This window comes from Haliotis rufescens, unplaced genomic scaffold, assembly GCF_023055435.1.
Source record: "Haliotis rufescens isolate VD_foot unplaced genomic scaffold, xgHalRufe1.0.p SCAF_9, whole genome shotgun sequence".
Classification (NCBI taxonomy): Eukaryota; Metazoa; Mollusca; class Gastropoda; order Lepetellida; family Haliotidae; genus Haliotis; species Haliotis rufescens.
Window position 1 is genome coordinate 39,770,768 of NW_025964383.1, and position 144,179 is coordinate 39,914,946.

Sequence of the window (144,179 nt, forward strand, 5' to 3'; positions counted from 1 at the left end):
TACGGCAATTATATGACTGCACGTGTGATTCAAGCGATAGATGCGGCAAGCATTCCTCGATGTCTGACGAGAACCTACCAGATTGGTACTGTAATTGCGCCGTGAGAAAGTTTACTCCAAACTTACCGCAGTGTACGATTGAGGCACTGGTCGCTGCCACCATCCACACGAAGAATGCTGCCATGTTGATTCTGTGAGCCTTCAGCAACAGTGAGAAGGAGCTGGTCTGTGACCCCTTTGTGGGTATAATGCTGGCGGGTTTAAATTTGAGCTAAATACCATGCGCTTTACAGCGATTGACTCTCCATCATACGGTAGAGACTGGAGGAGTTATCGTTCTTTGGTAGATGAGCCCAGACATGTGAAATGTCAAAGAAGCGCTCGGAAAAGATCTTCCTGTTTCTATCTGATGTGTGTCATCGCTGTGAGTGACATCATCACTGAGGACTGGAATGAAGTATGACTGTGTGTCTTTTGCGTCTCACCCTCACAGCAATGTATGACAAATGTACGAAAATATTGTAGACGAATAAGATATGACAGACGGCTGAGGGAGAGGAGATATGACAGATGGACCGGTGTGTTGTGTGTGTGTGTTGTGTGTGTGTGTGTGTGTGTGTGGGGGGGGGGATTTAACAGATGAACGAGGTGTGGGAGATGAGACTTGAGAGACGGACGGGGGTAGGGGAAGGGGGTGGTGGAGATTTGAGAGACGGACGGGGGTGGGGGCGAGAGGTTGTTGACATTTGAGAGACGGAGGTGGGGGTAGGGGTAGGGGAGATTTGAGAGGGATGATGGGTGAAAGGGTGGATTTGAGAGTCTGGCAGGGAGGAAATGGAGATATGACGGAGGTGTGTGTGTGTGTGGGGGGGGGGGGGGGGGGGGGGGGATTGGGGGATATTTGAGAACGGGCGTGGGGAGGGAGGGGAGATCTGACAGACGGATGAGGGTTGGGAGGGGAGATTTGAGATGAGAGAGGGGTGGGGTGGAGGTGGGGATGTAATGGGGATATGAAATACGGATGGGGGAGGGAATGAAATATGACAGACGGGGGGGATGAGACATGACAGACGGAGGGGGGGGGAGGTTAATGAGATATGACAGACGGGGGGAGGAGGTGCGGGGGGGGGGGGGGGGAGAATGGAAATATGACAGACAGTGGGGGGCAGAAATTAAGATATGACAGACGAATGGAAGTAGTTTAGTGCAGTATTGTAGTGAGGGAGGATATACTTGAATGACAACACCCTTCCTGCTGCTCCGTCTATTCGTGACAAAGTATAGACGCATTACAAACAAGCAAGCGTAAACAACGTTCAGGCCGCTCTTGATAAATGCCAACCATTCGCCCTGTGGTTCCATTATCTCAGAGTTAGAAATCGGGGGGATTGACACATACACTATATAGTTGTTACGCACGGCTCTCTTCCCTCTGTAGACGCCCCTTGTGTTCAGTGAAACCCTGTCAATCCGGACGATGCTAGAACAAATGTCCGGATTTTGTTTTTGTTTTGTTTCTTCTTCCACGCCGCACTCAGCAACATTACAGCAATATGATGGCGGTCTGTAAATAATCGGGTTTGGACCAGACAAACTAGTGATTGATATCATGAGCATCGATCCGCGAAATTGGGATACGATGACATGCATCAACCAAGTCAGCGAGCCTGACCACCCGATCCGTTATTTAGTCGCCTCTTACGACAGGCATGCGTTGCTCAAGACCAATTCTAACCCGGAGTGAGTGGGTGATTGTGTTTCAGCAATATTCCAGCAATATCACGACGGGGGACACCAGAAATGGCTGACATCGCATGTTGTACTTGCACTGTATATGACAGTGATAAAGTTCAGTTCAGCCACACACACACACACACACACACACACACACTCACACACACACACACACTCAAACACACGTGCACGTCGCCATGTTACTGCATTAATCCTGGACGCGACGTAAAACCCCATTTCACCTCACTACCTCACTTCCAGACATACGCCGTGATATTGCTGGGACCGTGATAACTTTTGACGTAAAACAACATTCACTCACTGACTAAATATTACCCCAAGACCCCATAAAACATTTGCTAAATTGTGAAAAAATTATAAGCAGGTTTCCATAAACACTCACAAATAGTTGCTGCCAAATACAATCGGGCTCCGAGATATCATGCAGCAATCTAACTTTGAACAGTTTTAGAACTGAAAAAAACCCAATCTATCCCAAGAATATACCAAAAATAAAAAAACAACTTATTTCCTGGCATCTCATTTGAATTTCCACAATTTAGAAGATGAATAACAGAAATTCTTGAGCAAAACTAAAACACGCACCTGTTACGTTGTGAATATATATTGTTAATAATGTGCTATCAATGTGAAAATAATAGATTATGTCATGTTCACACAAATCTATATTGGGAAACAAACGTTAATTATCTAAAATACTTACTTTAATTCAAAACACAGCTACAAATACATGATATGAACACGATAAGAAATCGAAGTCAAGAAAACCGATTCGGACGGGAGAGCAACCACTTTCTCATCAGAACAAGTGTGCCGTGTGCAAACGACCCGAGCAAAGCGCGTTTCTTCGGCAGGGTGCAGTCCCTCGTAGGATCAGCTGTTTACAAGTATTCATCTTTGCCAGCAGGTATGATTTTACACGCGGTAGTATTATTACAGACCACACCAACCCAGAGTGACGTATGCATTCAGCTAGGCTTATTAGATTGAGAATATTGTTCGTTAGACGATGCGAGGGCGGCCATTTTGTCTAGTTGATTTTATCACAGCAGTAGAGCGCTCGCCCAAACTGAAGCCGCGCATATTCATTGAATTAGAATATATATGCTAGGGTATGTTTGCACGGACGTGTTTTCAACATATTTAGCCTATTTAAGTCTTTTCGGCCGTTATCTAGAGCAGGAGAGTGGATTATGTTCTGTGTCAAAGGTCAATATGTTTGTCGGTAGCGTGGTCTGTGAACACCATTGTCTGCCTGTGGAAGCCATGTGAGATTTTACGAACACTTCATCTAGATTTAGTGCCATTTATTTATCAGTTGTTCGTTTAAGTGAATAACAGGTCTCCTGCATCTCACAGAAATATTCATTAACATGATAAAATCTATCATATTTATTAAAGAAATGCCTATATAACATAACATTGGGGCTGATGGGATCTGCACATAAAAAAGAAGGAGTGTGGGAAGCAAAGAAAAGAACGTTGTTGATAGAGACAGGATATATAATTATATATGTAATATCATGCAATTTCAGCTTGAAGAATGATGTTTAATCATAATGATAAATAAAATCTCACCCTCGTGTCATTTGATATCAAATATATCGACACTCGTTGATAAAAGTGGAAAAATTACTCTGCAAGCTTTGGAGTTTTTCCACTTGTATCAACTTGTGTGTTGATATATTTGATATCAAAAGACACTCAGGTGAGATTCTCCATATCTTTCCATTTTTACCCCTATTAAAGTACAAGTATTAAAACAGCTACCCAATCTTGTGTGGAGGCAGGTTAGAATAGGTTCATAGAACACTCAAGGATTTGTCCAGGATTCTAACTAATTACATATTTTGTCAAAACTGTTATTTTACAAAAGTTAATATTTTCATAAATTTAGCTGTTTTGAGATTGCTTTGTATGCAGTAATATAAAACACAGCATAAAATACTGTTCTTATTTATTTGTCTCTTTAAGCATGTTAAGTGAATACAGGTTACTTCTACAAAGACATAAAAATAGTTATCAGTTATATATGTTAATACATTGTAACATGAATTGAGAAATGTTCAGTTCCAAAGTGGGAATTTTTAAAGACATTTGCAGCAGACATTGGGTCATGTATCCACCTCTAAGCAAGTCCAGATAAATTCCTGTCTCTATGTCTTGTAGTGAGAAGCAACTGCATGAATTTGGATTGGATGGTCAGACTTGGTGACTAGGTGGATTGCATATCATCATACTCTGATGGTGTAGGACATTGTCATATCAACTGCCAATCTCATTAAAATCAGATCTTAGTTTTCTCTACTGCTAAACAAAGATCTGAGGACATCCCATAACAGGTCACGTCAGAATGACGTGTAAATAATCGAGTCTTGACCAGACAATCCAGTGACTGATATTGTGAGCATCGATAAATGACATTAGGGTAAGCTCACATGTAATCAATCAGATCTTAGTTTTCTCTACTGCTAAACAAAGATCTGAGGACATCCCATAACAGGTCACGTCAGAATGACGTGTAAATAATCGAGTCTTGACCAGACAATCCAGTGACTGATATTGTGAGCATCGATAAATGACATTAGGGTAAGCTGACACGCAATCAACCAAGTCACCAAGATGCATTAAGTTGTCTTACAACCAGCATAGTTTGCTGAGGTCCTAGTAGGCTCCTATTCTAATCCTGAATCCCCACAGGGTACATATCAAAGGAAATCTTGATACCGATAATAAGGACTCAAGTGTGATTTCTAGATCAAATTCAGGTGGAATTCGGGGGCAGAGTAGCTCCCATTTCCCTCCCATGGTTACTGTTGGAGCCCACTAATGACTGGTTGTTGGTTTGTTTTATGCCGCACTCAGCAATATTCCAGCTGCATGACGGCGGTCTGTAAATAATTAAGTCTGGACCAGACAATCCAGTGATTGATATCATAAGTATCGATCCACGCAATTGGGATCAATGACATGCTTCAACCAAGCCTGACCACCCGATCCCGTTAGTCGCCTCTTACGACAAGCATAGTCGCCTTTTACGGCAAGCATGGGTTTCTGACTAATGAGGATTGTGTGGTAATAATGTGTGACCTGGCTGATATGTGTCTCCTTGCATCCTGGCGATGTAGATAGTTGTGTCAACCACAGGTTTGCCAGTCCAAGAGTTGATTGAGTGTCTCCCTGGTCTGGAGGATAGAGCATCTCTCCCCGGAGAGCGGAATGTCAGTGGTCCGACCCCTGGATGTGTCATACCAAAAGACGTTTAAAGATGGCACTTGTTTTTACCCTGTCTGGCGCTCAGTATTATGCAATACAACAAGGACTGTTCAATTTAAAGTCAGTATAATGTGTCTGAGAAGAATATTCATGTTAAACTGTGGCGTGGTGTCATGGTGAGCTAGCTCTTTAAAAGCGGCACAAGACCCGACTAGTACAAGCAGCCACACACATCTACATGCACGTCACTATAGCAGTGCAATAATCTATAATGGGATGTTAACCCGCAATTCAAAGCTAAAGCTGGAATTTTGTTGACTTTGTTGACTCACTCAGTGTTCTATATCTTCCAGGCAGCTGTGACAAGCGATCCTCTTCACCATGAGCTTGGATGACAAAAGCACCCAAACAGCTGCGGCGGACTGGATCTTCTCTGAGGGCTCTGTCTGCAACTTCATCATCAAACGCCGACCAAAGACATATGGAAACAAGACATTCATCCAACCAAAGCCCACCACACCAAGTCCCATACGGGAACACAAGATCTTCAAGACCAAGAACCTTCGTCAGGAACAGGAAAAGAAAAAAGATGACAAAACCTTGCATTTGTCAGTGACACTCAAAAGTAATCCTGTTAAAAGTTCATCAAATAACAATGGCAGCCCGTCTGGGTACCAGATGAACTACAGTTCTGAGAAGACCAATGCGTCTTCCCAGGTGGACAGTGCTGAGCTGACTGAGAAGGTGGATCAGGGCACATCCACAACCAAGCCCAAACCCACCAGGCCTCACTGGTCAACTGAGCCTGGGTACCCAAAGATGCCAGTCCCACTGGCTGGCAACCCAAACCCATTCACACCTATCATCAAGAAGGTCAACCGAGTTGCTGACTTCATAAATGATAACACAAGTATTACTACATCTGGGACTCATCCGGTTACAGGACCGTCCAAAGCCCCAGGACATGCTGCTGGAAGTGTTTCTCCACAGTCAGATGCTGCTGCTGCAGATGATGTTTCAGATCCTCCTGAAGAACCTGCAGAGGTTCAAGATGAAGAACAGGAACAGGAACAGGATGATGTTGAGGAGGAAGAAGCTCAGCCTACCCCTGAAGCCAGTCCTCCAAAACGACGTGGGCGACCAAGGAGAAAGAAGGGTGTGGGTTCTAAGAAAAAATCAAAGAGCAGAAAAGATGATTCCGATGAAGAAACCAATGACCAGACTCCTGGTCGCAAAACATTGCCCAAAGTTCTGAAATGTAAAATCTGTTCAAGGAAGTTCTCCACGAAGAAGAATCTGAAAAATCATTCCAATGTTCACCTTGATAAGAAGCCATTCAGATGTGATGCCTGTGGTGCTGAATTTACTTTGAAGCGAACGTTGGTGATCCATACTCGACGTCACACTGGCTACAAACCCTTCAAGTGCAACAGCTGCGAGAAGTCCTTCACAAGGTCCACAGACCTCACCAAGCATGTGCGTATCCACACGGGAGAGAAGCCTTTTGAATGTGAAATATGTCAGAAGAAATTCACCTTAAACAGTCACTTGAGAGCTCACAATTTTATCCACAATGGCAATAAGCCGTACAAGTGTGAGCAGTGTGGTGAGACATTCATCTACCCTAGCCATCTGAGCAGGCACATGATAAGCCACACAGACAACCGCCCCTTTAAATGCAAGCAGTGCAGCAAGAGTTTCAACAGAATGGATTCTCTGAAGAAGCACATGTGGACTCATGAAACCGACCGACCACATACATGTAAACACTGTAAGAACACTTTCACCCGCCCGGAGTATCTGAAGTCTCACATGCGTGTACACACACGGGAACAGATGTGTCAGTGTTCGTACTGCAGTAAGGAGTTTACCTGTGTGAGCAGCCTGAAGCGCCATCTACTGTCACACACCGAGGAGAAAGTGTATCAGTGTTCCGTGTGCTCGCAGGAGTTCACTCGGCTGTATGACTGGACCAAACACTCCATCATACACACAGGAGTCAAACCGTTTGAGTGCACGGTCTGTGGCAAGGGTTTCACTGTGAAGGGAGCCCTCACTATACACTACAGAGCTCATTTTAAGCCCAGGAAAATTGACGAAGTTCGACATTAGAATGGTCTTACATTATTGTGTGAGAATATAAGAATTTCTTGAATGATGTTGATAACATATTTGCAGGGGTTGATAAATAGACCTTACATCTCCACATATACCAGTAAGTATGAAGCAACAAGTTATTGGCTTGTGAAATATGAAGTTCACAAAAATAGAAACAGAAAATAGAATTCAAAAACAGTAAAGGTGTTTAAAGGTAACTGTCATTGAAGTTTGTTTCTTTTTCTGGAACTCTATAAATTATTCTGTTGGACAGATTGTTTTATGTCACTGGTTGTGTTGAAGCCTGCATATGTGTTGTGTGTATGGTAGATCTGCATAAAGATCATCTCTGTGTGACACTGTCCTCGGCAATGGTTGATGTTGGAACTTTGCTTATATTCTGCTTCATCAGAAGCAATGTGATCATACTGATGCAACAATATTTTGTTTGGACATTTATTTTTGTGCATATTTGATGTCTCATTCTTTTTGGTTTCATATTTCTCAGGTGCGAGAAACGGCAAAACCATTCATATGAAATATCTCTGAGCGTGTGATTCATTTGGGTGCTTTTGACCCAACTTACAACTAAATCAATTCGCCAGGTTGAACTATGTTGTGTCCGAGCCGAGAATTCAAGGCGACGAAAGCCGAGATGTCATTTGACTTACATTACACGCGAACGCACGAAACGATGGAAATAATAACTTAGATGTAAGTTTGATTACTTTTAGATATATTTTTGTTGATTTTATTTATCACTTTGTATAATATATTTAAAGATTTGCTTAAAATAGTCTTTATTTTGCTCTTTGACATGTTCGATGCGGACCCGTTGTCGAAATGTGTGTCCGAGAATTTTATTTTCAATAACATCGCGGGAAATAGTGAATAATTTTTTAATTTATTGATAAAAAATGATAAATTAGAATGGAATACGTATTTCAGACATTGTGAAATGTGACAGATTTAATAAATGAATGATATTACAGGTAGATCTAGGTCCATAAAAATATATACTATTTTGACGTGACGTGAGATAAACACATATTGATGATTTGAGATTTGCCGAGCGCGCTCCCCCGCCTCGGCCTTGGTTAAACGGCTCATCGTCTATAACACCCACCAATTATTTGGACCCCATTGGTAGCGTTGTAGTGAGGGACCGCTGTACTAGTGAACCTGTCAGTTTTTCCAAGTACTTGGACAAAGTCGGTGAAGTGCACATACAATGCCTATACATACCCTGTTTGCTGGTGTCAGCAATCTGTGAGAGATTGACTGATTCCCGGCTACTCTTTTTTTCTTTTTTTTTTCAAAATGAAACAAGCACAATTCCCATGAATGTAGTTTTTGTAGACAACTATTTTTGTCTTTCTTGAGGTGAGTTTGGAGTTGACTGAATTTTGAGAGATATCATTTCATTCCTGCAGTTTATATATGGATAGGAATATTTTATAGTTAAAAAGGCAATCTCATTGTGTTAATCAGATGAAGATGATATTTACGGAGCGGGAAAATCCCTAACTTTCAGTGTATGCTCCACAGTGGTGTAACAGAGGGGGACATGTTTTCATATTGTTTTTGGTTTTGTTCTACTGCCAGTCAAGTTATAAACAACATGGGTAGAAGTTTTACAATCCGATTGAATCATGCTCTCATGTGAGTTTCAAAATGTTTTCTTTTGATTCATCCATTCATATATATATGTCAGGCAGATATATATATATATATAAATGATATATACACCTTTGCATATATATATGTACTGTATATATATATATATCTATCTACATCTAAATATCTATCAATATATATATATATATCTATCAATATATATATATATATATGCCTTTGCATATATATATATGTGTATATATATATAGATATAAACACCTTTGCATATATATATATATATATACACAAAAATGAGGTAAATGTTCACTCAGTGTACATGTGTATATATATATATATATATATATATATATATATATATATATATATATATTATTATTGTCTGCCTGACCGATATAACAAAACTTAAGGGTTCTTGTACAGAGGTGCAACTGTAGATTTTGATTATGGATATGATATTATATGTTTGTTTGCAGCCTTAAGTTTATGAGTCATATCGAATTGGGATAACAAGATTAGTGTGCTGATCGCACACACGCTATGGGTTTGTGCAAACATTTGGCATTTATTAATAATTCTAGTCACAAAGAGGCTTCGATTTGTCGTGGGTATTCAAAGTCTGTCAAGACCATTAAAGTATTTATGAATATGCATTCAATGTTGTTGTGTGTATGTAATACATGTACTAAGTAAACATCTCCTGGAGGCCGCCTCAGTGGTGTACAGTAGTGGAGAGAGCAGGTCTGCCCGGAGAGCAGGATCGTGATGGTTTGATGTCCGTCATACCAAAAGACGTTAAAAGATGGTACTTGCTGTTACCCTGCCTGGTGCTGGTCATTGTGGTGATAAACATGATAAAACAAGGGCTGGTCCGCTTGGAGTAAGTGGAATGTGTCTGAGTGGGGTATGCCTGTTTAACTGCAACATGGTATTTACATGGGTTAGTATTCTAAAACCAGACTTGTACAAGCAGCCACACACATGCGCATACACATTGCTATATAGGTGAAATAATCTTGAAAGTAACGTTAAACCAATTTCACCTGTACTGCTATTGAATATTATATCTTTTGTTCATGTTTAAAAAGAATTTATGCAAGTGCATGAATTAATATATGCTTAATATATGTAAAGAGTATTAGTGAATTAATACTGTCATAAGGAGAATCTCATTAAGGAGATATGAGGTCATTTGCTTAGTTGGATAATGACACTTTATGTTTATGCAGAGCCTGGTGTCTTTGATGGAATTAATGGCAAATGAGTGCTCACCTTCTTCCTAATTGAACCAGTTTGAATGTGGATTGGTGGGTTAAAATGTATGAGCTGGCTTCTGGTGTGTACATTAACCATTGATAGTTATTAAATGTTACCATGATATAGCTGTTATATTGCTGGCTGCGGTGTAAGGCTCAGTCACTGGAATACATCAGATGACACATAAATTTTCTAAATACTGATTTGATTAAGGAGTTCTTTTTGAGGTGTTATGAATGCAAATCAAATGTTTGCTTTTCATAAGGGCGTGTTTTATTTTTTTGTGATTTTATTAGGTATACTGACATTGTATTTGCCATATTAAGCGCGATGCTCCAACGAGCACCCCCTGACCAACTCTAGACCAATAAGTAACCTTTATAATTGCCCCGAATATTTACATGGCAGTTAATATTTTCTTCTGTATATTACACATCTTTTTACAGAAGAAGGAGCTTAGAACGGGTATATAATTGCCTCCAAAGTGATTTACTTCCATCAACGTTTGATCACTACTGCACAGTCTCCGAAAACAAATTTAACTGGTTGTGTATGGTTTCAATAAGTGCCCCATCCTTTGTAAATTTTCAATGAGCCTTGGGCACTTGGGCACAGTGAATACGATACTATGACCTAAGACAACCCTGAAATAATGAAACTGTATGCCATATCTATACAGGAACTAACATGTTTTTATGCGTAGGTAGGGGTGTCTTATAGAAGGAAAGACATAGAACTTCATTATTTTGATTAGAACTTTTGATATTTTTTTATCAGGTTTTTGATGTTTAACTTAGGCAGGTTAGGAAGCTGATTAAAAACTGAAACGATTTTGCTTTTGATGTCTGTTTTTGATACCGTAGTTACCCGTCCAGAATTATTTGCTTTGTCATTTCTCTCATACATACAGTCTGAGGCAGTGTTAACTTGAGAGCTACTTGAAACAAAGAGTATTCATATTTCTTGATGCTTGTCAGCACTATGTTAAGAATTGTTTTTAGGTGTTTGTTGATTTTCTTTATATTGTACACAGGCCTGTCATTATGCAGTTGGAATGAAAGATAATTGTTGGCTGGAACATACTCTGGTCATGTAATAATAAATAAACTGAAAAAAATACCACTTTACAATTTTTTTCTTTTGTGAGTGGGTTATATAAGTACATTGGATTTTGTTTCTGGTGCCTACCAATATGAGTTTTAAATCAAAGACACTGGCATATGGGACATTAGTACAGACCAATTGTTTCACTATTATTCTTTGGTTTGTTTGGTTGAAGTTTAATACTCCTCAGGTGTCTTTGTTAGCTGTTTAACACTGCACTCAGTACAATTCGAGCTATATGGTGGCGGTCTGTAGATAATCAAGTCTGTACCAGACAATGTAGTGACATTATGAGCATCGATCTAGGCAGTTGCGATACGATGACAGTGAGCCTGACCACAAGATCCATTTAGTTGCCTCTTATGAGAAGCACGGGCTGCTGAAGACCAGATCTTCACGGTTGATTCAAACCCACGATATTTTAATCCAGGCAGTACTAAGGGACGCAACTCTGCACAGCTAATTGCGGTGCTTTAGACAACTGGCCGCACCATGGCGAAATTTAGTTACTGAGGATCAATTATAGTTGCACGTACGTAGTGTATAAATATCAGGTGAATCTGGGACTCGACCCTAGGACTTTCAAATCCTGTGATTTACCAGTGTTGTATTTGACATGGCCTATTTCAAACATAACCATGACACACATTCACCACGGACGTATTTGCGAGGAAAACCTTCCACCTACGTTTACATAAATACAGCTGATATGTTTTGAGTACATCAGTCCCTCATATACATGTATTTGAAAGATGACAACACAATAATAAGACACGCGTTCTCTTTATAATGGATAAGCAGACAAAGACTACGACAATCTCATTAAAATCAGATCTTAGTTTTCGCTACCGCTGAACAAAGATCTGAGGACATCTCATTACGGGTTACGTCAGAACGACCTTTTGCAAACTTTGACCGATCAATGAAATGACTGACAAGAAATCGACATTAGCCAATCAGAAGGCAGCTTACTCGAGCTTTACGACACTAGTTTCAAACTGGCGACTACGCTTCGAAACATATTTTTGACGTATTCTCGATTAAAGTCGTAAAACTCATAAAAAGGTCATTCTAGAATTTCTTACATATGGCCTAGATTGTATGGATATAATCATAAAACCCATACCTGTCGTTCGGAATACCCTCTGTTAAATATTTCGAGATTGCATGATTAGAAAACACATTCTGTGTGTCACTTTCATGATCTGGTAAGCGACGCTATGATTTTAATGCGATTGAGACTACGACAAGTTACGAGGGGCGTTCAATAAGTTTTGCAACTTGGACATTTGTGTTTACACAAACAATGTCAACTTGTTGCAGGTGTGACACTAGTCATATGATCAGGTTGACACGTGTCATAACAAGTTCCAGACACAACAATAAGTTAGATGGGATGGCTTCATTCACCTAAGGGTGGTCACAATCATGGATTCCCTCAAACACGAACAACACGCTGTAATCAAGTTCCTTACATGCTCCGGTTCACAAGTCGAGAACTGCACAGGATGCCATATGTGAATGTGGATTCTAACAGTTAAATCACCCACCTACAGCCCCCTGTGACTATTTCCTGTTCCGGCAAATGAAATCTGCCCTACGCGGAAGACCCTTCCAGGATGACGAGGACATAAAGGCTGCCACAGAGGCGTGGTTAGAGGGCCAATCTGCGGATTTCTGTAAAAGCTTGAAGGACAAATAGAATAAGTCTATTGAGGTGAATGGAGATTATATTAAAAAATAAAAGTGCAAAAGATATTCTGCGACTTGGTCTTATATTGAAGTTGCAAAACGTATTGAACGCTCCTCGTAGGTGCAGAGGTGTAGTGGATTTGTTTTGTTCATCATTCACACGGAGTGGGCGGCAGGCAGCAGTGCTGAAGTGGACGCTTTCCCTCAGCCAAATGAAATCACCAACAGAGGAACATTTTATGATTCCTTCTGCCCAAGTTGTGTGGTTACCGATAAACCAAAAACACACAAAAGATGAGCTACCAGATCTCTTTATTCATATAGATAAGCGAACAACAACAAATATTGGAACAAGGCTTCGAACCCCAACTACCCCACATAAATATATTTTAAACTGGCGGGCAAAAGAAAGCATACACTTGAAAATTGGATTTGGCCCTAAGATGACTAACGTTATCAAACTTTACTTGGCCGAAAACAGTCGCCAAAACACTGCCAACTTAAAGTCCAAAACACAACTATAATACCCCTGTTAAACAAATAACCATCTCTTGTTTGTTCCATGTTGCACGGCAGTTTATTTTCCAGTCCATTCAAATTTATTTATTAAGGTCAGCATAAAACTATGAACCAAATTTCACTAGGATATGAGTGATAAATAAAGCCCTTTGATCAATAAGATAACTTACTACCAATAAACGAATAATCAACTGCGGGAAAACAAAACAAGCTAGAGAGCCACAAAACTCAATCTGGTTAAACAGAGCAAAATTAAATACAATTATACAGTTCTGTTCTAAGTTTGGTTAAAAGTAATATGACCCTCTAAGAGAGGGTTAAAACAAAAAATAATACACACATAAAGGTAGGATAGTGAACAAAATGTTCAAGGGCATGGTGAGGTTCATCCAAAAATATGACCAGCATTAGGGGAGGGTCATTATTTTAAATACATAAGTGGATCCAAAACCTCTGACCGACCGTCTGAACCTGTGACGCCATAGGATACTTTTGTTAAAATGTGACGTCACTTTTCTACAATTCTTACATTGCGAACGTCTGTAGAATTGTGGTATTTCTCAAGTTTTGGATCAAACGTCGTTGAATTGTGTGTTTTGAGATAATGAACACAGGCGCATACTATATTTATGTTGTGATTTCTTACATTTATCGCCCGTTTACATAAAATAGTAAGGCAACATATGTTTAAGTAGTGAATTAAAGAAGTGCATTTTAATATTTTCAATATAGAGCAGGAGTAACCAATTAGCAATTACAACAAACAGCAGTAAACAATTTTAGAGATTTAGTTTATAATTATGTTGTTTTTATTTAATTGCCATAATATTAAAAGTCTGACAAGCATAGCAAGCATTATACAAAACTATATTACACATGGAATACCTGTTATTTAAAATTTTAACAATACATTTTCCAGTTCAATATGGAGATTTCACCAATAACCACTGAAGTTTTGCATAGGTTAATATTATATTTCTGTCAACGAAAAAATCACAGTTTCCGCAGAGAATGATAAACACGTACATCCCAACATTCCAACAGAATTGACGATTGTCAAAATCAGAACTTCCCAATGATTAATACAACATTTTAAAACAATAGTATACAATTAATGAATAAAATTAAATTATGAACTCAGAAAACACAAATAAAACCATGTGATGAAAACAAAACAAGCTGAATGGCAATGAACATAGGATAACTCAAGAACTTCAAGAAACCTTGAAACATTTTTCAAGAGGAGTAGATAACGGTTTCCATTATGAGTCGGTTTCCATTATGGTGGTAGCTGTTTCGTGTTGTTAATCTGCAAAGGAAGTTCAAAATATTAACATAATTCTGTGATAAGTTTGGCATGGAAGTAAATTAGCATAGTTTATTGATTATTTCGTTAAGGGGTTATCACAAAAACACACACAGATGGAGTAGATTGAACAATGGCCTCAACAACCTATGACCTATATTTTGGCATGTTTTGTGTTTCGGGCAAAAACTCGCAAAACTGTGTCAATATAAGACGAGAAGCTAGCCACATACTTTCAGCTTATTAATCGGTTAAACTTTCAAGCTATCTTTTTTCGTAATAGATTTCAGGATCGCTTTACACATTCCGGACATCGTATCCCGTTGATGTTTTTATGCATAACCTTAACAGCCATATAAATATCAATCTTAACTCTCACATATTTGTGTCCTCATATCAAACAGTCAGACAGTGTGAAGTCTCGCATTTGACAGAGTGTGTTTAGTCGTTTTCATTTGTTAATACTCCCAAAAAACCTCATACATATATTTATACACATATACTAACTTTTTGAAAAAGGATTGCAACAATTCTTAGAGCACATTTTATATGTTACAAGCTACGAGTATGACTACCCAAAAGGAATTGATATCTTAATTAAACTTCATTACCTATTTGGTTGAGCATCGACTCATTTTCACCAGGAGTATCTGAAAATACAATATTCACGAGCACGCTTAAAATAACTGAGGAATAGTTAAATATTTAATAGAGCAGTCATCACCGGGAACTGACTGATAACTGCAATTGTCTCAAGTTTGAGTATGAAGTAATACCCAAATCAGTAGATAAGTAAGAGAAATCATCCAAATGTGTTTACCTTCACTTTTAGACTCCCAATGACGGTATCTTATATCTGTGTTTTCTGAAATACAAATATCGTATGATCTAAACATATCAAATAGTCCTTTTTAGAAAACTATTATTACGGACTACTTATAAGACATTTTCAATGACGTATTTAATGTATCAACTAAAACAATAAAAAGATGCACTGTAGGCCATAACATGCACTCAAATGAAGCCATCTAGAAACATAACATATTTGAAGGAAACAGGGTCTGAATTGTCTTTATTTTAGAGAGTTATTAATGACTGATTATACATTTTATTTACTAAATTCATGAACAAAGATGGAATTACTTTTGTACAAGGAGGTAGTCATCACCAATGGTCAATTTCACCACTGTTCTCGTTATTGTGTCACCGTAAAAGGGTTGAATAATACAAATTATCATTGATTCGGCTCGTGCGAAAAAATGCAACTCCGACCCTTAACGCTGCCATAATGTGTGATGGAGGAATATTGTACAGAAGTAGAAAAGGCTGCGTATACTATTTTGGATGAATAGTTATAGTTATATGTCGTGAGAAAGCAACACATCCACTGACACATGCATAACAAATGAGCGTGTCAAACTCTTATATGTGCCCAAAACATGTTTAAGTGGAATTTGAAGCCCATTCACTTCCCGCAACATATTCCTAACAAGGCGTTTCGCTTGTCATCGAATCATTTGTCATCATAAATTGTTTCATGACATGACATCAAATAACGTGTAATATTTGAATCTGCAATATCAATAAACATGCCTCGCATCGAACCTAAACAAAACACACCCACAATATCCAAAACAATATATAATTGTCTATCTCTCTACAATAACAAGAGGCAGTGTGTTCCAGACATGTCTGCTATATCCAAATATTTGACTGAAAAGTGTTCTTATTTCATGATGATCTAATAGTATTTCATGTGAATGATTTAGTCGAAGTAATGAATTTTTATGACTTTATACTTACTATATTCGTCACTCCTGCTGTAAATGATTAAGGAATATGGGTTATATTCAAAATACGACCGTTTTATCAATAAAACAGTTTGCACACTAATCCATACAATACGTGACCCCAGGCATTTTAAAGAATGCATACAAACAACATGTAGGAAAACAATAAATTACCAGAGCATGTAGGACTACTTACAAATCATGGCAATTTGGTGAAAAAAACCTTTAAAACACCACCACCACCGCTACCACTACCAACACCACTACTACTACTCTTACTACTCTTACTACTACTACTACTACTACTGTTACTACTACTACTACTACTTAATGCGACGCGCCCCGTCAGCACTCAAATATTTCATAGGAAAGGTACATTTACCCTTACCTGGTTGTTCCACAGTTTCGTCTTAATAGGTATACACATATTCTGGAGGAAAGAATAGACGGAACAGTCACATTACAAGTATAGAACAAACATTTCTTTCATGACTATTTTTAATGATACACCAAGTTTTTGTTTGCACACAATACTACAATGTTCCATTAATTGGTATGTTGTTGTTCATTCTAAAACTTTATATTTTTTGCTTATATAAATATGTAACTTCATCCATCTTCAACATGACACAAATTGTCAAAAGTTAACTGGCAAAAGAAGAAAGCTAGAAGAGACAGAGGACATTTATATATGTAATGGGATATACTTCTGAACATTAAAAACTAATTTTAATATTTACTGATATATTTTTGTATGGGAATGGACTGCAGTGGTGAATTCAGGTAAAATAAAACTCACATAGACAGCTGAATTAACGAGACAGCAGAGATGGCTAGCGAAACGGTGGTGACTACCCGCGCCTCTTGTTCCCAATAAAATGTAGGTGTGCCTGTGTTTTCTGGAATGTGAACACAGTCAATAGTACAACATGGCCAAATATACAGGTAATTCTTTGGTAGTCATTGGGAAGGTGATAAGTAATTTGGTATTGGTTAACCGAGGAAGAAATCAACCCAAACCACACATCAGTACTATCATTGGCCTGACTCTAAAACCTGAAGACATGTACATACCTCTTTTGTACTGGAATCCAAAGCTCCTTCAGATCCGCACGATGAGATCTATTGCTTGGTCCAGCAAGTATCCCCAAATCAATACAATGAAGGAAGAACTCCCTTCATATTCAGAGAAAGGGTGTTTGCAAAGTTAAATTATATCAAACCTTTGATTTTTCAAATCTGTACACCACTTTCCCACACAACAAATTTAACGCATCAGTGATAAAAATTATGTCCGATGCAAATCCCTATTCTGACTTGTACCATTTCCCCCGTGTCTTTTGCAGGTAAACAATTGACTTGCCTTTGCATGTTTGTGACGCGTGCCACCAATGGGGCAGGATACGCGAACACCTGGTATCATCACTATTTGACAGTGATTCATAAACACATGCTCATAGTATAGACGGAATCGTACGGATTTTATTTATAAATATGGAAACGGTTGTGTAGCTTTTATTAACAAGTATTCCGTGTCAGTGTGTCACATCACACCTATCACCATATTGTAACCTTAGCTCGTTGTAATTAAAGTAATACATAAAATGTTTAGATAAGTCAAGTATGCTCTATTGACACGTGATTCATAAACTTGCTCATGAACTGGTCGGAATCGTACAATCGACTCTGCTGGTGGCAGGGATTTCTTATGATTATGGAAAGGGTTTTGTCGCTTTTATTTATGATTATTAAGTACAGACATTTGTCACAAAAGGCAGTCACCATGGATATATACTCAGCAACAAAAGTTCCTGTGACACGATATAAATAAGAACCTGATCAAAGTAGATGCACACATCTGGAAGAATTCATATATTCAAACAATTGACCAGTAAACAAGTTTACAGATTTAATGACGCATGTCCAGTACAGAAATGACGTTATGACAAGAGAAAGATGCAAGAACAGAATTGTCAATCCATACGTCAGTAGCATGTGTGTTCCCCTCCCGCTTCGCATCTCCATCGCTCTGAACGAATCATACGTCTGACACAGTATTGTGGGATGGCATCCCATATCTCCACAAGCCTGTCTCTCAGTTCCTGTACTGTAGTCGGAGTACGTGGTTAAGGTCGGAGACGGCGGTTCATTTCATTCCATATGTGTTCAATAGGAGAAAGATCCGGAGAGGGAGCAGGCCATGGGATCACATTCACGTCGTTCTGTCCAAGTGCTTGTTGAACAATCCGGGCTATATGGGGTTGGGAGTTGTCATGTTGAAAAATCATGCCAGGGCCATGTTGAATAAAAAACGGCACAATAAAAGGCTGGATGAACTCGTCACAGTAACGCTGCCCGTTTAATTTGCCATGGATCACTTGCTAACGAGTTCTGTCTCTCGGTGATTCCTCCCCACACCATTACAATGATCCTCCGTAACGGTCTTCCTTCACAATACAGCTTTGAGCGTAACGTTCACCGCGATGTCGGTGTACTTGAATTCGGCCATCGCCATGGGAGATGTGAAAACGAGACTTGTCGGTGCACAGAAACTGTCTCAACTGAATTGCCGTCCAACGCACTCGCTGTCTACACCACTGCAGACACAATCGGCTGTGATTGTTGGTCAGAATTGGGCGTTTGTTTGGTCTCTTCGCAACAATCCAGTAACGTCTAAGACGGTGACGTACAGTCTGTGCCGATATTCGACAAAGGCCAGGGATGATTCTCGCAGTGATGTTGCAGGCTGGAACCGATTTCGCAGATGGGTGGTTCGAATCCAACGATCTTGACGGACGCTCGTAACGGGTGGCTTGCCGCTCCTTGATCGGTCTCTGATAGTGTATGTTTGCTGCCACAGCTGCTATAACGTTAAAATGGTGTTTCTGTGCACGTTCAACCGCCTAGCAACTTCACGCTGCGACGTTCTTGACTGGAGCATACCAATTGCTCTCAAGCGGTCATTTTCAGATGGGCGTTGCATCTCCAAACTTCAAATAATAATTGAAATTTGATGTTTTCCCGTGTTGCAGTTGTCAAGGCAAGCAGAAACAACGCATACCGAATCTCCACAACACGCAGGCTTTAATATCCCGGTTTACATAATCAGTTGCGTGATTGCTGCTTGAAAGACACTTTTTGTAATCAGATCATGTTTTTCTGCTGAGGTTGCTTTTGTGCTACATGTTTTCATATTTATGTATCCGACGTGAACACCAGAAAGGTGTTTCTTGTATGCAACCTTTTGGAAAGGGGTGTCACAGGAATTTTTGTTACTGAGTATAGTTATACCAGTGCCTTCAAAGATTCCGGACAATATTACAGGTGAAAGCAAATGTCTTCTGAGAAAACAGTATACGAAATTTTGGCCTTCCTCATATATAACATCCATGTGAAATTTGTGAATAAAGGATTTAGGCAAGAAGAAGGCATCCCCATGGATAGTAAATGTTATCCCCTCCATGCTGATCTGATTGCTTAGGCATGCGAGTCAAAATTACCCAAGTCAAAACAAAACTAAGCTTCAGGTATTTCAGATTGCCGGTTCCTTTCCACTGGTTTATCAAACTGAGGTTGAGATAAAAGAGACCAGTTTCATATCTGTGCATACAGATTGAACGTGACAATAAAATACCCACAATACTGTATGGGGTACTCACATTTTGGTGGTGTTTAAATAAGAAAACGAACGACTTTATTGATAACATCTTGCATATCGCGACGTATCAATGTAGATTTTTACACCGTTATATAGATAGAGTGACGACAACTTAGTGGAGAGAGATAAATGTATGCTGCTTGTTATCTATTACCTGTTGTTAATCTGTTCTTATCACAACATATCATGCATATATACATACCTCTCTTCACTTGGTAGTGGTCACTCTAGCCGGATAACGGGATAAGAATCTCCATTGAAACGAAGCTATGTGCAATAAACTATAAGTTAAATGAGGGACTTTAACTTTACAATAGTCTACTGTCAAGCAGGCACTACTCCAGCAGCTCCTGCCTTGGATGTCTACATTTCTTTTTGAAGTACAATCGAGCATGCCCTTTCCACGAAAACTTCAAAGAACATCATGCGGCTTTTGCTAAAAGTTGTTTGATCAGGACCACAGCATTCAATGCCATAATAAAGCTATCAAAATGTTGTATGGTAGACACATGAAGGACATTTCCAAATTTTACGCTTCAGTGACAAAAATGATGTACAATGTTATTACCTATTTGACTTGTACCATGTCCATGTATGCCGACATTGTTTCAGGTCAACATTTGAATTGCATTTGCACGTGTTTGTAACACTTGGCAACGATGGGGAAGGATACGCCCACCTTTTTGCCAATACCTAGTATAATCACTAAGCGATAGTGATTCATAAACCCATGCTTATGATATGATCGGAATCGCCCAATGGACTCTGTTTGGAGTTCTTATCATTATGGAAAAGTGTTTGTTACATTTGTCAGATTGAAACACTGATAGGCTGAAACTGAAAATGGTTATGGCTTTCACGTTTGATTAACATGTTAACTGATGGCTTAAACTGACGCTGCCTACAACACACAAATGAGTGCTTCTCTGTGAACTGTCAACCTTGACGTAAATAGCTATTTTGATTATTTCAAATGACAAGTGTTCAAACTATACTGCATTATTAACCCTCATTCCACTAAAACAATTATGTGTGATATTCAGTGCACAATTACATTACCTTTATCTTCCTCGGTGCATATGGTGCATCCGGGTTTGCATCTCTGAACCTTGTCTTCCCAGACAGGTAAACAACTGGGACATGCCTTCTCACAGACATCACCGTAGTATCCATAGTTACATGCCACACAGTGTCCGCTGTTCTGTTGGCATGACTGTTGATGTTCTCTGCAAGTTAGGCTGCAGTTTGCTCCAAATCTGCCGCCAGTACAAGTCGACAAGCACAACCCTTGGTCATCACAAGCAAACCCCCTACATGTATCTTCACACGAATGCTGGCAGTGATTCCCATACCGATTAGTCTTGCATTCACTTGAACCGTTACTTTGACTTAGAGAGCAATGTTTATACCCATCTGCACAGGGGATGTTACACCATGGACCGTGGTATCCATCTATGCAACCTAAACTACACACGACCGCACCCGTAGCACCCACTTCACATCTGGACTGTTGACATGTTTCCGGGCAAACATACTGACAATACTTATCTGCAAATCCCGTTTTACATCCTTTAATACATAGTCCAGTGCTGTCACAGTCGTTGTGTAGACATTGTGGACATTCATTGGCAAATAGTGGAGTGATGATGACTGAAATATGAAATGTGAATCACTCATGTAATGACATGATAATGAATGCGTTATCCTTTATCTAAGCGGATAGTGGACTAGCACATTGAGAAATTTGCTTACCCAAAAGAAGACTGAAAAGGTATTCACTTTTCTTCTGTGACTTCTCTGTCCCACCTACAAATGATCTTATATGTCACGACACGGTAATGTAAGCATGGTTTACTCAATGGAAGTTTACGATGTGATCATTGCTTTTACTCGTTTGGTATATAATTTCCCTAATCTCACAGAAGTAGAAAGAACCATTTTTATTTGTTTTGCTGTCACTTTTACTCCACGTATATTTTGAAAAAAAAAGCCATACAAACCCATCAGTGTATTTGGCGTCTCCGTCGTTTCAAACGCAATAGTTCTGTTAATCACAAATCAGTTTATAGTTAGTTGTAACATTTTGATATTATAACTAACTGGACGATTACAAAACCATATGTGAGATTATGATATTGTTTAAAGAAGAACAAATACATGCAAACCAATTGCTATGTTGTCACTGGCTTTCAGATGTAAGTTCTTACACCTGAATGGATCAAATACTATGGAGGTACACACTAAAGACCGATTCGTTATGTATGCCTCACATGATATACCTGAGGAAAACGGGAACTTATATTAGTACAGTAAAACGGGCATTATGACTGCCCTGTAATTAGACTTGCTACAACATGTGATACCGACACTTGGAACAGACCTGGGTGCTTAAACCTCGTTATAACCTCGTTTCCCTTAATATATGTTAAAGTTTACAATAGAGATGTCATGCTTGATATACTGCGGTTTCGGAAATATTAAAATGACATCAAGAACAGAATCATTCGCAAAAGTACATATTGTAGTATGAAGTCATAAGGGTTGGCATATGCTTTAGTATAAGTCAACGAGATTTGTTAGTTGAAATTCAGCACTCTAGTACTCCTGAAAACATAACAATTTCCAAATGTCGATGTATTTCTTAATCTCAATTTTAGCCCACAGCCATGTTCATCGCTGATATCATTAACATGTAATGGACCGCCTCCGTGGTCTAGTGGTAGAGCGTTCGGGGTTCGATTCCCGGCCGCGTCATACAAAAACGTTAAAAGGTACTTGTTATTACCCTGTCTGGTATCTGGCATTAAAGGGGCTAAATCAAGGAGTGGTCGGCTCGGAGGCAGTATACTGTGTCTGAGTGGGGTATTCATGTTAAACAGCGGCATAGTATCTCAGCGTGCTAGGACTTTAAATCGGCATTAGTCCGGACTAGTACAAGCAGCCACACACACACACACACACACACACACACACACACACACACACACACACACACCACACACACACACACACACACACACACACACACACACACACACACACACACACGTGCATGTACGTCGCTATATAAGTGCAATAAATAAACCCCATTTCACCTCACCTTAACATATAATGAGCTTATAGCGTTACAGTGTAGTGACGTAGCTAAACAGGTAATCCCCAAACACATTCACATCAACCAAATTTTAGCACAGCCGTTACACACTTGACAGTAATTTTCATGCTGTTTTTTGGGAACTGTGTAGCCTTGTTGATTAAACTCGTCGTCGCTTCACATCGGCATGAAGTCATAATATTTATATCTTTACAGTAGTGTTTATATAAACTTTCTTATTTCCATAAATTTGACACACTTCTACAAGATTCCGTTCTTGTAATGTACATGTAATATTATTACATACATGCATACGCATGACGCACGCACACGCGCGCACACACACATACATACATATCCGCGTATGGTAATGCCACTTGCTTTCCCTTACCCACCACTGAGTCAAGCATTATACTTACCTAAAGGTAGACCGTATGATTGAAATCACATATACGGAATCTTGTACTTATTTATAACTTTTCCAGGGGGCGGTCGGGTAGCCTGGTGGTTAAAGCGTTCGCTCGTCACGCCGAAGACCCCGGTTCGATTCCCGACATGGGTACAATGTGTGAAGCCCATTTCTGGTGTCCCCCGCCGTGATATTGCTGGAATATTGCTAAAAGCGGCGTAAAACCATACTCACTCACTATAACTTTTCCAAGAGAGTAACCTCAAAAGAATACCAGAATAAATTTCGGCATAATATTAACTCATGATAACCAAATAGAACATGAAATGCCTGCTTTTAAACAGTTCTATATATCAGTCAACATGAAGGAGATCACTGACATTTCTGCAACACACTGAAGGGTTGATAAATTTAACAAATATTAATTTGAAGTAAATCAATTTGTAAACAGTTTCAAATAGTAACGACTCAGATCGGCCAGTATTATTTGTGTGGTTTTTTTTGCTTAAAACCGCAGCCATCCCTATCGATGTTATATGAACAAGACCTGTAAGTAATCATGTCGTTACTAGGCAACCATTGATTGATATTTTGCACATATATGAGCAAGTTTCCGAGCCTCACCACTGAAATTTGATTGCAAGCCAATTTGTCAGGAGTTACGAAGCTTCCCGGCTCACTTACATATGGTATTAACTTTTGTTTGCAAGTAGAGCGGTCTGTTTATGCAAATTTGAAAACCCTTATTAACTAGCAAAACATGTAATTATATGAAGTGAAATTGTTTTGCTCATATATTCATTTCTATACGATGATACGAGATAAGATGATAAACTTTTCGTTTTCTTTAAAAAAAGTCCTGGCTAAATGAATTTAAAAAAAAGGTCTTTATACGGAAACAACCTTTGTAATACTTTTTTTTAAAGTATATATAGAGATACATTGCCACTTATAATAAACGCATATGATGTGGTTTACACTCACCGCTCCTTTGTCGACAATAAAGCACCCTGAAATGTATACAAGGACGAGGTGTAAGAAACAAGCTAGCAGGTATTGAGTTCTATTATTTCAAACTATGCAAATCAAAAACTTTTAAAAACGTCGGATGTGTTTGTGTTTGATAAAGTTTAAACACATTCCGGTCTTGAACGACAATTAGTTGACATTATATTTCACTGCCACAGTGGTATCATACATGGATGCTATAAAATAATAAACTTGTACAGAAGTAAATTACAAATGATAATTCAACCTTGTCCTTCTGTGAAGTGTTAGTTGTTAGAGACGAGGTCACATGCATTGTAATTAATACGCCACTCGTGTGAAGACCGTCAGTCGTGTCATGATTTTAGGTGATCCATTCATGTAATATACACCATAAACAAAGTATAATTGTCCAGCGCACAACAATCCAGCTCAAATAGCTTATCGATTCGCTGATTTGTTTCATACTAAAATCGAAACAATTCGTAATGAACTTGAAACCATCCCTTAGTGGCTAAGCATTTGATCCTTTCAACACAGACCAAATCTTCTTCACTGGATACAATACCAACACATCAGTTGTTTCCGGTCGAGTATCAAGCGTTTTCAAGCGGGCCTCCACTGTTGAAGAAACCAAGGTTTGATGACCGCAATAACTCGAGGGCCCCCTCCATCCTGTCCTTTTTCTCCAAATGTCTAAAAAGGATGGTTGCCAAGAGACGGTTTGACCATCTCCACGAGAACTGTCTATTCGCTATATATCAGTCTGTGTACAAATCAAAAGCACAGAAAGAGCACTTATATGGGTCCATAATGACATCATATCAGCAATGGATCATCACGCTGTCTGTTCTCTTGAATCTATCAGAAGCCATATGGATCCTCAAAATACTCTAAGGATATGCTTGAATGTTTTAAGTCTCACACAATGACCAAGTTCAAGTTCACACGACAAACGTTAGGAAAACCTTCTTTCCTTGATCCACAGGACATTTGTCACTTAATATCCGGTTAATTGTAATTTTGATTGAGGATGTATCACATTAAATATGATGATATTGTAGCTTTTCACTGCAGTTAGCAATATCTCAGCTGTATGACATTATACTAGGCCCCAAAAGAAACTGTGCATATGATGTTATATAGATCTTAGATTGGTGGTTGTGACTGCCAGACCTGTAAGTATTATGTCGGAGAGTATTCAATTATTTTACTGTGAGTAGCTACGATGGAACATAACGGGCAGCATGCCATGGCACCTAAGTGTATCCTAGCACTGAAAACATTAATCATTTCTGAGTTTATATTATGGAACTGACTGAAATATGGGGATATGCCTCTCATTTATACACGTTATATCAGTAATATTGGTCGTTACTATACAGGCAGTTATTTCGTTTTGGGCTGGCATGTCTGAACGAAATCTTCGCGCATCGGCCTTTTGCATAGTATCTGGTAGGTAGGTATATTCAATGATATATGTAAATACATACAATACCACAAACTGAGATCCATGCAGGACTGTTTGCCGGTGAAAAACCATCTAATTCAGCACACACTATGAACACCTTCATACACGGCCACCACGGCAGCCAGAGCGCTTCACCACTAATGCATGCCTACCTCATTTTGTTTGTTTGTATGTTTCTTGTTTAATGCCGCACACAGCAATATGCCAGCTGTATCAATTCTAATCCGGTAGCTATTTCAAGAAAGTTATAGCTAAAAGAAATGTTTACAATTACTAGTGTAAGATAACGTACATGAAAACGACGGTTGGAAATATGAGGACCGGATATCCGAGAAGTAGAAGTAAATAAGTTTTTGTTGACTCTGAAACAAAGTAATATACATGTTGAAGCAACACGTGATGTCACCCTTTTCTTTACCAGCGTGAAATATACAGTACAATATGATGTATATGTGAGGTTTGCAGTTGAAGTTTGTAATCAGAATAGCTCTTCTATACCAAATACAAATTTGTAGCTTGGATTTATGTTTTTAGAACAACTCATATTTTCAAACATCAAGCATGTCCAGCGAACAATTTGTCCGAGTAATTTTGGGGAAAAAGTATAAATAAAAACGCCCAAATATCAAATCATCGGTCGCCAAGTACTGTAAGATCAATTTGAAAAGTATGGTTTGCAATATATATTTCAAGTTAATACCTGTAGCCTTGATTATGTGTTCTTCACAAAAATCTCCGTTGTAGTGGGCTGGACAGGTGAATGTGCAATACCCATTATGTTGGTTACATGTTCTGGCGAAGCAGTTCTTGCTACAGGAATGCTGACAACTTGAACCGTACCAGCCAGGTTTACACCCAACCAAACACTCTCTTGTTTTTTTGTCACAGAATGAGTGCTTATCCTCAAGAAGGGCACAGTGTGGAGGACAGTTGCTGTCACAATACTCTTCAGGTACAGATGGAGGACAGACACTCGATTGCCCGTCTATTGCTGAAAATGATTGGTATTCAGGGTTAACAGTATGTGAGTTGGCAAACGAGTAGATGCCATAATGAAAATAGTCTTTTGTGTACATGCATGTGTATGTACGATTTGATAAGTCAAATGAGGTGTGAAACATGCATACACCTGTTTTAACCACTGATTTTCAGTGATCCATGCATATTATTTTCATCACTATTTTGTTGACTTTACGCCCTATAGAATCTGTTTGGGCAGATAATCGAGACTGATTATTCTCTGGCGTTGCCTGTGTTGAATCCCAGAGTACTGACAGAGCCACATTGGAAGAGGATACTATTGTTTCTTCATAGGTCATTTATATGAATGGAGTCCTGGATGGGATATTGTTGCGTTGTCAAGCAGGTGACAAAATTACACAAAACATGACAACGCGACAATAATTCTGTCGCATTGTTGAGATTTGAATATTTTTGGTATTTAACAAAGGGTGATAATGTAACAACGCATGAGTACTTTGCTGAACAAAACTGAGAAATAAAATCAGGGCAAACCTGGGATTATGCGTCCCCTATGCGTTCAAGAAACCTGTGATCGTCACACCGAATATCTAAAGGTTGATGCATCATGTATAAACAAAATATTCGTATCGTATTTTACCTACACGTCTTTATCAAAAAGGATATAATCGATTTGACTGAGTGAGTGAGTTTAGTTAAATGTCGATCGCTCAACGCATTTCAAGGCAGTCAAGACGGTTACCACTTTGCTCAGGCTCACGAGCGCGTTTGGTGCTGACAAACCTAGAAACATAATCAGGGCCATTCCGGGGTTTGATCCCACAATCATAGGTATTTTGGGACGTGGGAACTTTGCACACTCTATTGCCCGAGACGACTGGGCACCCTTTCTACTTAATATCATTCAAGGGAACGAATACCTTGACTATGACGAAAGTTTTAAAATTACAATTATAATTGTATTTCGCATTTTGCAGACATGTGTTTCAAATATCAGACATAACGTGCAAGCAGTGGTGCTGAAAAACCGAGAAACAAAATCCGGGCGAACTGGGGATTCGAACCCACCATCTCAGGTTTCAAAGGGGACGCAACAACTGCCGGCACATTGCGCCGTTAACACGACTGGGCCAAAGCTGACCCCTCATCCTTACTTTTGTGACAATAAATGTGTTTGTAAATCCGAAAAGCTAAAATGGCCAAAAATACTAGTCCGGATTCTGATTAATGCAGCTACCATTATTGGAGACTCAGTGCGAACAGTGCTGTTGATATGGAAACGTGGGAAGTCAAAATATTTTAAAATAGCCAAATGAGCCAATTCAGCTAAAGGTAAATGCATACTCATAAATTACAAGCTGGAAAGATAATGATCTCACGCAGGAATATTCATTAACTGTAGAAGCTTTGCGGGAAACAAACGCTGCTTATTTGAGGTTAAGTCCAAATTGCTTCCATGGAAACACAAGACATTAAAGAAATTAAGAATTGAAAAATATGAAATGGCAATAGTTCAGCAGTGGTCATTGCACATGAATTGTTTTATGCAAAGATATTCATTAGTTTGAGAGTTATGGCCAGGAAACGAAGCCTATAGATGTTTAAGACTTAGTCCAAATTGTTTCGATGGAAACGTAACAAAATACAATTTTAAATTGAAATATTTTAAAACAGCAGAGGACACCTGTTAAGCTGATGAGCCATTCATAGGCCAAGTTTCGTTGAAATATGCTGAACGGTTTTCAAGTTATGGCCTGGAAACCAACCCTGCCATCGTTTATGTCCAAATTGTTACCATGGAAATTAAAAAGATATTTTTTGAAATATAGTAAATGGTAAAAGGCGAGAAAGAGATAATTGGTCAAAATGTCGCATTGTTTCATTGTCGCAATGTTATACAAAAATGTTTTCCCCATTAATTATAGGTATGGCCATTTCTCAGCTCAAAAGTATCCTCCGTTACATTATACGAAAGGAAAAACTGTTTATGTCATGCATAGAAATACTCACTGTGTAGTTCACAGACCAGTAGAAAAATGACCTGGTGGATGGTAAAGCCCATTCCGCATTGTGTCTGTAAAACAAAATAAGAATAAGTCAATGAGGACTTGAATCCTGCAAAAATAGTGACAAGGCATTGTAGCTCATCTGGATATATTCCACAGTCTAAAATATCACCATACTGTTTCTATAGTTACATAGCAGATGGATGTGAGGCCCATTTCTGGTGTCCACCGCCGTGATATTGCTGGAATATTGCGAAAAGCGGCGTAAAACCATACCCACTCACTCACTCACATAGCAGATGGATTGTCTCCTCTGGTCCATTGTCTTCTCTCAAGGGGGATATTCTAATGTTAAAGGTACACAAGGAGAAGTGTAGAGAAGCCTATTATGTACACAAAAAGGGAAGTGAACATATTGATCGGCGAAGTCAGTAATATTAACAAAAGAGTGAAGCCAGTAATCTAAACAAAAGGATTTTGACTGATTGGGATCTTTGAGGCGTTGATGGTACACCAGGGGTATGCAATAGCCTTGGCCTGGTTGATTGGTGGTTGGAGTCTTTTGATGTTTATGGCTTTCTGATTTTGAAGCCTTTGGGGTTGGTGGTGAGGGCTTTGACTTTATCTCAATGGATGCTTTGGCTTGGATGTGGTCTGATACAGCTGATTTAGAGTCATCTTTGGAGACTGGGCTTTGGTGTTCTTTAATTCGGGCTTTGAGGGGTCCAGTTATTTCTCCAATATACACCTGTCCAGAATTGCACGGAATGTGGTACACTGCTCCTGATGGTTCTAGTTTGTGGCTGGATGGTGGTTTCCTTTGGCTTTAATTGTGTTCTGAATGGTGTGACTTCTCTTGAAAACTACATGAATGTTTGCCTGTTTCTTTAAGAGTCTCTGGATTTTGTGGCTAACTGTTCCAAAGAAGGGGAGGCTGATCACAGACGATGCAAATTGTTGATGGGGGGATTTCTGAGATTTCTTGGTAATGTTCTGTATTGTCGGTTGTACTAGCTGCTCAGGGTAGTTTTTGTACTGTGTGCATACTTGTTTGAGGTGGCTTAGTTCAGGGGTAAGATGTTACTTTGTAGAACAAGTTAAGAAAGGAATTATCTCAAAATACAAGCAGGTAAACGAGTGCCAAAGCTAAAGCCACCTGCATCCTCGAACCGGCTTCCAAAATACCGAAATACAAAGGAACAAAGGAACAATTCGAAAATAGGGTATGTCCTAAAAGTCAATAAGCACTCATCTAAACAATCTTGCTTTAATTAGAGTGGAATTCAAATGGGCCTAAGTGCCACGGCAATGAACTGAATGCACTCGTAAAAAAACAGGTGATAAAACCGCATGTCATTCTTAGACTAACCTCAGCGAAAAAGACAAAATCATACTACCTTACCACACCCAATATAGAAAAGACAAAATAAAGACTTATGGCTGGCAACAAGGGAGGAGGACTATTTACCCTTGTCCACGACAGCTGTACCTCCAAAAATATCGAATCAAACGTAGGAAACCTTGAAACCCAAGTAATCTCCCTAAAACTGGCACATGGCAATGAATTGTGCATAGCCAACGTATACCACAGGGTTACCTGTGAAACAAACATGGAAGAGCCAACGAGACTAGCTCAAATAGTTGGCCAAAATGGGATAATCCTTGGTGACTTAAATGCCCACAGTCTTCTATGAGAAGACAGGAACGATGCATGCCCATACAGCAAAATGGTAGAGAAATGGGTTGAAGACGACGATGACAATCTCATAACTCTGAACAATGGCAGTTACACACCTTATGACCATGAATGGCAAGTCCATCATGACACTTAGGGAAGTGATCACCTTCATATACTCACCTACATAGGTCGTCCACCACAATTAGAGGAACAGCCCAATCCTCATCCCACATGGGACTATGCAAAGGTTGACCAGCTTAAATTCAGGAAGGAATGTATATCATTGAAATCCTCAGAAATGTTTGCCAAAATCTCAACTGAAAAATCAATTAAATAAAAAAAGACCATCAAACTGGCAAAACTCCAGTACCATGGTGGAACAGGGAAATAGTTAAAGCTAGGAGAGTGAGAGAGAAAGCCCTAAATAGGTAAAAAAGGGATAAATCAGCCTTCGTCCAAGTCCGAGCAGCGAGGAAAAAAGTTAGACAGCTCATAGACGATTCTAAATAAGCGTCATCTGCAGATCTCTCAATGATAAAACAAATGTTAAAACAGTCTGGAGCATGATACACGCGAACAGGGGTAAGCATAACCTTTAAAAAATTCCCAAGTTAGCCAACGCCCATACATCCACAGAGAAGCCCAACATTCTAGCTGAACACTTCTCAACTGTCAGCAGCAACAAAAAATGTAGCAAAGAATTCAAACAGGAAAAATTGCTTATGCTTAAGATATCAAAACAGCCGCAAAGCAAGCATCTAGTACACAATATACCATTTACTGTGATAGAGTTTGATGATGCGATACACCATAGAAAAGGCACAGCAACTGGTCTTGACACAACCAGTTACGAAGTATTGAAAAAACTGCCTGATCAAACCAAAAGCTTACTCACTGAGTTGTATGTATAACACGATATGGTCAAACATGCTGCAGTTGTCCCATTTCTAAAGCAAGGGAAAGACGAAGCCCTACCGAACTCTCATCGACCGATCTCACTCACTTCAAACATGTGCAAAGCTATGGAAGCCCTGGTTACAAAAAGGCTCATGCATCACCTTGAAACTGGCAACCACATCAAACCTGACCAAAGCGGCTTCAGGAAGGGACACTCATGTCTAGATCATATCCTAAGACTGGAAAAAAACCTCAATTAAAAAGACAATACCAATACAATACCAATACAGAGCAATATGGGTAAAGTACAGATATATTTCACAAATCCGAGAAAAAAAACTCCAGTCAGCCCTGGACGGAGTAGATCAATGGTGCAATAAATGGGGGTTTACCCTTTCAAGTGAAAAAAACTGTGGGAGTTCTATTCAAACGCAGGGGGAAAGATGCTATGATACCCCGTGTCTCCATAAAAGGCTAACCAATCAAATTCGAAAAATCCGCAATATTTCTTAGGGGTGATCCTTGATCAACACCTCACTTGGTGCAAACATATAGAATAAGTGGAAAACAGATGCCAAAAAGACCTGAACGTATTACAGGCAATTTCAGGCACATCTTGGGGCACATCAAGGGATACTCAGCTGGACCTCTACGAATCACTTATCAGATGAAAAATATACTATGGTTGTGAGGACTTTCACTCAGCATCAGAATACAATACGAAGCCCTAATGCTGGCCACAGGTGCAGCAACATGCACTTCACTAGAAGCACTACAAGTAGAAACAGGAGAACTCCCATTGCAACTAAGAAGAGAGCAGACAAAAACACCCGAGATGAAGCCCTAGCTCGGAAAAATCCCTCACATAAGCCATATGTGATATTAGAATGAGAACTCAACCAGAAAGTCACCACAAAGGGTTACACCCTCCCTGGATTAAAAAAAAACTGCCAAAGTTGACGCTGCTTTAACATTAGAAGTCACTAAAAAAGAAAACGCAACCCTACTACGATCACTAACTATCACTAAAATTCAATCTACCTGGGACAGCTGGGCCCATATATACACTGATGGATCCAAGAATTCTATCAACAACAGTGCTGGTTACGGGATGCATATCCACAGCTGCAAACCCCAAGCACATTTGGTTCGCCTGCCTTATGGTCAGTCAGTGTTCACTGCTGAATTAGCAGCAATTCATCATGCACTCAGACTCATACCGGAACTACCGGAAGCAAAGGCAGTCGTCCTATCAGACTCGCTAAGTGCACTTCAAGCCATCAGCGGCAGAAACGCAAACTCCAGGCCAAACACAGTCAATAATATTCTATACGAATATACAAAAATATAGGACCAAGGGCAACAGGTGGAGCTGTGTTGGATCCGCTCTCACATACACATTCATGGAAATAAAAAAAGCAGACACACTGGGGACAGCTAGGGGACACACTAGCTCTAGACAAAGCGGAGATACAGCCTATTCCCTTTAGTAAACTAGATATAAAAAGCAAAATCAAAGCCTCCATAGCCCAAAGATGGCAAGCCCAGTGGGACGCAAGTAGGATCGGCAGATGGCTATACAAAATTAAACCCAAGATCCACCAAAAGCCAAACTCATACTCAAATAAAAGGAATGTTGAAATTGCCATCTCACGCCTCAGACGCCAAAAGCACTATGACAAGGTTTGTCCATCTTGTTACTGGAACGTCAAGACCACGCCCAAGCCCGGGCTCGGTTAAAACAAGAATTGCAGTTAGATCCGCTATCTGTCGTAGATGTGCTAAAGCCAAGAGATGCAAGAGCCAAGGCAAAACTAACTCTATATCTGAGAGATTGGCAGCTACTTGAAAGTATATAAACAGAGCAACCAAAGATAAAAATGAAATTATATCAATATACGAAAACAGAAATCCTATCAATACAAAAACAGAAATTATGTGAATAGCAAACTCAAAATAGATATGTATACCCTACTCAAATACATGAGTCCCAAAGATCAATTACAATGACAGTACCCAACGGAGTGGTAGTACAATATCCAATGGCATTATAAAATATGATGACAGTGGTCAGTATCAAATACACAAATACAGTGGTGATAGCAAAAGTCAGTGATAATAATATGTATTCACCCAGCGGCGACAGTGGTCAAACTTCCGTGAGGGGCTAGGCATAGAATCAGGGAGGATGAGGATGAGATCCTCACATGAAAGCTGGTTTTAATGTGATGAAAATGCGTGAGAGATCCGTAAACACGTTCTTGTCCCCTCATATAGTCTAACCAGCTACTCGAAAGTTCCACATAGTGCCCTCACAACATAGAACATTCTGTATGTTTCTATAACATACTATCCTCGCCCGTGGTATACCGAACCGGAAGTTTACACACCACAATAGCATCTTAATATAGTAACCCCCTGACGACTGATCACTGTCCAAACACAATGCAATGAACGTCTACCGAATCTCAAAAGAAATAATGTGACAATTGTTAAACAATAAAATTAACTGTCATATAACAATGACCACGCGACCTCTCTGCTGTGTTACAGCTGTGCGTTCGTGTTTTGGGGCCATTTTGGGTTGAATAACTGAATGCATTAATTCATAAAGTCGGAATGAAACATGATATATATCAATAGCTTTCGGTCAAATAGCTTCAATATTTGGCATGTGACACCATCATTACATGCTAATCAATTTCGACTGGTGGTGCCACAGAAATGAAGCGTCAAATAAAATGCTACAAAGATTGTTGTTTGACTTAACAGATGTCCCTCCGTCGATGCAGAGAAATATGTTTTCGAACTGATTTGATTGATTCTTCTTTCAACACAAAGACAAAGCATCAATATAATATGGGAAATAACTTTGGTACTTTTTTATATATCCTTTTGAAAATCTATTACTGTAAACGTATGTTTTTTTGGTTGTTAAAGACAGAGTGACAGAGTGACAGGAAGTACTAATAACTAAGTTACAAAGTAAGCTACAGCCATAATACGTTCTCCTTTGAAGTTCTAATATAGTCAACCCCTTACTTTCTGAAACCACAGCTGACAAAATGAAAATCAGAAGTACTCAACACTAAGTTGAACTAAGCTACTACCATAGCGTTTCTTCTAATTAAATCAGGAAGTGTTTTCAGAAACATGAAGTTACATAGTGCCATCAACTGTGTTTTTTAAAAGTGGGATGGAACAATAGGACTTTCAGATCTATGGCTTACAGCAGTAAGAAAGTGTTTTCTGAAACCAGAAATAAGACAATTCAAACACTAAAAGCTTTGTTGCAAAACAAGATACAACCATGGGACTTTTAGGTTTAAAATATGAAAGTGATTTCCGAAACCGCAAATGACATAATACAAATCAAAGAACGAACGTTTAAACTGGTGATGAATTCCGTTATATTTTTGTTTGACCCCAACGGAAAATATGTGTTCCATTTTCATATGCTAAAAACCCAACTATGTTTAAATATAAAGAACTTTTTAATCATAAAAAAATAAATGTTATGAAGAAACTCTCTACATTCTGTAATGTCATTATGAAAACAGTAAAATCTTCCATGTAAACCATCTTCGGACACTGACTCGATTTGCAACAGGAAATGGCGCCCGATGGCGAACTAAGCTCTGAGCTTAGTTCTTTCATCGGACGATTTCGCCTCATCGGATCACGCCCGACACGTCGGACACTGACCTGATAGTCGACAAACACCAATCGGATTCATCGGAGTGTGATACGATACTCTTCGGTGGGTTACCGGAAGTAAAAAAACTTTGCTTCCGATGAGTGACCGATGAGCTAAACTTCTCTGTGGAATGGGGGTATTACGAGGAGTGCAAAAACACTGGACAACGATGAGTGCCGGACTTAGCCGAAAGGTGACGGAAGCCGGACAATTAAAGCGAGGGGGCGATGTGGTGTCAGGCCGTGACTAGACTGATTTTTCGACCCAGTCACACTCATCCCAGATCACCCATTGAATAACGATACACAAGGGAAAATACGCATACCAAAGTGAATTATCCGCCATGTTGTATAGTGTTTGCCGGTTACATATATTTCACACTCAGCTGCGATACAGCGGCATAAATAATGTGTGAAAACGAAAACTGCACTCCGAAAACTGTACTTGTTTGAAATGTAAACAAAGGAAAATTCAGATTTTACATTGTGAGGTATATTCTCCTATTTTGAGAATTCTATTCATGTTTATGGGAAGGATATCGTAGCAAGAATTAGGGAATTTAAATAAATACATCACACTGATTTTGTCCGTTCTGTGTCATGCACAACGATGGCGGTATTTATCTGCATATCTGACTAATTACTTTGGTTGCATTTGAAAACATAAAAGTACACAGATTGTCAAATTATTCCTGATTGCATACGCGACACATTTATATATACACTATCACTCTGTCAACAAAAATCCACAAGAAACTCGAGTACTGTTGTCAGTGAACTCGTCAAGTCGGTCACCGGTAGTGGTGTCATACCTTAACCTTGTTATACATATTTGGTACTTTATTTGAGGTGAAGGTCCTCTGTCTTGCCGTAATCCCACGCCCATATCTTAACGCTGCCGCCCACGAACCGATCTTCTTCCATGACACAATGATTGACGTAAAGTTCACCTCGACGTCGATACACTCGAATCCGTCCATCGCTGTGGCTGAGGTGAAAACGAGACTCGTTAGTGAATAGAACTTGTCCCCACTGCATGGCCGTCCAGCGTGGACGCTGTCTGCACCACTGAAGACTTACTTGACGGTGGTTTCCTTTCAAAATAGGACGTCTGGCGGGCCTTCTGGCGACAATCCCTGCACATCTGAGGCGACGACGTACGGTTTGTGAAGATATTCGTCGAAGGCCAGGAATGCTTCTTGCAGTCACTGTTGCTGGCTGGAATCGATTTCGTATGGTCCGATTATTGGTTACGCGTGACCTGCCACTCCGAGGATACAAGTTGTATACAAGTCAACTTTTGCATGGAATGCATGCTTTTCTGTAGTAGTTGCGTTTTTGTGACTTGACTCGATACATGTACTACAATACTGAAAGCCACTTGAAAGTTTACTTGTTTGAAAAATAAACTAATGTCACAGGAACTTTTGTTGTTGAGTATATTAGTTCTAAGAGGGGAGGAGTTATGCCCCTTTTCTTTCTGCGTGTGTATACTTCACTGGCGTCTTTTGACTTCATTTATTGCAAACTATTTTTCGTATCGAATGTTTTTACGTTATGCATCAGCATACAAATCAATTTGATATAATATTTATGTGGTTCGGATATGAAATAAATACGTACAACAAAAACTCGTACAACAATTAGCAGAGTTTTTGTTGTTGCTTTGGACCACTTTCATTTCCCTCTGGGAATCCCCACGTGACAATACAACTTTAATAAACAATGTTTAATGTCATCGGGGACGGGACTATTTGTTTGTGCTATTGTTCTACCCCAGAGGATCGCATCGTGTATTATCTTAACTGTATATGTTTTTGGCTTTAAAATTCCTGTCAAACATATATTATTTTCCGAGAAATAAATCTTTTTTCAACTATTTATTTCTGTGGGTCGTTTGTCCGCGTGCCAGTGGCCACAAACTCTCCTTCTTTTGTTTGGTACATATATTCTAAACACCATTGAATATAACCATGATTGAAGAAAAATGAAATAATGGTGACTAACCAAGCTATTAATTCGTATTGGTTATTTAATCAGGGCGTTTAATACCATTTTTTAGTTCTTCGTGTATGCATGTGCAGTTAAATCTGTTTAAATGTTTCCGTTTATCATTTTATTCATTGTCGGGAGGGGGCAATAATTTCAGAAGTAAACAAACACAACTTTTGCAATAAAATGTATTATCAAGGAGCCTATTTCATACAGACCAGAATAATCATTGTCATCTTCGAAATGTAGTTGACCTGTAAGGATTTTGTCATTGAAATTAAATATTGCCTATAGTTTGATAATTTATTGTGTATGAATAATTATTGATTTTGATTAAGATCTGTTGCTTATAATAGGCGCGTTTTCTGATCATATAATAAAGTCATATTTTAATAAACGTGTTGTCACCATAAAGACAATTAGAAATACAGGGTCAAGGAATTGAAGTGTAAGTCATTGTCAGTTTTGTCATGCAGTTGGAGTTAAAACGATCAGTGAACTGAAACCACCTCACACCATTTTCACACATTCCTATAACAGTCCGGGATAATAGGTTTCCTTGTAAACTGAACAACAACTCTCATCAACACAAATAAACGATGACTTCCGCAAGAGACGGACATGGTGTCATTTGACGATTTACAAATGAATGAATACAAGCTGCTCCGTTTCATTCCCCCGGGCTCATTAGTTTTTATCGGGCTACAACGACTTCGATGGTAAGTTCTGTACCACCGAAACATAAATTTTGTGTGTTATATCAAGTATCTTGTAAAGGGAAAGATTTATTGAATGCAGCTTATCAAGTATCTTTTTATGTGTTTTTTTAAAATGACGATGTTCTAATTTCTTAAAGGCTTAAATGCATAACATTTCCTTTGGGTCTACGAGATGAAGAAAAATATGCAGGTTATTTTAAGAAGTCTTTAGATCTTTCATTTCAGTTAAGGAGTAACCATATTTTGATATGTCTCTTTGCAGGTAATCATGACAGTGCTTATGTTATTATGGACAATTGTTTTGTTTCATTCAGTGCAAGGTAAGTATTTTGTAATTATGACATATATGACTTAGGCTTAAATAACTGTCTTGAGACCTGTACACATACTCTACAGTCGTATATGTATACTTATATCTAAAATACAATCACTATTTTTATGACAATTGTAGGTTATCGTTTAGAAAAAGTTATGATTGTATTGTGATTCTATGAGTTACCAAATGATCAAACGTTATATACAAAAATATTGCGGATGAATGCTTATATTGCACATGTAACCCCCCTATTATTGAGGGATATAGGAATAGTGCAAAGCTACCTTTACCTTCACTATTTTCACTGTCTCAATCTTTGAAACGTTTCATGTTGCAGCTGCACCGTGCAATGACAATCAGCACTGTTCCGACTGTGATCCAAAGACAGGACACTGCCTCGACCGGTGCGATGGTGGGTACTTTGACAGGAGATGCACTACTATGTGCAGTTCCGGCTGCAAAAATAACTTATGTGGGATCGAAACAAAGACAGGCGCTGAAAAATGTAGCGAAGGGTGTAAACCAGGGTATCGTGGATTGAAGTGCAATAGTCAGTGTATTCCTCCTAGAAGAACCTGTACGCAGTGTCAGGACGGATGTAACCAGGGGTATTGCAACATTGGCTTATTTTGTTTTTCTGGTTGCTATGACTCTTACTATGGTTCTGACTGCAAGTACTGTTCCAGGAGATGTAAGTCCTGCAACAGGATAACAGGAACTTGTGAGGAGTGTCAACAGCCGTATGTTGGTCCAACATGTGAACAATCATCCAAAAACTGCCTAAGACCCTATATCAATGGATGTACAGCAGGCTGTAAACCTGGATTTTATGGACCTCTTTGTGGCGATGAGTGCAGTGACAACTGTCTTTCCGACCATGCCATTTCTGCAAAGGAATGTTTGTCTGCTGATACACAACGTTCCTCCAACTGTACACCTCATTGTCATAGAAATACTGGTGATTGTATCTATGGTTGCAGGAAGGGTTGGTATGGTCCACAATGTACCTTCCATTGTAATCCACACTGTAGACATTCCACGACTAACACTACAGATTCATCCATGGAAGGATGCGTGTCTTCTCATTTGGATGAAGAATGCACACCCTGGTCAGAAAGTCTGCAATGTCAATCTAGGAACGGCTCTTGCTTGAATGGATGTATTAGTGGATTTTACGGAGAGATGTGTAATCACGCGTGTGAAACATGCCTTGGTTGTATGTGCGATCAGGACAATGGATCGTGTGTAAATGGATGCCAGATCAATTATAGTGGCGAGAGATGTGAATATAACTGTATACATAACTTTTCTGCAGAGAATGGCATGACAACAGAGGCTGGACCCGGCAACAACGACAAAGGTAAACAAATGATACTGTATGTGACCTCTTATTAATCATAGCTCACTTAGCGCTATGATCGCGATCGTAAGGTGTTATTGTAGAGTTTGCTGATGTACTGAAAAAAACATGTAGTAACATTTAAATGGCAAACGTTGTTCCACAACCATTCTTCCACCATTCTAGTGTAACTTATCTATGTGTTGCTTGCCACTGTATTGTTTGATATCCATATGCAGGGTTTCATACACATCAACAACATGTCAGTAACGTCGTGTTTCACTTGAATTAGTGAAATATATATTTTTATAATTGAACAGAAAGAAGCATGCCTGTTTTTCTGAATGAATATATTAGAGTTATAATACTTGCTGATATATAGTAGATCAGAAGGTGGAAACGCACTATCGGAAGCTACATGGGTAACAGTCATGTTGTAAGCACATTATTTAAACCAGTTATATTTACAATTTACTGAATATGTCAACCATTTATTACCTTGGCTTCGGAGTCAGAGAGACCCTTCTTGTTTACTGCAATTATTACTTCTAGAGGTCAAACTTTCACAAGCAGAAAATCACTTCCAAAACAATTGTATTCCTGTGACACTTGCTTTTGAGACATAAAACTTGGACAAATTACCAAATCTTTAGGTTGTTTCAGATAGTAATATATGTAATAGTTTAATCATATTTGTGACACGGCAGATGAAATATTGGCGTACACGCTCAATTCATAATTACGTAATATGTACGGCTGCCCTCTGCTGCACATTCTGGTAGCTACACAACTAATGCTTCAAGTGAAGGAATAGTCTCTTTCTCTGAAGATCATATCTGATGGTTTGTTACATTAAACATCTCAATGTTTTAAAAACTTTAATCTGGTTGATGTTCCCTACATTCATGTAATCCATGTTATGCAATGGTATATGTAACAGAAAATATATCCACTGTATGAGAATAATCATTTATGGAAGTTTAAACTGAATTCAAGCAACATTTTGGTTAATCTTTATAGCTCTAATTTGCAACGATTTATGATGAACAGAATTAAGCGACCCCCCCCCCCCCCCACCCCCAAATATGATAATTAGGATCAGATACCCCATTACGATCGAATCATCTTTTTACAATTCTTGTGGACAGTTGTGAGTTAGGGTTAGCTACCTCACCTATTTTAACAATCTGAGGTAAATCGAGTTTTTCGAGTTTTGCTAATGCTGTTTCCTGATGTGTTATTATAATATTCCCAAGAATGTTTGATCATTACTGATGAATAGAAACAATTGAATTTGGCGAACTCGACACCTATAACAGCCCAAGTATTAGTAAAGTCTCGAGGGAAATTATGCAAACACTGATTTATAATATTGTGGCTGGTTTAAGTTCTATATATTCTCAATGCGTTTTCTTGCAACAGAACGTTCGACCCAAGGCACCCTGATCATCATTGTATTATCGACCGCCATTGTGCTAATTCTCATCGGTATTGTGGTAATTATCTGCATATACTGTCGCAAAAGGTTAGTTTTATCAGTGATACTGTCTATCGTTTATAACAAAGAAAGTGTGCATATGTCTCTGTCAAGGAAAAGTAAATCTCAAACATATATTCATTCACTGAAGTATAAATACAGGTAAATTTTAAAGTTGAGTAATTGATGAGAATTATATTTATTTGTAGATGACCAGTACTCGACTTTATGCAACTATGGTTATTTCTTGTTGTCTGCAGAATGCTACGCACAAATTATGAGGGGCATCAGAGAAGCCATGCACTGACCGTAAGACACAACCGCCAGAATGCATTAATGAAACACAGTGATAGTGTGACAAATTCACGAGCGTCGGGTCCCATATATTGTGAGATCAAAGAAGAAGACATGGGCCCAGTCATAGTTTTTCTTTAAAAACTGTGGGGACAAAACGTTACCCTGAATATGCCGAAAGAATCCCTGAGACTGCTTAAATCCAATAATTCTTATGAGAAACATATAGAGAATCTCACCCGAGTGTCTATTGAAATGAAATATATCAACGAGTGTTGATATATTTGATATCAAAAGAGAAAAGAGTGAGATTTTATTTATCATCCAACATCATCCTCCAACTTGTTCAGTTTGAAGGTAGTAATCAGCAGTGTCTTAAGTGAAAATGTACTGCTAACAGCTTCAGTAGTAGAACCATAAGCGATGTCATTTGATTTTGACGTCAGGGTAACCAATGACGTCACAATGGTCTGCAAAGCATTGTGACGCAATTTCATTGCAGCGATATCTACAATGTAGATATTGCCTGATCTCTCCCAAGCGATATCTCCTGTGGGAGCCAGTTTTGTATGATAAATGATACTAAGCTTGTTGTTAATACAAAACCTGTAAACCAATGAATTGAGTGTATACATGTACAAATATTTTTTCACCCACTGAAAAACAAAGTAAGACAAAGTATATAACATTCTCTCCAATTATTTCTTATGTGTTTTCTCTTCAGTTATTTCGTTATTTCTTTTTTAATTGGTGTCCAGGATGGGATGATTGTGTCATTCATTCATCCAATTTATATCAAAGTGAAGTAACTGTTAGGTCAACGTATCGTAGGCCAAATGTATATGGACGAATGACAGGTGTCACTGCAATCTATTCTCCATACAGTCCTATAGACTCCCCTTGACCACATTTCGTTTATACCGGATAATTGTCGTAAAAGACGACTAACGGGATCGGGTGGTCAGGCTCGCTGACTTGGTTGATGCATGTCATCGATCCCAATTGCGTGGATCGATGCTCATGATATTAATCACTGGATTGTCTGGTCCAGACTCGATTATTTACAGACCGCCGTCATATACTGCAATATTGCTGAGTGCGGCGTTAAACAACAAACAAACAAACAAACAATCATACCGGATACATGTTGGGTGGTCCTATTCAAGTAAGGTTAAAAGTAATTATGATGTATTATTCAATTATGAAAGCTTCATTTTTCATGTCAATCATGCGATCACGTGAACTAGTCGTTTTATCGACCTCTGTAACATTTTATGCATATCCAAACTATACAGAATATATCAGTTACAGTGGTCTCTTGTTCATGTTACTAGAAAGAAGAAATATGACCACATATTGTCGAAATTCATTTATCTTATTAGGCAATGTATGGTTTAAGATCTATCTCATTCCTCTTTGCACTTCATTAATAAAAATTGTCAAAACTGAAAGCAATGTCATCTATAGTTTACTGAGAAAACAATATGTTCAGTGCTGGACTTCCTCATAGATAACATCCATATGCAATTCGGGAATAAGACAGTTAAGTAGGATTTAGGCATCTCCCTGGGCACCAGTCGTGCTCACCTCCTTGTTTGCCTGTTTCCATATGCATTTGAATTTCTGCTCGGATTGGCAAATTGAGAAGGAAGATTAACTTAAGCTTTAGGTATATCAATGATCTGATATCGTTCAATAATTGTCAAACAGCCGTTCCCCTTCGACTGATTTACTCACCTGAACTAAAAAAAAGTGACAATTGAAACAGCCACATCTATTTCATATGCCCCTCCCTCAACAGCAATGCCTAAATCTGTGTGGGAATCATTAGCTATAGCATCGGTATTCCAGCTTTAGTTGTATATGCATTATAATATTAATGTCCGCTGCAATATATTGCTATGCAATGTGATACTACATTGTTTGTATAGTGTCCATTTTTCCAATGCCTAAATATTGAATTTTACGCTATGATGGTATCATGTATTGTTGTATATATTTGCATTAAATTCATAAGTTGTGTATGTGCATATACCAAAATGTGGCCTATCACACCAGTTGCTGTACATTATTTTAAATTCAGTTAAAATTATGTTAATATACAATGCATTATTTACCGTTCTTTAGAGCAATTCATTTTCTAATACGTATTTTGACTTGACAACCATTTACTAAGGTCGAGAGTAGACGTCCATCGGCATAGTGGGACCTCACAAAATTGAGAAGTAGCATTTATGTTTTCTGGTTCTTATTGCAATGGCAGAAAGTATCTTATTAACACCAGACGTATTTATGCCTTTAAGGATATATAAGTGATCTAAAAAGATGAAGAACAATGCTTCATTGCTTTTGTTTTCTGAACAACCAAAGCTGGGACCATGCGATTGGACATTCACGTGTGCTAACCTGGATAATGTAGTAGGAAGGAATATGCTTGGAGTCAAACTGCGCTGCTTGCAGCGTAATCTTTAATTGTTATTGTTGTATCCTGTACAATTATATTCATCCTATTCAGTTGGTATTTTCTTTCGTTCGTTTGTTAATCGGCATTTTAGGGTATAAATGCTTATTCCATGTTTGGGCATACACTGGGTGGGTTTCATACTTCATCATTTTGTACTGTGTCCAAACAAAACGAAACCTAATTTGATAGAAACTTGTGGAGATATGTAAATATGATGTGTGGAACTTGTCATTACAATAAAGTGAATAAATCCCACCAGTTCTACTTTGTGATTGATGGGGCAGATATATATTTACAGATACTCAAACACAATATTAATGATTGGTATATTTCGTATCACTTGTGTTTACAGAAACTGATTCATATATGGATGTAGATACAGAGGCATTTGGCAAAGATGATGATTTTCACATACGGGGCCAATTCAGCTGCGACACATGTACTCGATGTATGAGAGGGTCCGAGGCGATGCTGCCTAAACTAGAATATCCGATCATAACGAGGAGTAACCTCCTGCATATATCCCATGTGATGGATTCAGGGTCAAGCAGATTTCGCCTGAATGTGCTCACTTTGCAATAGCAGGGGTGTCTTGTCGTTAATCAGCGAATTACTATTATCTGCCTGGTTTGTTTTCGGAATCGTCGATCACGCAGTGACATAAATAAAGTACCTTTCAAAGTGGCGTTAAACCCAACTCAATTGAAGCAATTTGATCACGAACTGCGTCACGCAACTTTTCTGTTCACCAAAAATATCACTACTATTAGATTGTATATATAATAGGCTTATAAAATTGGGGTAGGTTTGCCATTCGCGCAATTGGGTCAGATTGATCTTTCAGTTTTGGAGAGTTTACGTCTTGCAAAGCTATTCGCAACATTTAATTGTAAACAAGATTTCTTGTGCAGATGGCGTGATAGGAGAACAATGATCAAGTGACTGATTTGTGTGGAAGACTACTGAAATGTTGAAATAATGTAATTATTTTAGTGAAGCAGGTGATACGTGCCACCACACACGTTGCCGTAATAAAGCATCACAGCTACAGCCTGTGGTGGCTTTAACTAGTAATATAGATGCCAGATTACATCATCCCAAGGCCAACCAGGCCAGAACTATGTGTCTTCTTGTTGGTAGAGAGACATAACTTGATTCCTCGCGTGAAGTTCCAGCGACGGTTTATTTCGTTGCAATAGATGAACGTACACTTTGTTTTCAATTCTGATTACAGGGTGTTGAAACTAAAGGCGGGAGCAGATGGGCTCGACCGGAACACTTTTTCAGTTTCATTTTCTGTCATTTTGTTGTTCACACCACATGAATTAGGTCAAAGTGACACAGGACCGGCATGTTTTTATACTGAATGAAAGTAAACAAATTTTGTTTGGTACTTACTTATCAAGGAGACGTCAGGACGTCACAATGTGCTAGATGAAACCGTTCACAAGTACCAATATGTTTACATGAACTATATTATGTTATAATAGCAGGTTAGACGTACCAATCACTAGTTTCGCCGGAATACTTACATGATAGATGCATGTATCAACCAGATCCATAAATATAACTTCTTTGAGTGGCATTTAGAAGTTGGAATGATGACTAAGACAAAATTGTTATGGGTGAGCAACTTCTTTATTACAATTGGGCGACGTTTCGGTGTAGATTCATTTGCATGATAACGGTGTTAGAATCTACACCGAAGTTGCTCATCCATAACAATTTTGTCTTAGTCTCCATAAATATAGCTCTTGGGATTATGTTATGCTGTTCCTTGTTACTTCGTAAGGTTTTTGAAAAGGTTTTTGCATTCGTTTTTTTTTACCTAAAACATTATTCTGATTGCAAAATCTCTGGATATCTTACAAATATGTCAAATTGTTTTAGTCAGATTTCCAGTGATCTTTTCTGTAATGAGCAAAGTAAATGTTTAAAAAAATGAGCATCTTGTAATCATATTCAGCAGAGTGAGTGAGTGAGTATGGTTTTACGCCGCTTTTAGCAATATTCCAGCAATATCACGGCGGGGGACACCAGAAATGGGCTTCACACATTGAACCCATGTCGGAAATCGAACCTGGGTATTTGGCGTGACGAGCGAACGCTTTAACCACTAGGCTACCCGACCGCATTAAGAAACAATATTTGACCACAGTCATACAATCTGACCAGTCGCAAACATCTGAGACCTTCGTCACATGGTGACGTTTGATAATTGAAGCCTAACTGTCCAAAACCGTCATATATGATGTGCCCAGGTCATGTCAAATGTCAAGATCATTCCCACATTAAAGATTTGCGATTGTATTTACACTATGTATTAACAGTAGTTTTATGTTTGTAAAATCAGTATTTCTTAAACTTTGAAATATAATGACAGGTCATGACTGAGTTTGAAGGTCTATAAAAAAAACCCCATTCCCTAGCATTCATAATAAATTAAGCTTTTCAAGTGTTTTTTTCATATCGGACAGGCGGAAGAACATAAAAATGAATACGAAGAAAGAAAAAGACATCTTTTTAGAATACAACTCATAAGTTATCTGACTGACATTTGCTGTTGAATTATTTGTTAATTGTAAAACAGGCGTTAGTTAGCATTTTACTTATACTCATACTATCCAATAAATTACTTATTTCAACTGACTCACTTATGCCCCGCTAGATCTATCTCAGCAATTGAAACACAATTCTTTGGAGAACACCCTACTATCATCCATATCATAACCAATAAATGCCAACTTACCAACCAAAAAACAAACAACAACAGTTATCCCAACTACACCAAAAAAGAAGAAGAAAAGAAAACTACTAGCATACAGCAATCCGGAACTACAAGCATAATATAACACACAATTACTACTAACTTAAACACCTTTATTACAAACTTAATCATTAAACCGATCATTAAACCAAAACTATAAAGTAGGATTTAAGTAGCATTTATTTCTTTATTGATTGTGATGGTAAAAAATGACTCCATCATTTTTCAGGCCGATTAAAAATCGCTGTGTTACAGGCGCTTAGCGAAAGTTGGCCTCACCCTGAGTCAAACATAGTATATACATGCATTCTTTTCACCTCAGAGCAAAATCTGAAATCCTTCTGAATATAAATAGAATTACAGTCACAACATGGACGACGTACACACGTTTTATAATCATTCTACCCTACATATTTTGGTTAGTGTGTCTTATGTTGCTGTTGTCTTTGGATACTGGCGTGCTTTGTTTGTGAGGGATGGATTCCAGAAACAACCAAACACGGTGCATCTCTGATTTTAGGGCAAATCTACAAAAGGTAGTGCGGGTATAGAAAAATCCAGGAACGTCCGGGTGTACAGGCTCACTTGTAACTTGTAACCGGGTGATTAATTGAAGAGATGAAACTGGTGACCTACAGGGAACATGTCAATATGCATAATCGTGGTTTGAATAGCCAGACCCTTAGCGCTTTAACGTCAATGCGGACATATGAACATAGAGCCAAGGTATCATCATGTATGAAAATAAATTATTATGAACCAAATATTTTACATGAGAAAACCGATAAAATGACCGTTTGAAAAGTATTCATACACATATCCGAGATAACCGAAATGATACATAGGTTTCTAAAGTATGCAAACATTTGAAAATTTACAAATATTTCCCTGTCCACAAAAATACTCTTACTTCAAACCCTTGTACATTTTGTCAATAGTGAGACATTTTGGACCCTAGGACGATCAAAAGAAATAGATAATTTCTTACTGTATTTGCGTCTGTTTCAAAGATGTAAAGTCTGGCTTTTGGTTCTGTGGTAAAAAGATGAATATATTACAGGTTTAGACGTTTAAACTCGCAATATGTATAACTTTCATTTGGGAAAATATTATTGACAAATACTAGTTGATGAGGGGTATAACAGCAAGTGCCATCTTTTAACGTCTGTTGGTATGACGCCGCCAGGGGATTGAACCACCAAACTTTCGCACTCTTGAGAAATGCTCTATCCACTACAACAGTTTGGAGCGTGATGCAAGAAACCGTTCAACATAAACATCCATTTAATTCAGTTGATCACGCCACAAAGTCACTGCATATTATATATTTCCCCATATACGTCATGGTTTGTATTTTAACCAACTGCGGCTCTTTTCGTGCTCCCTCTACGTACATATAATTTCGTTAATGAATTGAATACATTTATACATGCGTTGCCTCTCGTCCTTTGCCTGCCTGTAAACATATACCCTGGTCAGAAGTCTGTTACTCTATCATGTATACTCTTTGGACATTGAGGTAAAAACAGTGACTGCTGATGGCGCTACATCTGTTTGAATGCAAATACATTACACATGTGGCATTATTTCATATGAATGAAAATTTTAAAATTTTATCAGTGCTGAATATTTTATAAGATGCTGTCGAATGAAGTTTTCTGATGCTTTACTTTGTGTGAAGGGAATAACATTTCAAAAGGTGTTATAATATTTTACAGTCATTAATTCAGAATATCACATGAGTGTTAATGAGTAAAATATTTTTATTTACTGGATATGTTTGTTCTTGACTTTCGAATTTTTCAAACATGCGTTGATCCGGGATACACAGCTTGTGTGTTACAAAACTGAAAGTGATGTCACTAAACCGACAGTGCATATTCATGTCAAATTAAATGTATGCTTACAGAAAGCGACAAGGAAATTGATAGAGACTCGTCCGCGTTGTGCTGAATAATATGAACCCAGTAGACACTTGCGAAAAGGATCTGTAGCTCACCTGATTTTTTCTTGAATACTAAAATATATCAGAAAGGTGAAACGAGGATGCAATCTTTTCACAACAGACATCCTCACCTGTTCATTAAATTACATGTTGGTACGTGCTGTCTATGACATTTCATTATGATATATAGCTGCCATGTTTAAAACCGGATCCGAAATGTGCAAGCAGATTTTTGTGGAGAGACCATTCATAGGTTCATATACACATAATGCCATCCTCATGAGTTCAGAGGTTTGTGACGAAATGTCACAAATGCAGTTAAACTAAAACAACGAGGGTAAGTTGAGGTCAAATACCGCAGCTGGATCATACGACATTCATATGCATATACTATTTACTGATGTTACATGTAAAATGGTTTTTATTACGGCAACCTTGCGTCCATGTCTAAAATGAGATCGGAATTACATGTGAGCAAATGTTACATGCACTGTTGCGGGGATTAACGTATACGTTTTATGGGCCATGTGGTTTCAGATGGGATGTCGACAACGTTGTCAACAGGCAACGGACAACCCGCGAAGACCTATGCTCTCTTTCGATTAGGTGAGCTAAAAAGAGAGACGCATTCTGACTGAACACATGGTCACCCGAATCATGCCTGACTTGGTCGAAAATGAATTTAATTTCATACTTTCACTCGCACTCGTGATTTATCAGTAAGCTAGTTTGCTGAAATCTACATAAATAATTTCCTGGGACATTCTTCGCGAAGAGCAGTAAATTCCCGTTTGCTCAAGCTGACAAATACCGAAAGAATCTATTTTATGAATCCTGACATGAAAACTTCCTTAGGTCAATGACTGAAGGAAGTTTAACATGGAACACAAACACATTCACTGTGTATGTTTATGCCGCACTAACAATATTCTGTTCAAATTGTTTGTTATTACATTACGATTGGAAGTAAATTTAGGTAAACACCCTATCTTTACCAGTTAGTTGTTTGAGTTCTACTGATCGATTTGTCACCAACGTACACAAGAATTACTTCAATTGTATTTTCGTTGATGCAGGTGTAAATCGGGGTGCACACAATGCAACTCTCTAATACACCAGCAACAAAAGTAGTCTGCTTGTGGGCGTGACCTAATATGTGTAGGCTTACGGATATATTGATTACTTAGATAGCAAAAACAAATGCTGTGGAATCACTTGCAATTTACTTATTCAGAACAAATACACAGTTGTAACAAAGTCATTTGAAACTTCAAAATGCTAACTTCACTTAAAAACAGGGACATAATGAAAATGACAAGATGGAAAAGGAAACAAGGAAGAGGTATTAGTATTTTGATTAAAATCATTTGCATAAGGAATCCTAGAATGGACATTATCGCGTTGTCGCATTGTCGCATTGTCGTCCTTACAAAAACATGCCAAACGTGTCAAAATTAACAAATTGCGACAATGCGACAACGGTTATACGCCTTTTCAAACTCCAGTTGAGTTTTCTTAGCTCTAATGGTACTAAAACCAAAGTAGCAATGACAATGTGTGTTGCTTTTCTCAAAATTATTTTTTTTGTCATCGTTGCTTTAGAAATTAGTTCATATATCGTTATTGTCTGTGTCGTTTTTAAAAACAAACAAACGTGTTTTCACAGCAATATACAAACACTTTGCATTTCTATTTAATTTAATTCCGATATCTGACATCTTTTCCAATCGATGAGGACACAGTTAGCCCTGTCATTTTAGACGACGCAATTCGCTGTGCATAGTTGCGCTCCTAGACGTACAAGAAAACTATGATCACTTCAGGCTGACACACTGTGAAATAACTGAATTGATATGATTTAAATACAGACATCGCAAAAACAGTATTGTGAATTTGTGAGTGAGTATTGTTTAACGCCGCTCTGAACACTATTTCAGTTATGTCACGGCGTGTTAGCTTGATGTATTCTAGACATATAACATTCGTTACATTTGACCACTTTCTAAATGGCATTGTGTATTCATAGCATTGTGTATTCATAGCTTTTCGGCCATGGGAGCCAATTTACACTGGTCAGAGGGGTACTCAAAGTACGTGATCTAGACTACCAGTTGTCGGACTTTCATTTTTGTGGAAGCCTCGGTGGCTGAGTGGGTTAGATCGCTGACTTTGTGTGCTGGCGACTAAGTAAGTGTAAGTGTAAATAAGTCTTTGTTTTCCGACACAATAGCAAACAGCACTCCCGCCACCCGACATGGCTTGCAAATAATCGCTGGCAAGCCACGACCAGACAACCCAGCGCACCACAGCGCATCCACCGACTCGATCGAAACCAAAAACGAGATTTTTATTTTGGATTACGTTTGCTCCATACGAGTGGGCAAAAGACGGTTATACAAAAACATGGTTATCATAGAGGGGTAGAAACCAACCATCGATCGAACCAGATGAACCATCTGTTTAGGAGTAGGGTCTTTGCCCATTATCATCTTCGTTTCGATGTCTTGGAATGTACACAGATAGGCATGGTCCCTGTCTGACTGTCATGTTTGTGGACTGAAGTTGTTTTGAAGGTGCTGCTACCTTTGTTGTTTATGGAAGGTTTTAGCCATCCTTTTCACAATGTTTCTGAGTTTGGCATACTTAACTATTTATGGCCACAACTCCGTCATTTTTGTTTAAAAAGAAAATACGATTTGGTACATGTGTAGTGAGAAGAGGTGATCAACATTTACGTTCCGTTTTTGCGATGTCTTAACTATTGACCTTGAATTGACTTTATACTTCATCCAGACTGTAAGTGAGAACTTACTAAGACAAATTTGTTTTGACCATGCCATTAAGTACTCTCTTATTGCAATATTCGGCCCTGTAAACATCTTTTCCTCTGAACTGAGAGAGCTAATCTTTCACAGGCATGTCTCTCCTTAATTATAGCATCATCATATTTAGTTTAAACTATTTACCACGAATTTCCGGTTTTAGTCCTCGGTAATTATGCAGAACATATTTGGATATCAATGCTGACAGCAACCTTTGTTAAGTGTCTGCCTTTGTTTAAATTTTAAACTGCCGACTACATATCCAGGCGAGCTACATGTTTTTATTACTCACGGCTAATATATTATTTTTATTATCGAAAAATAAAAGCGACGTAACTATTTTCAAAGAAATAAGAAACCATAAGAGTCCATTGTAAGATATCATAAGCATGTGTTTATGAAACACTATCAAATAGTGATGATACCAGGACTTCGCGAAAAGGTGAGCGTATTCTGCCCCGGCGGTGGCACCCATGAGTATGACGTGAAACGACATTTACTGACACTGACATATTTGCAAGGATGATCAGCTACTTACTATGTACAGTTGGATTGTGGAGATCGTAGTGCTTGGACAAACTATGTCTTCACTGTATTCTGTCCCGCGCTTCAGACGAGCCCCTTTCTACCCTATCACTTTATGTAATCAGGAGGCACACAGACGTATAACAAACATTTCGTCAGATGAAATCGTAACCCAAACCAGTCCTATATGTCCCCACCGTGCTGCGGTCATCACCGGGGTCCAACCGCCGTCGTCTCTGATGTTGATGTCCACTGTGTCATGTAAAAGGGCAAACTTGACAGTCTCGAAACGCCCAGACTTACAGGCCAGATGAAGAACGTCATCAGCAACAACTGAGAGATCACCTCCTTCACCCATAACATCGTCCCACACTTCTCTGTGCGATTCGAACAGAGTATCATTCGATCCTCGAACGGCTAAGGGACACTACTCCTTACAGCGAATGGTATGAAGGTCCAGTGCTCACAATATTCATTACTATTAGAATCAACTGTAACTTGAACTAATGAATGATGATATGTTCGTACAGGCAACTTTACACCATGCGAGATTTCCTCAATAGTGGTTCCTCTTTCAGCTACTTACATAACATGAAATGCAAAGTGTGGATTGGTTGGTCAAAATAGAAGCTTAGCATGAATATTACATGGGTGACATCTATTGAAAAACGCGTGTCTCGTCGGATAAACAACTCGACCGATCCCTCTTTCGCCTGGAGTTCGTTTCACAAAGCGTTCGTAGCCCTGCTACTGTGGTAAATAAAAAGAAAACCATTTCCATAACCATAAGAAAGCAGTCTTATGTACGATTCCGGCTATATCAAGGAACTATTACCAAATAGTGATGATACCACGTGTTTGAAGTCTATGTTAAAGTGTAGGAGTTACGATAGTCGTACTGTTACGGTCGCTTTGTGAAAGCTCGTACAGGCTCGATTTCTGACCATGGTGGAGACGTACCATAGCTGACTTTGCCGTTAGTCCTCACCCATTCCCTTCACTCACTCCTCCCCTCTGCCATGACATCTGTATATGAGAATATTTCTGAAAAGAACAAATGTGCAAACAACATTTGTAGTATAAAGTGGAATCTGTCTAAACCTGGCCCTGACTAATACGGATCTCTCTACCCAAAGTATTACGTTTATTTATACTTCAGTAAAAGCTTCTTCCCTCTCGACTCAGGACTTTCATTGTGTAACAATGGACCAATATATCATGCAATTGACGCTATCTTATCCGGACTAATGCCGTGTTTAGAACTTTTATAAACGATAATGCTTACATTCGTCAGCTATAAAGTTATAAACAATGGATTACGAGTTTTGTCAAGTGATTGTTATGTTACAATAATTTTGGTATAATGTTTTATAGATTTGGTCTTCGATCTTTTTCTGTTCAAACTGTGACAGCCAGGGACGCAAGCACTACTAAAATATCACTAATCCGGGTCACTGTTGTCACGTCAGATATACGCCTACGGTGTTTGTATTTGTTGGTGTTGTCACAGCAGATGTAAACAGTGAGTCAAAAGTTCAAACAGTGAGTTCCAAAATTAGATTTAACTTTTATCAACTATGATAAATCTTTTGAATGGTATGAACATGTGTTAAGTCGTAAACATGCTACATTTCAAAGAGTGAAAATCTCACAAGGACTTCGATATGTTCTTCTTTGTCAGTACAAATAATACCAGTGTTACTGTGGGGCGTGGGACAAGGCTTGACTGAAACGTGATTCAGGACAATCGTTTTAAACTTTGAAAAACGACTTCAATTTGACAACAACGTCTTTTCAATTACATTTGAATGGTTGAATAACACTTAAACGTTATTGTATGGCTATGATTCATCTCGGTGCAAGAGCGCACAACAAACTACTACAATGATATTCTTAACTGCATGTGTTTGTGACGTGTGCCACTGTGAGGCAGGATACTCTCACCTTTTTCAACAACGTGGTATCTTCGCTATTTTATAATGCTTCATAAGCACATGCTCATGTTAAAGTCGGAATCGTATCATCGACTCTTTAAGATTATGGAAATGGTTTTGTCGCTTTTATTATAAAAGAGTCACAAATTTACCACATAGTTTGATTTAAATTGTTTTAATATCACACTCCTTATATAATTACGTGACAGGGGTAGGTTTGTTAGTTGTTCACAGTCTGATTCAGAATGTACCTGAAAAGTCATGAAATGTAGACACCAAAGGCTGGAGCTGCTGGAACATTAGTCCACATGAAGGGAGGGTTGATATCATCCTCGCGTCATATAGGATTGTGGATAGTTTATGGTTATTCTGAATCTTTATGCATTTAATTTATTTTTAGCTCTTGATGGTAAATCAGTGGAATGGAACTGGCTATGTATTGAACGATTATTGAACGATAACAGGTCATCAATTTACCTGCAGCTGAAGTTAAACTTCATTGCCCTGATGATACGTCCCTGATGACCTCCATAATGTCATTGTCAAAGCCATATAGTTCATTTGTCACTTACCACTATTTTTCTGTTTGTGAAGTCATTGACCTATTTATTGATGAGAATTGACTTAAATACGTATGTCATAGCCTTTATGAAGGTAAAAGCGTTAACCTATTTTGATAAACATAGAACACAGAACTTTTACTTGTCCCTTCGCTAGTTGTTAGATATTAACATTGTGTGTAATTTTCATTATATCGTCCTTAAATTACTACATTATAAAACTGATATCTCTCAATAATCCAATGGCCTTTCCAGATTTCACCTGGTACGAAAATTAACCAGGACAATATTTTCGTACTCGAATTTTGAAATATATATACCATTGCCCAACGGCTGGCATGATATATATTTTTATTCATAATATATGACCGTCCCTATACAGAAACACCCGAGGGTAATACTCACTTCATAATATAAACTCGTTCTTACAATAATCAAGGTTTTAAGACGGAATGTTCATACACTGAAGCAACTTTGGATACCGCAAATGAATGCAACCACTCAAGCCATAGTTGTTGAAACACAGAAACACTGGACATGTACTAGAAGTGGACTTCACACTAAAACCTATGTGGAGAATCGAACATAGGCCTATTCGACCGCTCCTTCCTGTGTAAAGAATAACAAATGGGAAAAATAAAGCAAGGAAAAACGATGATAAATTATTATGAATTTGTCATTATTTTGTATTGTATGGTAGTAGTGTTTTCAGTTATTTTCATTGATCGATACGTCTTTCAAATAGCTCCTGTCGAAACAACAGGATAAAATGAATGATTTCGAACAACTATAAATATTCTAAAACCTAAAACGAGGAAATAATTCCAATCGGTGCTCAATCGTCTCAGTTAATGTGCTCTATCATATTCCTGTTCGACACCCCCTATTCTTCGGATTCTTTTGATGGCTCACAGACCCGAATATCAAAAGCTCTAAAGCGATTAAGGAGAGGAAATCCTTTCATGCTGCAGCCTGTTTGAGTCATAAACATCGTTTCATTTCACGCACAATGTGTTCAACATTCATGCAGGTTAAGCTTAAATTGAGAGGTTGGATGGCTGCGATTAAGCTTGCTAGTGTTGTATATCAATGTGTACATGTGTAAGGCTAAAAGCTAAATCTTTCCTTTTCTATTTTCGTGAAACGTAATGGTCAACATAGTGTCATACTATTAAACTGTTGCCTTTTTCAATTCTATCTCAAAGCCAGACAACTACTCAATAGTTATTTACCCACAAATGCATTAATAACACGCGGTGAACCAGGTAGTCACGCATGATGCAGTTAGCTGGGGGAGGGGGTAACTGGGGAGTTCCCCCCTATGTACACATGAAAAGTAAATCATTTGGCGATATGCTTTCGCGAAGATATCAGCGCTGCCAAACGCAAAAGTATTTGCATTCCTCTGTTGTTTAACGCCGCACTCAGCAATACTCCAGCTACATGACGGCGGTCTGTAAAGTAATCGAGTCTGAACCAGACAATCAAGTGATCGACATCATGAACATCGATCCACGCAATTGGGATCGATGACATATATCAACCAAGTCAGCGAGCCTGACCACCCGATCCCGTTAGTCGCCTTTTACAACAAGCATAGTCACCTTTTACGGAAAGTATGGGTTGCTGAAGACCTATTCTACCCCGAAATCTTCACAGGTCTTTGCTGACATTCGTTGTTCCCTTTTGACAAGAGGTGTATCAATGACAAGGATCACCTTGTTCAGAGCCAAAAACTTTATTCCTGGTCACCATAATTCCTTACAATACATCAGTGACGTAGGTCACGCCATAATGTCCCGCGATCATTAAAGGTCAACGCAGGTAAGAACAAATTATAAACAAAGGTGAAACGAATGTGTAAATAAGTTACAAACAAAGTGTTACTTTACAATAGAAAAACTAATGAGGCAAGGGAGTATGTAATGTGATATTAAGAAAATAATATTTGAAGACTTAACTTAATGAACACAAATTCAGTTCTATATTGATGGAACAATTGTGTCCTCAAGGAACTCGTCAAAGGATGCAGAGAACACAAGGCTTTCAAAGATTTCTCCTGCCTGACACAAATTGGACACTATTATCGGTAATTAATTTTAAAAGAAAATGGAACTAAATGAACACACACACACGCACGCACGCACGCACGCACGCACGCACGCACGCACGCACATTATATATATACAAGCAACATAATTTCCAACTGTTGGTCAACCACTTCCTTACAGACAATTTACAATGACAATGAAATGACCTAAATTGGCACATATGTTATTGTCAAACTTGTGTGTAAGCTCTTTCAACCATAAACACAAACTAACACTTTGCAAATAAACAACAAACATAAAATTGACTTCTTTAAACTGATGAGAATAACACTTCACATACTTATTTATTTTCATTAGCAGTGCTAATGAAATATATAACTAATCGATGCTAACCTGTCCCCATAACAGTGTACCGCCTGTTAGACATCTACCACAAATCATGTGCTTCAGATATGTCTCTCTGCTACTTCGGATTCATTCAAAGTGACAATAGATGTCTTCTCCAATCTACTATGAGGTCACTAAAAAGGGTCACAGTACACAGTTACCATCACTGTTAGAGGTGCTTCCTGGATGGAACAATAGTGTCCTCAGAGGCCCTTTAAAGGATGCAAAGCATAGTTGTTAAAAAGTTCGCTCGTCAAACTGAAGGGTCGGGTTCGATTCCCCATATGGGTACGACGCGTAAAACCCAATTCTGGTGTCCCCGCCGTGAATTTGCTGTAATATTGCTAAAAACGGTGTAAAACCATACACACTCATTCAAGGCACCATGAACGGCATTCAATATCCAACAGTGTCATAAAGGGTGTTGCCAAGATAATTATTTTCTCTTCTCCCCCAGAATCTATTGAATCAAATAATAAGAATTTCAGGAAATATATTTGCTACTAAAATGCAACGTTTCCCCTGATGTAGTTATTGCAATTATTTATTACTTATTACTAATGATTACGTAATTCACGTAATTTTACTTCTATGATTACTGACAAGATTAGATAAAATGACGTTTTACATGTTTTCATCCTGCGAATAACACGCGAATCTCGACAACGGATCGAGGTTCGGTGCGTGAGGTTACGAACATTTCACTAAAGGATTTGTTTCAAATGCACACTGGATTGAGTCGGGGTCCTAAAATGCTAATTCAGCTGGGTCTCGAGTCCGTTTATAGGAAACTGAAACGTTAATAGGTTTTTGGAATCCAAACAATAAGCAGCCTGTCTGTTTCACTGACGTCACCCACATGAAGTACCACAGCCAAACATCAATCGCAAGATTTACCTTTAGTCTCTCTCGAGTTGTCTCCCTTTATATAGACAGTCGTTACACACAGTTGCCTCACGCCCATGTCGGTAACATGCATTGCAACCTATCGATTTAAGTATGGCCACGGTCTATGAAGATGGCAGTATTTCGCCACGACGGCTCGTGAAGCTACGGATGCAGGATTGGCCTTGTTATTTCTGTAGATGTATTTAGATGTGTGTGTGTTCCACCCCGGAGCTGTAGCTGAAGTAGTTATTAATAATCTTACAGTGGAAGTTGGTTTGTTGTTTTACGCCGCACTCAGCAATATTCCAGCTATATGGCGGCTGTCTGTAAATAATCGAGTCTGGACCAGACAATCCAGTGATTAATATCATGTGCATCGATCGATGACATGTATCAATCAAGTCAGCGAGCCTGACCACCCGATCCTGTTAGTCGCCTTTTACGACAAGCATAGTCACCTTTTACGGAAAGCATGGGTTGCTGAAGACCTATTCTATCCCTGAATCTTCACGGGTCTACAGTGGAAGTAAAAGCGATGAAACCTTTTCTGTAATCCCAAATATTCACTACTAAAAGCAGAGTCCATTGTATGACTCCGACTGTATTGATCATAAGCATGTGTTTATGAATCGTTATCAAATAGTGATGATAGATACCAGGTGTTCGCAAATAGGTGAGCGTACCCTGCTCCACCAGTCACAAACATAAGCAACGGCATGTCAAGTGTTCACCTTAACATACACGGGAACATATCGTACAAAATAGGGAAGTGCCTTGGGAACGTAAGTCGCAGTCAGATGACAACACTTCGCAACAATTACGTCGACAAAGCGTTAATAAAATCATCATTATCACTGGATTATGTCTTTTAAACTCATGACTAATTCCGATTTTAGAGAGAAAATGAACCTCAAGCAAAATCAGACAAACATTTTGAGTCTCTTCCGTTGGTGAACCACGCATGTGACCAGGTAAAGAAAACGTAGATGCGACCTGGGGAATACGTCTCGAAGAGTTACCCCCCTTCATCAAGAGATGTATTATTGTCAGTTCTTATTGAATACAACATTTAATTGAATACTGCAACTTTCTTAAGTACTATATCGTTTCTGTACCTAACATCACCAATCCGTACTGTATCACGTGTAAGTTTTCATATAATAAAAGGTAATTATGTATTATTTTGTTATGGTTCTGGGAGTCTCGTCATAAACATGCTATGCTATTGACAGCATGCATTGAACGATGGGAATGGCTTTCCCTTTAGGGCAAGCAATATTCCAGCGCTCAAGCCTTTGGTGCCTTAATTTCACAATCGAGCAGGTTCTTTCGGCGAAGATTTCAAAGAGTATTCCATGCGACTCTTCCACAAAAATTGACTGGGTCACAACACTCAAGGCCGCAGTAAAAGTTTCATTTTTTTATGGTTGACATGTGGAGGACATTTCCAAACTTTCATAATCAGTAACAAAATGATGTGCGATGCAATTCCCCGATATGTTTTCAAGTGGACATTGACTTTCCTTTGCGTGTGTTTGTAACGCTCGCCACCTGCTGGTCACTCCTACACTCAAATTTTTGCGAACACGTGGTATCATCACTATTTGATAATTATTCGTAAAGAAATGTTTATTATATAGCCGTAATCGTACAAATGACTTTTTTTATGATTATGGAAATGTTTTTTGTCGCTTTTATGTACATGTTTAACATGGTGAGTAATGCTAACAACTATTCGGACCCCTGAACAGCTTTCTATGGATAAGGGTCTTTAGGATCTGGAGCCACTCCTACTGCTGATCTGCAAAGAGATGGTCCAGATGCTGCCATCTAACTGCAAGTACAACCGACTGGAGCTCACTGGGGTTGCGATCAGGAGATTAGCTGGCTGAGACAGTAAGTTGATGATCCCATTCATCATAACATCCATTGAATCATCAGTGATGATCGCATTCATCATAACATCCATTGAATCGTAACTGATGACCCAATTCATCATAACATCCATTGAATCATCAGTGATGATCCCATTCATCATAACATCCATTGAATCATCAGTGATGATCCCATTCATCATAAAATCCAGTCAATCATCATTGATGATCCCATTCATCATAACATCCCTTGAATCATCAGTGATGATCCCATTCATCATAACATCCATTGAATCATCAGTGATGATCCCATTCATCATAACATCCATTGAATCATCAGTGATGATCACATTCATCATAAAATCCAGTCAATCATCAGTGATGATCCCATTCATCATAACATCCCTTGAAGCATCAGTGATGATCCCATTCATCATAACATCCATTGAATCAACAGTGATGATCACATTCATCATAAAATCCAGTCAATCATCAGTGATAATCCCATTCATCATAAAATCCAGTCAATCATCAGTGATGATCACATTCATCATAAAATCCATTCAATCATCAGGTGTGTTGGTGGAGATTATACTGGCGGAAATGAAACCGACGATCAATCCTACGCACAAAGGAATGCACGTTTCACTGTGAAGGGAGCCCTCACTATACACTACAGAGCTCATTTTAAGCCCGGGAAAATTGACGAAGTTCGACATTAGAATGGTCTTACCATTATTGTGTGAGAATATAAGAATTTCTTGAATGACGTTGATAACATATTTGCAGGGCTTGATAAATAGACCTAACATCTCCACATATACCAGTAAGTGAATCAACAAGTTATTGGCTTGTGAAATATGAAATTCACAAAAATAGAAACAGCAAATAGAATTCAAAGACAGTAAAGGTGTTTAAAGGTAACTGTCATTGAAGTTTATTTCTTTTCTGGAACTCTATAAATTATTCTGTTGGACAGATTGTTTTATGTCACTGGTTGTGTTGAAGCCTGCATATGTGTTGTGTGTCTGGTAGATCTGCATAAAGATCATCTCTTTGTGACACTGCCCTCGGTAATGGTTGATGTTGGAACTTTGCTTATATTCTGCTTCATCAGAAGCAATGTGATCATACTGATGCAGCAATATTTTGTTGAGACATTTATTTTTGTGCATATTTGATGTCTCATTCTTTATGGTTTCATATTTCTCAGTTGAGAGAAACGGCAAAACCATTCATATGAAATATCTCTGAGCGTGTGATTCATTTGGGTGCTTTTGACCAAACTTACAACTAAATCAATTCGCCAGGTTTAACATGTTCAACTCAAGAACTACCAGTGAACCTGTCAGTTTTTCCAAGTACTTGGACAAAGTCAGTGAAGTGCACATTAAATGCCTTTGCATGCCCTGTGTGCTGGTGTCACCAATCTGTGAGAGATTGACTGATTCCTGGCTACTCTTGTTTTTTTTCAAAATGAAACAAGCACAATTCCCATGAATGTAGCTTTTGTAGACAACTATTTCTGTCTTTCTTGAGGTGAGTTTGGAGTTTGGACTTTGTTGACTGAATTTTGAGAGGTAACATTTCATTCCTGCAGTTAATATGGATGGGAATATTTTATGGTTAAAAAGGCAATCTTATTGTGTTAATCAGATGAAGATGATATTTACAGAGCGGGGAAATCCCTAACTTTCAGTGTATGCTCCACAGTGGTGTAACAGAGGGGGACATGTTTTCACATTGTTTTTGGTTTTGTTCTACTGCCAGTCAAGTTATAAACACCATGGGTAGAAGTTTTACAATCCGATTGAATCATGCTCTCATGTGAGTTTCAAAATGTTTTGTTTTGATTCATCCATTCATATATATATGTCAGGCAGATATATATATATATATATATATATATATATATATATATATATATAAATGATATATACACCTTTGAATATATATGTATGCATATATATCTATATCTATATATCTATCTACATCTATATATATATATATGTGTGTGTGTATATATAGATATATACGCATTTGCATATATACACACACAAAAATGAGGTAAATGTGCACTCGGTGTACATGTGTATATATGTTATTATTGTCTGCCTGACTGATATAACAAAACTTAAGGGTTCTTGTACAGAGGTGCAACTGTAGATTTTGATTATGGATATGATATGTTTATTTGCAGCATTAAGTTTATGATTCATATCGAATTGGGATGAAAATATTAGTGTGCTGATCACACACGCTATGGGTTTGTGCAAACATTTTGCATTTATTAATAATTCTAGTCACAAAGAGGCTTCGATTTGTCGTGGGTATTCAAAGTCTGTCAAGACCATTAAAGTATTTATGAAAATATGCATTCAATGTTGTTGTGTATATGTAATACATGTACTAAGTAAACATCTCCTGGAGGCCGCCTCAGTGGTGTACAGTAGTGGTGAGAGCAGGTCTGCCCGGAGAGCGGGTTGTTGATGGTTTGATGCCCGTCATACCAAAAGACGTTAAAAGATGGTACTTGCTGTTACCCTGCCTGGTGCTGGTCATTGTGGTGATAAAACAAGTGCTGGTCCGCTTGGAGTAAGTGGAATGTGACTGAGTGGGGTATGCCTGTTTAACTGCAACATGGTATTTACGTGGGTTAGTATCATAAAACCAGACTTGTACAAGCAGCCACACACATGCGCATACACATTGCTATATAAGTGAAATAATCTTGAAAGCAACGTTAAATCAATTTCACTTGTACTGCTATTGAATATTATATTTTTTGTTCATGTTTAAAAAGAATTTATGCAAGTGCATGAATTAATATATGCTTAATATATGTAAAGAGTATTAGTGAATTAATACTGTCATTAGGAGAATCTCATTAAGGAGATATGACGTCATTTGCTTAGTTCGATAATGACACTTTATGTTTATGCAGAGCCTGGTGTCTTTGATGGAATTAATGGCACATGAGTGCTCACCTTCTGCCTAATTGAACCAGTTTGAATGTGGATTGGTGGGTTAAAATGTATGAGCTGGCTTCTGGTGTGTACATTAACCATTGATAGTTATTTAAATGTTACCATGATATAGCTGTAATATTGCTGGCTGCGGTGTAAGACTCAGTCACTGGAATTCATCAGATGACACATAAATGTTCTAAATACTAATTTGATTAAGGAGTTCTTTTGGATACAACATTTAATTGAATACTGCAACTTTCTTAAGTACTATATCGTTTCTGTACCTAACATCACCAATCCGTACTGTATCACGTGTAAGTTTTCATATAATAAAAGGTAATTATGTATTATTTTGTTATGGTTCTGGGAGTCTCGTCATAAACATGCTATGCTATTGACAGCATGCATTGAACGATGGGAATGGCTTTCCCTTTAGGGCAAGCAATATTCCAGCGCTCAAGCCTTTGGTGCCTTAATTTCACAATCGAGCAGGTTCTTTCGGCGAAGATTTCAAAGAGTATTCCATGCGACTCTTCCACAAAAATTGACTGGGTCACAACACTCAAGGCCGCAGTAAAAGTTTCATTTTTTTATGGTTGACATGTGGAGGACATTTCCAAACTTTCATAATCAGTAACAAAATGATGTGCGATGCAATTCCCCGATATGTTTTCAAGTGGACATTGACTTTCCTTTGCGTGTGTTTGTAACGCTCGCCACCTGCTGGTCACTCCTACACTCAAATTTTTGCGAACACGTGGTATCATCACTATTTGATAATTATTCGTAAAGAAATGTTTATTATATAGCCGTAATCGTACAAATGACTTTTTTTTATGATTATGGAAATGTTTTTTGTCGCTTTTATGTACATATTTAACATGGTGAGTAATGCTAACAACTATTCGGACCCCTGAACAGCTTTCTATGGATAAGGGTCTTTAGGATCTGGAGCCACTCCTACTGCTGATCTGCAAAGAGATGGTCCAGATGCTGCCATCTAACTGCAAGTACAACCGACTGGAGCTCACTGGGGTTGCGATCAGGAGATTAGCTGGCTGAGACAGTAAGTTGATGATCCCATTCATCATAACATCCATTGAATCATCAGTGATGATCGCATTCATCATAACATCCATTGAATCGTCACTGATGACCCAATTCATCATAACATCCATTGAATCATCAGTGATGATCCCATTCATCATAACATCCATTGAATCATCAGTGATGATCCCATTCATCATAAAATCCAGTCAATCATCATTGATGATCCCATTCATCATAACATCCCTTGAATCATCAGTGATGATCCCATTCATCATAACATCCATTGAATCATCAGTGATGATCCCATTCATCATAACATCCATTGAATCATCAGTGATGATCACATTCATCATAAAATCCAGTCAATCATCAGTGATGATCCCATTCATCATAACATCCCTTGAAGCATCAGTGATGATCCCATTCATCATAACATCCATTGAATCAACAGTGATGATCACATTCATCATAAAATCCAGTCAATCATCAGTGATAATCCCATTCATCATAAAATCCAGTCAATCATCAGTGATGATCACATTCATCATAAAATCCATTCAATCATCAGGTGTGTTGGTGGAGATTATACTGGCGGAAATGAAACCGACGATCAATCCTACGCACAAAGGAATGCACGTTTCACTGTGAAGGGAGCCCTCACTATACACTACAGAGCTCATTTTAAGCCCGGGAAAATTGACGAAGTTCGACATTAGAATGGTCTTACCATTATTGTGTGAGAATATAAGAATTTCTTGAATGACGTTGATAACATATTTGCAGGGCTTGATAAATAGACCTAACATCTCCACATATACCAGTAAGTGAATCAACAAGTTATTGGCTTGTGAAATATGAAATTCACAAAAATAGAAACAGCAAATAGAATTCAAAGACAGTAAAGGTGTTTAAAGGTAACTGTCATTGAAGTTTATTTCTTTTCTGGAACTCTATAAATTATTCTGTTGGACAGATTGTTTTATGTCACTGGTTGTGTTGAAGCCTGCATATGTGTTGTGTGTCTGGTAGATCTGCATAAAGATCATCTCTTTGTGACACTGCCCTCGGTAATGGTTGATGTTGGAACTTTGCTTATATTCTGCTTCATCAGAAGCAATGTGATCATACTGATGCAGCAATATTTTGTTGAGACATTTATTTTTGTGCATATTTGATGTCTCATTCTTTATGGTTTCATATTTCTCAGTTGAGAGAAACGGCAAAACCATTCATATGAAATATCTCTGAGCGTGTGATTCATTTGGGTGCTTTTGACCAAACTTACAACTAAATCAATTCGCCAGGTTTAACATGTTCAACTCAAGAACTACCAGTGAACCTGTCAGTTTTTCCAAGTACTTGGACAAAGTCAGTGAAGTGCACATTAAATGCCTTTGCATGCCCTGTGTGCTGGTGTCACCAATCTGTGAGAGATTGACTGATTCCTGGCTACTCTTGTTTTTTTTCAAAATGAAACAAGCACAATTCCCATGAATGTAGTTTTTGTAGACAACTATTTCTGTCTTTCTTGAGGTGAGTTTGGAGTTTGGACTTTGTTGACTGAATTTTGAGAGGTAACATTTCATTCCTGCAGTTAATATGGATGGGAATATTTTATGGTTAAAAAGGCAATCTTATTGTGTTAATCAGATGAAGATGATATTTACAGAGCGGGGAAATCCCTAACTTTCAGTGTATGCTCCACAGTGGTGTAACAGAGGGGGACATGTTTTCACATTGTTTTTGGTTTTGTTCTACTGCCAGTCAAGTTATAAACACCATGGGTAGAAGTTTTACAATCCGATTGAATCATGCTCTCATGTGAGTTTCAAAATGTTTTGTTTTGATTCATCCATTCATATATATATGTCAGGCAGATATATATATATATATATATATATATATATATATATATATATATATATATATATATATATAAATGATATATACACCTTTGAATATATATGTATGCATATATATCTATATCTATATATCTATCTACATCTATATATATATATATGTGTGTGTGTATATATAGATATATACGCATTTGCATATATACACACACAAAAATGAGGTAAATGTGCACTCGGTGTACATGTGTATATATGTTATTATTGTCTGCCTGACTGATATAACAAAACTTAAGGGTTCTTGTACAGAGGTGCAACTGTAGATTTTGATTATGGATATGATATGTTTATTTGCAGCATTAAGTTTATGATTCATATCGAATTGGGATGAAAATATTAGTGTGCTGATCACACACGCTATGGGTTTGTGCAAACATTTGGCATTTATTAATAATTCTAGTCACAAAGAGGCTTCGATTTGTCGTGGGTATTCAAAGTCTGTCAAGACCATTAAAGTATTTATGAAAATATGCATTCAATGTTGTTGTGTATATGTAATACATGTACTAAGTAAACATCTCCTGGAGGCCGCCTCAGTGGTGTACAGTAGTGGTGAGAGCAGGTCTGCCCGGAGAGCGGGTTGTTGATGGTTTGATGCCCGTCATACCAAAAGACGTTAAAAGATGGTACTTGCTGTTACCCTGCCTGGTGCTGGTCATTGTGGTGATAAAACAAGTGCTGGTCCGCTTGGAGTAAGTGGAATGTGACTGAGTGGGGTATGCCTGTTTAACTGCAACATGGTATTTACGTGGGTTAGTATCATAAAACCAGACTTGTACAAGCAGCCACACACATGCGCATACACATTGCTATATAAGTGAAATAATCTTGAAAGCAACGTTAAACCAATTTCACTTGTACTGCTATTGAATATTATATTTTTTGTTCATGTTTAAAAAGAATTTATGCAAGTGCATGAATTAATATATGCTTAATATATGTAAAGAGTATTAGTGAATTAATACTGTCATTAGGAGAATCTCATTAAGGAGATATGACGTCATTTGCTTAGTTCGATAATGACACTTTATGTTTATGCAGAGCCTGGTGTCTTTGATGGAATTAATGGCACATGAGTGCTCACCTTCTGCCTAATTGAACCAGTTTGAATGTGGATTGGTGGGTTAAAATGTATGAGCTGGCTTCTGGTGTGTACATTAACCATTGATAGTTATTTAAATGTTACCATGATATAGCTGTAATATTGCTGGCTGCGGTGTAAGACTCAGTCACTGGAATTCATCAGATGACACATAAATGTTCTAAATACTGATTTGATTAAGGAGTTCTTTTTGAGGTGTTATGAATGCAAATCAAATGTTTGCTTTTCATAAGGGCGTGTTTTATTTTTTTGTGATTTTAATTGGTATACTGACATTTTATTTGCCATATTAAGCGCGATGCTCCAACGAGCACCCCCTGACCAACTCTAGACCAATAAGTAACCCTTAAAATTGCCCCGAATATTTACATGGCAGTTAATATTTTCTTCTGTACATTACACATCTTTTTACAGAAGAAGGAGCGTAGAACTGGTATATAATTGCCTCCAAAGTGTTTTACTTCCATCAACGTTTGATCACTGCTGCACAGTCTCCGAAAACAAATTTAACTGGTTGTGTATGGTTTCAATAAGTGCCCCATCCTTTGTAAATTTTCAATGAGCCTTGGGCACTTGGGCACAGTGAATACGATACTATGACCTAAGACAACCCTGAAATAATGAAACTGTATGCCATATCTATACAGGAACTAACGTGTTTTTATGCGTAGGTAGGGGTGTCTTATAGAAGGAAAGACATAGAACTTCATTATTTTGATCAGAACTTTTGATATTTTTTTATCAGGTTTTTGATGTTTAACTTAGGCATGTTAGGAAGCTGATTAAAAACTGAAACGATTTTGCTTTTGATGTCTGTTTATGATACCGTAGTTACCAGTCCAGATTTATTTGCTTTGTCATTTCTCCCATACATACAGTCTGAGGCAGTGTTAACTTGAGAGCTTCTTGAAACAAAGAGTATTCATATTTCTTGAGGCTTGTCAGCACTATGTTAAGAATTGTTTTAGGTGTTTGTTGATTTTCTTTATATTGTACACAGGCCTGTCATTATGCAGTTGGAATGAAAGATAATTGTTGGCTGGAACATACTCTGGTCATGTAATAATAAATAAACTAAAACTAAAAATACCACTTTACAATTTTTTTCTTTTGTGAGTGGGTTATATAAGTACATTGGATTTTGTTTCTGGTGCCTACCAATATGAGTATTAAATCAAAGACACTGGCATATGGGACATCAGTACAGACCAATTGTTTCACTATTATTCTTTGGTTTGTTTGGTTGAAGTTTAATACTCCTCAGGTGTCTTTGTTAGCTGTTTAACGCTGCACTCAGTACAATTCGAGCTATATGGTGGCGGTCTGTAGATAATCAAGTCTGTACCAGACAATGTAGTGACATTATGAGCATCGATCTAGGCAGTTGCGATACGATGACAGTGAGCCTGACCACAAGATCCATTTAGTTGCCTCTTATGAGAAGCACGGGCTGCTGAAGACCAGATCTTCACGGTTGATTCAAACCCACGATATTTTAATCCAGGCAGTACTAAGGGACGCAACTCTGCACAGCTAATTGCGGTGCTTTACACAACTGGCAGCACCATGGCGAAATTGAGTTACTGAGGATCAATTATAGTTGCACGTACGTAGTGTATAAATATCGGGTGAATCTGGGACTCGACCCTAGGACTTTCAAATCCTGTGATTTACCAGTGTTATATTTGACATGGCCTATTTCAAACATAACGATGACACACATTCACCACGGACGTATTTGCGAGGAAAACTGTCCACATACGTTTACATTAATACAGAGGATGTGTTTTGAGTACATCAGTCCCTCATATACATTTATTTGAAAGATGACGACACAATAATAAGACACGCGTTCTCTTTATAATGGATAAGCAGACAAAGACTACGACAATCTCATTAAAATCAGATCTTAGTTTTCGCTACCGCTGAACAAAGATCTGAGGACACTCATTACGGGTCACGTCAGAACGACCTTTTAATTCTCGATTAAAGTCGTAAAACTGATAAAATGGTCATTCTATAATTTCTTACATATGGCCTAGATTGTATTGATATAATCATAAAACCCATACTTGTCGTTCGGAATACCCTCTGTTAAATATTTCGAGATTGCATGGAAACACATTCCGTCTGTCACTTTCATGATCTGGTAAGCGACGCTATGATTTTAATGAGATTGAGACTACGACAACAAGTTACGAGGGGCGTTCAATAAGTTTTGCAACTTGGACATTTGTGTTTACACAAACAATGTCAACTTGTTGCAGGTGTTACACTAGTCATATGATCAGGTTGACACGTGTCATAACAAGTTCCAGACACAACAATAAGATGGGATGGCTTCATTAACCTAAGGGTGGTCACAATCATGGATTCCCTCAAACATGAACAACGCGCTGTAATCAAGTTCCTTACATGCTCCGGTTCACAAGTCGAGAACGGCACAGGCCGCCATATGTGAATGTGGATTCGAACAGTTAAATCACCCACCCTGCATCCCAGACTTAGCCCCCAGTGCCTATTTCCTGTTCCGGCAAATGAAATCTGCCCTACGTGGAAGACGTTTCCAGGATGACGAGGACATAAAGGCTGCCACAGAGGCGTGGTTAGAGGGCCAATCCGCGGATTTCTATAAAAGATTGAAGGACAAATAGAATAAGTGTATTGAGGTCAATGGAGATTATATTAAAAAATGAAAGTTCAAAAGATATTCTGTGACTTGGTCTTATATTGAAGTTGCAAAACGTATTGAACGCTCCTCGTAGGTGCAGAGGTGTAGTGGATTTGTTTTGTTCATCATTCATACGGAGACATACGGAGGCGGCAGGCAGCAGTGCTGAAGTGGACGCTTTCCCTCAGCCAAATGAAATCACCAAGAGAGGAACATATTATGATTCCTTCCCAAGTTGTGTGGTTACCGATAAACCAAAAACACACAAAAGATGAGATACCAGATCTCTTTATTCATGTAGAAAAGCGAACTACAACAAATATTGGAACAAGGCCTCGAACCACAACTACCCCATAGAAATACAAACTGGGCAAAATAAAGTATACACTTAAACATTGGATTTGGTCTAAAAATTTCAAACGTTATCAAACTTTACTTGGCAGAAAACAGTCGCCAAAACACTGCCAACTCAAGGTCTAAAACACAACTATAATACCCCTGTTAATTAATCACTATCGAATAACCATGTCTTGTTTGTTTCATATTGTTCGGCAGTTTATTTGCCTCTCCCGAAAACGATCCTATTTTAATTCACATTAAGGTCAGCATAAAACTATGAACTAATCTTCTCTAGGATATGAGTGAAAAATAAAGCTCTTTGATCAATAAAATAACTTACAAGTAAAAAACGAATAATTAACTGCGTGAAAACGAAACAAACAAGAGAGCCACAAAACTCAATTCTGGTTGCACAGAGATATAAACAACAAAATGAAATACAATAATACAGTTCTGTTCTAAGTTTGGTTAAAAATAATATGACCCTCTAAGAAAGGGTTAAAGCAATAAAATAATACACACATAAAGGTAGGATAGTGAACAAAATGTTCAAGGGCATGGTGAGGTTCATCCAAAAATATGACAAGAATTAGGGAGGGTCATTATTTTCAATACATTAGTAGACCAAAACACTCTGACCGATCCTTCATCCTCTGTAATAAATGACCTGTTCCTAACTGAGCTGATATAATTATAAAAAATGGACTCTAATACCGAAAATCAACGTCTAACAGGTCGAGGTATTTTACAAGTTTTGGCACCTATAGAAATATAAAGTGCGAATCAGTATAGCGGGGACACTAGCGGGATCCATTTCAGTTTCTAGGTTCTGGACCTTTGCGGCTTTTGGTCTTTTCCCTTATTTGAAACAGTTGCATTTGGCCGTAATATCTCCGAAATGATACATTGTGTTATTTTGTTGGCGTGTGTATGTCGTCATTAATAAAGTAGCTTACTACCAGCAAACGAAAAATTAACTGCCTGAAAGCAAAACAAACTATAGCTGGTCATCGGCTTAAGATATAGAGAGCCACATATAAACTCATTCTGATTATAAAGAAATATAAACACCAAAATGTTAAAGAATACTGCAGTTCTATTCTATGTTTGGTAAAATATAAATTTGCCTACACTGAACATAATCACCATAAGGTTGGTGTTTTACCAAATCACGAGCTTGTGAGGCATTGTGAATATTCGATGAAAGACGTAATAATTCAAAGCTTACAATAATGTTTAATCAATATGATAATTCATCTTAGTCGACATTTCACAATGTCGCTCAAGTCATTGAACATCATACCTTTGATTCTGAAAGTTTAATTCAGAATGTTCGTGTTCAATATGCAGCAGAAGTAACAGATTAGCAGTTGCTCTGCACTGTTACTATCTTCCTTTCCCCTTATAAACACACCACTGTAATCGCAGGGAATGGTGAAATTAACTTTGCAGCAGAATTAATGATGCCAAATCGTGGAAATCATAATCAGTAAACGAAACAGTGCAAACCATAGCGTACAATAAGTGAACAACATAAAATTATTAACTATACAATTCATTTGTAACAATATTTTTAATTAAAGATAACCAAAAATGACAATTTATATTTTGTCTACAAAAGGCGAAATACAATAAAAAAAATCACTTGTTTCGGATCACATTCTTACATAAACATATTTCAATTCCCCTCATTTCAACAATGCGACGAAATTACCGAAATGTTTGTACAGAAAGGATGTGCTTGAGTGCAAGGCCAAAACGTTCTGAACATGTGACGCCAGAGGATACTTGCGTTACAATGTGACGTCACTTTTCTACAATGCTGCCATTGCGAACGTCTATAGAATTGTGGTATTTCTCAAGTTTTGGATAAAACGTCGTTGAATTGTGTGTTTTGAGATAATGAACACAGGCGCATACCATATTTATGTTGTGATTTCTTACATTTATCGCCCGTTTACATAAAATAGTAAAATAGTAAGGCAGTAAAATCACAGTTTCCGCAGAGAATGAGATACACATGTCTACATTCCAACATTCCAACAGAATTGACGATGGTCAAAATCAGAACTTCCCCATGACTAATGCAACATTTAAAAACAATAGTATACAATTAGTGAATAAAATTAAATTATGAACTTAGAGAGCACTAATAAAACTATGTGGGGAAAACAAAACAAGCTGAATGGCAATAAACATAAGATAACTTCAAAAACCCTTGAAACATTTTTTCAAGTGGAGTAGGTAACCGTTTCCATTATGAGGCAGCTTCCACATTCTGCGAGGTGGTAGGTGGTTCTTGTTGTTGATCTGCAAAGGAAGTTAAAATATTAAAATAATTCAATGATAAGTTGGGCATGGAAGTAAATTTGCATTGGTTATAGATTATTTCGTTAAGGGCTTATCTCAAGCTCACAGAGAGGTGGTGTAGATTGAGCAATGGCCTGAACAACCTATGACCTATATTTTTGCATGTTCTGGTTTCGGGCAAAATCTCGCAAAACTGTGTCAATATAAGATGAGAAGCTACCCACATACTTTCAGCTTATTAATCGGTTAAACTTTCAAGCTATCTTTTTTCGTAATAGATTTCAGGATCGCTTCACACATTCTGGACATCGTATCCCGTTGATGATTTTATGCATAACCTTAACAGCCATATAAATATCAATCTTAACTCTAACATATGTGTGTCCTCATATCAAACAGTTAGACAGCGTGAAGTCTCGCATCTGACAGAGTGTTTTTAGTCGTCTTCATTTGTTAAATACTCCCCAAAAAAACCATACATATATTTATCGCAGTATTCACATATAATATCTTTCTGAAAATGATTGCAACAAAAGATTGAAATTCATCTGAACTTTATTACCATCTTGGTTGAGAGCCCAAAGAATTTTTCTCAGGCTTTCTCTAACGTCAGACAACTCATCTTCAGCAAGTTTATCTGAAAATACAATATTCACGAGCACGCTTAAACTAACTGAGGACTAGTTATTCATTTAATAGAGTGCAGTCATCACTGGGAACTGATTGATAACTGAAAGTGCCTCAAGTTTGAGTATGAGGTAATACCTAAATCAGTAGATAAGTAAGAGAAATCATCCGAACTTGTTTACCTTCACTTTTAAACTTCCGATGACGGTCTCTCACATCTGTTATAACTATTATAACGGACTGCTTATAAGAGATTTGCAATGACCTATTTAATGTATTAACTAAGGCAAAACAAAGATGCACTGTTAATAATAATATGCACTCAACAGAAACCATCTAGAAACATAACATATATGAAGGAAACAAGGTCTGAATTGTCTTTATTTTAGAGAGTTATTAATGACTGATAATATATTTAAATTAATGAACAAAGATGGAATGACTTTAGTACCTCGAAGTAGTCACCGCCAATGGTCAATTTCACCACTTATTATTGTGTCACCGTAAAAGAGTTGAATAAAACAAATTATCATTATATAAAATATCAATTCGGCTCGTACGAAAAACTCCGACCCTTAATGTATATTGTAAAGAAGTAGACAGAGCTGCATATAATATTTTGGATGAATAGTTATAGCTATATGTGGTGAGAAAGCAACAAGTCCACTGTACACATGTATAACATAACAAATGTGAGTGTGCCAAACTCTAGTGTGTGCCCAAAACATGTTTCTAACAAGGTGTTTTGGTTGTCATCGAAGCATTTGTCATCATAAATTGTCTCATGACATGACATCAAACAATGTGTAATATTTGTCTCTACAACATTAATAAACATGTCTCGCATTGAACCCAAACAAAACACACCCACACTATCAAAAAATAAATAAAATGTCTATCTCTTTACTATAACAAGAGACAATGAGTAACAGACATGTCTGCTATATCCAAATATTTGACTGAAAGGTGTTCATATTTGATGATGATCTAATACTATATCATCTGAATGATTTAGTTGAAGTAATGAATTTTTATGACTTTATACTTACCATATTTGCAACTCATGCTGTAAATTAATAAGAAGTATGGGCCATATTCAAAATAAGACCGTTAAAACATTAAACCAGTTTGCAAACTGTAATCCATTTAGTATGTGACCAGTTATAATAAAGAATGCATACAAACAAAATGGAAGAAATGGAGGAAAACAATAATCTACCAGCGCATGTAGGACTACTGACAAATCGTGGCGATTTAGAGATAAACACTTTATAACACCACTTCCACCACCGCTACCACGACCACATCCACCTCCACAACCACCACCGCTACCACTACCACCATAGCTACCACTTCCACCACCGCCACCACGACCACATCCACTTCCACAACCACCACCGCTACCACTACCACTTCCACCACCGCTACCACTTCCACCACCGCTACCACTACCACAACCGCTACCACTTCCACCATCGCTACCACTACCACTTCCACCACCGCTACCACTACCACTTCCACCACCGCTACCACTATGACTTCCACCACTGCTACCACTACCACTTCCACCACCACTACCACTACCACTTCTACCACCGCTACCACTGCCGCTACCACTACCACTTCCACCACCACTACCACTTCCACCACTGCTACCACTACCGCTTCCACCATCGCTACAACTACCACTTCCACAACCGCTACCACTACCACTACCACTACCACCACCGCTACCACTTCCACCACCGCTACTACGACCACATCCACTTCCACAACCACCACCGCTACCACTACCACTTCCACCACCGCTACCACTACCACTTCCACACCCGCTACCACTACCACCACCGCTACAACTCCCACAATCACTACCACTTCCACCATCGCTACCACTACCACCACCGCTACAACTCCCACAATCACTACCACTTCCACCATCGCTACCACTACCACTTCCACCACCGCTATCACTACCACTTCCACCACCGCTACCACTACCACTTCCACACCCGCTACCACTACCACTTCCACACCCGCTACCACTACCACTTCCACCACCACTACCACTACCACTTCTACCACCGCTACCACTGCCGCTACCACTACCACTTCCACCACCACTACCACTTCAATCACTGCTACCACTACCGCTTCCACCATCGCTACTACTACCACTTCCACAACCGCTACCACTACCACCACCGCTACCACTTCCACCACCGCTACCACAACCACATCCACTTCCACAACCACCACCGCTACCGCTACTACTTCCACCACCGCTACCACTACCACTTCCACCACCGCTACCACTACCACTTCCACAACCGATAACACTACCACTACCACTACCACTACCACCACCGCTACCACTTCCATCACCGCTACCACTACCACTACCACCACCGCTACCACTTCCATCACCGCTACCACGACCACATCCACTTCCACAACCACCACCGCTACCACTACCACTTCCACCACCGCTACCACTACCACTTCCACAACCGATAACACTACCACTACCACTACCACCACCGCTACCACTTCCACCACCGCTACCACTACCACTACCACCACCGCTACCACTTCCATCACCGCTACCACGACCACATCCACTTCCACAACCACCACCGCTACCACTACCACTTCCACCACCGCTACCACTACCACCACCGCTACAACTACCACTTCCACCACCGCTACCACTACCACTTCTACCACCGCTACCACTTCCATCACCGCTACCACTACCACTTCCACCACCGCTACCACTACCACTTCCACCACCGCTACCGCTACCACTTCCACCACCGCTACCACTACCACTTCCACCACCGCTACCACTACCACTTCAACCACCGCTACCACTACCACTTCCACCACTGGTACCATACCACTTCAACCAGTGCTACTACTTCCACCACCGCTACCACTACAACTTCTACCACCGCTACCACTACCACTTCCACCACTGCTACCATACCACTTCCCCCAGTGCTACTACTCGCACCACCGCTACCACTACCGCTTCCACCATCGCTACTACTACCACTTCTACCACCGCTACCACTACCACTTCCACCACCACTACCACTACCACTTCCACCACCGCTACCACTACCACTTCCACTTCCACCACCGCTACCACTACCACTTCCACCACCACTACCACTACATCTTCCACCACCGCTACCACTACAACTTCCACCACCGCTACCACTACCACTTCCACCACCGCTACCACTACATCTTCCACCACCGCTACCACTACAACTTCCACCACCGCTACCACTACCACTTCCACCACCGCTACCACTTCCACCACCGCTACCGCTTCCACCATCGCTACTACTACCACTTCCACCACCATTACCACTACCACTTCCACCACCGCTACCACTACCACTTCGACCACCGCTACCACTTCCACCACCGCTACCACTACCATCACCGCTACTACTTCCACCACCGCTACCACTACCACTTCCACCACCGCTACCACTACCACTTCCACCACCGCTACCACTACCACTTCCACCACCGCTACCATTACCACCTCCACCACCACTACAACTACCACTTCTACCACTTCCACCACCGCTACCACTACCACTTCCACCACCGCTACCACTACCACTTCCACCACCGCTACCGCTACCACTTCCACCACCGCTACCACTACCACTTCCACCACCGCTACCACTACCACTTCCACACCCGCTACCACTACCACTTCCACCACCGCTACCACTACCACTTCCACCACCGCTACCACTACCACTTCTACCACCGCTACTACTTCCACCACCGCTACCACTACCACTTCCACCACCGCTACCACTTCTACTTCCACCACCGCTACCACTACCACTTCCACCACCGCTACCACTACCACTTCCACCACAGCTACTACTTCCACCACCGCTACCACTACCGCTTCCACCACCGCTACCACCCCAACTTCCACCACCGCTGCCACTACCACTTCCACCACCGCTACTACTTCCACCACCGCTTCCATTACCACCTCCACCACCGCTACCACTACCACTTCCACCACCACCCCCGCTACGACTACCAACACTTCTACGAAATGCGACTTGCCCTATTCAACACTTAAATATTTCATAGGAAAGGTAAATTTACCATTTGCCGATCGTTCCACCTTTGATTATTGTTACTAATATTCTGGAGGAAAAAAATAGACGGAACAGTTACATTAAAAATATGGATCAAACATTTCTTCATAACTATTTTTTTTTATTATATACCAACGTTTTGTTTAATTGGTATGTTGTTGTTCATTCTAAAACTTTATGTTTTTTGCTTATAGTAATGTGTGATTAAGGTAACTTCATCCATCTTTAACATGACCCAAATTGTCAAAAGATACTTGGCAAAAGAAGAAAGCAAGAAGATAAAGAGGTCATTTATAAATATAATGGGAATATATTTCTAAACATTTAAATGGGATATTAATATTTACTGATATATGTTTGTATGGGAATGGGACTGCAGTGGGGAATTCATGCAAAATAAGACTTACGTTATTTGGAGAACAAACGAGCCAACACAGATGGTGAGCAAAAGAGTGGCGATTACTCGCATCTCTAGTTCCCAGTGAAATGTAAGTGTGCCTGCTTTTTCTGGAATGTAAACACAGTCAATAGTACAACATGGCCAAATATAAAAGTAATTCTTTGGTTGTATTTGGGAAGGTAATACGTAATTTAGTATTGGTTAACCGAGGAAGATATCCACGCATCAGTACTGTCATTAGATTGACACTGAACCTGAATCAAGGAAGGACTTCCTTTATATTCCCAGAAAGAATGTACTTCTATGTTTGCAAAGTTCAGTCATGTCAAACCTTTGATTTCTCAAATTTGTACACCACTTTCTCACATCAAGTTTGACGCATCAGTGACAAAAATGATGTCCGATCCATTTCCCCAATTTGACTTGTACCATTTTCCCCCTTGTTTTTTGCAGGTAAGCAGTTGACTTGCCTTTGCATGTATGTGACGGGTGCCACCGATGGGACAGGATGCCCTCGCCTTTTCGCGAACACCTGATATCACTCCTATTTGACGGTGATTCATAAACACATGCTCGTGGTATAGACGGAATCGTACAATCGACTCTGTTTTTGGCAGAGTTGTTTTATGAATATTGAAAGGGTTGTGTAGCTTTTATTTACAAACGTCCAAAACGTCCATAACGTCCAAATGGCGTTTCTGTTCACGTTCAATTGGATCGCCTAGCAATTTCACGCTGCGACGTTTCTGACTGGAGCATACCAATGGCTCTCAAGGGCTCATTTTCAGGCATCTCCAAAGTTCAAATAATGATTGAAATTTGATGTTTTTCCGTGTTGCAGTAGTCAACACAAGCAGAAGCATACCGAATCCCTACAACACGCATGCTTTTGTATCCTGGTTTAAATTGGACGCTTCAGTGACAAAAATGATGTCCAATGCTATTTCCTTTTTGACTTGTACCAAATTTTCATGTATGCCTGCCTTGTTTCATATGAACATTTTGTAACAGTTGGCATCGATGGGGAAGGATACGCTCACCTTTTTGCGAATGCCTAGAATAATCACTGAGTGATAGTGATTCATAAACCCATACTTATGATATGATCGAAATCTTCCAATGGACTCTGCTCAGAATTTTTATCATTATGGAAAAAGGTTTTGTCACTTTTAATTGTTTCATTTTATGAATTTTATGGTGAGAAGGCACACTGTTATGATGTCCACCCATGTCAAATTGAAACACTGATAGTTAATGAACGAACTGAAAATGGTCATGGCTTACACGTTTGATTATGTTAACTGATGGCTTAAAATGACGCTGCCTACAACATACAAATAAGTACTCTGTGAACTGTCAACCTGGAAGCAAATAGATATTTTTGTTGTTCATGACTGCAAATCACAATTGTTCATAGAATACTGCATTACTAACCCTCATTCCACTAAAACTATCATGTGTGATATTCAATGTACAATTACCTTACCTTTATTCTCCCCGGTGCATATGGTGCATCCGGGTTTGCATCTCTGAACCTTGTCTTCCCAGAGAGGTAAACATTTGGGACATGGCTTCTCGCAGACATCACCGTAGTAGCCATGTTTACATGCCACACACTGTCCTCTGTCCTGTTGGCATGACTGTTGATGTTCTCCGCAAGCTAAACTGCAGTTTGCTCCAAATCTGCCATCAGTACAAGTCGACAAGCACTCCCCTTGATCATCACAAGCAAACCCATTACATTTATGTTCACACGAATGCTGGCAGCGATTCCCATACCGATTACTCTTACATTCAATTGAATCGTTACTGGTACTTAGATAACATCTTGTAGCCCCATCTGCACAAGGGATGTTACACGCTGGACCTTGGTATCCATCTATGCAACCTAAACTGCATAAGGTGGCACCTGTAGCATCCACTTCACATCTGGACTGTTGACATGTTTCCTGGCAGACATGCTGACAATACTTATCTGCAAATCCTGTTTTACATCCTGTCAAGCATCGACCAGTGCTGTCACAGTCGTTGTGTAGACACTGTGGACATTCAGTGGCAAATAGTGGGGTAATGATGACTGAAATACGAAATGTGAATCTCTCATGTAATTACATAACAATGAATACATTGTGAAATGTAAGGAAACAAGACTAGAATGTTAAGAAACTTGCTTACCCAAAAGAAGACTGAAACGGTATTCACTCTTCATCCTAGGCTTGCCTAAAAATGATCACATAGATGTTACGAGCACGGTAATGTAAACATGGTTTACAATATGCAGACAATATGAAGATCATTACTTTTATTTGTTTGGCATATCATTTCCATAATCTTTTTATCACAGAAATATAATGTATTCTCCGAACTCCTTGTACAGTATGAAAAGGATAAGCTATTCAAATCAGTGTGTTTGGCATCAGCTGTCAGTTGTTGCTTCATATTTGCTCAAGTCAAGCCAAGAAACATATGTCAATAAAGCACAGATTGAGTGGTGTCTGAATATAACTTTCTAATTTCATTGAAGACTCATTAGTAGATACACTCCTACGTGATTCAGTTCTCATTATTAATATACGCAGGAAATGATATCCGTGTATGTGTTCTTTCTGACACTATTTTACTGGAATTTGACAACTATGAAAATATGTAATGCACATGAACGCGAACAGAGGAACATTGAATCCCACAGACTTCCATGTGCAGTGATGGCAACTAGATGTAGAACTACAGGACGCGGCAGGGCACACTTACACACTAACAGAATACCACAAATTCATCTAAATTCATGTTGGACAAAAAGCAAAAGTTTAAATCATTTTCAACAGTGTCGTAGAAGCAAATTTAGAGTTCATGACGAAATATTTCAGGAAGATTCAGAAACTGTTTATCTGGTATCAGTAAACTTTGAAATATCCACACAGAGTGGAGAAACAGAAACAGATCTTTAAACACAATTCACATGATGAGCACATTAAGGGAATTGACATTTATGTAATTGTGATGCTGGTTGCTGTCGTAGCATAAGCCAATAAATGGGCAAAAAGAGATGAGAAACCTGTGTAATGTCTGTCAGATTGGTTTGGGTATGAGCGTGATATTATCATTAATTGGCAGAATGCACAAACATAAAAGAAGGAAACATAATTGAGATGGACCCATTCTGTCCCAGACCGCTGTCATCTAAAGTCAGGCTGCCATACACGAAACGTTTTAGTTGTTTCCACTTACTTATATTGGAGATTTTACGTGCGCTTTCCGACTGCAGCGTATTTCGCACACGGGCCTGGCCAGGCCATTTAATGTGTTTCCGAAAAGGGGAAAAAGTTGTTTGGCAATCCAGTAGGTGTATTTCAGTGGTTGCTTATATAGAATTTTGGAATTTTTGAGATTTGGAAAAAATGCCAAGAGGGTTTGGGGGGCGAACTAAGGGAGCTGAGTATGGAAGTTTGTTAGTTTGATTATGTGGTTTGGTTTTGGTAGTTTATTGGGGTTTTAAATGCGTTTTATTAGTCCTGTTTTGATTAAGTATACGCCTAAGGCTTTGAATTTTTCTATTTTATTTTGTGGGTTTAGGATTGCTTCTAGAGTAAGAGCCTTATTTAGATTTAGGGTGGTTTGTAGTGTAGTTCGAGATGTTAGGTAGTGGGTGCAGTGTATGAGTGCGTGTTCTGGGGTTTCTTGTTTGCAATGTGGGCAGGTTCCTGTTGCGTGTTTTCTTATTATTTTGAGGTGGTTATTTAGGTTGGTATGTCCTGTTTGGAGTTTAGTGATTACTCTGTCGATTATTTTTGACGGATGTAGAATTTTTGGTTTGGTTAGGTGTTTTTTTTAGAACCTTTTTGATTTGGCTATTTGAGTTTAGATATAGGTTATGCCATTTTTTGGTGATTTTTTGTTTGTTGACACTTTTAATTTCTGATTTGGAGATGGGTAGGTTTAAGCTTATTTCTGGGATTTTAAGGGATAGTTTAGCTGCTTTAACAGCGTTTTCATTGCCGTATATTCCTACGTGGGCGGGGATCCAAATGAATACTATTTGTTTGCCTGCCTTAGTTAAATCGTTTGAGCTTTTTAGTATTTGATTTATCAGTTCAGGCGGTTTTTGGTGTTTTTATTTTGGAGGGCTTGTAGTCCACTGAGTCGGTAAGTATTAGGATTTTTTGTTGGTTTTTAGATTGTTGATTATGAAGGGGTGAGGCCATGCCCATTAGTTCGGCCGTGAATATTGATTGATTGTTTGGGAGTCGGTAGGATTGTGTGGCTTTAGTTGGTTGTGTGATGTGGACCCCGAAACCTGTGTGTTTGGAGATCGGATCTGAGGATCCGTCTGTGTAAATGTGACACCAATTTGGCCAATTTTCATGTATGTATGCTAGTGTGGTGGTTTTTGCTATGTTTGGGTCGGTTTGTTTATTTATTGTGCTAGCTAGTGTTATGTCTATTTTGGGTATTTTAAGTTTAGGGGTGAAGGTATTTGATTTTTTACAGTTTTGTTTAAGCTTGTTTATTTGGTGTTCATTTAAGTAATTGGTTATTCTTTGGGATATTGGAGTAAGAAGAGGGTGTTTTCGAGCTAGGGTTTGGTTTTTGGGGCTGATATTTTTGTTTATTAGGTTTTGGATTAGGGGGTTGGATTGAGACGCGGCCCAGAAATTTAGGGTTAATTGTTCCCTATGTAGATTTAGTGGCATTTCCCCTGTTAAGGCTTGAAGTGAAGTGTAGGAGGTGCCATGTTGAGTGCGTGTTATTAGTTTTAGAGCCTGATATTGAATTGAGTCTAGTTTGTTGCTTAGGGATTGGTTTAGGGTGTCGTATATGGCACATCCGTAGTCTATTTTAGATCTAATAAGTGATATATAGAGTAAGAGGGGGGTGTCTTTGGAGGCCCCCCCCCCCCCCCCCCCCCCCCCCCCCCCCCCCAGTTTGAGCCAGTTAGGCATCTTAGCGTATTTAGATCTTTGCTACATTTAGTTATTAGATTATTTATGTGAGCGTCCAAGGAGAGATGTTCATCGAAAATTAGTCCTAAGAATTTGGTTTGTTTTAGGAATTGTATTGGTTTGTTGTTTAGCTGGAGTTTTGGGGAGGCGGGTTTTATGTTTTTGTGTTTAAATACTATTCCTGTAGTTTTTTTCCGAGTTAAGGGAGAAGCCCCATTTGTCAGCCCATTGCTGTATTTTGTTTAGAGATTTTTGAAGTAGGTTTTGGGCCATTTTAATGCTTTTTGTGCGGATCCAGAGGGCTCCATCATTCTCGAATTTAGATGTGTTTATTTTAGGGGATAGGCCCTCGAATAGATCATTTATCATTATATTGAAGAGGGTGGGGCTGAGGATACTGCCCTTGGGAGTGCCATTTTCTAGGGGACATTGGTCCGGTAGAGTTTGGTCTATACCCACGGTTATTTTACGATTGTTTAGGAAGTCCTGGATGTAGTTTATTATTTGACCTTTGAGTCCTATTTTTTGTAGTTTATGTATTAGCCCGTCGTGCCATACCATGTCAAAAGCTTTGGAGAAGTCTAAGAAGATGCCTGTAGTATATTGTTTGCTGAGTTGTCCTGTTTTAATGTCCTGCTCTAAATGGGCGAGGTTATCTAAGGTTGAGCGGCCAGGAGTGAAACCACTTTCATCTGGGTTTATGATGTTATTTTGAGTTAGGTAATGTTGTAGTCTGTTTTAGCCATAGATTCCATTACTTTACATAAGTTTGAAGTTAAGGAAATTGGTCTATAGGAGTTAGCCTGATTAGCTGGTTTATTAGGCTTAGGGATTGGTATGACTAAGGCCTGTTTCCAGGGAGTAGGTACTTGTCCGTTTTGATAGATGAGATTGTATAGTTTAAGTAGTGCCTGGAGTAGTTTAGGGGGGATTGTAATTATTTGGTGGGAAGTTAGGTCCAATCCTTTTTCCTGTTTTGGATTACGTAGAGTAGCTCCTCCATTGTGTAAGGGTGGTTTATTTCTAGGTTGTCATTATTTGGTTCTTTGGTGGATTTGTTTTCTGTTTTAAGTTTATCTTTAAATTTTTGGCTAAAGTTGTTGTTACTGCTTACGGCCGAAAAGTGGTTGGTGAGATTATTTGCCTTTTCGGCGGGGTTTGTTGAATTATTAATGTTAGGTGTTTTTTTAATGACGTTTTAAGCCTCTAATGGCGTGGATTTTGCGCCAGACCGTTCTGGCGTCTGTACGGTTATTTATTTCTTCACAGATTTTTTTCCAGTTTCTGGTTTTAGATATTTTGACTAGACTTTGAACTTGTTTAGTTCGTGCGCCATTTTTAGATGTTTATAGTCGCGTTTGGCTTTATGGAAGTCTGATTTACGTTTACGTCTAGTTTGTTCTATTTCCTCGTTCCACCATGGTACTGTAGGTTTGCCTGTTTTAGTTGTTTTAAAAGGGATGGAGGTTTTGGCTGCTTTTATTATATAATCTGTTAGGTTTTTACAGTAGATTTCTGGATCATTATTATCTATTTCGTTTAAGTTAGCTTCGTTGCAGATATCTTGGAATTGGTCCCAGTTAGCTTTATTGTAATGGAATTTTGGTTCTTGGTTTTCTGTTTGGATTGGTACGTTTGTATTTCCTATGGTTATGTTTATGGGGAAGTGGTCACTACCTAGCGGGACGTCATGCACTTCCCATTGAATACTTTGAGCTAGATCTGCGGTGCATATGGTTAGGTCGATAGCCTACATTTTTTGGTTTATCTTATCGTACCTCGTGGGTTGGTTGCTATTTAGGAGTACTAGGCCGTTTGTTTCTATCCATTCGGAGATTAATTTGCCATGATTATCTATTTTATCATCTATGCTCCATGTAGGATGGTGAGCGTTAAAGTCTCCTAGGAATATAATAGATTTATCGCATATTTGGAGTAGTTTGTTTAGAACCTCAGGTTGGACTTTTTGTTCCGCCAAGTGGTAAATATTTATGATGTTTATGTTTCGATTATTTAATGTGATTTTAATGCCGTTGGCTTCTAGGTTTGGCGTGTCTATTTTTATTTCTTCGTAATTTATATCTTCCCTGATAAATATGATCCTCCTGCAGCTCTTCTTGTTTTGGGTTTAGCTCTGTCAGTTCTAACTGAGTTGAAGTTAGGTAGTGTGAATTTGGATTTTTTTTAGAATTTGGTTTCCTGGATACAAGCAATGTGAGGGCCTTTATTTAGTTTAAATTTAGTTTTTAGTTAATGGCCGTGGGAGGTGAGTCCATTGGCGTTCCACTGAAAAATATTTAGTCCTTCCATTATTGGGTTCGGGTGATTGGTGATTTTTTTAATTTTAATTTTATTTGGTGAGTTCTTTTAGATGGAGGTTAAAGAGGAAGAAGGGAAGATCGGTTAAATTTAGATTGAAAGCTACTTTGTGGAAGGATTTCATGCTAGCTTTTGGTGAGTTTTGACTATGCATGTATGCTAGAAGTAAGGTGAGGTTATTTAGGTTTTGGGTGTTGGCTGGTTGGGAAGTTTGGTTTGTTTTAGTTGGAGTAGTGTCTATTGTTTCCACAGTAGTGGAGAAATCTTCGTCATCGGTTAGATTGGGTTTAGCTGATGAGATTCAATGGGGGAGGCATGTGCTGTGGTGGGTTGCGGTTTCTCGGTAGGGGCCCCAGACAGAGCTGTCGGTTATGGGTGTGGTGTTTGTTTGTGGGATGGTGTTTGGGTGTGGTGTAGGGAGGACAGGTTTGGATGCAGGTGTAGCAAATTTTCGTGTTAGGATTTTAGCCTTGTCTATGTTTATGTGTTTGTTGGCCTGCTGGGTGAGTGTGTGTCTGTGTGGGCATTGGTTTGAAAGTGAAGTGTGTTGGGTGGATTTGCAGTGGATGCACCAGGGTGTGCATGTGCCTGGGCAGTCTGTTTGTGCGCATTTTTTACATTTAGTTTTAGGGTATGTGCATTGGGAGGCAGTGTGGTTGTATTTGAGGCACTTTGAACATTGCTTAACCTGCTTTATAGGGTTTGACTTAACCTGCTTTATAGGGTTTGACTTCTAAGTTGGTGTGGGCTCCGAAGGATGTGTTTGGGGGCTTTGGGGAATTTCGCGGTTTTTTTTAAGTTGATTATGACAATGGAGGTTGGGACCGTTTTTCCGTTTCTAGTTGAGGTTATTCTACGCGTGCTGGTGATTAGGGATTGAAGGTTTTGGTCTTGGTTTATGTTAGCTTCTAGAGAGTATAATTGTAAGTCCTCAGTTAAGTTGTTCCTTTGGGTTAACCCTAATTGCGCCTCGTGTATATTGTTGCCAATTAGGTGTTTGTTTGATTACCGTGACGTGGAATATTTGAGTTATTTTATTCGCTGCATTGTAAGTTTCTCGGTTAGAGAAGATTATCTGGTATCCTTTGTTGGCTTTTTTAATATTGTTGTAATTTATTTTTTCTCTTTTAAACCAGAGTCCTATTTTATCTGCCGAAAGTTCTAGTGAGAGAGTGGTGCCTGAGCCTGCTGAGAAGAAGTAGAGGGCGATGGTGGTGATGTAGGCGGGCGGAGAGGGTGTGGGCGATGGAGGTGGAGTGGGGGTGTCAAGTTTGCGCTTAGTGTTTGCGTTTTGAGGTGGCGAGTCGGCTGGTTTGGTGGGGGTGGTATGTACCATGTTTTCGCCACACTCGGTAGGGACGATGTATTGAAGTGACCTCCCGGAAGTGTTGTGTGCTTCCGCGGGCGTGGGTGAATCAGGAGCTGGGATGTTTGCAAGTGTGTCTCTGCGGGTGTCAGTCATGTTGTTTTTTTGGTGTTTGAGTTGGAGTGTTTGTAGGCGTGAGGTGTAGTGAGTGGGAGGGTTGTTTTGGGAGGTGAGTAGTAGTATAGGTAATGATGGTTCTGGCTCACTTACACTGGAGCAGGATTCATATACCTATACCACCACTACAGATGGAATTGTTTATGCGTAAATGACTATGCGATTCAACGATAGTCATAAGATTCAGCTAAATTGGCTCCAGCTCACCACCACCTGGAGCCAATGATATAAATTTTTATAGGTAATGATGGTTCTGGCTCACTTCCAGTGGAGCCGGATTTATATACCTATACTGCTACTACAGGTGGCATTTTTTATGCCAAAATGATTATGCGATTCAACGATAGTCATCAGATTAAGTTCAATTGGCTCTAGCTCACCAATACCTGGGGCCAATCATTGCTTAAGATGAGCCTAAATGGTAATAAAAATATTCTTGATTATTTTTATCGATAAAGCAATATTCAACATTTTTATTAAGTTCTTCGTTCATTTTACTAGGAGACCAGACTATATAACTACACTCTTCTTGTAAATTGATAAGAAACAATTGATAACCGTATTTGGTTGGTTTGACATCACTGATATAATAAAAACCTTGTGGTAATTCTCTCCATTTAATAGTTTTTTCCATTATTATATATTTTTATGTAAGCATTTGTCTAAATGTGATCAAACGATAGTAAGCAATCTATTTTTAATCTCCAACCAGTTCTTTGGTTTTGGCACGGAATAATTGACACGCTTGTTGCCTCCCCTGTTCTATGAACTTTTTTTTCTCATCCTCGCTAATACCACTGGTCTTATGAGATTTTGATCGAATCTCCTGCTTCATTTCATTGTATTTGGTGAGTTCCGACAGCACTAAACGAAACTCATCCTCGGATATCTTACAATCAGCCATTGCTGTCGAAATATGATCCTCAATGCTGTTCAACTTTGCTTCGGCGAGTATCCGAATACTATCGTGTTTTAATGCTTTCTTTTGTAACCTACGAGAAATGAATTTTATCGCTATTCCTGCCAGTCCCGAGACTCCAGCTGTTATTTCCATGCCGAGCACGATAAGCGCGGCGATTATAGTTGATAGTAAACCGACACCGGCTACACCGAGTCCCATGCCAGATACTACAAGAGCGGTGTCAACTCCATCCAGAGCATTCTGCGATACTTTTTATACAATCCAAGTCTCAACTCCCTATCCCTCTCTATTCGATGTTTTATGTCGCTTATTTGATGTAATCGAAATCCATCAACAGTTTCCATCTTTTCAAATGCTTCATCGAGCGCTGGATATAAACTCATAGTGTATATTACGATCATATAATAGTCTTTAATTGGTCTTGCTTAAATGTTTTGAGACTATACATCAATCTTATCAAATGTATATTATACAGCAAGAATATCTTAGAAAGAGAAATGCTGTCACTTTTAATAATTTGGACCCCCTCGAGGGTTGCAACGGGTGATGCTCCGATATGAATAATACTGCAACGTCGACGCTCGTGTTTCTTGAGCCATTTAATCGATAGACCTGGTAATATTTCGAAGGCATTTTCCGGTGCACCTCCGAACAAGACTTCAATAATAAGCGTAGAAATATTAGGTATTGCACTCAAGTTATCTTTAATATCATCGAATTCAGTAACCAAATTTAAAGTAACATTTTTTAAGGCCGGACGACTATATAACATATGACCTGGGTTTTCTGGCAGGGGGGTAACTAACACACTTTTTCGTTTTGATGGGATATAAGCCGCTAGTACGATGCCACTATTTATTATCTTAGTTAAATTATGTCCCTTACCCATCATCACATAAGGTGGGGTAATGACGATATTCAGTAGCCACTCGATGTTTGCTTCAACCATAGTCCATTTATTATCGTCGTTGCGAGTAATATTATACGAAGTGTTTTTAATGAGTCTACTAATGTCGACATCGCTTAAATCTTCTAGATTACCCGTGAATGTGACTTCTTTCTGCTTGTTTACATTATCGTGTAAGTGTAAAGCGTATAACTTACCATTGTAACCGGGTTTATCAAATCCTTCTGTGTCTCAGAGATCGGAAAGCGCAATTGTATTACATTGTCTGAGCGTTCCAGGGCCTGATGCATCAACCATTATTTTTAATATGAGTGTTACACTTAAGTATCCTATATGTACAGGTTGATGTTTTACATCTAATACAGAAATTTTGAGGTCTGAAATAATACCACGCTTCAATTTTTTATATTGTAATGACGAGAAAGATTCCGTTCTACCGCTATTATATTTTTCATTTTTCACTGGAACACATCTGAGCAGAGTTGAAGGACTTTCTAGTTGAATATTATTTGTCGTGCTTATTTGATCAAGATGGATGCACAACTCCTTATAGGGAACTAAATCGGGCAATGTATCTCCATCAGGATGTGTGCCAATTAAGCGACTAAATTCAAATATACCTGGTTGTTCCAATACAATTTTATTTCCATGGTCTATTTTCACTGTCCCAGTCGCCTCATTTTGTGTGATACTAACTCCATTAGGCTTAAAAATTTCATCATTGAGTGAGCTTACGCTGTAATACCCATCAGGTATAGTAATGCGTTTGATAATAGTACCATATATATTCATTAGTATTATCCTATTATTATTTTTTGCAGCATTTATTTTGGTCCACCGTGGGTAATACATTTCGCATAGTGCGACTTCGAGCTGACCATCCGAGTTATCGATAGTACGAAGCAGTTGAATAGACTGACTATTTGTTATTCCCAGGAGTGTAACATACACATCAAATATACAATGATACTATATCATAACTTAAATATGGAATCAACCATTATATAATATAGAGTGTTACACTTAAGTATCCTATATGTACTGGTTGGTGTTTTACATCTAATATAGAAATTTTGAGGTCTGAAATAATACCCCGCTTCAATTTTTTATATTGTAATGATGATAAAGATTCCATTCTACCACTATTGTATTTTTCATTTTTCACTGGAACACATCTGAGTAGAGTTGAAGGACTTTCTAGTTGAATATTATCCGTCGTGCTGATTTGATCAAGATGGATGCACAACTCTTTATAGGGAACTAAATCGGGTAATGCCAATACAGTCACTGTTATGTTGTGTGGTAATGTTACTGATACTAGCTGTTCAAATCCAAGTGTAATTGCTAAGTCCTCGCCAATAAATATACTTGTTTCTCCAGTGTATATTTTCACTGCCCCAGTCGCCTCATTTTGTGTGATACTCATTCCATTAGGCTTAAAAATTTCATCATTGAGTGAGCATACGCTGTAATACCCATCAGGTATTATAATGGATTTGTCAATACCATTGTTTTCACCTGGTATAATTATCTCATTATTTCTTCTCGCAGCACTTATATTGGTCCACCGTGGGTAATACGTTATATCGCATAGTGCTACTTCGAGTTGTCCATCCGAGTTATTGATAGTATGAAGCAGTTCAATAGACTGACCATTTGTTATTCCCGGGAGTGTAACATACATATTAAATATACAATGATACTATATCATAACTTAAATATGAAATCAACTTACATTACTAATCAATCGATTATAGTAACTGCCTCCGGTGCTGAGTTCACCGTTAAATTCCACGATATCTTTGAAAAATACAGTTTCACGGCAACTAACGATACAATGGTGGACGATTGGTTTAACCGTCCGATGCAATTTTGGCAGAATCAGTTAAACTTTGCCGTATGGTGTGCCACAACGGGATGTGGCGTATCTGTTAATGCCCCAGGATTTAAACTATATAAGTCTGTTATATTATTTCACGTGTACTATCAGATTAGACGTATACTTAAAGAAATTAGTGCTCCATTACCTCTGGATCCAGCATGGAATCACGCAAATAATCATTATAATAAGAGCGCCTTCGAACGTATTTGTAATGAATTTAATGTTTCTACGAGTAAAGATTGGCGCATTAAAGGACCTAGCCATGGTCTAGGTATTCCGTACAATGGACAAAGAACTATTAAAGATAAAAACGATTATTTAATTAAAGAGGGTGTGATCCCTTCAGGCTTTGCTCTCTCGAGTAAACAGTTTAGAGCAGATTGTATGAACTTTGAGAGTGGATTCCTTATATTATAACAAAGTTTGTGCATCCAAACGATACAACAGATGCTTGGAATGAATTTCTTAATTATAAAACGGAAAATAATTTTACTAACCCAGGATTTGAAAGAGTTAATGAATCGATAAGAACTTATGTATGGGCAATTCTCGGTGCACAATCGCAAACACGAACGTCCATTATCGGTACTGGGACGGCGTTCGATGCGCAAAAACAGTTTGTCTCAAACGTGGAGGACGCCATTAATTCACCAGTTGACATACCATCGTCTATAAAGCGTTTTCAAGATGCATTACAGTACGCTCAATCCAAAGTGGACTTCGTTTATGCGCCGGGACTATACATGTCTCCGAGTAATATGGAACTTAAGATCGGTCAAGTGATAGGCTATAATAATAAAATTGTTATCGCTACCGATCAACAAAAAACAGGTATAAATTCAGATATGAACGTCGAATTAATAACGCAAACAATCACGGGCGAAAAGGGAATAGTCAAGCCACAAACACCAACTATCGCAAAAACATCTTTTAATGCACAAACATCTACTGACGCACAAGTACCACCACATATTGTGGCTAAAAATCAACAACATATCGATGAAAAATCAGCGCTTGTAGTGGGTGGAGTCACGGTTGGTTTACTCATGATTTGGTTGTTAAATAGTTCTTAGTGAATACGTACAGCAGCCCTGCAATTGCTACGATCAACCCCCACAAGTTTTGACTAAGCCAAGTGGTGGTCTTAGCTAATAAATTCAATAGCCAGGAAACAACACTCCCTATTATACCGGGAAGTGCGACCGCGGCTTTCTCAGGGAGCTTTCCCAGTGCTGAACCTAATGCTTTTAAATGCTTTTTTATCCACTCTTTTATACCATTTTTATCGCTAGGAGGTGATCCGCCTCCACCTGTACTACCACCTGTTAACGAGAGAGTCAAAGTCGATATAATAAATCCCAACACGGTTAAAATACTGGCAATTGTTATTCCCTGTTCTCTGAACAATGTTTTAATTTTATCGGCCAGTGTAGTATCATCGTTGAGGACTTGATCGATAGTTTCTCGAATACGACTGATTTGCGAACGAAGTGCCTTTCTATTACTGGAAGCTGCTTCGAGGCGGGCCGATCTTTCGTCTTCTAAGTTACGCAATCTTTCTGCTACGCGGCGTCTACTGAACTCATCGCCCGCCTGTTCAAGTTTTGTTTTCTCTTGAGCTATATGCTTGTCGATTTCGGATATCTTGGCCATATTATTTATCAGTTCTCCCCGCATTGTTCGCATTGCCTTGTCAAGACCTCTTAATTCCCTAATACTAAACTCTGAATGTGGTACCTGTAACGTGGATTTATCGTAATAGGTATCTAAGATTTCTCCGAGTCCGTTCGAGGCCACCATCGAGGCTGCTTCCAAATCATCTGTATTACCGAGTTCAGTACGCACGGTTCGAAGAACCTTAGTAGTCTTCCCGGAAAGCCGCGAGTAGTCTACAAAACCTAATTTATCACGAACAATCACGGTGCCGTGTTTACCGGCTATAGTAGACAAGGCTAGGGGCTTACGAGTACGAGAATTCATAAGATCAATATCCGGAGAGTCACGCAGTCGCAATATTCCTTTACTATCTATCGTAAACTTTGAATAGTCACGGCCTATTGGGTTAACATAATTTTTATCTTCTTTTAAGGCATCGTAATAATCATTGACGTTTGATTGTAAAAGTTCATCGTTAAGACTACTAAACCTGGTTTCACCAGTACCCTCTTCGGTTCGATTCGGATCATCAAAGGTACTTAGATCAAAGTCATTAATATCAAAATCAGTCATTTTTATATTAAACATAGGGTACATGTTTTCAATATAACAATGTCTTCGCAATACGGACGCAAGTTAAACCCACAACGTAGACTTCGAGATCCATTAGGGGTCAAAGCAATTCATCAGTCTGTAACTATAACTAATAACCCTAGTACCATCGATCAGAATCAAACGCTTCTGGTTCGCTTTCCTAATCTCGGCGCACACGATGTGTTAGTTCCGGGAACTGTCCGACTAGCATTTACTATTAGTTTGACTTCTACAGACGTTAACAGGGAGCCCGTTCAGAACATAGGTCGTGCTATTGTTAAGAAAATCGCGATTAAAATTAGCGGTAATGATGTTTTGAGTATCGACGATAGCGATGTATACTATTGCTACATGGATCTCTGGAGACTGGATAAAGAGCGGGAAAACTTACAGTACCAAGGTATTTGTAATAAGAACACATTGAGACTACGCGTGGGTGCTGAAAATGGTGTTCATACCAACGAAAAAGATAAGGCCGTTGCCGACGCATTAGGTAACAGATTCTATGTTCCCCTAGACTTTGAATTACTAGATTCCCACATGCCCTTTTATCAAGCATTCCTAGGCGATAGGTTAGAAAACGAACTCACTTTTAATGACTACGGTAGAGTAATCAGAGCTGCTGAAGATGCTAGCTATTCCATTGACAATATATCGCTGGAGTACGATATGATAACGGATCCGAATTAGCCAGACAAATTTGTAACCATTATTCGGGAAGTTTAGCCATTTTGTACGATCGCGTGCTGCGACATCGAAAGATCACGAGGGACAAAAAAGATACGATGTGGAATATTAATCTAAACGTCCCTACGAGGTCGTTGAAGGGTATTTTAATGTTGTTCAAGACCCCTCCATTTAAAAGAAATACCGAGAAGTTTTACAATCCCAAGATTTCAAAAGTAGAATTGACTATCGAGGGCGTTCCTAATCAACTATATAGCCAAGGAATGCTAGCGTATCACCAGTGGGATGAGATTAAAAAACTTCCTTCTATAAAACGTTCTCCGGAAGTTAACGCGGTCGTGAAAGATCTGTCTCTAGGGAGTGTATCGATGGGTGAATACCTCACCACGAAGTACGCGCTATGGCTCGACATGCGAACAACGGACGATGACCAACTACACGGCAGTGGGAGGAGAATAGAAAATGCTAGCGAGGGTGCCACCATACAGATAACGAAGCTTCAGGAAACGGCTGGTAAATTAAACATATATTTGTACGTGATTATGGATGCGCAACTTAATATACAGAATGGGCGATTCGTGCAAGCAATCTATTATTAATCTTTTACCTTAAGATCCGCACTGCGCTATCATATGCGGGCAAACAGGCTGCGGAAAAACAGCTTTTATTCTAGATATTTTACAAAGTCATTATCGGGACGTTTTCGATCATATTATTATTCTGTGCCCGACTATAAGCGTTAATAAAACCTACCTATCGAGAGGTTGGGTAATGAATGACGACGGGGTACACAGAGTCGATCCGGGCGATCGTTTACAAGACTGCCTCCGAGTATGTCACGAAAAATACAAAGGAGAATCAACCCTTTTCGTAATAGACGATTGCAGCGCTAGTAAAGAACTCACAAAAAAGAAAGATATGCTTTCGTATTTAGCATTCTCCGGTCGGCATACTCAACATAGCGTTTGGGTACTTACTCAAAAATACAACTCTGTCCTGAAAGATCTCAGAGAGCAGACCAAATGGGTAGCGCTGTTTCATTGCAAAGACCGAGATTCATTCGGGGAATGTTTACGCGAAAATGATGTCATTTATACCAAGCTCGAACGAGATAAAGTCAGAAAACAGTTAGCGGCAACGAAGCACTGTAAACTCGTATTAAAAACCGATCAACCAGCTGCTTATGCAATTGCTTAGCAAATTATAGCAAAAATGTAGCAAATTGTAGCAAAATTATAGCAAAATGTGGCAAAATTATAGCAAAAATGTAGCAAAATGTAGCAAATTGAACATTAGCGGTTAATATTACATAAAATGTGGTTCGAAATCATCATTCTTTCGCAACAGTTCATTATTACGGGATTTATTGGATATGTCATATTATATTATGTTAGACCAGAGACCATATAATAGCGGGACGGCCCTCTAGCCTATGCGCGAAACCATCAGTGCTACGGCTTGTACTGCGCAACCTGTCCGGAAGCGAGCAGAAACGCGTTAACTGCAGTCATCGCTGTCGCCTTTTTTTCCCATGCAAAAGATATATTTTACAAAACAAAATTACACTCATGTATTTCTTAACATTGTTAACATTACAACTGAGATTTGTTGGTGCCCTAAAGCATGTCGTTGTCACTGTATTTGATGACTGTGATCACGCTTTGTCTTTGTCCGAGAGAACAAAATGGCGCACATGTAAAATCGGCAAAAGTGCAGATTTTGATTTTCAATAACGGCCTCTAATTCGCAATGAAAGTCCTTGGTTACCAACGTGTTTAAAAAGGATATATGTTAAAAATTGGCTTAGTGCCATTTACAAATTTAGGGCGGATGCGATATTTCAGATTTTGACTCCAGAAATGGGACTAAATCTGACTTTTCCCGAAATAATTACACCACAACTCTTAATTTCCGCATGCTTTCAGACGAATGTGTTCCTATCATCGGTCCTGAATTAAATAGTTTTACATTCATCACGATTTCCCCTTTGGCTTGGTACCAAAGTTATTTAGGTACGATCGGTAGTTTTTTTTGTATGATTATTGGCGCAAGGCCATATTTTACGTCACATATTTTAAATTAAATTACCATATAGCAGACGAAATAACATGCATTTTGTCTGTGATTATCATCCGCATATATCTTTTGAAACATTATACAAAGTGACTTATATTGTATGATATTAGAATTGTTTGTGTAAGACTCGTATTTTTTTTACCTTTGCTTTCGCCATTTTTTCGTAAGTTTAACTTTGTTTCAGGTAGGCTTCTATCACATATCGCGCATATACTACATACTACAATACTACATATTTGTTATCTTCTGAAGATTTTGTCTGTATTAATCATGACTACATTTAATCAATTATTTATTTTATGCCGTGTAAATATTGATTATGAGCAAAATGATCTTGGCCTAAACCCAATCATAATAATGTAAATATGATGAAGGTACTACTTACTTTGTGTATTTACACAATAATGAAAACATCATACAAAAATAAAAATCCGTTACATGAAATATTTGTATTATAAAATTATCATTTGCTTTGAAAATGCCAAGAAAAAAGAAGGATTATATCGGCAGTCGTCGGGAGAGAAGTTCCAGACAACAAGGTTGAAGGTGTCAAACTTATCTCGCTCCGGCAAACCCTATTTTCACTGCTAGCCCCAAACTGGCATTAACCAATAACATTTGATTCTTTTGAAGCCCATTGTCAGACACATCGAAAATTCATTTAACAACGCTCGTAGTTTAATGTGTATTTTTAATTCATTGGAACTATTAGCATTATAAAATAGTAGCGAATTTACATGAAATAAAAACATTAATATGGCGTCATTTTTTTTCTGGCTAATAGTAAAGCATTTACACCAGTCGGTGATCATGCATTTTTGCAAGTAAATCTAGTCTGGACTTAATATAAGATATGAAGTTAATCTGGAGATATATTTTGTGAACATCGGGAATAGGGTGATATGTTACAAGTGTCTTCCCTGCTTCTGAATGAGTTTTATTTACACTTCCTCAGTTCCTGTGCAATTTACCGGATCGTAGTTTTCTGTGGCGTTCGTAGTAGATTTGGTATATTTGTTTATTTATAATAGTTAACAATTGCAGCATAAAATGAGATATGTAAATTGAAATAAATGTCCTGGAAGACACACATGTTCAGCAAATAATTTGCAGCCAACTGACATGTGCTAATGAGAGATATCATACAAAAATCTTTGTAATCCGCTAAGAGACGTCCTTTTATTGGATTGTCGCTGGTCGTAGTCGGAGAAATCTCGGCTAAGGGAATTAACTCTTACCCCGGATATTATGTAATATTGTTTACGTGGTTACCAGAATGGTCAGTCGTGAATGTCTGCGCATCTATTGCGCATCAGCAGCGGTACAGGGAGGTTAACAGCAGGGTGTCGGGGTGTATCAGTTACATGCCAGACCGTAGCGCTGATAGTTAGTGATAAACTGTTGGTGAGGGCCGTCCCTCTATTATATGGTCTCTGGTTAGACTTAAATATCTCCTTAGGTATTACATTATGGAATGCGACGAACTCATCGAACAAATGCTCAGAGAATCTGAGCCTGATGTAGATAAATCTTTAGATAAACATAGAGAAAGACTCTCGGCTTTGGTAGCTGGTGGAAAATGTTCCCAATATTTGGGGGAAAATTATACCATCGAAAAAATTGATAACATGACCGACGAAGAGATTAAAAAACTGTACGCTCGTTACGAGCCTAGACTGGGAGCTACCATGACTAAAACGATAGGGTCTTCTATATTACAACTATACACAGCCGTAGCTAGTACGTTTCTCCCTATCCCGGCAGAACATCGCATGTATTTATGCGAATCTCTCGAGAAAGACCCATTCATCGAACACGCTATAAGCTCAGTGAGCTGTGAGTTTTATCATAGATTCGGAATGTTCCTAGCTCCGTTCACCACAGCTTTAATAACGGCTAGGTATTGTCAATTTAAACATACGTGCCAACTTAATAATAATGGAGACTCAACAGGTGACACCACAACAGATTGTGAAAGAGGAACCACAACAGATTGCGGAACAACAAGTGAACACACAACAACAAGTGAATGAGGAACCACCTGTGAATTCACCACATGTGAATGAGAAAATACTAAAAGCTAGAGTTACTAAGAACCCCCCCAAAATAGCTGCAGGAAGAAAGGGAGGACTGGCGCGCAAAGCGAAATTAATAAATAATTCAAATATCTATCCGATTAAAACATGGGCACTAGTAGGAGTTGCTGGTATAGCGGCTGTATGGTTCTTTTATAAGACCGGAGAAGAGAAAACGTCACCCCCGATGCAACAACAAGTTCAATTAGAGGTTAGTCCTCATATAATGCTATAAGAAGCATGACTGCTCCAGTTACAGACGGTAAAATGTTGGTAAACGCGACGTATCATTCAGCGGTGGTCACCGGCTTGGCCATTGGCTATGCTCCTATGGCTAAAATGATTACTAAAGCCACACCTCCCAAGCTAGATTTGAATGGATTTGATATTGGTATGGCCATTCTTGATATTGGATTAGCAATGGCAACGAAGGATATGCTCATCAAACAAGGACTTATCCCGGAAGACATAATGAAGTAATTAAACATTTGAATATTTTATATTCATATACTATGGCAACAATTGCGATGATGGTCGGTGGAGCTGTTGTTAATGCTCTAGCTTTTTCGGGGAGTAATTATTTATTTTCCAGTATGAGGGAATCAAACGCTAAAGAAGTTGAAGAGGAACGTAAACGACATAACGAAGCTTTAGAACAATTCCAAGCAGCCCAGTTACAATATATGCAGCAGAGAATGAAGAGATTAGACTTTATTCATGAAAAACTGCTTAAGGAAGGACATTCAATTCAAACGTTTAAGGATGTCGAATCTGCCATGCACGAATACTTCCTCGTTTATGGAAAAAAACTCGACCCAATGCAGAGACCAACAATAAGTCAGTTTTATACACCGTCAGAGGCTCAGAAAGACCGAGAGGTCACATTTGTGATTATGGGGTTATCTGCTCTATTGATTTTCAGCTATACAATAGCTACGCAGTGACAGCTGTGGCTATGCATAAACCATGACCTAGTTATAGCGATCTATAAATAGCCTAATCAATATCTCGCCTAGTGTAGATGTGATTTGCATTTAGACAAATGATATGATAGATGTATATACCATGAATAACTGCAAGTTTACACTCATGGGGAAGACGACTCTATGTAATAGACGCTGTGTTGATGATATATACTGTGGCATACACAATTATTACATCAGGCGCGGACACATAAACTATACGTGTTCTGAATGCGGAATAGGGGTCAAAGGTCGTTATTGTTTATGCAAGAAACACGGTGCTGATAGGGTCAGAAACCAGATTATTTATGCTAGGAAGAGAGATTACATCAATGAGAGGAATAGGTTGGGGAGAATACGTATTTAGATATATGAAAACAACCAATTAGACATTTGTCTCATTTTGCATATACCATTCAACCACAATGGTTTTTGTCAGAGAGTTGAAGGCTATGGCAAAGCAAAGTGGACTACATGGATATTCTCGTATGAGAAAAGCTGAATTGATTACCTTACTCGGTTTGGAATACAACAAACACCATACTGTTAGAGAACTCAAAGCTCTAGCGAGAAACAGTGGGCTGAGAGGTTATTCTCGAATGAGAAGAGCTGAATTGATCGCTTTACTAGATAATAATGATAATCAACATAATGATGTTGAACAACAAGAATGAATATTTGTACCCACATCCGCCGGCGTTGGTAAATATCTAAGAGGTTGGAAGATGGATATTAATTCCAACATGGATGTTAACGATATTAAGCCCATCATATCGAGTAAAATTAACGAGGAGTTAGATGATCTACATAGTATAAAATACCAGCTGACGATTAAAATGTCATTGAGTAAAGTAGCGCAGATGATAGCACCGAATATACCGAACCATATTTCCGAAGCAATCAAGAAGTTATAACCGAATCCGATACTATAAACTCATCATTAGATACATCAATTCAGAGAATACAGGAAACTTTAGAACGCTGGACTAATAGAGGTTCGGGTTGGGGTGTGGATAAAATCGATAGTTTATATTTAGATATAGCGAAATTATATGCCTTTCAAAGGTGGATCTTATATAGATTTACCCCCGTATTATAAGAAGAAAAAAGCCATAATTAACGTAATTTCTGTTTAAGAATGATGATAAGATCTGCATTGTTCCCCATAGACAAAAATCCGGATAGACCTTCTAGCTATCCCCAAAACGATGGACTCAACTTCGATGGTATAGACGAACCTACACCAATATCGCAAATTGATAAGGTGGAAAAGCAAAATAATTTAGCTATAAATGTTTTCGGACATCCTAAAGGAATTGTTGTACACAGGATAAGCTCCGCTCCGGAACATATTCCCAGAATCAATTCATTTCTGATCGAAAAAGATGGAAAATATCATTATACATGGATAAAGAGTTTAAACAGGCTGCTATACGATCAAACAAAACATGCTAGAAAGAAATATTTCTGTGAAAGATGCCTACATGGGTACAGCAGACAAGATCTATTAGAAGCGCATAAAGAAGACTGTAGAGGTGTTGGACAGAATGCTATCAGGATCGATATGCCTAAAGAGGGAAAAAATATATTAAAATTTGAACATTATTGTAATCAAATGCCAGTACAGTACGTAATTTATGCCGACTTCGAAGCGCTTATCAAACCCATAGAAAATACCAACCATAGCAATACTGATAGTAGTTTTACGTACAAAACTCAAGAACATATTCCTTGTGGGTTTGGATATATAGTTGTAAGGTATGATGGGAAAACAAACAGTCCCGTGATTTACAGAGGTCCCGATGCAGCGGGAAAGTTCCTAGAATATCTACAAAATGAAGAGAGAATAATCAGGGAAAAATTATCGTGTAAGAAACCCATGCGTATGACGAGCAATAATTGGAGGGCCTATAAGAAGTCAACGAGTTGTCACGTTTGTAATAAACCCCTGGATGGGGATTCCGTAAGAGATCATTGCCACGTCACGGGTAATTATCGGGGGGCCGCTCATAACGAGTGTAACTTGAAACTAAAAATGAATTCTCAAACAATACCCATCCCCGTTGTGTTTCATAACCTTAGGGGAAAAGATTCACATCTCATTATGCAAGCTATCTCAAAGAACGACGGCGGTTTAACGTGCATTCCTAACAATATGGAAAAATACATATCGTTCTCGTTGACTAAACCTATACATTATAGGGACAAGGATGGGAAATCTAGAATAAAGCAAAGTAAGGGGCTTAGATTCATAGACTCCGTACAGTTTCTGTTATCTTCCTTGGACAATTTAGCTAATGCGAACAATCCCAATGACTTTGCGATAACAAATCAATATACCGATAAGATAACTCGTCATTTGTTGCTGAGAAAAGGTGTATATCCTTACGAATATATGGATGATTGGTCTAGATTCGAAGAAACTGAATTACCACCCCTCGAATCATTCTATAGTAACTTAAAAGAATCTAGAATAACAGATGCCGATTATGAACACGCTCTGACGGTCTGGGATAAATTAGGTTGTAAGAATTTAGGCGATTATCATGATCTGTACTTAAAAACCGATGTACTGTTACTCGCCGATATATTCGAGATATTTAGAAAGACATGTTTAAAACAATACAGCTTGGACCCGGCATGGTACTATTCCAGTCCCGGACTATCGTGGGATGCATTGTTGAAGAAGACCGGCGTAGAACTAAAATTACTCACAGATTACGATATGCACTTGTTTATTGAGAAAGGATTAAGAGGTGGTATATCGATGGCAGCTAAAAGGTATTCTAAGGCTAATAATAAATTAGTGGAAGGATACGATCCGAGTAAACCCGACACGCATATATTATATCTCGACGCTAACAATTTGTACGGATGGGCTATGAGTCAACCTTTACCCAAGGGTGGTTTTGAGTGGGTCGATAATATCAATGTTATTAATATCCATAATAATGATGCGAATAATGGGTACATACTAGAAGTTGACTTGGAATATCCAAATTCCTTACATAAAGATCATAACAGTTATCCGCTAGCTCCCGAAAGATTAATGGTTAATAAAGATTGGATGTCAGAATATCAACGCTCCTTGATGGGTAATAGTAGGTTAGCTAACGTAGAAAAACTCGTACCATATTTGATGGATAAGACAAAATATATAGTTCACTACAGAAATCTCCAGTTGTATCTATCGTTAGGTATGAAACTTAAGAAAATACACAGAGTTCTAAAGTTCGATCAAAGCCCTTGGATGGAGCCCTATATAAGGTTGAACACAGATTTAAGAAAGATAGCTACCAGCGATTTCGAAAAGAATCTGTATAAGCTCATGAATAACTCTGTGTTTGGTAAAACTATGGAGAATCTAAGGAAGCGTGTTGATGTTAAATTCGTCAGATCTAATGAGGAAGAAAGACTCAGGAAACTTATAGCCAGTCCGGCTTTTAACAGAAGCAAGATATTTGATAACAACTTAGCCGCGTTGCAAAAGCAGAAGAGTAATATAAAATTCAACAGACCGGTGTACGTCGGTATGAGTATTCTCGACTTGTCAAAACACTTAATGTATGACTTTTATTACAACGAATTTAAGAAGCAATACGGCGATAGATGCAAGGTGTTATATACCGACACAGATTCTTTGTTGATGGAAATACAAACCGAGGATGTGTATAAAGATATGGCAGAAAAAATAGATATGTACGACACGAGCGATTACCCAAAAGATAATCCACTGCACAGCGTTGTAAATAAAAAGGTATTAGGTAAGATGAAGGATGAATGTGCTGGGACCCCTATAGCGGAGTATGTGGGATTAAGACCTAAGATGTATTCTATAAAGAAGTCCGATAATGGGGAGATAAGAAAAGCTAAGGGCGTTAAGAAGTATGTTGTAAAAAGGCATATCAAACACGAACAGTATAAAGAATCATTATTCAACGTTAGAACGTTCAAACACGAGATGAACTCTTTAAGAAGTTACAATCATAGGATATATGGATTAAGAATGAACAAGACATCATTATCCCCCTTAGATACAACGAGATGGATTGATAATGATGGTGTAACTACCTATGCTCTTTCACCACGGACGATTTCGACATCGTGCTTTGTTAACAGTTTAGTTACCGATCCCATAAACTCGTGACCGGGATCTACTTGAAATAGCTTGGGCCATTTTAGTGGTCCGCGTTTATATATGCGACTCAGTGCATTAGCTACTTCTGTTGATTCTTTCGAGGTTAATGGCTCAGCCTCTTTGTATCGACTAGCCACATCCACTACTGTTAAAGCGTATTTATACGTTTTGCGTTTTACCTTATCGTGGGGAAGAAACAAGAGGTCAGCCTGATGAACTTCATTCGTTGTAAAAATATCAAACTTCTTCCTCGGTATATAACGCGGTGCCGGTAAGTATATTTGCCACAACGCTTGTTTCTTTAACCAATCCTTGGCCACATCTTTAGATACCTTAGCCGCGGTGGCTAATTTTTTTATTTCTCCTACACCTTTCCAATATCCTCGTGGGCTATAGTAAATTTTATCCATTATTAATTAATATTGATGTTTCGTTTAATACAACTCATGACTATCGTTGAATCGCATAATCATTTTGGCATAAAAAATGCCACCTGTAGTAGCAGTATAGGTATATAAATCCGGCTCCAGTGGAAGTGAGCCAGAACCATCATTACCTATAAAAATTTATATCATTGGCTCCAGGTGGTGGTGAGCTGGAGCAAATTTAGCTGAATCTTATGACTATCGTTGAATTGCATAGTCATTTACGGATAAAAAATTCCATCTGTAGTGGTGGTATAGGTATATGAATCCTGCTCCTGTGGAAGTGAGCCAGAACCATCATTACCTATACTTCTTGAGTTTATTACAGCGGGGTTTGTTGGTTTATGTGGATGAGTTGTGTTTAGGTGGTAGAGGTGGGCTTGGGTATTAAGTTTAGGTGTTGTTTTGCGTTGTGTAGAGGGTGTTGTTTTTAGAGGTTTTAAGGTTTTAACTTATCTGAAAGGTGGCTTTGGTGTGAGTGTTGTTTGTGTGGAGTAAGCTTTGTATGGAAGGATGGATGAGTGAGATATTTAGTCGAAGGAGTGGAGGTATGTATTTAAAGAGGTGAATGGTGGGCGTGGGTGGTGAGTAGGAAAGAGTGTGGGCTGTGTTTAGGAAATAGGGGGGATTAGGTGTTTGTTGTTTCTAGGAGTTGGGACAAAGGGTGTGTTTGAGTGGTGTTATAGAGGTGAGTGGTGAGTAGAAATGCGTGCGAGCTGTGTTAAGGAGATGGGGGAGGATAAGAGTTTGAGGTGAAAGGGTGTGTTTGAGTGTTGTTGTTTTTAAAGATTTAGGGGTTTTGTGATTAATTGGGTGAGAGTGATTTTAAGAGTATGTGATTAATTGGGTGAGAGTGATTTTAAGACTATGTGAATAAAGATGAAAGGATAACGTGATAATTACCGATGGTGGAGTTCTCCTTGGCTGGCTTACAGGCTATGCTCTGAGCTGGCTTGGGAGGTGTTGTTCGCTTGGAGTGTAAACTGCACCGAATAAAATTGAAACTAAAAACTAAAATCACCAATCACCCGAACCCAATAATGGAAGGACTAAATATTTTTCAGTGGAACGCCAACGGACTCACCTCCCACGGCCATTAACTAAAAACTAAATTTAAACTAAATAAAGGCCCTCACATTGCTTGTATCCAGGAAACCAAATTCTAAAAAAAATCCAAATTCACACTACCTAACTTCAACTCAGTTAGAACTGACAGAGCAAAACCCAAAACAAGAAGAGCTGCAGGAGGACTAATCATATTTATCAGGGAAGATATAAATTACGAAGAAATAAAAATAGACACGCCAAACCTAGAAGCCAACGGCATTAAAATCACATTAAATAACCGAAACATAAACATCATAAATATTTACCACTTGGCGGAACAAAAAGTCCAACCTGAGGATCTAAACAAACTACTCCAAATATGCGATAAATCTACTATATTCTTAGGAGACTTTAACGCTCACCATCCTACATGGAGCATAGATGATAAAATAGATAATCATGGCAAATTAATCTCCGAATGGATAGAAACAAACGATCTAGTACTCCTAAATAGCAACCAACCCACGAGGTACGATAAGATAAACCAAAAAATGTAGGCTATCGACCTAACCATATGCACCGCAGATCTAGCTCAAAGTACTCAATGGGAAGTGCACGACGTCCCGCTAGGTAGTGACCACTTCCCCATAAACATTACTATAGGAAATACAAACGTACCAATCCAAACAGAAAACCAAGAACCAAAATTCCATTACAATAAAGCTAACTGGGACCAATTCCAAGATATCTGCAACGAAGCTAACTTAAACGAAATAGAAAATAATGATCCAGAAACCTATTGTAAAAACCTAACAGACTATATGATAAACGCAGCCAAAACCTCCATCCCTTTTAAAATATCTAAAACAAGCAAACAGACCGTACCATGGTGGAATGAGCAAATAGAACAGACCAGACGAAAACGTAAATCAGCCTTCAATAAAGCAAAACGCGACTATAAACATCTAAAGTTAGCCCACGAACTAAACCACCAGGTTCAAAAACTTCTGCGAAGGTATAAATAACCGTACAGATGCCAAAACGGTCTGGCGCAAAATCCACACCATTAGAGGTTTAAAACGACATAAAAAACACCTAGCATTAACAACTCAACCAACCCCGCCAAAAAGCAAATAATCTCGCCAACCACTTTTCGGCCGTTAGCAGTAACTCCAACTTCAGCCAAAAATTCCAAGAAACACTTAAAACAGAAAACAAACCCACAAAAGAACCAAACAATAACAATCTGGAAATAAACCAACCCTACACAATTGAGGAGCTCCTCTACGTAATCCAAAACAGGAAAAAGGGCACAGCCCCAGGATTAGACCTAACTTCTTACCAAATAATTAAAAAACTCCCCCTTAAACTACTCCAGGCACTACTCAAACTATACAATCTCATCTACCTAAACGGACAGGTTCCTACTCACTGGAAACAGGCCCTAGTCATACCAATCCCTAAACCTAATAAACCAGCTAATCAAGCTAACTCATATAGACCAATATCCCTAACTTCAAACTTATGGAAAGTAATGGAATCAATGGCTAAAAATAGATTACAACATTACTTAACCCAAAAAACATCATAAACCCAGATCAAAGCAGTTTCACTCCTGGCCGCTCAACCCTAGATAACCTCGCCCGACTAGAGCAAGATATTAAGACAGGACAACTAAATAAAAAATATACTACAGGCATCTTCTTAGACTTCTCTAAAGCTTTCGACATGGTATGGCACGACGGGCTAATACAAAAACTTCAAAAAATAGGACTCAAAGGTCAGATAATAAACTACATCCAGGACTTCCTAAACAATCGTAAAATAACCGTGGGTATAGACCAAACACTATCGGACCAATGTCCCCTAGAAAATGGTACTCCCAAGGGCAGTATCCTCAGCCCCAACCTCTTCAATATAATGACAAACGATCAATCCGAGGGCCTATCCCCTAAAGTAAACACATCGAAATTCGCGGATGACGGAGCCCTCCGGATCCGCACTAAAAGCATTAAAATTGCCCAAAATTTACTCCAAAAATCTCTCAATAAAAAAAATACAACAATGGGCTGACAAATGAGGCTTCTCCATTAACTCAGAAAAAACAACAGGAATAGTATTCAAACATAAAAACATGAAACCCGCCTCCACAATCCTCCAGCTAAACAACCAAACAATCGAAATTAAAAAACAAACCAAATTCTTAGGACTTATTTTCGATGAACATCTCACCTGGGATGCTCACATCCAAAACCTAACAACTAAATGCAGTAAAGACCTCAACACCCTAAGATGCCTAACTGGCTCTAACTGGGGAGCCTCCAAAGATACCCTCCTCTCTCTCTACATATCACTAATTAGATCAAAACTAGACTACGGCTGCGCCATATACAACACCCTAAACAACTCTCTATCTAAAAAACTTGACTCAATACAATATCAGGCCTTCAAACTAATTACACGCACCCAACATGGCACCTCCTACACTTCACTTCAGGCCTTAACAGGAGAAATGCCACTAAGTCTACGCAGGGAACAGCTAAGCTTAAATTTCTGGGCCGCGTCCCAATCAAACCCTCTCATCCAAAACTTAATAAACCAAGATATCAGCCCCAAAAACCAAGCTCTAGCTCGTAAACACCCCTCACTTACCCCAATATCCCAAAGAATAACAAACTACCTCAATGAAGACCAAATTAAAAATCTAAAACAAAACTGCAAACAATCAAATATCTTCACCCCTAAACTTAAAATACCCCAAATAGACAAAACACAAGCTAGCCAAATAAATAAACAAACCGACCCAAACATAGCTAAAACCACCACACTAGCATACATACACGAAAATTGGCCAAATTGGTGTCACATTTACACAGACGGATCCTCAGATCCGACCTCCAAACACACAGGTTTCGGAGTCCATACCACACAACCAACTAAAACCACACAATCCTTCCGACTCCCAAACAACCAATCAATATTCACGGCAGAACTAATGGGCATGGCCTCAGCCCTCCATAATCAAGAATCCAAAAAACACAAAAAAATCCTAATACTTACCGACTCCCTAAGTGGACTGCAAGCCCTCCAAAACAAAAATACCAAAAACCGACCTAAATTAATAAATCAAATACTTAAAAGCTCCAACGACCTATCTAAGGCAGGCAAACAAATAACCTTCTTGTGGATACCCGCCCACGTAGGAATATACGGTAATGAAAACGCCGATAAAGCAGCTAAACTATCCTTCAAAATCCCAGAAATCGGCTTAAACTTACCAATCTCAAAATCAGAAATTAAAAGCGTAAACAAGCAAAAAATCACCAAAAAATGGCATAACCTTTATCTAAACTCAAATAGCCAAATCAAAAATGTACTCAGCAAACCACTAACCAAACCAAAAATTCTCCATCCATCAAAAAAAATCGACAGAGTAATCACTAAACTCCAAACAGGACACACCAACCTAAATAACCATCTAAATCTTTTTAAAAAACATACTACAGGTAACTGCTCACACTGCAAACAACTAGAAACCCCAGAACACGCACTCATCCACTGCACACACTACCTTACACATCGAACCGCATTACAAACCAACCTCAATCTAAACAAGGCTCTCACTCTAGAAGCAATACTAAACCCACAAAATAAACTAGAAAACTTCAAGGCCTTAGGCGTATTCTTAATCAAAACGGAACTAATAAAACGCATCTAAAAACACTTTAATCTACCAAATCAAAATTACATAAACAAACAAACATCCACCATACCCAGCTCCCTTAGTTCTCCTCCCCAACGGGGCGGTCGGGTAGCCTAGTGGTTAAAGCGTTCGCTCGTCACGCCGAAGACCCGGGTTCGATTCCCGACATGGGTACAATGTGTGAAGCCCATTTGTGGTGTCCCCCGCCGTGATATTGCTGGAATATTGCTTAAAGCGGCGTGTTTAGGTGGTAGAGGTGGGCTTGGGTATTAAGTTTAGGTGTTGTTTTGCGTTGTGTAGAGGGTGTTGTTTTTAGAGGTTTTAAGGTTTTAACTTATCTGAAAGGTGGCTTTGGTGTGAGTGTTGTTTGTGTGGAGTAAGCTTTGTATGGAAGGATGGATGAGTGAGATATTTAGTCGAAGGAGTGGAGGTATGTATTTAAAGAGGTGAATGGTGGGCGTGGGTGGTGAGTAGGAAAGAGTGTGGGCTGTGTTTAGGAAATAGGGGGGATTAGGTGTTTGTTGTTTCTAGGAGTTGGGACAAAGGGTGTGTTTGAGTGGTGTTATAGAGGTGAGTGGTGAGTAGAAATGCGTGCGAGCTGTGTTAAGGAGATGGGGGAGGATAAGAGTTTGAGGTGAAAGGGTGTGTTTGAGTGTTGTTGTTTTTAAAGATTTAGGGGTTTTGTGATTAATTGGGTGAGAGTGATTTTAAGAGTATGTGATTAATTGGGTGAGAGTGATTTTAAGACTATGTGAATAAAGATGAAAGGATAACGTGATAATTACCGATGGTGGAGTTCTCCTTGGCTGGCTTACAGGCTATGCTCTGAGCTGGCTTGGGAGGTGTTGTTCGCTTGGAGTGTAAACTGCACCGAATAAAATTGAAACTAAAAACTAAAATCACCAATCACCCGAACCCAATAATGGAAGGACTAAATATTTTTCAGTGGAACGCCAACGGACTCACCTCCCACGGCCATTAACTAAAAACTAAATTTAAACTAAATAAAGGCCCTCACATTGCTTGTATCCAGGAAACCAAATTCTAAAAAAAATCCAAATTCACACTACCTAACTTCAACTCAGTTAGAACTGACAGAGCAAAACCCAAAACAAGAAGAGCTGCAGGAGGACTAATCATATTTATCAGGGAAGATATAAATTACGAAGAAATAAAAATAGACACGCCAAACCTAGAAGCCAACGGCATTAAAATCACATTAAATAACCGAAACATAAACATCATAAATATTTACCACTTGGCGGAACAAAAAGTCCAACCTGAGGATCTAAACAAACTACTCCAAATATGCGATAAATCTACTATATTCTTAGGAGACTTTAACGCTCACCATCCTACATGGAGCATAGATGATAAAATAGATAATCATGGCAAATTAATCTCCGAATGGATAGAAACAAACGATCTAGTACTCCTAAATAGCAACCAACCCACGAGGTACGATAAGATAAACCAAAAAATGTAGGCTATCGACCTAACCATATGCACCGCAGATCTAGCTCAAAGTACTCAATGGGAAGTGCACGACGTCCCGCTAGGTAGTGACCACTTCCCCATAAACATTACTATAGGAAATACAAACGTACCAATCCAAACAGAAAACCAAGAACCAAAATTCCATTACAATAAAGCTAACTGGGACCAATTCCAAGATATCTGCAACGAAGCTAACTTAAACGAAATAGAAAATAATGATCCAGAAACCTATTGTAAAAACCTAACAGACTATATGATAAACGCAGCCAAAACCTCCATCCCTTTTAAAATATCTAAAACAAGCAAACAGACCGTACCATGGTGGAATGAGCAAATAGAACAGACCAGACGAAAACGTAAATCAGCCTTCAATAAAGCAAAACGCGACTATAAACATCTAAAGTTAGCCCACGAACTAAACCACCAGGTTCAAAAACTTCTGCGAAGGTATAAATAACCGTACAGATGCCAAAACGGTCTGGCGCAAAATCCACACCATTAGAGGTTTAAAACGACATAAAAAACACCTAGCATTAACAACTCAACCAACCCCGCCAAAAAGCAAATAATCTCGCCAACCACTTTTCGGCCGTTAGCAGTAACTCCAACTTCAGCCAAAAATTCCAAGAAACACTTAAAACAGAAAACAAACCCACAAAAGAACCAAACAATAACAATCTGGAAATAAACCAACCCTACACAATTGAGGAGCTCCTCTACGTAATCCAAAACAGGAAAAAGGGCACAGCCCCAGGATTAGACCTAACTTCTTACCAAATAATTAAAAAACTCCCCCTTAAACTACTCCAGGCACTACTCAAACTATACAATCTCATCTACCTAAACGGACAGGTTCCTACTCACTGGAAACAGGCCCTAGTCATACCAATCCCTAAACCTAATAAACCAGCTAATCAAGCTAACTCATATAGACCAATATCCCTAACTTCAAACTTATGGAAAGTAATGGAATCAATGGCTAAAAATAGATTACAACATTACTTAACCCAAAAAACATCATAAACCCAGATCAAAGCAGTTTCACTCCTGGCCGCTCAACCCTAGATAACCTCGCCCGACTAGAGCAAGATATTAAGACAGGACAACTAAATAAAAAATATACTACAGGCATCTTCTTAGACTTCTCTAAAGCTTTCGACATGGTATGGCACGACGGGCTAATACAAAAACTTCAAAAAATAGGACTCAAAGGTCAGATAATAAACTACATCCAGGACTTCCTAAACAATCGTAAAATAACCGTGGGTATAGACCAAACACTATCGGACCAATGTCCCCTAGAAAATGGTACTCCCAAGGGCAGTATCCTCAGCCCCAACCTCTTCAATATAATGACAAACGATCAATCCGAGGGCCTATCCCCTAAAGTAAACACATCGAAATTCGCGGATGACGGAGCCCTCCGGATCCGCACTAAAAGCATTAAAATTGCCCAAAATTTACTCCAAAAATCTCTCAATAAAAAAAATACAACAATGGGCTGACAAATGAGGCTTCTCCATTAACTCAGAAAAAACAACAGGAATAGTATTCAAACATAAAAACATGAAACCCGCCTCCACAATCCTCCAGCTAAACAACCAAACAATCGAAATTAAAAAACAAACCAAATTCTTAGGACTTATTTTCGATGAACATCTCACCTGGGATGCTCACATCCAAAACCTAACAACTAAATGCAGTAAAGACCTCAACACCCTAAGATGCCTAACTGGCTCTAACTGGGGAGCCTCCAAAGATACCCTCCTCTCTCTCTACATATCACTAATTAGATCAAAACTAGACTACGGCTGCGCCATATACAACACCCTAAACAACTCTCTATCTAAAAAACTTGACTCAATACAATATCAGGCCTTCAAACTAATTACACGCACCCAACATGGCACCTCCTACACTTCACTTCAGGCCTTAACAGGAGAAATGCCACTAAGTCTACGCAGGGAACAGCTAAGCTTAAATTTCTGGGCCGCGTCCCAATCAAACCCTCTCATCCAAAACTTAATAAACCAAGATATCAGCCCCAAAAACCAAGCTCTAGCTCGTAAACACCCCTCACTTACCCCAATATCCCAAAGAATAACAAACTACCTCAATGAAGACCAAATTAAAAATCTAAAACAAAACTGCAAACAATCAAATATCTTCACCCCTAAACTTAAAATACCCCAAATAGACAAAACACAAGCTAGCCAAATAAATAAACAAACCGACCCAAACATAGCTAAAACCACCACACTAGCATACATACACGAAAATTGGCCAAATTGGTGTCACATTTACACAGACGGATCCTCAGATCCGACCTCCAAACACACAGGTTTCGGAGTCCATACCACACAACCAACTAAAACCACACAATCCTTCCGACTCCCAAACAACCAATCAATATTCACGGCAGAACTAATGGGCATGGCCTCAGCCCTCCATAATCAAGAATCCAAAAAACACAAAAAAATCCTAATACTTACCGACTCCCTAAGTGGACTGCAAGCCCTCCAAAACAAAAATACCAAAAACCGACCTAAATTAATAAATCAAATACTTAAAAGCTCCAACGACCTATCTAAGGCAGGCAAACAAATAACCTTCTTGTGGATACCCGCCCACGTAGGAATATACGGTAATGAAAACGCCGATAAAGCAGCTAAACTATCCTTCAAAATCCCAGAAATCGGCTTAAACTTACCAATCTCAAAATCAGAAATTAAAAGCGTAAACAAGCAAAAAATCACCAAAAAATGGCATAACCTTTATCTAAACTCAAATAGCCAAATCAAAAATGTACTCAGCAAACCACTAACCAAACCAAAAATTCTCCATCCATCAAAAAAAATCGACAGAGTAATCACTAAACTCCAAACAGGACACACCAACCTAAATAACCATCTAAATCTTTTTAAAAAACATACTACAGGTAACTGCTCACACTGCAAACAACTAGAAACCCCAGAACACGCACTCATCCACTGCACACACTACCTTACACATCGAACCGCATTACAAACCAACCTCAATCTAAACAAGGCTCTCACTCTAGAAGCAATACTAAACCCACAAAATAAACTAGAAAACTTCAAGGCCTTAGGCGTATTCTTAATCAAAACGGAACTAATAAAACGCATCTAAAAACACTTTAATCTACCAAATCAAAATTACATAAACAAACAAACATCCACCATACCCAGCTCCCTTAGTTCTCCTCCCCAACGGGGCGGTCGGGTAGCCTAGTGGTTAAAGCGTTCGCTCGTCACGCCGAAGACCCGGGTTCGATTCCCGACATGGGTACAATGTGTGAAGCCCATTTGTGGTGTCCCCCGCCGTGATATTGCTGGAATATTGCTTAAAGCGGCGTGTTTAGGTGGTAGAGGTGGGCTTGGGTATTAAGTTTAGGTGTTGTTTTGCGTTGTGTAGAGGGTGTTGTTTTTAGAGGTTTTAAGGTTTTAACTTATCTGAAAGGTGGCTTTGGTGTGAGTGTTGTTTGTGTGGAGTAAGCTTTGTATGGAAGGATGGATGAGTGAGATATTTAGTCGAAGGAGTGGAGGTATGTATTTAAAGAGGTGAATGGTGGGCGTGGGTGGTGAGTAGGAAAGAGTGTGGGCTGTGTTTAGGAAATAGGGGGGATTAGGTGTTTGTTGTTTCTAGGAGTTGGGACAAAGGGTGTGTTTGAGTGGTGTTATAGAGGTGAGTGGTGAGTAGAAATGCGTGCGAGCTGTGTTAAGGAGATGGGGGAGGATAAGAGTTTGAGGTGAAAGGGTGTGTTTGAGTGTTGTTGTTTTTAAAGATTTAGGGGTTTTGTGATTAATTGGGTGAGAGTGATTTTAAGAGTATGTGATTAATTGGGTGAGAGTGATTTTAAGACTATGTGAATAAAGATGAAAGGATAACGTGATAATTACCGATGGTGGAGTTCTCCTTGGCTGGCTTACAGGCTATGCTCTGAGCTGGCTTGGGAGGTGTTGTTCGCTTGGAGTGTAAACTGCACCGAATAAAATTGAAACTAAAAACTAAAATCACCAATCACCCGAACCCAATAATGGAAGGACTAAATATTTTTCAGTGGAACGCCAACGGACTCACCTCCCACGGCCATTAACTAAAAACTATATTTAAACTAAATAAAGGCCCTCACATTGCTTGTATCCAGGAAACCAAATTCTAAAAAAAATCCAAATTCACACTACCTAACTTCAACTCAGTTAGAACTGACAGAGCAAAACCCAAAACAAGAAGAGCTGCAGGAGGACTAATCATATTTATCAGGGAAGATATAAATTACGAAGAAATAAAAATAGACACGCCAAACCTAGAAGCCAACGGCATTAAAATCACATTAAATAACCGAAACATAAACATCATAAATATTTACCACTTGGCGGAACAAAAAGTCCAACCTGAGGATCTAAACAAACTACTCCAAATATGCGATAAATCTACTATATTCCTAGGAGACTTTAACGCTCACCATCCTACATGGAGCATAGATGATAAAATAGATAATCATGGCAAATTAATCTCCGAATGGATAGAAACAAACGATCTAGTACTCCTAAATAGCAACCAACCCACGAGGTACGATAAGATAAACCAAAAAATGTAGGCTATCGACCTAACCATATGCACCGCAGATCTAGCTCAAAGTACTCAATGGGAAGTGCACGACGTCCCGCTAGGTAGTGACCACTTCCCCATAAACATAACTATAGGAAATACAAACGTACCAATCCAAACAGAAAACCAAGAACCGAAATTCCATTACAATAAAGCTAACTGGAACCAATTCCAAGATATCTGCAACGAAGCTAACTTAAACGAAATAGAAAATAATGATCCAGAAACCTATTGTAAAAACCTAACAGACTATATGATAAACGCAGCCAAAACCTCCATCCCTTTTAAAATATCTAAAACAAGCAAACAGACCGTACCATGGTGGAATGAGCAAATAGAACAGACCAGACGAAAACGTAAATCAGCCTTCAATAAAGCAAAACGCGACTATAAACATCTAAAGTTAGCCCACGAACTAAACCACCAGGTTCAAAAACTTCTGCGAAGGTATAAATAACCGTACAGATGCCAAAACGGTCTGGCGCAAAATCCACACCATTAGAGGTTTAAAACGACATAAAAAACACCTAGCATTAACAACTCAACCAACCCCGCCAAAAAGCAAATAATCTCGCCAACCACTTTTCGGCCGTTAGCAGTAACTCCAACTTCAGCCAAAAATTCCAAGAAACACTTAAAACAGAAAACAAACCCACAAAAGAACCAAACAATAACAATCTGGAAATAAACCAACCCTACACAATTGAGGAGCTCCTCTACGTAATCCAAAACAGGAAAAAGGGCACAGCCCCAGGATTAGACCTAACTTCTTACCAAATAATTAAAAAACTCCCCCTTAAACTACTCCAGGCACTACTCAAACTATACAATCTCATCTACCTAAACGGACAGGTTCCTACTCACTGGAAACAGGCCCTAGTCATACCAATCCCTAAACCTAATAAACCAGCTAATCAAGCTAACTCATATAGACCAATATCCCTAACTTCAAACTTATGGAAAGTAATGGAATCAATGGCTAAAAATAGATTACAACATTACTTAACCCAAAAAACATCATAAACCCAGATCAAAGCAGTTTCACTCCTGGCCGCTCAACCCTAGATAACCTCGCCCGACTAGAGCAAGATATTAAGACAGGACAACTAAATAAAAAATATACTACAGGCATCTTCTTAGACTTCTCTAAAGCTTTCGACATGGTATGGCACGACGGGCTAATACAAAAACTTCAAAAAATAGGACTCAAAGGTCAGATAATAAACTACATCCAGGACTTCCTAAACAATCGTAAAATAACCGTGGGTATAGACCAAACACTATCGGACCAATGTCCCCTAGAAAATGGTACTCCCAAGGGCAGTATCCTCAGCCCCAACCTCTTCAATATAATGACAAACGATCAATCCGAGGGCCTATCCCCTAAAGTAAACACATCGAAATTCGCGGATGACGGAGCCCTCCGGATCCGCACTAAAAGCATTAAAATTGCCCAAAATTTACTCCAAAAATCTCTCAATAAAAAAAATACAACAATGGGCTGACAAATGAGGCTTCTCCATTAACTCAGAAAAAACAACAGGAATAGTATTCAAACATAAAAACATGAAACCCGCCTCCACAATCCTCCAGCTAAACAACCAAACAATCGAAATTAAAAAACAAACCAAATTCTTAGGACTTATTTTCGATGAACATCTCACCTGGGATGCTCACATCCAAAACCTAACAACTAAATGCAGTAAAGACCTCAACACCCTAAGATGCCTAACTGGCTCTAACTGGGGAGCCTCCAAAGATACCCTCCTCTCTCTCTACATATCACTAATTAGATCAAAACTAGACTACGGCTGCGCCATATACAACACCCTAAACAACTCTCTATCTAAAAAACTTGACTCAATACAATATCAGGCCTTCAAACTAATTACACGCACCCAACATGGCACCTCCTACACTTCACTTCAGGCCTTAACAGGAGAAATGCCACTAAGTCTACGCAGGGAACAGCTAAGCTTAAATTTCTGGGCCGCGTCCCAATCAAACCCTCTCATCCAAAACTTAATAAACCAAGATATCAGCCCCAAAAACCAAGCTCTAGCTCGTAAACACCCCTCACTTACCCCAATATCCCAAAGAATAACAAACTACCTCAATGAAGACCAAATTAAAAATCTAAAACAAAACTGCAAACAATCAAATATCTTCACCCCTAAACTTAAAATACCCCAAATAGACAAAACACAAGCTAGCCAAATAAATAAACAAACCGACCCAAACATAGCTAAAACCACCACACTAGCATACATACACGAAAATTGGCCAAATTGGTGTCACATTTACACAGACGGATCCTCAGATCCGACCTCCAAACACACAGGTTTCGGAGTCCATACCACACAACCAACTAAAACCACACAATCCTTCCGACTCCCAAACAACCAATCAATATTCACGGCAGAACTAATGGGCATGGCCTCAGCCCTCCATAATCAAGAATCCAAAAAACACAAAAAAATCCTAATACTTACCGACTCCCTAAGTGGACTGCAAGCCCTCCAAAACAAAAATACCAAAAACCGACCTAAATTAATAAATCAAATACTTAAAAGCTCCAACGACCTATCTAAGGCAGGCAAACAAATAACCTTCTTGTGGATACCCGCCCACGTAGGAATATACGGTAATGAAAACGCCGATAAAGCAGCTAAACTATCCTTCAAAATCCCAGAAATCGGCTTAAACTTACCAATCTCAAAATCAGAAATTAAAAGCGTAAACAAGCAAAAAATCACCAAAAAATGGCATAACCTTTATCTAAACTCAAATAGCCAAATCAAAAATGTACTCAGCAAACCACTAACCAAACCAAAAATTCTCCATCCATCAAAAAAAATCGACAGAGTAATCACTAAACTCCAAACAGGACACACCAACCTAAATAACCATCTAAATCTTTTTAAAAAACATACTACAGGTAACTGCTCACACTGCAAACAACTAGAAACCCCAGAACACGCACTCATCCACTGCACACACTACCTTACACATCGAACCGCATTACAAACCAACCTCAATCTAAACAAGGCTCTCACTCTAGAAGCAATACTAAACCCACAAAATAAACTAGAAAACTTCAAGGCCTTAGGCGTATTCTTAATCAAAACGGAACTAATAAAACGCATCTAAAAACACTTTAATCTACCAAATCAAAATTACATAAACAAACAAACATCCACCATACCCAGCTCCCTTAGTTCTCCTCCCCAACGGGGCGGTCGGGTAGCCTAGTGGTTAAAGCGTTCGCTCGTCACGCCGAAGACCCGGGTTCGATTCCCGACATGGGTACAATGTGTGAAGCCCATTTGTGGTGTCCCCCGCCGTGATATTGCTGGAATATTGCTTAAAGCGGCGTGTTTAGGTGGTAGAGGTGGGCTTGGGTATTAAGTTTAGGTGTTGTTTTGCGTTGTGTAGAGGGTGTTGTTTTTAGAGGTTTTAAGGTTTTAACTTATCTGAAAGGTGGCTTTGGTGTGAGTGTTGTTTGTGTGGAGTAAGCTTTGTATGGAAGGATGGATGAGTGAGATATTTAGTCGAAGGAGTGGAGGTATGTATTTAAAGAGGTGAATGGTGGGCGTGGGTGGTGAGTAGGAAAGAGTGTGGGCTGTGTTTAGGAAATAGGGGGGATTAGGTGTTTGTTGTTTCTAGGAGTTGGGACAAAGGGTGTGTTTGAGTGGTGTTATAGAGGTGAGTGGTGAGTAGAAATGCGTGCGAGCTGTGTTAAGGAGATGGGGGAGGATAAGAGTTTGAGGTGAAAGGGTGTGTTTGAGTGTTGTTGTTTTTAAAGATTTAGGGGTTTTGTGATTAATTGGGTGAGAGTGATTTTAAGAGTATGTGATTAATTGGGTGAGAGTGATTTTAAGACTATGTGAATAAAGATGAAAGGATAACGTGATAATTACCGATGGTGGAGTTCTCCTTGGCTGGCTTACAGGCTATGCTCTGAGCTGGCTTGGGAGGTGTTGTTCGCTTGGAGTGTAAACTGCACCGAATAAAATTGAAACTAAAAACTAAAATCACCAATCACCCGAACCCAATAATGGAAGGACTAAATATTTTTCAGTGGAACGCCAACGGACTCACCTCCCACGGCCATTAACTAAAAACTATATTTAAACTAAATAAAGGCCCTCACATTGCTTGTATCCAGGAAACCAAATTCTAAAAAAAATCCAAATTCACACTACCTAACTTCAACTCAGTTAGAACTGACAGAGCAAAACCCAAAACAAGAAGAGCTGCAGGAGGACTAATCATATTTATCAGGGAAGATATAAATTACGAAGAAATAAAAATAGACACGCCAAACCTAGAAGCCAACGGCATTAAAATCACATTAAATAACCGAAACATAAACATCATAAATATTTACCACTTGGCGGAACAAAAAGTCCAACCTGAGGATCTAAACAAACTACTCCAAATATGCGATAAATCTACTATATTCCTAGGAGACTTTAACGCTCACCATCCTACATGGAGCATAGATGATAAAATAGATAATCATGGCAAATTAATCTCCGAATGGATAGAAACAAACGATCTAGTACTCCTAAATAGCAACCAACCCACGAGGTACGATAAGATAAACCAAAAAATGTAGGCTATCGACCTAACCATATGCACCGCAGATCTAGCTCAAAGTACTCAATGGGAAGTGCACGACGTCCCGCTAGGTAGTGACCACTTCCCCATAAACATAACTATAGGAAATACAAACGTACCAATCCAAACAGAAAACCAAGAACCGAAATTCCATTACAATAAAGCTAACTGGAACCAATTCCAAGATATCTGCAACGAAGCTAACTTAAACGAAATAGAAAATAATGATCCAGAAACCTATTGTAAAAACCTAACAGACTATATGATAAACGCAGCCAAAACCTCCATCCCTTTTAAAATATCTAAAACAAGCAAACAGACCGTACCATGGTGGAATGAGCAAATAGAACAGACCAGACGAAAACGTAAATCAGCCTTCAATAAAGCAAAACGCGACTATAAACATCTAAAGTTAGCCCACGAACTAAACCACCAGGTTCAAAAACTTCTGCGAAGGTATAAATAACCGTACAGATGCCAAAACGGTCTGGCGCAAAATCCACACCATTAGAGGTTTAAAACGACATAAAAAACACCTAGCATTAACAACTCAACCAACCCCGCCAAAAAGCAAATAATCTCGCCAACCACTTTTCGGCCGTTAGCAGTAACTCCAACTTCAGCCAAAAATTCCAAGAAACACTTAAAACAGAAAACAAACCCACAAAAGAACCAAACAATAACAATCTGGAAATAAACCAACCCTACACAATTGAGGAGCTCCTCTACGTAATCCAAAACAGGAAAAAGGGCACAGCCCCAGGATTAGACCTAACTTCTTACCAAATAATTAAAAAACTCCCCCTTAAACTACTCCAGGCACTACTCAAACTATACAATCTCATCTACCTAAACGGACAGGTTCCTACTCCCTGGAAACAGGCCCTAGTCATACCAATCCCTAAACCTAATAAACCAGCTAATCAAGCTAACTCATATAGACCAATATCCCTAACTTCAAACTTATGGAAAGTAATGGAATCAATGGCTAAAAATAGATTACAACACTACCTAACCCAAAATAACATCATAAACCCAGATCAAAGCGGTTTCACTCCTGGCCGCTCAACCCTAGATAACCTCGCCCGACTAGAGCAAGATATTAAGACAGGACAACTAAATAAACAATATACCAGAAACTGTTTACAGTAAACTACGGTTATAACGAACACGCTTATAACGAACTGACGGATATAACGAACTTACTTTTTGGTCCCGACTGTTTGCTGTAGTTATGCTGTATATATGCTTATAACGAACTACGGTTATAACGAACTAAAATTAGTAGTCCCTTTGAGTTCGTTATAACCGCACTTTACTGTATCTGGTATCAGTAAACTTTGAAATAGAAACAGATCTTTAAACACAGTTCACATGATGAGCACATTAAAGGAATTGACATTTATGTAATTGTGATGCTGGATGCTGTCGTAGCATAAGCCAATAAATGGGCAAAAAGAGATGAGAAACCTGTGTAATGTCTGTCAGATTGGTTTGGGTATGAGCGTGATATTATCATTGGCAGAATTTTTGACGGATGTAGAATTTTTGGTTTGGTTAGGTTTTTTTTTGAGAACCTTTTTGATTTGGCTATTTGAGTTTAGGTTTAGGTTATGCCATTTTTTGGTGATTTTTTGTTTGTTGACACTTTTAATTTCTGATTTGGAGAGGGGTAGGTTTAAGCTTATTTCTTGGATTTTAAGGGATAGTTTAGCTGCTTTATCAGCGTTTTCATTGCCGTATATTCCTACGTGGGCGGGGATCCAAATGAATACAAGTAATGGAATCAATGGCTAAAAATAGATTACAACATTACTTAACCCAAAAAACATCATAAACCCAGATCAAAGCAGTTTCACTCCTGGCCGCTCAACCCTAGATAACCTCGCCCGACTAGAGCAAGATATTAAGACAGGACAACTAAATAAAAAATATACTACAGGCATCTTCTTAGACTTCTCTAAAGCTTTCGACATGGTATGGCACGACGGGCTAATACAAAAACTTCAAAAAATAGGACTCAAAGGTCAGATAATAAACTACATCCAGGACTTCCTAAACAATCGTAAAATAACCGTGGGTATAGACCAAACACTATCGGACCAATGTCCCCTAGAAAATGGTACTCCCAAGGGCAGTATCCTCAGCCCCACCCTCTTCAATATAATGATAAACGATCAATCCGAGGGCCTATCCCCTAAAGTAAACACATCGAAATTCGCGGATGACGGAGCCCTCTGGATCCGCACTAAAAGCATTAAAATTGCCCAAAATTTACTCCAAAAATCTCTCAATAAAAAAAATACAACAATGGGCTGACAAATGAGGCTTCTCCATTAACTCAGAAAAAACAACAGGAATAGTATTCAAACATAAAAACATGAAACCCGCCTCCACAATCCTCCAGCTAAACAACCAAACAATCGAAATTAAAAAACAAACCAAATTCTTAGGACTTATTTTCGATGAACATCTCACCTGGGATGCTCACATCCAAAACCTAACAACTAAATGCAGTAAAGACCTCAACACCCTAAGATGCCTAACTGGCTCTAACTGGGGAGCCTCCAAAGATACCCTCATCTCTCTCTACATATCACTAATTAGATCAAAACTAGACTACGGCTGCGCCATATACAACACCCTAAACAACTCTCTATCTAAAAAACTTGACTCAATACAATATCAGGCCTTCAAACTAATTACACGCACCCAACATGGCACCTCCTACACTTCACTTCAGGCCTTAACAGGAGAAATGCCACTAAGTCTACGCAGGGAACAGCTAAGCTTAAATTTCTGGGCCGCGTCCCAATCAAACCCTCTCATCCAAAACTTAATAAACCAAGATATCAGCCCCAAAAACCAAGCTCTAGCTCGTAAACACCCCTCACTTACCCCAATATCCCAAAGAATAACAAACTACCTCAATGAAGACCAAATTAAAAATCTAAAACAAAACTGCAAACAATCAAATATCTTCACCCCTAAACTTAAAATACCCAAAATAGACACAACACAAGCTAGCCAAATAAATAAACAAACCGACCCAAACATAGCTAAAACCACCACACTAGCATACATACACGAAAATTGGCCAAATTGGTGTCACATTTACACAGACGGATCCTCAGATCCGACCTCCAAACACACAGGTTTCGGAGTCCATACCACACAACCAACTAAAACCACACAATCCTTCCGACTCCCAAACAACCAATCAATATTCACGGCAGAACTAATGGGCATGGCCTCAGCCCTCCATAATCAAGAATCCAAAAAACACAAAAAAATCCTAATACTTACCGACTCCCTAAGTGGACTGCAAGCCCTCCAAAACAAAAATACCAAAAACCGACCTAAATTAATAAATCAAATACTTAAAAGCTCCAACGACCTATCTAAGGCAGGCAAACAAATAACCTTCTTGTGGATACCCGCCCACGTAGGAATATACGGTAATGAAAACGCCGATAAAGCAGCTAAACTATCCTTCAAAATCCCAGAAATCGGCTTAAACTTACCAATCTCAAAATCAGAAATTAAAAGCGTAAACAAGCAAAAAATCACCAAAAAATGGCATAACCTTTATCTAAACTCAAATAGCCAAATCAAAAATGTACTCAGCAAACCACTAACCAAACCAAAAATTCTCCATCCATCAAAAAAAATCGACAGAGTAATCACTAAACTCCAAACAGGACACACCAACCTAAATAACCATCTAAATCTTTTTAAAAAACATACTACAGGTAACTGCTCACACTGCAAACAACTAGAAACCCCAGAACACGCACTCATCCACTGCACACACTACCTTACACATCGAACCGCATTACAAACCAACCTCAATCTAAACAAGGCTCTCACTCTAGAAGCAATACTAAACCCACAAAATAAACTAGAAAACTTCAAGGCCTTAGGCGTATTCTTAATCAAAACGGAACTAATAAAACGCATCTAAAAACACTTTAATCTACCAAATCAAAATTACATAAACAAACAAACATCCACCATACCCAGCTCCCTTAGTTCTCCTCCCCAACGGGGCGGTCGGGTAGCCTAGTGGTTAAAGCGTTCGCTCGTCACGCCGAAGACCCGGGTTCGATTCCCGACATGGGTACAATGTGTGAAGCCCATTTGTGGTGTCCCCCGCCGTGATATTGCTGGAATATTGCTTAAAGCGGCGTGTTTAGGTGGTAGAGGTGGGCTTGGGTATTAAGTTTAGGTGTTGTTTTGCGTTGTGTAGAGGGTGTTGTTTTTAGAGGTTTTAAGGTTTTAACTTATCTGAAAGGTGGCTTTGGTGTGAGTGTTGTTTGTGTGGAGTAAGCTTTGTATGGAAGGATGGATGAGTGAGATATTTAGTCGAAGGAGTGGAGGTATGTATTTAAAGAGGTGAATGGTGGGCGTGGGTGGTGAGTAGGAAAGAGTGTGGGCTGTGTTTAGGAAATAGGGGGGATTAGGTGTTTGTTGTTTCTAGGAGTTGGGACAAAGGGTGTGTTTGAGTGGTGTTATAGAGGTGAGTGGTGAGTAGAAATGCGTGCGAGCTGTGTTAAGGAGATGGGGGAGGATAAGAGTTTGAGGTGAAAGGGTGTGTTTGAGTGTTGTTGTTTTTAAAGATTTAGGGGTTTTGTGATTAATTGGGTGAGAGTGATTTTAAGAGTATGTGATTAATTGGGTGAGAGTGATTTTAAGACTATGTGAATAAAGATGAAAGGATAACGTGATAATTATCGATGGTGGAGTTCTCCTTGGCTGGCTTACAGGCTATGCTCTGAGCTGGCTTGGGAGGTGTTGTTCGCTTGGAGTGTAAACTGCACCGAATAAAATTGAAACTAAAAACTAAAATCACCAATCACCCGAACCCAATAATGGAAGGACTAAATATTTTTCAGTGGAACGCCAACGGACTCACCTCCCACGGCCATTAACTAAAAACTATATTTAAACTAAATAAAGGCCCTCACATTGCTTGTATCCAGGAAACCAAATTCTAAAAAAAATCCAAATTCACACTACCTAACTTCAACTCAGTTAGAACTGACAGAGCAAAACCCAAAACAAGAAGAGCTGCAGGAGGACTAATCATATTTATCAGGGAAGATATAAATTACGAAGAAATAAAAATAGACACGCCAAACCTAGAAGCCAACGGCATTAAAATCACATTAAATAACCGAAACATAAACATCATAAATATTTACCACTTGGCGGAACAAAAAGTCCAACCTGAGGATCTAAACAAACTACTCCAAATATGCGATAAATCTACTATATTCCTAGGAGACTTTAACGCTCACCATCCTACATGGAGCATAGATGATAAAATAGATAATCATGGCAAATTAATCTCCGAATTGATAGAAACAAACGATCTAGTACTCCTAAATAGCAACCAACCCACGAGGTACGATAAGATAAACCAAAAAATGTAGGCTATCGACCTAACCATATGCACCGCAGATCTAGCTCAAAGTACTCAATGGGAAGTGCACGACGTCCCGCTAGGTAGTGACCACTTCCCCATAAACATAACTATAGGAAATACAAACGTACCAATCCAAACAGAAAACCAAGAACCAAAATTCCATTACAATAAAGCTAACTGGGACCAATTCCAAGATATCTGCAACGAAGCTAACTTAAACGAAATAGAAAATAATGATCCAGAAACCTATTGTAAAAACCTAACAGACTATATGATAAACGCAGCCAAAACCTCCATCCCTTTTAAAATATCTAAAACAAGCAAACAGACCGTACCATGGTGGTATGAGGAAATAGAACAGACCAGACGAAAACGTAAATCAGCCTTCAATAAAGCAAAACGCGACTATAAACATCTAAAGTTAGCCCACGAACTAAACCACCAGGTTCAAAAACTTCTGCGAAGGTATAAATAACCGTACAGATGCCAAAACGGTCTGGCGCAAAATCCACACCATTAGAGGTTTAAAACGACATAAAAAACACCTAGCATTAACAACTCAACCAACCCCGCCAAAAAGCAAATAATCTCGCCAACCACTTTTCGGCCGTTAGCAGTAACTCCAACTTCAGCCAAAAATTCCAAGAAACACTTAAAACAGAAAACAAACCCACAAAAGAACCAAACAATAACAATCTGGAAATAAACCAACCCTACACAATTGAGGAGCTCCTCTACGTAATCCAAAACAGGAAAAAGGGCACAGCCCCAGGATTAGACCTAACTTCTTACCAAATAATTAAAAAACTCCCCCTTAAACTACTCCAGGCACTACTCAAACTATACAATCTCATCTACCTAAACGGACAGGTTCCTACTCCCTGGAAACAGGCCTTAGTCATACCAATCCCTAAACCTAATAAACCAGCTAATCAAGCTAACTCATATAGACCAATATCCCTAACTTCAAACTTATGGAAAGTAATGGAATCAATGGCTAAAAATAGATTACAACACTACCTAACCCAAAATAACATCATAAACCCAGATCAAAGCGGTTTCACTCCTGGCCGCTCAACCCTAGATAACCTCGCCCGACTAGAGCAAGATATTAAGACAGGACAACTAAATAAACAATATACCAGAAACTGTTTACAGTAAACTACGGTTATAACGAACACGCTTATAACGAACTGACGGATATAACGAACTTACTTTTTGGTCCCGACTGTTTGCTGTAGTTATGCTGTATATATGCTTATAACGAACTACGGTTATAACGAACTAAAATTAGTAGTCCCTTTGAGTTCGTTATAACCGCACTTTACTGTATCTGGTATCAGTAAACTTTGAAATAGAAACAGATCTTTAAACACAATTCACATGATGAGCACATTAAAGGAATTGACATTTATGTAATTGTGATGCTGGATGCTGTCGTAGCATAAGCCAATAAATGGGCAAAAAGAGATGAGAAACCTGTGTAATGTCTGTCAGATTGGTTTGGGTATGAGCGTGATATTATCATTGGCAGAATTTTTGACGGATGTAGAATTTTTGGTTTGGTTAGGTTTTTTTTTGAGAACCTTTTTGATTTGGCTATTTGAGTTTAGGTTTAGGTTATGCCATTTTTTGGTGATTTTTTGTTTGTTGACACTTTTAATTTCTGATTTGGAGAGGGGTAGGTTTAAGCTTATTTCTTGGATTTTAAGGGATAGTTTAGCTGCTTTATCAGCGTTTTCATTGCCGTATATTCCTACGTGGGCGGGGATCCAAATGAATACAAGTAATGGAATCAATGGCTAAAAATAGATTACAACATTACTTAACCCAAAAAACATCATAAACCCAGATCAAAGCAGTTTCACTCCTGGCCGCTCAACCCTAGATAACCTCGCCCGACTAGAGCAAGATATTAAGACAGGACAACTAAATAAAAAATATACTACAGGCATCTTCTTAGACTTCTCTAAAGCTTTCGACATGGTATGGCACGACGGGCTAATACAAAAACTTCAAAAAATAGGACTCAAAGGTCAGATAATAAACTACATCCAGGACTTCCTAAACAATCGTAAAATAACCGTGGGTATAGACCAAACACTATCGGACCAATGTCCCCTAGAAAATGGTACTCCCAAGGGCAGTATCCTCAGCCCCACCCTCTTCAATATAATGATAAACGATCAATCCGAGGGCCCTTACCCCTAAAGTAAACACATCGAAATTCGCGGATGACGGAGCCCTCTGGATCCGCACTAAAAGCATTAAAATTGCCCAAAATTTACTCCAAAAATCTCTCAATAAAAAAAATACAACAATGGGCTGACAAATGAGGCTTCTCCATTAACTCAGAAAAAACAACAGGAATAGTATTCAAACATAAAAACATGAAACCCGCCTCCACAATCCTCCAGCTAAACAACCAAACAATCGAAATTAAAAAACAAACCAAATTCTTAGGACTTATTTTCGATGAACATCTCACCTGGGATGCTCACATCCAAAACCTAACAACTAAATGCAGTAAAGACCTCAACACCCTAAGATGCCTAACTGGCTCTAACTGGGGAGCCTCCAAAGATACCCTCCTCTCTCTCTACATATCACTAATTAGATCAAAACTAGACTACGGCTGCGCCATATACAACACCCTAAACAACTCTCTATCTAAAAAACTTGACTCAATACAATATCAGGCCTTCAAACTAATTACACGCACCCAACATGGCACCTCCTACACTTCACTTCAGGCCTTAACAGGAGAAATGCCACTAAGTCTACGCAGGGAACAGCTAAGCTTAAATTTCTGGGCCGCGTCCCAATCAAACCCTCTCATCCAAAACTTAATAAACCAAGATATCAGCCCCAAAAACCAAGCTCTAGCTCGTAAACACCCCTCACTTACCCCAATATCCCAAAGAATAACAAACTACCTCAATGAAGACCAAATTAAAAATCTAAAACAAAACTGCAAACAATCAAATATCTTCACCCCTAAACTTAAAATACCCAAAATAGACACAACACAAGCTAGCCAAATAAATAAACAAACCGACCCAAACATAGCTAAAACCACCACACTAGCATACATACACGAAAATTGGCCAAATTGGTGTCACATTTACACAGACGGATCCTCAGATCCGACCTCCAAACACACAGGTTTCGGAGTCCATACCACACAACCAACTAAAACCACACAATCCTTCCGACTCCCAAACAACCAATCAATATTCACGGCAGAACTAATGGGCATGGCCTCAGCCCTCCATAATCAAGAATCCAAAAAACACAAAAAAATCCTAATACTTACCGACTCCCTAAGTGGACTGCAAGCCCTCCAAAACAAAAATACCAAAAACCGACCTAAATTAATAAATCAAATACTTAAAAGCTCCAACGACCTATCTAAGGCAGGCAAACAAATAACCTTCTTGTGGATACCCGCCCACGTAGGAATATACGGTAATGAAAACGCCGATAAAGCAGCTAAACTATCCTTCAAAATCCCAGAAATCGGCTTAAACTTACCAATCTCAAAATCAGAAATTAAAAGCGTAAACAAGCAAAAAATCACCAAAAAATGGCATAACCTTTATCTAAACTCAAATAGCCAAATCAAAAATGTACTCAGCAAACCACTAACCAAACCAAAAATTCTCCATCCATCAAAAAAAATCGACAGAGTAATCACTAAACTCCAAACAGGACACACCAACCTAAATAACCATCTAAATCTTTTTAAAAAACATACTACAGGTAACTGCTCACACTGCAAACAACTAGAAACCCCAGAACACGCACTCATCCACTGCACACACTACCTTACACATCGAACCGCATTACAAACCAACCTCAATCTAAACAAGGCTCTCACTCTAGAAGCAATACTAAACCCACAAAATAAACTAGAAAACTTCAAGGCCTTAGGCGTATTCTTAATCAAAACGGAACTAATAAAACGCATCTAAAAACACTTTAATCTACCAAATCAAAATTACATAAACAAACAAACATCCACCATACCCAGCTCCCTTAGTTCTCCTCCCCAACGGGGCGGTCGGGTAGCCTAGTGGTTAAAGCGTTCGCTCGTCACGCCGAAGACCCGGGTTCGATTCCCGACATGGGTACAATGTGTGAAGCCCATTTGTGGTGTCCCCCGCCGTGATATTGCTGGAATATTGCTTAAAGCGGCGTGTTTAGGTGGTAGAGGTGGGCTTGGGTATTAAGTTTAGGTGTTGTTTTGCGTTGTGTAGAGGGTGTTGTTTTTAGAGGTTTTAAGGTTTTAACTTATCTGAAAGGTGGCTTTGGTGTGAGTGTTGTTTGTGTGGAGTAAGCTTTGTATGGAAGGATGGATGAGTGAGATATTTAGTCGAAGGAGTGGAGGTATGTATTTAAAGAGGTGAATGGTGGGCGTGGGTGGTGAGTAGGAAAGAGTGTGGGCTGTGTTTAGGAAATAGGGGGGATTAGGTGTTTGTTGTTTCTAGGAGTTGGGACAAAGGGTGTGTTTGAGTGGTGTTATAGAGGTGAGTGGTGAGTAGAAATGCGTGCGAGCTGTGTTAAGGAGATGGGGGAGGATAAGAGTTTGAGGTGAAAGGGTGTGTTTGAGTGTTGTTGTTTTTAAAGATTTAGGGGTTTTGTGATTAATTGGGTGAGAGTGATTTTAAGAGTATGTGATTAATTGGGTGAGAGTGATTTTAAGACTATGTGAATAAAGATGAAAGGATAACGTGATAATTACCGATGGTGGAGTTCTCCTTGGCTGGCTTACAGGCTATGCTCTGAGCTGGCTTGGGAGGTGTTGTTCGCTTGGAGTGTAAACTGCACCGAATAAAATTGAAACTAAAAACTAAAATCACCAATCACCCGAACCCAATAATGGAAGGACTAAATATTTTTCAGTGGAACGCCAACGGACTCACCTCCCACGGCCATTAACTAAAAACTAAATTTAAACTAAATAAAGGCCCTCACATTGCTTGTATCCAGGAAACCAAATTCTAAAAAAAATCCAAATTCACACTACCTAACTTCAACTCAGTTAGAACTGACAGAGCAAAACCCAAAACAAGAAGAGCTGCAGGAGGACTAATCATATTTATCAGGGAAGATATAAATTACGAAGAAATAAAAATAGACACGCCAAACCTAGAAGCCAACGGCATTAAAATCACATTAAATAACCGAAACATAAACATCATAAATATTTACCACTTGGCGGAACAAAAAGTCCAACCTGAGGATCTAAACAAACTACTCCAAATATGCGATAAATCTACTATATTCCTAGGAGACTTTAACGCTCACCATCCTACATGGAGCATAGATGATAAAATAGATAATCATGGCAAATTAATCTCCGAATGGATAGAAACAAACGATCTAGTACTCCTAAATAGCAACCAACCCACGAGGTACGATAAGATAAACCAAAAAATGTAGGCTATCGACCTAACCATATGCACCGCAGATCTAGCTCAAAGTACTCAATGGGAAGTGCACGACGTCCCGCTAGGTAGTGACCACTTCCCCATAAACATAACTATAGGAAATACAAACGTACCAATCCAAACAGAAAACCAAGAACCAAAATTCCATTACAATAAAGCTAACTGGGACCAATTCCAAGATATCTGCAACGAAGCTAACTTAAACGAAATAGAAAATAATGATCCAGAAACCTATTGTAAAAACCTAACAGACTATATGATAAACGCAGCCAAAACCTCCATCCCTTTTAAAATATCTAAAACAAGCAAACAGACCGTACCATGGTGGAATGAGCAAATAGAACAGACCAGACGAAAACGTAAATCAGCCTTCAATAAAGCAAAACGCGACTATAAACATCTAAAGTTAGCCCACGAACTAAACCACCAGGTTCAAAAACTTCTGCGAAGGTATAAATAACCGTACAGATGCCAAAACGGTCTGGCGCAAAATCCACACCATTAGAGGTTTAAAACGACATAAAAAACACCTAGCATTAACAACTCAACCAACCCCGCCAAAAAGCAAATAATCTCGCCAACCACTTTTCGGCCGTTAGCAGTAACTCCAACTTCAGCCAAAAATTCCAAGAAACACTTAAAACAGAAAACAAACCCACAAAAGAACCAAACAATAACAATCTGGAAATAAACCAACCCTACACAATTGAGGAGCTCCTCTACGTAATCCAAAACAGGAAAAAGGGCACAGCCCCAGGATTAGACCTAACTTCTTACCAAATAATTAAAAAACTCCCCCTTAAACTACTCCAGGCACTACTCAAACTATACAATCTCATCTACCTAAACGGACAGGTTCCTACTCCCTGGAAACAGGCCCTAGTCATACCAATCCCTAAACCTAATAAACCAGCTAATCAAGCTAACTCATATAGACCAATATCCCTAACTTCAAACTTATGGAAAGTAATGGAATCAATGGCTAAAAATAGATTACAACACTACCTAACCCAAAATAACATCATAAACCCAGATCAAAGCGGTTTCACTCCTGGCCGCTCAACCCTAGATAACCTCGCCCGACTAGAGCAAGATATTAAGACAGGACAACTAAATAAACAATATACCAGAAACTGTTTACAGTAAACTACGGTTATAACGAACACGCTTATAACGAACTGACGGATATAACGAACTTACTTTTTGGTCCCGACTGTTTGCTGTAGTTATGCTGTATATATGCTTATAACGAACTACGGTTATAACGAACTAAAATTAGTAGTCCCTTTGAGTTCGTTATAACCGCACTTTACTGTATCTGGTATCAGTAAACTTTGAAATAGAAACAGATCTTTAAACACAATTCACATGATGAGCACATTAAAGGAATTGACATTTATGTAATTGTGATGCTGGATGCTGTCGTAGCATAAGCCAATAAATGGGCAAAAAGAGATGAGAAACCTGTGTAATGTCTGTCAGATTGGTTTGGGTATGAGCGTGATATTATCATTGGCAGAATTTTTGACGGATGTAGAATTTTTGGTTTGGTTAGGTGTTTTTTTGAGAACCTTTTTGATTTGGCTATTTGAGTTTAGGTTTAGGTTATGCCATTTTTTGGTGATTTTTTGTTTGTTGACACTTTTAATTTCTGATTTGGAGAGGGGTAGGTTTAAGCTTATTTCTTGGATTTTAAGGGATAGTTTAGCTGCTTTATCAGCGTTTTCATTGCCGTATATTCCTACGTGGGCGGGGATCCAAATGAATACAAGTAATGGAATCAATGGCTAAAAATAGATTACAACATTACTTAACCCAAAAAACATCATAAACCCAGATCAAAGCAGTTTCACTCCTGGCCGCTCAACCCTAGATAACCTCGCCCGACTAGAGCAAGATATTAAGACAGGACAACTAAATAAAAAATATACTACAGGCATCTTCTTAGACTTCTCTAAAGCTTTCGACATGGTATGGCACGACGGGCTAATACAAAAACTTCAAAAAATAGGACTCAAAGGTCAGATAATAAACTACATCCAGGACTTCCTAAACAATCGTAAAATAACCGTGGGTATAGACCAAACACTATCGGACCAATGTCCCCTAGAAAATGGTACTCCCAAGGGCAGTATCCTCAGCCCCACCCTCTTCAATATAATGATAAACGATCAATCCGAGGGCCTATCCCCTAAAGTAAACACATCGAAATTCGCGGATGACGGAGCCCTCTGGATCCGCACTAAAAGCATTAAAATTGCCCAAAATTTACTCCAAAAATCTCTCAATAAAAAAAATACAACAATGGGCTGACAAATGAGGCTTCTCCATTAACTCAGAAAAAACAACAGGAATAGTATTCAAACATAAAAACATGAAACCCGCCTCCACAATCCTCCAGCTAAACAACCAAACAATCGAAATTAAAAAACAAACCAAATTCTTAGGACTTATTTTCGATGAACATCTCACCTGGGATGCTCACATCCAAAACCTAACAACTAAATGCAGTAAAGACCTCAACACCCTAAGATGCCTAACTGGCTCTAACTGGGGAGCCTCCAAAGATACCCTCCTCTCTCTCTACATATCACTAATTAGATCAAAACTAGACTACGGCTGCGCCATATACAACACCCTAAACAACTCTCTATCTAAAAAACTTGACTCAATACAATATCAGGCCTTCAAACTAATTACACGCACCCAACATGGCACCTCCTACACTTCACTTCAGGCCTTAACAGGAGAAATGCCACTAAGTCTACGCAGGGAACAGCTAAGCTTAAATTTCTGGGCCGCGTCCCAATCAAACCCTCTCATCCAAAACTTAATAAACCAAGATATCAGCCCCAAAAACCAAGCTCTAGCTCGTAAACACCCCTCACTTACCCCAATATCCCAAAGAATAACAAACTACCTCAATGAAGACCAAATTAAAAATCTAAAACAAAACTGCAAACAATCAAATATCTTCACCCCTAAACTTAAAATACCCAAAATAGACACAACACTAGCTAGCCAAATAAATAAACAAACCGACCCAAACATAGCTAAAACCACCACACTAGCATACATACACGAAAATTGGCCAAATTGGTGTCACATTTACACAGACGGATCCTCAGATCCGACCTCCAAACACACAGGTTTCGGAGTCCATACCACACAACCAACTAAAACCACACAATCCTTCCGACTCCCAAACAACCAATCAATATTCACGGCAGAACTAATGGGCATGGCCTCAGCCCTCCATAATCAAGAATCCAAAAAACACAAAAAAATCCTAATACTTACCGACTCCCTAAGTGGACTGCAAGCCCTCCAAAACAAAAATACCAAAAACCGACCTAAATTAATAAATCAAATACTTAAAAGCTCCAACGACCTATCTAAGGCAGGCAAACAAATAACCTTCTTGTGGATACCCGCCCACGTAGGAATATACGGTAATGAAAACGCCGATAAAGCAGCTAAACTATCCTTCAAAATCCCAGAAATCGGCTTAAACTTACCAATCTCAAAATCAGAAATTAAAAGCGTAAACAAGCAAAAAATCACCAAAAAATGGCATAACCTTTATCTAAACTCAAATAGCCAAATCAAAAATGTACTCAGCAAACCACTAACCAAACCAAAAATTCTCCATCCATCAAAAAAAATCGACAGAGTAATCACTAAACTCCAAACAGGACACACCAACCTAAATAACCATCTAAATCTTTTTAAAAAACATACTACAGGTAACTGCTCACACTGCAAACAACTAGAAACCCCAGAACACGCACTCATCCACTGCACACACTACCTTACACATCGAACCGCATTACAAACCAACCTCAATCTAAACAAGGCTCTCACTCTAGAAGCAATACTAAACCCACAAAATAAACTAGAAAACTTCAAGGCCTTAGGCGTATTCTTAATCAAAACGGAACTAATAAAACGCATCTAAAAACACTTTAATCTACCAAATCAAAATTACATAAACAAACAAACATCCACCATACCCAGCTCCCTTAGTTCTCCTCCCCAACGGGGCGGTCGGGTAGCCTAGTGGTTAAAGCGTTCGCTCGTCACGCCGAAGACCCGGGTTCGATTCCCGACATGGGTACAATGTGTGAAGCCCATTTGTGGTGTCCCCCGCCGTGATATTGCTGGAATATTGCTTAAAGCGGCGTGTTTAGGTGGTAGAGGTGGGCTTGGGTATTAAGTTTAGGTGTTGTTTTGCGTTGTGTAGAGGGTGTTGTTTTTAGAGGTTTTAAGGTTTTAACTTATCTGAAAGGTGGCTTTGGTGTGAGTGTTGTTTGTGTGGAGTAAGCTTTGTATGGAAGGATGGATGAGTGAGATATTTAGTCGAAGGAGTGGAGGTATGTATTTAAAGAGGTGAATGGTGGGCGTGGGTGGTGAGTAGGAAAGAGTGTGGGCTGTGTTTAGGAAATAGGGGGGATTAGGTGTTTGTTGTTTCTAGGAGTTGGGACAAAGGGTGTGTTTGAGTGGTGTTATAGAGGTGAGTGGTGAGTAGAAATGCGTGCGAGCTGTGTTAAGGAGATGGGGGAGGATAAGAGTTTGAGGTGAAAGGGTGTGTTTGAGTGTTGTTGTTTTTAAAGATTTAGGGGTTTTGTGATTAATTGGGTGAGAGTGATTTTAAGAGTATGTGATTAATTGGGTGAGAGTGATTTTAAGACTATGTGAATAAAGATGAAAGGATAACGTGATAATTACCGATGGTGGAGTTCTCCTTGGCTGGCTTACAGGCTATGCTCTGAGCTGGCTTGGGAGGTGTTGTTCGCTTGGAGTGTAAACTGCACCGAATAAAATTGAAACTAAAAACTAAAATCACCAATCACCCGAACCCAATAATGGAAGGACTAAATATTTTTCAGTGGAACGCCAACGGACTCACCTCCCACGGCCATTAACTAAAAACTAAATTTAAACTAAATAAAGGCCCTCACATTGCTTGTATCCAGGAAACCAAATTCTAAAAAAAATGCAAATTCACACTACCTAACTTCAACTCAGTTAGAACTGACAGAGCAAAACCCAAAACAAGAAGAGCTGCAGGAGGACTAATCATATTTATCAGGGAAGATATAAATTACGAAGAAATAAAAATAGACACGCCAAACCTAGAAGCCAACGGCATTAAAATCACATTAAATAACCGAAACATAAACATCATAAATATTTACCACTTGGCGGAACAAAAAGTCCAACCTGAGGATCTAAACAAACTACTCCAAATATGCGATAAATCTACTATATTCCTAGGAGACTTTAACGCTCACCATCCTACATGGAGCATAGATGATAAAATAGATAATCATGGCAAATTAATCTCCGAATGGATAGAAACAAACGATCTAGTACTCCTAAATAGCAACCAACCCACGAGGTACGATAAGATAAACCAAAAAATGTAGGCTATCGACCTAACCATATGCACCGCAGATCTAGCTCAAAGTACTCAATGGGAAGTGCACGACGTCCCGCTAGGTAGTGACCACTTCCCCATAAACATAACTATAGGAAATACAAACGTACCAATCCAAACAGAAAACCAAGAACCAAAATTCCATTACAATAAAGCTAACTGGGACCAATTCCAAGATATCTGCAACGAAGCTAACTTAAACGAAATAGAAAATAATGATCCAGAAACCTATTGTAAAAACCTAACAGACTATATGATAAACGCAGCCAAAACCTCCATCCCTTTTAAAATATCTAAAACAAGCAAACAGACCGTACCATGGTGGAATGAGCAAATAGAACAGACCAGACGAAAACGTAAATCAGCCTTCAATAAAGCAAAACGCGACTATAAACATCTAAAGTTAGCCCACGAACTAAACCACCAGGTTCAAAAACTTCTGCGAAGGTATAAATAACCGTACAGATGCCAAAACGGTCTGGCGCAAAATCCACACCATTAGAGGTTTAAAACGACATAAAAAACACCTAGCATTAACAACTCAACCAACCCCGCCAAAAAGCAAATAATCTCGCCAACCACTTTTCGGCCGTTAGCAGTAACTCCAACTTCAGCCAAAAATTCCAAGAAACACTTAAAACAGAAAACAAACCCACAAAAGAACCAAACAATAACAATCTGGAAATAAACCAACCCTACACAATTGAGGAGCTCCTCTACGTAATCCAAAACAGGAAAAAGGGCACAGCCCCAGGATTAGACCTAACTTCTTACCAAATAATTAAAAAACTCCCCCTTAAACTACTCCAGGCACTACTCAAACTATACAATCTCATCTACCTAAACGGACAGGTTCCTACTCCCTGGAAACAGGCCCTAGTCATACCAATCCCTAAACCTAATAAACCAGCTAATCAAGCTAACTCATATAGACCAATATCCCTAACTTCAAACTTATGGAAAGTAATGGAATCAATGGCTAAAAATAGATTACAACACTACCTAACCCAAAATAACATCATAAACCCAGATCAAAGCGGTTTCACTCCTGGCCGCTCAACCCTAGATAACCTCGCCCGACTAGAGCAAGATATTAAGACAGGACAACTAAATAAACAATATACCAGAAACTGTTTACAGTAAACTACGGTTATAACGAACACGCTTATAACGAACTGACGGATATAACGAACTTACTTTTTGGTCCCGACTGTTTGCTGTAGTTATGCTGTATATATGCTTATAACGAACTACGGTTATAACGAACTAAAATTAGTAGTCCCTTTGAGTTCGTTATAACCGCACTTTACTGTATCTGGTATCAGTAAACTTTGAAATAGAAACAGATCTTTAAACACAATTCACATGATGAGCACATTAAAGGAATTGACATTTATGTAATTGTGATGCTGGATGCTGTCGTAGCATAAGCCAATAAATGGGCAAAAAGAGATGAGAAACCTGTGTAATGTCTGTCAGATTGGTTTGGGTATGAGCGTGATATTATCATTGGCAGAATTTTTGACGGATGTAGAATTTTTGGTTTGGTTAGGTGTTTTTTTGAGAACCTTTTTGATTTGGCTATTTGAGTTTAGGTTTAGGTTATGCCATTTTTTGGTGATTTTTTGTTTGTTGACACTTTTAATTTCTGATTTGGAGAGGGGTAGGTTTAAGCTTATTTCTTGGATTTTAAGGGATAGTTTAGCTGCTTTATCAGCGTTTTCATTGCCGTATATTCCTACGTGGGCGGGGATCCAAATGAATACTATTTGTTTGCCTGCCTTAGTTAAATCGTTTGAGCTTTTTAGTATTTGATTTATCAGTTCAGGCGGTTTTTGGTGTTTTTATTTTGGAGGGCTTGTAGTCCACTGAGTCGGTAAGTATTAGGATTTTTTGTTGGTTTTTAGATTGTTGATTATGAAGGGGTGAGGCCATGCCCATTAGTTCGGCCGTGAATATTGATTGATTGTTTGGGATTCGGTAGGATTGTGTGGCTTTAGTTGGTTGTGTGATGTGGACCCCGAAACCTGTGTGTTTGGAGATCGGATCTGAGGATCCGTCTGTGTAACTGTGACACCAATTTGGCCAATTTTCATGTATGAATGCTAGTGTGGTGGTTTTTGCTATGTTTGGGTCGGTTTGTTTATTTATTGTGCTAGCTAGTGTTATGTCTATTTTGGGTGTTTTAAGTTTAGGGGTGAAGGTATTTGATTTTTTACAGTTTTGTTTAAGCTTGTTTATTTGGTGTTCATTTAAGTAATTGGTTATTCTTTGGGATATTGGAGTAAGTAGAGGGTGTTTTCGAGCTAGGGCTTGGTTTTTGGGGCTGATGTTTTTGTTTATTAGGTTTTGGATTAGGGGGTTGGATTGAGACGCGGCCCAGAAATTTAAGGTTAATTGTTCCCTATGTAGATTTAGTGGCATTCCCCCTGTTAAGGCTTGAAGCGAAGTGTAGGAGGTGCCATGTTGAGTGCGTGTTATTAGTTTTAGAGCCTGATATTGGATTGAGTCTAGTTTTTTGCTTAGGGATTGGTTTAGGGTGTCGTATATGGCACATCCGTAGTCTATTTTAGATCTAATAAGTGATATATAGAGTAAGAGGGGGGTGTCTTTGGAGGCCCCCCAGTTTGAGCCAGTTAGGCATCTTAGCGTATTTAGATCTTTGCTACATTTAGTTATTAGATTATTTATGTGAGCGTCCCAGGAGAGATGTTCATCGAAAATTAGTCCTAAGATGTTGGTTTGTTTTAGGAATTGTATTGGTTTGTTGTTTAGCTGGAGTTTTGGGGAGGCGGGTTTTATGTTTTTGTGTTTAAATACTATTCTTGTAGTTTTTTTCCAAGTTAAGGGAGAAGCCCCATTCCATTACTTTACATAAGTTTGAAGTTAAGGAAATTGGTCTATAGGAGTTAGCCTGATTAGCTGGTTTATTAGGTTTAGGGATTGGTATGACTAAGGCCTGTTTCCAGGGAGTAGGTACTTGTCCGTTTTGATAGATGAGATTGTATAGTTTAAGTAGTGCCTGGAGTAGTTTAGGGGGGAGTTTTGTAATTATTTGGTGGAAAGTTAGGTCCAATCCTTTTTCCTGTTTTGGATTACGTAGAGTAGCTCCTCCATTGTGTAAGGGTGGTTTATTTCTAGGTTGTCATTATTTGGTTCTTTGGTGGATTTGTTTTCTGTTTTAAGTTTATCTTTAAATTTTTGGCTAAAGTTGTTGTTACTGCTTACGGCCGAAAAGTGGTTGGTGAGATTATTTGCCTTTTCGGCGGGGTTTGTTGAATTATTAATGTTAGGTGTTTTTTTAATGACGTTTTAAGCCTCTAATGGCGTGGATTTTGCGCCAGACCGTTCTGGCGTCTGTACGGTTTTTTATTTCTTCACAGAATTTTTTCCAGTTTCTGGTTTTAGATATTTTGACTAGACTTTGAACTTGTTTAGTTCGTGAGCCATTTTTAGATGTTTATAGTCGCGTTTGGCTTTATGGAAGGCTGATTTACGTTTACGTCTAGTTTGTTCTATTTCCTCGTTTCACCATGGTACTGTAGGTTTGCCTGTTTTAGTTGTTTTAAAAGGGATGGAGGTTTTGGCTGCTTTTATTATGTAATCTGTTAGGTTTTAACAGTAGATTTCTGGATCATTATTATCTATTTCGTTTAAGTTAGCTTCGTTGCAGATATCTTGGAATTGGTCCCAGTTAGCTTTATTGTAATGTAATTTTGGTTCTTGGTTTTCTGTTTGGATTGGTACGTTTGTATTTCCTATGGTTATGTTTATGGGGAAGTGGTCACTACCTAGCGGGACGTCGTGCACTTCCCATTGAGTACTTTGAGCTAGATCTGCGGTGCATATGGTTAGGTCGATAGCCTACATTTTTTGGTTTATCTTATCGTACCTCGTGGGTTGGTTGCTATTTAGGAGTACTAGATCGTTTGTTTCTATCCATTCGGAGATTAATTTGCCATGATTATCTATTTTATCATCTATGCTCCATGTAGGATGGTGAGCGTTAAAGTCTCCTAGGAATATAGTAGATTTATCGCATATTTGGAGTAGTTTGTTTAGATCCTCAGGTTGGACTTTATGTTCCGCCAAGTGGTAAATATTTATGATGTTTATGTTTCGGTTATTTAATGTGATTTTAATGCCGTTGGCTTCTAGGTTTGGCGTGTCTATTTTTATTTCTTCGTAATTTATATCTTCCCTGATAAATATGATTAGTCCTCCTGCAGCTCTTCTTGTTTTGGGTTTAGCTCTGACAGTTCTAACTGAGTTGAAGTTAGGCAGTGTGAATTTGGATTTTTTTGAGAATTTGGTTTCCAGGATACAAGAAATGTGAGGGCCTTTATTTAGTTTAAATTTAGTTTTTAGTTAATGGCCGTGGGAGGTGAGTCCGTTGGCGTTCCACTGAAAAATATTTAGTCCTTCCATTATTGGGTTCGGGTGATTGGTGATTTTTTTTTATATATATTTTATTCGGTGAGTTCTTTTAGATGGAGGTTAAAGAGGAAGAAGGGAAGATCGGTTAATTTTAGATTTAAAGCTACTTTGTGGAAGGATTTCATGCTAGCTTTTGGTGAGTTTTGACTATGCATGTATGCTAGAAGTAAGGTGAGGTTATTTAGGTTTTGGGTGTTGGCTGGTTGGGAAGTTTGGTTTGTTTTAGTTGGAGTAGTGTCTATTGTTTCCTCAGTAGTGGAGAAATCTTCGTCATCGGTTAGATTAGGTTTAGCTGATGAGATTCCATGGGGGAGGCATGTGGTGTGGTGGGTTGCGGTTTCTCGGTAGGGGCCCCAGACAGAGCTGTCGGTTATGGGTGTGGTGTTTGTTTGTGGGATGGTGTTTGGGTGTGGTGTAGGGAGGACAGGTTTGGATGCAGGTGTAGCAAATTTTCGTGTTAGGATTTTAGCCTTGTCTATGTTTATGTGTTTGTTAGCCTGCTGGGTGAGTGTGTGTCTGTGTGGGCATTGGTTTGAAAGTGAAGTGTGTTGGGTGGATTTGCAGTGGATGCACCAGGGTGTGCATGTGCCTGGGCAGTCTGTTTGTGCGCATTTTTTACATTTAGTTTTAGGGTATGTGCATTGGGAGGCAGTGTCGTTGTATTTGAGGCACTTTGAACATTACTTAACCTGCTTCATAGGGTTTGACTTAACCTGCTTTGTAGGGTTTGACTTCTAAGTTGGTGTGGGCTCCGAAGGATGTGTTTGGGGGCTTTGGGGTATTTCGCGGTTTTTTTTAAGTTGATTATGACAATGGAGGTTGGGACCGTTTTTCCGTTTCTAGTTGAGGTTATTCTACGCATGCTGGTGATAAGGGGTTGAGGGTTTTGGTCTTGGTTTATGTTAGCTTCTAGAGAGTATAATTGTAAGTCCTCAGTTGTTTCCCTTGGGTTAACCCTAATTACGACTCGTGTATATTGTTGCAAATTAGGTGTTTGTTTGATTACCGTGACGTGGAATATTTGAGTTATTTTATTTGCTGCGTTGTAAGATTCTTGGTGAGGGAAGATTATCTGGTATCCTTTGTTGGCTTTTTTAATATTGTTGTAATTTATTTTTTCTCTTTTAAACCAGAGTCCTATTTTATCTGCCGAAAGTTCCAGTGAGAGAGTGGTGCCTGAGCCTGCTGAGAAGAAGTAGAGGGCGAAGGTGGTGAGGAAGGCGGCCGGGGAGGGTGTGGGCGATGGAGGTGGAGTAGATGTGTCGAGTTTGCGTTTTTGGTGTTTTGAGGTGGCGAGTTAGCTGGTTTGGTGGGGGTGGTGTGTGTCGTGTTTTCGCCATACTCGGTCGGGACGATGTTTTCGAGTGACCTCCCGGAAGTGTTGTGTGCTTCCGCAGGCGTGGGTGAGTAAGGAGCTCGAATGTCTGCGAGTGTGGCGTTGCGGGTGTCAGTCATGTTGTTTGGGTGTTGTGTTGGAGAGTTGGAGAGCGTGTGTTGTGGTGAGTGGTGGTGAAGTGGGAGTGGTGTTTTGGGGAGGTGAGTTGGTATGTTGTTTTTACTGGGTGAGTTGTGTTTAGGAGGCTGAGGAGGTTGCGGTGGTTATTTGTTGTTGGTTTTAGTAGGGGGGTTTGGGAAATGGATTAGTTATTATTAAAGATTTATTTTGTTGCTGGAAGGCTGGGATTAGGTGAGACAAGTAGAAAGCGTGGATTAGGAGATATTTAGTCGAAAGAGTGGAGGTATGTGAGTGGTGGGCGTGGGTGGTGAGTAGGAAAGAGCGTGCGTTGTGTTAAGGAGAAGGGGGGATTAGGTGGGTTTTTTTGTTTTTAGGAGTTTGGTCAAAGGGTGTGTTTGAGTGGTGGGCGTGGGTAGTGAGTAGAAATGAGTGCGAGCTGTTTTAGGGAGATGGGGAGGATAAGGTGTTGGTTATTTATAAGAGTTGAGTGTTGTTGTTTTTAAGGATTTAGGGGTTTTGTGATTAATTCGGTGAGAGTGATTTTAATAAGAGTATTTGAATAAGGATGAAAGGATAACGTGATAATTACCGATGATGGAGTTTCCTTGGCTGGCTATCAGGCAATCCTCTGTGCTGGCTTGGGAAGTGTTGCTCGCTTGGGGTACAAACCGCACCAACTCAGAAGTCAAACCCTATATCAAGCAGGTTAAGTTATGAAAATAATGATCCAGAAACCTATTGTAAAAACCTAACAGACTATATAATAAACGCAGCCAAAACCTCCATCCCCTTCAAAACATCTAAGACAGGCAAACCGACGGTACCATGGTGGAATGAGGAAATAGAACAGACTAGACGAAAACGTAAATCAGCCTTCAATAAAGCAAAACGCGACTACAAATATTTAAACATAGCCCACGAACTAAACCACCAGGTTCAAAAACTAGTCCAAATAGCCAAAAGTAGAGACTGGAAAAAATTATGCGAAGGTATAAATAACCGTACAGATGCCAGAACGGTCTGGCGCAAAATCCACGCCATCAGAGGCTTAAAACGACATAAAAAAACCCCCTAACATTGACAACTCAACCAACCCCGCCCAAAAAGCAAATAATCTCGCCAACCACTTTTCGGCCGTTAGCAGTAACACCAACTTCAGTAAAAAATTCCAAGATAAACTTAAAACAGAAAACAAACCCACAAAAGAACCAAACAATAACAATCTAGAAATAAATCAACCCTACACAATGGAGGAGCTCCTCTACGTAATCCAAAACAGGAAAAAGGGCACAGCCCCAGGATTAGACCTAACTTCTTACCAAATAATTAAAAAACTCCCCCTAAAACTACTCCAGGCACTACTCAAACTATACAATCTGATCTACCTAAACGGACAGGCCCTAGTCATACCAATCCCTAAACCTAATAAACCAGCTAATCAAGCTAACTCATATAGACCAATATCCCTAACTTCAAACTTATGTAAAGTAATGGAATCAATGGCTAAAAATAGATTACAACATTACTTAACCCAAAATAACATCATAAACCCAGATCAAAGCGGTTTCACTCCTGGCCGCTCAACCCTAGATAACCTCGCCCGACTAGAACAAGATATTAAGACAGGACAGCTAAATAAACAATATACCACAGGCATCTTCTTAGACTTCTCTAAAGCTTTCGACATTGTATGGCACGATGGGCTAATACAAAAACTTAAAAAAATAGGACTCAAAGGTCAGATAATAAACTACATCCAGGACTTCCTAAACAATCGTAAAATAACCGTGGGTATAGACCAAACACTATCGGACCAATGTCCCCTAGAAAATGGTACTCCACAGGGCAGTATCCTCAGCCCCACCCTCTTCAATATAATGATAAACGATCTATTCGAGGGCCTATCTCCTAAAGTAAACACATCAAAATTCGCGGATGATGGAGCCATCTGGATCCGCACTAAAAGCATGAACATGGTACAAAATTTACTCCAAAAATCTCTTAATAAAATACAACAGTGGGCTGACAAATGGGGCTTCTCCATTAACTCAGAAAAAACAACAGGAATAGTATTCAAACATAAAAACATGAAACCCGCCTCCACAATCCTCCAGCTAAACAACCAAACAATCGAAATTAAAAAACAAACCAAATTCTTAGGACTTATTTTCGATGAACATCTCACCTGGGATGCTCACATCCAAAACCTAACAACTAAATGCAGTAAAGACCTCAACACCCTAAGATGCCTAACTGGCTCTAACTGGGGAGCCTCCAAAGATACCCTCCTCTCTCTCTACATATCACTAATTAGATCAAAACTAGACTACGGCTGCGCCATATACAACACCCTAAACAACTCTCTATCTAAAAAACTTGACTCAATACAATATCAGGCTCTCAAACTAATTACACGCACCCAACATGGCACCTCCTACACCTCACTTCAGGCCTTAACAGGAGAAATGCCACTAAGTCTACGCAGGGAACAGCTAAGCTTAAATTTCTGGGCCGCGTCCCAATCAAACCCTCTCATCCAAAACTTAATAAACCAAAACATCAGCCCCAAAAACCAAGCTCTAGCTCCTAAATACCCCTTACTTACCCCAATATCCCAAAGAATAACAAACTACCTCAATGAACACCAAATTAAAAATCTTAAACAAAACTGCAAACAATCAAATATCTTCACCCCTAAACTTAAAATACCCAAAATAGACACAACACTAGCTAGCCAAATAAATAAACAAACCGACCCAAACATAGCTAAAACTACCACACTAGCATACATACACGAAAATTGGCCAAATTGGTGTCACATTTACACGGACGGATCCTCAGATCCGACCTCCAAACACACAGGTTTCGGAGTCCATACCACACAACCAACTAAAACCACACAATCCTTCCGACTCCCAAACAACCAATCAATATTCACGGCAGAACTAATGGGCATGGCCTCAGCCCTCCATAATCAAGAATCCAAAAACACAAAAAAATCCTAATACTTACCGACTCCCTAAGTGGACTGCCAGCCCTCCAAAACAAAAATACCAAAAAACCGACCTAAATTAATAAATCAAATACTTAAAAGCTCCAACGACCTAACTAAGGCAGGCAAACAAATAACCTTCTTGTGGATACCCGCCCACGTAGGAATATACGGTAATGAAAACGCCGATAAAGCAGCTAAACTATCCCTCAAAATCCCAGAAATAAGCTTAAACTTACCCATCTCAAAATCAGAAATTAAAAGTGTAAACAAGCAAAAAATCACCAAAAAATTCATAACCTATATCTAAACTCAAATAGCCAAATCAAAAAAGTGCTCAGCAAACCACTAACCAAACCAAAAATTCTCCATCCATAAAAAAAAATCGACAGAGTAATCACTAAACTCCAAACAGGACACACCAACCTAAATAACCACCTAAAAAAAATTAAAAAACACACTACAGGTAACTGCCCACACTGCAAACAACCAGAAACCCCAGAACACGCACTCATCCACTGCACACACTACCTAACACATCGAACCGCATTACAAACCACCCTCAATCTAAACAAGGCTCTAACTCTAGAAGCAATACTAAACCCACAAAATAAACTAGAAAACTTCAAGGCCTTAGGCGTATTCTTAATCAAAACGGAACTAATAAAACGCATCTAAAAACACAATAACTCACCAAATCAAAATCACATAAACAAACAAACATCCACCATACCCAGCTCCCTTAGTCCTCCTCCCCAATCCCATCAGCATCTATTCCAAATCTCAAAATTCCCAAATTCTATATAAGCAACCCCTAAAACCCCCCTCTTGGGTTGCACAGACCACCTTCGCCCCTTTCGGAAACACATTAAATGGCCTGGCCGGGCCCGTGTGCGAAATACGCATCAGTCGGAAAGCGCACGTTAAATCTCCAAAGTAAGTAAGTAAGTAAGTATGTTCAAACTTGACTCAATACAATATCAGGCTCTCAAACTAATTACACGCACCCAACATGGCACCTCCTACACTTCACTTCAGGCCTTAACAGGAGAAATGCCACGAAGTCTACGCAGGGAACAGCTAAGCTTAAATTTCTGGGCCGCGTCCCAATCAAACCCTCTCATCCAAAACTTAATAAACCAAAACATCAGCCCCAAAAACCAAGCTCTAGCTCCTAAACACCCCTTACTTACCCCAATATCCCAAAGAATAACAAACTACCTCAATGAACACCAAATTAAAAATCTTAAACAAAACTGCAAACAATCAAATATCTTCAC

General features: G+C 39.0%; 4 protein-coding genes and 1 long non-coding RNA gene across 6 annotated transcripts in view; 1 reads left to right on the forward strand and 4 right to left on the reverse strand.

Moving 5' to 3' along the window:
* LOC124125248 (neuronal acetylcholine receptor subunit alpha-2-like) overlaps positions 1-549 on the reverse strand; it is a 21,142-nt gene extending 20,593 nt beyond the window's left edge. The window contains exon 1 of the mRNA XM_046488519.2: positions 127-549. Coding sequence (XP_046344475.2) covers positions 127-184 — 58 coding nt within the window. The 5' untranslated portion in view covers positions 185-549. The remainder of the gene's footprint in view (positions 1-126) is intronic.
* A 2,024-nt stretch (positions 550-2,573) lies between these two features.
* Positions 2,574-7,759, forward strand: LOC124126004 (zinc finger protein 436-like). Its single transcript, XM_046489428.2, has 2 exons — positions 2,574-2,662; positions 5,325-7,759. The coding sequence occupies exon 2, from the start codon at positions 5,353-5,355 to the stop codon at positions 7,081-7,083; it is 1,731 nt and encodes a 576-aa protein (XP_046345384.2). The 5' UTR covers positions 2,574-2,662; positions 5,325-5,352; the 3' UTR covers positions 7,084-7,759.
* Positions 7,760-13,051: 5,292 nt separating this feature from the next.
* Positions 13,052-38,710, reverse strand: LOC124126001 (scavenger receptor class F member 1-like). 2 transcript variants are annotated; one of them, XM_048391007.1, is made up of 14 exons: positions 38,566-38,710; positions 28,982-29,045; positions 26,691-26,981; positions 26,283-26,352; positions 24,517-24,542; positions 22,030-22,073; positions 21,782-21,835; positions 21,089-21,679; positions 17,171-17,270; positions 16,760-16,801; positions 16,385-16,401; positions 15,402-15,446; positions 15,193-15,231; positions 13,052-14,584 (listed from the first exon to the last, which is right to left on the reverse strand). In XM_048391007.1, the coding sequence occupies exons 6-14, from the start codon at positions 22,031-22,033 to the stop codon at positions 14,580-14,582; spliced, it is 897 nt and encodes a 298-aa protein (XP_048246964.1). In that variant the 5' UTR covers positions 22,034-22,073; positions 24,517-24,542; positions 26,283-26,352; positions 26,691-26,981; positions 28,982-29,045; positions 38,566-38,710; the 3' UTR covers positions 13,052-14,579. The 2 variants fall into 2 exon arrangements, with proteins under 2 accessions (XP_048246964.1, XP_048246965.1); XM_048391008.1 differs by lacking the exon at positions 26,283-26,352.
* A 30,869-nt stretch (positions 38,711-69,579) lies between these two features.
* LOC125377561 lies at positions 69,580-72,799 on the reverse strand. Its single transcript, XR_007219743.1, has 2 exons — positions 72,519-72,799; positions 69,580-71,956 (listed from the first exon to the last, which is right to left on the reverse strand). It is a non-coding gene; the product is annotated as an uncharacterized LOC125377561 (long non-coding RNA).
* Positions 72,800-74,711: 1,912 nt separating this feature from the next.
* Positions 74,712-75,929, reverse strand: LOC125377360 (glycine-rich cell wall structural protein 2-like). The gene is made up of 3 exons (XM_048390412.1): positions 75,708-75,929; positions 75,458-75,468; positions 74,712-75,183 (listed from the first exon to the last, which is right to left on the reverse strand). Exons 1-3 carry the CDS (start codon positions 75,927-75,929, stop codon positions 74,712-74,714), a joined length of 705 nt encoding a protein of 234 aa, XP_048246369.1.
* Between the last annotated feature and the right edge of the window lie 68,250 nt (positions 75,930-144,179).

Excerpts from the sequence above, each read along its gene's own strand:
- LOC124126004 (XM_046489428.2), top strand. The coding sequence starts at position 5,353 with ATGAGCTTGGATGACAAAAGCACCCAAACAGCTGCGGCGGACTGGATC.
- LOC124126001 (XM_048391008.1), bottom strand. Across the intron at positions 17,271-21,088 it reads ATGCACCGAGGAAGATAAAG|AAAACACAGGCACACCTACA; the intron begins GTAATGTAATTG and ends TTCACATTCCAG. Across the intron at positions 15,232-15,401 it reads TTGGGAGTCTAAAAGTGAAG|ATACTCCTGGTGAAAATGAG; the intron begins GTAAACACATTT and ends TTGTATTTTCAG.
- LOC125377360 (XM_048390412.1), bottom strand. The coding sequence starts at position 75,929 with ATGGTGGAAGCGGTAGCGGTGGTGGAAGTGGTAGCGGTGGTGGAAGTG.